Raw genomic sequence first — 141,117 nt, 5'->3', positions numbered from 1 at the left:
GGTCAGAGCAAAGGCAGGGTATGATGGCTAATAAAGGTATGGACCGGGACCTTAGGGTGATGGAAAGGGATGAGCAATCAATGCGCAAGGCTCTAGAAGCACAAAATAAGAAGCTTGTGCTTATTTCGAATCAGAGTGGTGTATCCTTGTCTACACAGGTGTTACAAGAGGGAGGCCCTGGTGCTGAAATTAGTAGTTTGCAAACAAGTCTGAAGAATATTTTTGAAGCAATGGAGAACTTCACTGTTGCATCTGTAAACACCTATAAGGATCTCCATCTTCGTGCTGAAGAAGAGAAAGCTCGAGTTGCCCAGGAGTGTGGCGGAGTTTCCTAGTTCCTTTCTGGGTTTTTGTTGTTACACTGACGCCAGTGGTTCCTACCAGCACAGTCACGCATGGCAGTGGTGCAATGCTAGTGAAACCTGATGCACCTTGCCCATGGATCTGCTTCTCCCAAATTTTGGGTTTCAGGGCTGCTGGATAGGCCTGTGGTAGGCTTGGCGAAGCTAACAAGTTGCAGCATGGGGATTCTATAAATTATTATGTACATGAATGGAGAACAACGCTGCATTTTCGGTATTGGATGATCAGCCATCGTCCTGCTCAAGTTGTAATGGAGATAACACAATTGTGAAACTGGTAAACCACCGGACATATTGCTGGTTGGTGGGAGAAAGCTTAAGTGAAGAGAGAGGAAATGCTTATGCATCAGAGCAGCTCGATAATGGTTTCCAGATAACTGGAAAATCCCAGTAAATAGTTGGAAGATGTAAGCTGCGAAGTCCCTATCAAAGCATGGAGGAGCAATAAGATGTCCCTGTCATGGATCCAAGATTCATGAAGCCCTCTCCATCCATGCAATGTACAGACAGAGGCGCGAGCTGAAGCCTTGTGCCGAGATTCGTGTTCGCACCGGGAAGCCTTTTGTAGGGTTACCGGAGGTGATGAGCTTGTAGGATTAGATGTCCTGACCCGTTCTGCAGATCTGCTAACCGCCCCGGCCATCATCATCTTTTTTGTTATGTTTATTTTGTACGTATAATTCGTTTGTACCCGTGTACAGCTGTTGGCTAACTTAAACCTGCTGTGTGATATTTATTCCATTTTTTAACACCTCGCCTCGCCTTGCTTCCGAGTTGTGGAATTGGTGAAGCCTCAAGCTGCTTGTGATGGGCCTGGCCTGATAGGTGTAACGGATGCAGCAACTCCGGTAGATGTCATTTGTCTTGCTTCCTGGTGCGGCCGTCGCCATAGCTGTGACAAACTTCCATCGTTGCCATTTCTTTTCTGTTCGTGCAAGTCCTTAGCAGGGTGGTTCGCAATGAACTACTGATCCATGGAGCTGTGAGCATGGTCCAGCTCAGGTATGGTGCCTTCTGAAGTCCAGTGGAAAGGCAGCTGAGACCTTATGTGGGCATGGAACTTGCGTGCTCTGGGGCCAAGGCCTCGTTTGTCGAGTCGTTTGTCTCCGTGATCAAGCAGTTGCCTCGGCTCGGCCCAGCAGGAAAATTAGTGATGGGCGTGAAGCACCAATGATGTCTGTAGATTCACGTTAGTACAACTTAAATTAAAACAATTAATTAGTTAATTAAGTTGTACTAACATGAATCCATAAATCGTTCCACGCTCATCGCTAAGGAAAACCTACTGGGCTGCCGCGCCTCACCCGTGCAGAGCAGTGGTTCCAAAGGCCCAAGCATTTCCTCCTGGCACGCACGACCTGAGGCCGTAGAGTACAGGGCCAGCCGCGCTTAGACCATCTTCTACTGTATTCTCTTCATTTCATTCTCTTATCGATTCTTTTTTCTATTCTTATTCTCTTTATTTTTCTTTCATTTTCAACAGCTTTTCTTCAAAAAATCGCAAAAAGAAATGAGATAGAATCCTATCCTGAAAAGAATGATCTTAATAATTCTTTTGTGATAGAAACTATGAAAAGAAATCATTAAAACACTGAAGGGAACGAAAATCTGAACTCGAAGGAAAATGGTTGGGCATAGTCGTACATGGTTTCCATTGCTCTTGCCGTGTTGCAAAGTTGATCTCAGCTTACACAATCTACCTACGGCTCTTTATCCTGCAAAGGTGCGCCGACAAGTTCTCCAGTGCATCAACGGATCAACAGAGAAACTCAGAAGCTTCCACGCACTCCCGTGAATCCATCTGAAGAGTGCGTGCTAACGTTTAAATCATCTAAGTACTAGTCCTTAAAGTAATTATGTACATCCCGGATGTCGTTGTTCGTGCAGAGACTAAAAGTTACACTCAATTAAAAAAAACCACTAACGTCTAGGCCGGCCGCGGCGTGCCCAATTGTAGCCTCTGAAACCTTGCAGCCAATCCGCGAGAGGTCGTTACTCGCACGGATGAACAAACAACAGAGCGCGCATGGTAGGCGCGCGGGCAAGAAAGAATTCCTTCATTCCTTGCAGTTACCCGCCGCCAAAGCAATTTCTGGAGAAATAATGGTAGCTTTCTCCCTTCTTCCCCCGACCACTGCCAAAACATAACTGCCGTCACTCCACTCGCACTCTCCATTAGATTAGAAAAAAAAAACACGACAAGATTAGCGAGGAGAATCGAAGGGACTTTTACGGTGAAGTAATATATTTTTGGTAGAATATTTGGAAAGAGAGGAATCGTCGTATTTTTTAGATTAAAGTTTGGATGTAGCCTCAGTTGTTTGGAAAATAAAAGAGGATATCGACTAAAAACTTCGTGTGTGGCACTCAGCTTAGACGTTTTCTTCTCCTCTTGAGTGGTGCTAGCTGCATTATTATGGAGGAAGTTGTTTTGTTGTTGTATTCATCTATTTATATAATAGCATATGTATATTAAGCTAGTCGAACCTCTTTTGTACTTTACTTTTTTTTTTCCTACTCTTTAATATATTCGGCAGCTTTTTTACCGCCCTTTCGGAAAAAAAATCGCACGCACGAGGCTGAAAGCAACATTTTATTTTAGGCTAGTCACATGCCACTGGCCGAGATGCATAAACGCACGGTGTTGATTCATTCTATTTTTCTCAAAGGGAAACGTGATCCGGGCCTAATCCACTCGGCGCCCGGTCGCGGTCGGGCTTCTTCCAGCTCCCCGGCACATGCATATGCATGCTGACAACCAGCTCCCCCCGACTGCATTCTAGTAGCTGCGACACGGCGGAAGCGAGCGTCGCCGGTAAGTGCTAACGAGTCATCACGCATCCATGCAGTGAGAGACGCAGACCCGATAGGTAGAGGCTATCCCTTCTGGCTTCTTCCTCCACCTCTCCTTCACCTCTTCTTTCTTTTTTCTTCTTCTTCTCTCCGTTCTTCTCCTCCATTTCTAATCTTTAATTAAGTTCTAACGACCTCTATAGATCTGCCCCTGCATGTAAAGAAGAGAGAGTTGGACACACGCATTAACGTCCTCTGATCACCGGCCGGTCTGCGCCCCTGGTTCCCAGCACAACAGACGATACCTCCAAGCATGTGCATCAATCAGACCTGACCTGTCGATAATGATATGCATGCATTGCTGATGTGATATGTATGTATAGTGTGTTTTTGTTTCTCAAGGATAACTGCTAAAGCCTGACATGCATGGTTGTAGTACCGAGCTAAACGATTATAAAAAGGTGAATAGAAATTTTATAGATTTTTTATGAAGTATATAGTCTATTTTTTTCACTCAACGTTTTTAGAAACGTACCCATAGAAACATAAATTTTAAAACCAAAAAGAAAATTAGAAGACAATATGTCTCCACGAATAGAATATAAATCATATACTCTATTTGATACTATTTTATATGTCTTTAAGCATAAAAGTTTAAAATTTGAACGAATAACAAAACAAAAGGACAAACATCGAAAGAAGCAACTTTCTAAGTTGATGGTGTGATTCAAGACCCTCTCAAATATATAAGTATATGAAACGTTTATACCTTTAGCAATAAGAAGTAATAAGAACAACTTTACAAGGTTGAAAAATCGTAGCTTAAGGCAAAAATAAAAATCAACAAAAAAATTAAAAACTTGCATCAAAGCCAAGAGAACCAAAAGAAATAGACTAGAAGGAGATGAATACAAACTCATACGAGAAAAAAAAAACTTCATTAAACATAGAGGTCGGTCCTATTTTCAACAGATTCCAAAGTCATTTATCTCACAAAAGCTTTAGCATATTACAAAGACTAAGCATATCCTCTTCTCCTTCAAAACTTACCACTAGGCTCTCAAATGGCTGGCTCAGTCCTCTCCCACAACTCTACCTCTCTATTTATAGCCTTTGAGAGCTTTCTTTGCCCTTAAGTTTTCTTATTTCTAAAATATCCTTCACTGTTAATGCACTCCTACCTATCACCGAGACAATTTGGTCTAGATTTCACTCCTTTTATCGAACGCCCATGACTTCTTCACAACTTAGCTTCACCCTGATACAATCTTTGAGATGATACCACGTGACCCTTCAGTCCTCCAGCGGTTTTGTGACAAAACTGTGAAATTCTAGCACACTTCTCAAAATATGACTAGCCGCCACTTGCTTTGCCTTACGCAAGCGCTACGGTACCGACGCGTGTACTCTGTTTTGCGATCTTGATCACCGGCAAGTCTCTCCCGCACCCAATCCCTCGGGCTGCCTTGTCATTTGCACCAGCATCCTCTTCACCTGACTTTGTCAATACGCCATCTTCATCCTTCTCTATCCATGCTTTGCTTAACCTCTACGTGTACCACTAGGATCACCTTTGACTCCGTCTGACCTTCGTGATCGTCCGGCACCAAGCCTCTCGTTTGGCCCCGATAATCTTGCCGTCAACCGCTAAGTCGCATCCATCACCTACACACCATGAAACAAGCAAATATGTTTCTCTCACTTCAAACCATCTCTAAGCAAGCGTTTCGATGTCGACGCATGTACTTCATCTTGCGATCTTGATCACCAATAAATTTCTCTCGCTCCAGATACCTTGGGCTGCATTGTCATTTGCACCGGCATTCCATTCGCTTGACTTTGTGAACACACTGTCTTCATCCTTCTCCATCCAAGTGTTTGCTTGACCTCCACATGTACCACTAGGATCACCCTTAACTCCGCCTAACCTCATTGATCGTACGACACTAAGCCTCCCGCTTGGCAGTGATCATCTTGCCATCGATCGCCAAGTCGCATTCATCATCTGCACACCATTAAACAAGCAAACATGCTTCTCCCAGTTCAAATCACCTCCAGGTTAGTTCAAAACCAAGTCCTCAAATGAAAGCACATATTGTAGAAATCATGAACACCAAATGTTTTGTTGTGTTCTGCTTCTGAACACCAAACCATCTGGTGAGTTCAACTCCTTTATGCACTGAAGAATCTCGTCTCTGCAAGAAAATGTCTGGTGCATTGCTCCGGTATTCACTGTCTAGTCACCGGAACATCCGGTGTCTTCATCTTTACCAAAATACACTGTTTCAATCCCTTCGCAAGAAATGGTCCGAGGATTAGTCTGGTGTTCAACCCTGCACATACCAGACTTTCCGGTGAGTACCACTGCACTAGACTTCACAATCTTACCTTCTCTATAAGAAAAGCTCTGATATACTCTCCGGTGCTCACACAGCTCATCACTAGACTATCCGGTGAGTACCATTCACCAGAACAAAGTTTGGATTTTCTCTGTTGAAAATAGTCCGGTGCACATAAATAGTTAACACCGGATCATCTGATACCCATTTCAAATTTTACCGCTAAAATGAAAACCTCTAGCATCAGCATTAGCACCACACCAGATCATCCGGTGAAACCAATCTCCCAGACATTGAATAATACAGTAAGATCAAATCACCTGGACTCAGATAAAATTATTCCAATTTCATTCTCCTTTAACTAAAGTTAGTTATGAACAAAAATATCAACAAACACATGCTAATCAAATTCAAATCAACTTGAGCATTACCAGTAACTCATCACATATATCAACACTTATCCATCTATTTTTTAATGGTCAACATGGATGAAGAAGACTTTCCCTCAAATGCGGAAAAAAACAAGAACGTATATAATTCTTGCATGGCAAAACATCCTTGTGCTCTCAAATAATCAATAAGAACTAGAATGTCCAATATGATGCGAACTGCATGCCTGCAATTGGAGCGTTCATGTATAGATCATAACATCATCTCCAACCAATTCATGTTAGGATTCAGAATCTTTCCACGAAAGGATTTTTTTCTTTTCAGTATTTCAACAGTTTTTCTTTATGGTTCATATCACAAAGAGATTATCAAAGTCATTCTCTCCGGAACGGGATTCTCAAGGATATTTCCTTCAGAACGGGATAATCTCTCTACTTTTCTTTTACGAATCCGTTCGAAGAGAAACTGTTGGAAATGATAGAAAATAAAAAGAATAGAAATAAAAAAAATTAGAGAAAAAGAAATGAAGGAAATATAATTGAAAATGATCTAACTGTAAACCGCGTTAGGAATTAAATATTCAACGTCCCTCCCATATACCAGATCGAATAGTGTTGAGCCTGTTGGAGACTATTTCAGCTTTGAAACTAGTTTGTTTTTTCTTTTCTTTTCTTTTGTTTTAAAAAAGGGTGAGTTTGGAACTAGCTGGTGCAGTAGTAGTAGCTTACTTACAGAGAAGTTACTCGTGGATGGATCAATGTCTGCAGCGCTACACGGATCAAACGCTGCCATTGGATGAGCAAGCAAAGACTGCCACTGCACGCAGCTAAGTTGTATGCATGGCACTTCACCGTCACATCTTTTCCTACGTTACTTAGCTAGGAGTGCGTAGGAATAATCATCACAAAGGCATGCATGAATTTACTACCACTTCCTTCGATGGATGGATGATCGATCCTGACTTGCCGATGTGATATTCCTCACATTGGGAAACGGCGACGATCGATCGAGTTTGAGACGGTAAAATTCGACGAGTTACCGCTAGCTTTCGGTTGTTAAGGTACGATTGTAAGATGTACTAGGCGTACAAGCAAGAGCAATTGCTCTCTGCATTGGCGATGCAACCGACCGGCTCAAGATGGCTTTAGTGTCAGTTATTACTAGTACCTTTCATCGGATAGAAAAAGGCCACCATGAACTGATTAATGAGATTTAAATGACTGCTTATTACCACTCGAGCTGAAGGCGAATTGATAATCCAACGCAATTCACTCTGCACTGGATCAGATGGACTGATCGTCGAGCTGCTAAGGTCTGGTCGAATTCGATCTGTGCGTGAAGGACGGATGCTTGCTGGAGCTAGCTGATCTCAATCTGCCAGTATTCTGCTAGCTCAGTGCAGCTGCGCGCAGGCAGCTAGCTGCAGCGAAATTGAATGGATGTGCATGCTAGCTTTTGGCGTCGCGTTGATCAAGGGGCCATAATACTTGTGTTAATTCCCTGGACAGATAGTACAGTACACTAGTGAAAAAAATCGCTGGCAGCTGGAATCTGATGGCTAGAAGAAAGGAAAAGGTGGAAGCAGAGAAGATGGGATCGGCACCCAAATCTTCTCTCTCCCTCTCTCTGTACAAGCTAGCAGCAGTAGTACTAGAGATTGCAGAGTTGGAGACCCCAGCTAGCTCAAGCAAGTAACTGCACGTTGTCAAATATTCCTTATTAAACTTTAGAAAGTTTGATCATTAATAATAATAAATTTATTATGAAAAATACTTAAACATCATCTAATTTTTATCAACTTTACTAAGAGGTAGTTGCCAAAAATAATAATCAAACGTACTTGTTGAAGACCGTATCGATATCCTAAACGATAAATAAAAGAGAACGAATGTAATAGTAGCAGTAGAGGGTAACTTTCACTTGCTCATTTCCTGAAACTCTTGATTAGCCCTGGTGCATGGCTACACAGTTAAGCTAGCTCTACCAGTACATGAGCAGTGCTTCCTGAAACTAACAGAGTACAACTCCAACTAGCTCCTATATGGCCATACCATATGGGATTAGCCTTGTAGGGGTAGTACTTGAGCAGTGAATTAACAGCAGAGTGGAGTAGCGTGCAATGCAACGGCAGCTGTGTGAATCTGTGATCGCATATGAGCAGGAGGAGGAGCAATTGATTCTCCTATGGTAGACTGGTAGTAGCAGCAGTATGTGGATTCAGCAGCGCAGGAAGAAAGTGAGGGATCAGGCCGGGCAAGAGACCAACGGAAATGTGTAGCGATTGCAGTTTCCAAGGCCATCTGTATCTGGGTGAGTTTTTATCCTTTCTTCCCCTGCTTCTTTCAGAATCAGGCGAGGGTAAAAATGTTTGGTCCATGCGTTATGGCAGTTGGTTACAGTCTGATGCACAAGTTTACCCAGTGACTGCAACTGCAACCGCAACCCTTTTTTTTATAAAGGAATAAGACTTATTCCGATGTCTGCATATAGTTATGCACGTATTTCTTCATTATTACAAGGTTTAACAAAACATCCAGTATTTCAGATAGATTATGCAAAGACAAGAGTGAACTAAAAAAATCCGAACAAAGTCAAGCAGAAAGTTTATTACTAAACAACCAACCATATCAAACATAAATTTTCATCGTTGTTGTTTCCATTTTTCGACATGCGTCTTTTATAAGAGGCCGATCCTCCATCTTTTATAGTAAAGATCAAAAACAAATCCAGTATGTGCCCTGAAAAGAACCTGTATAGAAGAGTGAATTTTTGACCTGTCAAAAACCATATTATTTCAACTTAACTAAATAGCCCAACAAAAAAACACTAACTCCAATCGAAATGTAATTTTTAAAATCTTAACTCATCCCATTAAACTAACTACCAAACGTATTGGAGACACTACCAAATAACCGCAACCCTGGAAGCCAGTCAGTTAAGCAAGACAGTTTGATGAGTTAGGCTGGGACGTAGACACCGTGGTTTAGTTTGCTAACATCCGTACTGGTACTATCAAGGCCAGGAATTTGATCTGATCCAGTCCAGATTCGTACACAAAATTGCTTTGGCATATCTAAACCTGATGGGATGCTTGGACTTGAAGAGCTGTGTCTGATATTATCAACTATGTGCGGCCGATGCTATTTTCCAGTCACCTGATAATAGCATTTTTTTCAGTCGATTAGTTGAGCCATCCAATTTTCATCCAATGGCTCATCTCATTTCTTTCTCCTTCCATCGGGATATTGCGCTACATCTTTCTCGCGTTCCTCATGCCAATCCTCTGCCTTCATTCTCTCTCTCCGTGACACGCTCCTCCCCCCCCCCCCCCCGCCTGTCTCTTTCCGTCCCCGGCGACGGGGACCCCTCCGTGCTAACCCAGCTCCGCTAATACCATCGACTTGCCCTCCCCCGCCTCGACACTTACCCATCCGGCGATCCTCCACCGCCCACGGCTAGTGGTGCCTCCGTTGTTTCGTTGCCCTGCTCCTATATCTGCTACTATCGTCGAGCTAGCCTGTTTTCTTAGACGCCTCTCTAAGTTCGGGAAGTACACCGATAACCCTGACACCAGCGATCGCATCCTCTGAAATTGCCGTCGGTTGAAGAGTCATCCTCTGAAATCAGCCTTCTGAAATTTAGAGGACTGACTATGTATATATTGGTCTGAATTTTCAGTTCTAACCTGGAAATGAAACAAACAAAATTCAGAATCAATTTTCAGGTCTCTTTGTTTTCAGAGCGAGAGGAATCACCAAGTTTGTCTGCAGAGCAACTGATCCCCATTTTCTTGTGAGATCGGAGATCTTCGACCACCACATATTCGCATGACGCACGCAGATCTACGAACACGGGGAGACAGGCTTATGGAATTTAATCCATATTTTGACCGGGGAAAGGTGATCCCCTCCACCGACGGACAAGACGAGATTACTCCGAGCACATGGCCACTAATCAATTGCTTAGCCGTAGCCGTGTGTTGGTCGTAGCAGCAATCGATTCTGGTTTCTGAAACTGCGTAGATTCATCAAGATCTCTGAACTCCTGTTCGCGCGGGCCCCTCCCCTACCCCAGAAGCGCGCCTTTTATATCCAGCGCCCACCACACACCGCACCACCAGTTTCTTTCCCATCGGACAGCGCGCTCGTAGAGGCGAGGCAAGCAGAAAGAAAGAGCACGCCACGGCCCACGGCACAGTAGCTTCGACTGCAAGGCCGGCCGGGTGAGAAACAGAGAGGCGGTAGGGAAGAGATGGAAGGGGAGACCAAGAACGGCGGCGGAGTGGAGGAGCGGTCGAGGTTCAGGCGGGTGTGCGTGTTCTGTGGGAGCAGCTCGGGCAAGCGGAGCAGCTACCGGGACGCCGCCGTCGAGCTCGGCAAGGAGCTGGTAAGCATGCCGGTCCTACTCATACAATTGACAAGTGCTTGTTGCACCTGCACGTAGAAGGACGCGTTCATGCTGTGTATGAACGAACGTTTACAGGTGGCGAGGAAGGTGGATTTGGTGTACGGAGGGGGCAGCCTGGGGCTCATGGGGGAGGTCTCCGAGGCCGTGCACAAGGGCGGCGGCCATGTCATTGGGTACTCAGATTCACGTCTCGCCCCATGCATGGTTCCATCCACTTGCTAATTTTCTTTTCCTGCTGCAGCGTCATACCTACCACTCTGATGGGCAAGGAGATCACCGGCGAGACGGTGGGCGAGGTGCGGGCCGTGGCGGGCATGCACCAGCGCAAGGCCGAGATGGCGCGCAACTCCGACGCCTTCATCGCGCTCCCCGGTAAGCATCATCGTCAGCTACCCACCTGTTCCATACGTAAGGCCACTCGGCATCATCGCTGCGATTGCATTTACATTCGAGTGGCTTCTTGCAGGTGGGTACGGGACGCTGGACGAACTCCTGGAGGTGATCGCGTGGGCTCAACTTGGCATCCACAGCAAACCGGTGAGTAGTGTGCACTGCACGTACTGCCGCCTTCACCAAGCCCACACATTGAATCTTATCTATTCTATACACGTGCATGTACATACCCCTGGTCGTGGTCGACTGTATGTGTATAGTGCATGCCTCTGCACGTCAAGTGTGAGCCACAGATAAGTAACTAGTTCTACTGCAGGTGGGTCTGCTGAACGTGGACGGGTACTACAACTTCCTGCTGGCGTTCATCGACAAGGCGGTGGACGACGGGTTCATCAAGCCCGCCCAGCGCCACATCTTCGTCAGCGCCCCCGACGCCAGGGACCTTGTCCAGAAGCTCGAGGTAAACACCATCGTCCATCATGCAATGCATTCGTGCTCGCGTCCCGTGCGTGGCTCATGCATGCACTCTCCGGCTGTCCACTCGATCTGCCGGCCGCCGCGTTCCCGTTCCACTCGTACGCGCGCGTGGAGAGCCCGTGGTGGTGGTGGTGGGTGCGCCTGTTCCTGCCCGCGGCCGACCTGCCGCCCCACCAGCCATGTACACGCACTCCCCCCTTTTGCCACACTCGCTTAGTCGCTGGACTGCTCTTGCCTTTCCCGTGCACAACGGCATCGATTCCTTCCAAGCTCCCAACAAAGTACAGATCGATGACTCCTAAAGTTGAACTGAAATAGTCTCGTCGATCGCTTGCTTAGGACCGGGTTTTAATTACTGGTTATTTAGTCGTCATAGCTCACAGGTTTGACGCTTGCAGCAAATTAAGCATGGCAAGTACAGCGGTGGTTAGAGCTTGGTGGCTTGTTCTGATTGTCCAGTTGAAATCGTGTGTCTGATCGATGGATCTGTCCGTGCATGCAGGAGTACTCGGCGGTGCAGGACGAGGACCCTGCGACGCCGAAGCTGCGTTGGGAGATCGAGCAGGTCGGCTACAACGCCTCGCTCCAGGCCGAGATTGCTCGCTGATCGATCCATCTACACAGTAGCATGATCATCACCCTATCTAGATAGCAACGCACGGGAGGAGGATTTGTTTTTTTGGCAATGCTTCGTGTCCGTGCGTTTTGCTCCCTTACCATAAAGCTTGTCCTGACTGAACCAGCGACCATGTATTATTATTATATATCCATTTGTGCTCCACGTAATCGTATTAGCTATTTTACCCTGATGAAGTGTTGTCACTAGTAGCAGCTTGTAGTTTATGATGTGTTGGGCTCAGGTGTACCTATTTTGGTATAGTGGTAATCTGGTAATGTATTTAACCACGAGCTGCACGCAGTTAACCAGACACTATTACAGAATATATCATAAGTAGCACTCTGTTAGTGTTGGTTGTGTAAAAATTGTGATTGAAAATATATCAATCTCGTTATTAAACTATCACACACGAACAATAGCTGAGAGCCTGAGACGTTAAGAAGTGCTATTGATAAGAACTATTAGTGTCGGTTTAAGTTACAACCGGTACAGATATGTTTGGATCTGAAACATCTTTTTAATCACGTTATAGCTCTATCTGTGTTCGTCCGTGGCTTATCTCTTCGATTACCGTTTGCATACTCAGTCCGTGGCTTGGATGGGGCGATGACGAGGCTAGCAATGGTGTTCTCTACCTTGGTCGTAGGCGTCGTCGGCTAAGGTGAAGGTGCCAGTGGTGTGTCCATGGTGCAGGGCATGTCTCGGGGGATTGGCCTTGAGCATGCGGTGGCAGCGGGAGCACCACGACGATAGTAGCGGCAGAGCTAGCTCGTGAGAACCGTTTTGTTTATTTTTTTTTCTCCTGGAACCTTTTCAATACTGGTTAGAGCCACCAACCGATAATGAAAATAATTTTTAGTACCGAATAATTAATATGATTTAAAAACCGATACTGATAGTATTTTTAACTGATATTGCTATGCCTTTCTACAGTAGCGAGAGTAGTACTCCTATTTATCTCCCTTCGTCATGGTCTCAAATTTTCTTGTCCTGCATCTACGTTCAACTAAGCTCGTACCGTAGCACGCAGCACTACTTTGTACAGCTAGCGCATACACGTACCAGAGGAATATGTGAATGCAACACGTGTTGTAACAGGTAAATATGCGTGTACAGAGGCCCCGGCCCCTCCCGTACGTACGCCTCGGAAAGAATGCCCAATTGTTCGTCTCGTACGTGGCAGAGACGGATACGTGCCCGTACGTACGTACACCTCGCAAAGTAAACGGGCCCGCCCGCGCCACGACTCGCGCGTACTTTGGTGTACAGTGCCTTCCACCATGCCCTTTGTACGTACGTACGCATTCGACGTACGTGAGCGGTGGCCATCTGCGACTGACTGTGCCCGGACCAGGGTACTAGTCCGGTGGTTACGTGATGTGATGAGGGCGACCTTGGACCGGGACCCGGTTCCTCTGACTCGGTTTTAGTGAAGTCAGAAAGAAATAGTATTTTGTGGGGGTACAAATAGTGTTTCAAACGTCGAACACTGTAGCATCGGTACAGAATATAACAGAACATGTTGGTTACTGTATCGACTTTTTTTACTGTTCATAATATTGTAATATCAAATTTGATCTATTCATCTAAAATCAACGGTTGGCAGCTCGTTGAAGTCACCTAATTTTATCGGAGGATGAAGTCAGACGATCTCATTCCCCGGAGACCGACCATCCAGCCCGCCCACCATCCCCAAGCACGGCAGCGAGGCAATATTTGTGGTACGTACTGGAGTTAATAGGACTTCTGTAACTAGAACTTTTTATAAATATAAAAGTAGGATCGTTGTGTGTAACTAGATGATATATTGATGGGTTTATATGGCTCAGTAGCGTTTCTTGCTAGATGGGGAGAAGTGTTTGTAGTTATATTCTGAAAATGTAGATTTTGGTTAAACTTCTTTAACAAGTATCGTGCTTTTAGTGTTGTCTGAGATTGTGCGTATTGTCTCGACAGATCAATCCGTTGCTTTCATTGATGGTTAAATTTTTTTAACATGTGGTATCATAGCCTAAGGTTGATAAATCCGAAATATCTCCAGGGTCGCATGGTTACGAGTGAGTCTGAAATGTCTCTAGGGTCACATGGGTTGTGTGTAATAGGAGAGATTGTTGGGACCCGACATGTGACGGAGGAAATTGTTGGACTTAGACTTTATTTGTTTCTTGCTTCTGGTTTTATTTTTGCTAGTATCAGAAGCTAGAAAACAGAACAAATAGAGTTCTGAAGAAGTGGCTTCAAAGAATATAAAAGTCTGTTTCTGAGAAAAATGAACTAAAGCTAAGAAACTCGCTGAGAAAGACTTTTTTAAAAAGCTATATGTTGAGAAGCCAAAATTTTATTATACAAGCCAACATCCTATTTTCAAAAAGAGCTTTTCAGATAAGAAAAACACCACTTTTCAAAAAAACACAAAAATAAAAGTCTAAATAAACAGCCTTTGAGTCCTGTATCGAAAATTGATGATGAGAGAATTATGATATAAAAAATAAAAAGTCTCTCCCATATCAAGCTAATATTTTAGGTTAACTTGGCATAAGATCTTAGTCGTATCTCTAATTGGACCGTACATATAGCAGTCGTATCTATTGAGACCTGGGATAGATGTCGACTTATGAGTATGGAGAAGTGAACAGGCTGCCGCGCATCCTAACACATCTCGCCGCGCAGGGTCTAGCTGCTGCTCCGTTTCCGGCTTAGTTTCCTTCAATTCCCCCGGCGCCTGCCTGCACGCCCGGCCTCCATGTTCTACTTCCTTTTCTGGCCTAGCTGCAGTGCCCTGGCCGGTTTGGGTAGGATCAATCTCGTCTTCTCGCCTCTGCAGCCATCATGGCGCTGCGCTGCGACCGTTAGGCAGTAAAATTATTCCTAACCATATTCGTTTCATTTCATTCCCTTCCTAATTCACTTTTCCATTCTCATTCTTTTTATTTTCTCTCATCTCCAACAATTTCATTTCGAGAGGAATCGTGAAGGGAACGGAGAGAATCCCGTTCTGAAAGGAATGACTTTGAAAATCCCGTCGTGAAGGAAACCGTAAAAAAAAACTGTTGAAAGCGCTGAAGTGAACAAGAATCCCTTCACGACGGGAATCCGTCTAGCGAGTTCGAGTTGAAGCCCCTGTTTTTGCCTGCCTGCCCCCAAGAACTTGTCACTGAAGCCACTAGCTAGCTACACTGCGAACTTGACTCGTTTTGTGTGGTAATCTCTACGGCTTAATCTCGACTTGTCCGATCCATCGCCGGTGCTGTACGTACATGACCAAGACGTGCAGGCCACGATAAGAACATCATCTTTTTCCTCTCGAAGAACAGCAGTTACCATGAGATGGAGAGTTCATTTACGCCATGTTTGAACCCCAGTCACCTTCCTCTCGAAGAACAGCATCTTTTTCCTGGACCATGCAATGCCTATACATACACCCCCCCCCCCCCCGGGGCCGGCCGAAAGGCAATGCCGTCGAGAGAACATGATGCCAAGTGTCTGACTGAACTAAAGCGTACACAACAGTAGCTGCAACACATGTCAGTACGAGCAACTGGTGTATGGTAGCAATCAGCAGTGCCTCCTGGTTACGACAAGTGGAGTATACTTTATATGATTTTCGCTCAAACATCCTAAGCCAACTTAATTTTTTTCCCGAGCAATTATCGCAAGTCAACTTAACGTCCGGTTTCAGTTGAAACAGGTGAGAGCCAGAAGAGCCTTCTGTGCTTTCGTTATTTTCCCCTTGTACAACCAATCAGAATAACCAAGCAGCTCTATCTAGCCCATGGCAACCACAGATTAACATCTGTATACTATTCTGCGATCGAAAGCGTGCACGTAGTTGGCAAGGACAACTGAACCTTACTCGATTTCGGCTAAACAACCCGGATATGACACGGGCTGGATCGTCCAGCCGTTCGCGCGTTTTACCCTGCTCAGTGTGTGGTGTACGGTGGTAGCGGTAGCGCCTTTTACCTGGGCGCACTTTGGGAGCCCGCCAAACATATCGGAAGAGGAGGCAGAAGAAAAGAGAAAGAGGAGAGGAGGAAGAAAAAGAGATCTCTAGTTTTTTGGTAAAAATTTAAAAATAGATAACATATCGGATCGTAATTAAAAAAGATAATATAATGTCGTATTTGCAAATATAGTATGTGTATTCGGTACTTCATTCACCAAATACGAGTTTTCAATACATCGTGCATCGAAAAAGGACGGCTCCGGGTGTTTCCGGCACCTCATGTGTCGAATACAATACTGTGTACCATACTTAGCACATGAGCATGAGGTGCCGAAAAACCACTATATTCAGCACATGAGGTACCAAATACGGTCCAAATATACCCGAGCTCTACGGCGTTGTCGCCCTGTCACGTGCTGCCTCTTGTCACCTCTGCCACGTGTTATTGGTGCGAGGGCCCTGCAATCAATCCGGTTGCATACTAGGGCTATATACCTACAACCTGCAGCTAGCTACACTCACATTAGATATAGGACGGAAAGCAAATCCCAACTTTGCTTGCATACATTCATTAATCTAATATGTAACCTAGAGCGGCAGCAGTATGCATGTTCCCTCTCTCCAGCTCTCTCTCGATCTGTAACTACTAGTATTGATGAGCTTGCACTTCTATTGGTCTTTTTTCTTTGTATATCAGTACTAAATTGTTTTTAACCCTAAGGAGTTTGTGTTGCTCAAAGACAATGCATGTTCGAGAGAGAGTTATTGCAACGTCGGGGTGAGTCTCAAGGAATCTTGTTGCGCGTCCATGAAAAGCGTCCGTCGACAGATAGAGAAAGAGTTGTCTTGTCATTTTGTGTTTCAAGCTTTGGATCATCCAGCCGTTAGCGCCTTTTACCCTGCTCAGTGTGTGGTGTACGGTGGTAGCGGTAGCGCCTTTTACCTGGGCGCACTTTGGGAGCCTGCCAAACCAAGAAGGAAGAGGAGGTAGAAGAAGAGCAAAGGAGGAGAGGAGAAAGAAAAAGAGAGCTCTAGTTTTTTGGATAAAAATTCAAAAATAGATAACATATAAGACCATAATTACAAAAAAGACAACATAATGTTGTATTAGCAAATATAGCATGTGTATTCGGCACATCATTCACCGAATACGAGTTTTTAGTATATCATGCATCGAAAAAGGACGGCCCTGGGTGTTTTCGGCACCTCATGAAAGCGGAGATAGCTATACATCTTAGATTAATTCGATGAATACATATTATATATAGCCCAGGCCTTACCATATCATAGCAACCGGCTTATAGAAGTAATATCCAGGAGATATGGAAACGGGAGCCAATCAATCAACAAGAGATACGCGTATCAACGGAAAATGGAAGGCCTAGACCTGTATGGACATTGGCCTCCTGCCCAGCTCCGCACAGGGCCATGCACGGTAGTACATTGCCATGAGCAGCAATACATTGCCATATAGGAAAGATATTCTAACACGCCCCCACAGTCGAAACAGCAATATCACGAACGTTGAGACTAGATCGAAATTCCGAAAAAATCAAAGTGGTCAGCCCTTTCATGAATATATCGGCGTACTGCGACGTCGTAGGGACATGAAGAACTCGGACATCACCAATGTCCACACGCTCTTGAACAAAATGGAGATCAATTTTCACATGCTTTGTACGCTGGTGCTGAACCGGGTTGGTGGAAAGGTAGACGGCACTGATGTTGTCGTAGTATACCAGAGTAGCACGTCTCAAAGGACTGGGTAGCTCCACGAATAGCTGACATAACCAAGTGGCCTCAGCAACTGCATTGGCCATAGTACGATACTCTGCCTCTGCATTGGACTGCAAGACTGTGTGCTGCCGCTTCGATGACCAGGAGACAAGGCTGTCACCAAGGAAGACACCATAGCACAAGGTGAACTTACGTGTGTCAGGACAACCAGCCCAATCAGCATTAGAGTGGGCAACCAACTCAACGAGAGAAGTCTGATGAAGATAGAGACCATGGTCAAGAGTTCCCTGAAGATATCGTAGAATGCGCTTCACCAATGATAGATGGGGCTCACGAGGATCATGCATGTAGAGACACACCTACTGAACGGCATAATCAATATCCACCCAAGTAAATGTCAAGCACTGCAGAGCACCTACAAGGCTACAATAATGCGTGGGATTATCCACAGGGGCACCATCACCAAAGAGCTTGGAATGAGTATCAACTGGTGTCCTGCAAGGTTTACAGTCAAACATCCTAGCACGCCCCAAGATATAATGCCATAGAGAGAGGAAAAGGGAACCATCCCTTCGGCTAACTGAGACACCCAAGAAATGATACAGTGAGCCAAGATCCTTCAATGAAAATTCATGTTGAAGAGCGGTGATCAGCTGACAAAGAAGTGCATCTGATGAGGTTATCAGAATAATGTCATCCACGTAGAGAAGCAAGTAGGCCATATCAGCACCGCGACGAAACACAAAAAGTGACATGTCGGACTTGGCCTCCACAAATCCAAGAGAGATTATATGAGAGATGAAGCGACTGTACCAAGCACGGGGCGCCTGCTTCAAATCATAGAGAGATTTATTCAGGCGACAAATGTGATTTGGCTGAGCGGGATCAACAAAACCAGATGGCTGCTCACAGAACACAGTTTCTGAAAGAGTCCCATGTAGGAATGCATTCTTGACATCCAGCTGATGAATCATCCAGTCTCGGGAAAGGGCCAGTGTAAGAACAGTGCAGATAGTAGTGAGTTTAACCACATGGCTGAAAGTCTCCTCAAAAGCAACTCCTGGTCGGTGAGGGAAGCCATGGAGAACCCAACATGCCTTGTAACAATCAAGAGAGCCATCCGGGAGGAACTTGTGATGGAAAACCCACTTGCCAGTAACTATATTCACACCAGGAGAATGTGGAATGAGATCCCAAGTGTGATTGGCTTGTAGAGCATCAAATTCCTTAGTCATGGCGGTACGCCAGTTAGGATCGAAGATAGCGCCATGGTATGTCTTTGGGAGAGGCGAGACCACTGAAGAGTGTAAGGTCAAGCGATCCATAGGAAGACGAAAACCGGACTTTCCCCGAGTCACCATGTGGTGCGCGTTGTGAACTGGGGTGACCGGAATGGCACTCGGCGGAAAGCAACCAGCTCGGTTGGCAACAACCTGTGACAGAGAGGTGTCAACAAGGGCAATCAGGCTAGCAACGACAGGAGAAGCCAGCTATGGCGTGCCAGGAGGGGACACGGGCGCACTGGAGCATGTCGGCGTCATAGCAGAACGGCCAGGGTTGTTGGCAACAGCCCACTGGATAGCGGGGCAGCAACACGACCAGGGGGTAGCACGGGCACACTGGAGCATGACGGCGTCGCAGTAAAGCGGTCAGCGCTGCTGGCAACAGCCTACTAGACACAACCAGCAGGGGTAGGAGCACGACTAGAGGCAGGAGTTGCTGGCAGGGAGCCATGCAGGACTGGTGGAGAACATGGACGACTAATGCTGCTGGCAATGACCCGCAGAACGAAATCAACGGGGGCAGCAGTACCAGCCATTCGACCTGGAAGCGAGTGCGGCCCAATGGGTAGCGGTGAGGCATCCAGATCCAACAAAAATCAAGAACAACAGGTGACGGAGGAGCCATCATGCCAGCGAACAGAAAAGAGGACTCATCAAATATTACCTGTCGGGAGATTATGATCCGATTAGATGACAAATCAAGACACTGGTAACCCTTGTGTTCTGAGAGATAGCCAGGAAAGACACACATAGTGGACCGAGGTGAAAGCTTGTTTGTAGCCATGGACGAATGGTTAGGATAACACTGACATCCGGAGACACGCAAGTGAGAATAAGACGGGTGAATGCCATAAAGTGCAAAATATAGTGCGGAAAAGTGAAGGGTTTTGGTGGGGTGATGGTTGAGGAGATAGGTGGATGCATAAAGGGCCTTGACCTAGTAGGAGGGTGGAAGACTGGCTTGGAACATAAGGGAGTGCATGATATTATTTGTAGAGTGGATAATACGTTCTGCTTTGTCGTTCTATTGGGGAGTGTGTGGACACGACATGCGGAGTGCAACGTTGTGGGTAAGAAAAAAGTGTGGGCGGTGGAGTTATCAAACTTGCATATGTTATCACATTGCACACTTTTAATGGGTGAGATGAAGTGAGTCTGGACAAAGGCGAAAAAATGTGAGAGAGTAGAAAAAGTGTTTGATTTCAGACGCAAAGGGAACGCCCAGAGGAACTGGGAGAAATCATCACGAATACCAAGATAATACTTGTAACCAGAGACAATAGCAATAGGGGAGGTTTAAAGGTCACAATGTATTAAATCAAAACTCTTGATAGCACGAGAGCTAGAAGTAGGAAAAGGTAAACGAATGTGATGATCTAGTTGGCATGCATGGCAAATAGACTCAGATGAGCCAGTAGTATAGGAGATAGCAGAGCTGTTAGGTCACACCTAATTTTAACAGATAAAACCGGATGCGGCTTATGTGTATCCAGGATGTTCAACACACATAAGGACGTCACAGATGAAGTAACAAAAGTAATACTTTTATATAATAAACGTTAACTTTTACAGTAATTGACATATATTGTCTTCTGTGTAGATATCTGCAGCGAAACAGAAGCACTGGTGCCCCACAACACCGCAGGCAATCGACCGAGAGACACGCTCCTAGAATGTCACAACCTTGTCTTGATAATCTTCAACATCTTCACTCACTAAGCACCACCACGCATGTCGCATGGGATAGAGAAAATAGCAAGTGTGAGCATATGACGCGCTCAGCAAGTGTGGGAAAGATAGTGATATGTAGGCTTACAACAAGAATAAGCTAACACATGGTATGTTTGTGTAAATGTGAGTAATGAAAAGATATTTGGACTCAAAAAAACTATTAAGTGAATATAACTCATACAGTCTAACACCCAGCATACAAAACTCCCCATCTTGTATACCATAACCGTCTAGTACTTCATGTACTATAACCAAAACCACAACCAAATCCATAACCACAACCAAACCTATAACCACAAATCACTAATCATGTGAGGATCCAAGTCTCCTATAACCACAGGCACGGCTGTTATAATAGTTTTTACACTTTGCAGAGGTTGTTCAGTTTTCCCCACGAGTCAGTGAATTCTATGTTACCGTGTTTGCAAAATACTTAACACACACCAGTGGTATGTCACCAAGAAATCATTGAATGACATCTTCCACTATCCAGAGCCTAATCTAGTATGCATTTTTTCCACTAGGTTTTACCGCCAGGGTTTACGCGAGTCTAACTCCTACCTAGATGCCCATTTTTGTGTTGACACAACATATACTATATAGACTCTAACTAGTATGTCACGCCTTACCCATATAGCCTCGTGGTTGGTACGTTACTTTTTGGGTTGTCGCTCCACGAACCGGTCCTTGCTTGGGTTGGTGCATTATAATTTTAATCAAATCTTTCTATCCAACCCAAGTTTTTTTAATATTTCTAAAATTTATTTTTTATCCTTTACCCTTTCTTTTTATCTCTTTTCTCTTATTGGACCGACACCATACTTACACCTATGTAGAATATATATGCACTAGGTCACTACCATACGCCACCATTAGCATAAAGTGCCACCACTAGGCCATCATGTTATTAAACTAATTAAATAATCTAATTATAATGTCTAATCAAATTCACTCTAATTATTATTATACAATCTACTTACTCTGACTAAGCAAATAATTATTATTATACAAATTCATGTTAATACTATTATACAAATTCACGCTAATTACAATTATACAAATTCACGTGAAAGGATATAATGGCCCTAGAGGGGGGTGAATAGGGCACTAATCAAAGACTAAACTAACTACTGAATTTTAGAAACAAAGAGCAACCTTAGCCTAGAATGAATAGAAACAAACATGCAAGCATATAGAATATAAGTAAAGTGCGGAATTGAAACTTGCATGAAGGAAATTCTAGAAGCAAAATGCGGAATGTAACAAGAGTAGGGAAAGAGGACACCGAGTTTTCTCGAGGTATCGAAGAGCTGGTACTCTCCACTAATCCTTGTTTGAGCATACACATAAAGATGTCGCTCCCCCTCGAGTCACCAAGACTCAAGTGCTCACCAGTGATTGCCACTTTTTCCATTTCCGGATTGGTGGGCATCAAACTAAGTACATGAGTTTTTCGAGGCTCCCACAAGACCTCCAAGAACTCACCAAGAACATCTCCAATATCCACGACCAGCTAGATGTTGTCAACTAGCAAGAGTAACAAGTTAACTGGTTCACTTGATTCCTATCAAGCCTAAACAATATCTAAATGCACACTCACTACTCTTGAAGTACTAATGGAGTCCTTAATCTTTAATTAAGAACTTGCAAATCACCTCAAGTGCTCTCCCTTGCATCTAGATGATACACACTGTGTATGAATACTTCTGGGTTGCAAGAGAGATGAATGAAACCAAGTGAGTGGGTATATATAGGCTAGAGGTCTAAATCTAGCCGTTGCCCAACCACTCATTTTTTCTGTGAACACTGGATGGTCCGGTGCACACACCTCTGTTAATACTGGACAATCCAGTGAGTTTACTTTTTCCACACACTGATCTGACAGTTGTCAGTAGTCATTGCAAAATGCTCCGGTGTTCCTCCACATAGCATCACCGGATAGTCCAGTGAGTTATAATCTATTTCCTCTTAAAATACCAAGCTTCTATTAAATAGTCTGGTGATAACTCCTTTAAGTCACCAGACAATCCGGTCAGTTCAACTCTAATTTTCTCCAGAAAATGGTCCTTCTGTTAAATAGTTCGATGTGTGAGTCCTTCAGATCACTGGACAATCTAGTGCATAACTTTAAATTTCTCTGAAAAATGACACTTCTATAAATGCTCCGGTGCAAAATTCCTTCAATCACCGGACAATCCGGTGAGTTCATTTGAAATCTTCAATGAGAAGAAAAATAGTCTGGTGAGTATAATCCTTCTTACACTAGACAATCCGGTGAGAACAAACTTTCTGGAACTCGTCCAATTCAATCGACTTTGAGTTCTAACTTCTCAACTTCTCACTCATGGGTTTCTTTGAGCTACCTAGTGCTAGATTTTTGCAAGTGTATATAAAACTATATCTAGACTCAACTAGGTCAAGCTACAACATTTAGCCCCCCTTTGTAGTATGGTCAAAAGACAAAAATAAGACATATATCTACTCTAAGTGTCCTTTATCACATTGTGACACTTAGAATTAGAAGATCCTTAATCTTGACGCAAATGTCCTTTGATCGACCAATAGAATTCCATAAGGGACCAAGAAAACTCATTCAATCATTGTGAACTAAAGAATTTTGATTCCCTTCAAAACATACGTATTAGTCACAATGATACGGTTGTCATTAATTACTGAAACACTTACCACTTACCTAGAGGCCTAAATGCTACATCACGCTAATTACTATTACACTAACTAAGCAAATAATCCAATTCATATAATAAGCAAATAATTAAACAAATACAATTGAATGGTTTAAACAATCTATTTACTGTAACTCGTGCTATGTTCCTCCTCATCTCGGACTAATTCTCCTCTCATGTGCTGCCGCTACTCCTCACCTCGCGCTACTTCTTCTCTTTACACGTTGTGCTGCTGCTTCTCCTCTCCTCTCCTCCCTTGCTCGCGCTGCTCGTCTCCTCTCTGCTTGCGCTGTGGCTCCTTACTAGCCCGCTTTCATCGATTTTTTGGTGTTTGATATACCGAATACTATAGCGAAAATGGCCCTATTAGGCAATGATTATGATTTTGACGATTAATGACAACATAGTCATTGTAACTAACATGTTTATCAAGAATATATGTTAGTATGTCTTATGTATTCAATACATAAAGAAGTCATTGCAGCCGGGACAAAGATTGACTGAATTGGAGAAGTCCTAGGAGAATTGCTCTCACCAGGTGGTCTAGTGCTCTATGTGTTGAACTCACCGGAGTGTTTTTGACAAAGGGGAGAAGGCTGAGAACCTCACCGGATAATCCGGTAATCTACACTGGGAAATATCAGAGTATTTCCTGTAAAGAAGAATGTAAGTGCAGAAGAATGAAGATCAACCCACCGGATGGTTCAGTGTTCGGTTTGTACATACTGGATTATAGCACCAGAGTATTTCTTGCAGAGGTGACCACAAGTGTTGAAGAATGAAGAACAACCGACCGAAAGGTCCGGTGCATAGTCATTTGGATTGACACGTTTGTCAAGAATATATTTTAGTAGGTCTCATAGATGCAATACATACAGAAACCACCACAGTCGGGACAAAGATTGACTGAATTAGAGAAGTCTTAGGAGAATTGTTCTCATCAGATGGTCCGATGCTCTGTGTGTTGAACTCATCGGAGTGTTTCTGATAAAGGGGAGAATGCTGAGAACCTCATCGGATAGTCCGGTGATCTGCACTGCGTAACACCAGAGTATTTCTTGCAGAGAAGAATGCAAGTGCAGAAGACTGAAGATTAACCCATCGGATGGTCCAGTATTTGGTTTGTGCATACCAGATTATAGCACTAAAGCATTTCTTGCAGAGGCAACTGCAAATGTTGAAAAATAAAGAACAACCTACCGGAAGGTCCGATGATCTAAAGATCAATGCATCGGATCATTTCTTACAGAGAAGAAGTGGGACGGTCTGACTCAAGTTAACCCACCGAGAGGTCCGATGATGGAGTTGAAGATCTCACCAGAGTATCCAGTATTCATAGAGGCATTGAGTGGAGTTCCAACGGCTAGTTTCTAAGGTTGTACTCACCGGATGATCTAGTATTTGTACTACTTTTCTCACTGGATCATTCGGTATTAACAACTTTATGAGCCATTGAGAAAACAACAGTTGGCAGGTTTGAGGCTATAAATACCCCTCCACTCAGTTATTTAAAGGTGTGGTATGCTGCTGGAGTCCAGAGAAACCTATATACACTTGAGAAGATATCCAAGTCATCAAAGTGCTTAAAGTGATCATCTAAAGCAATTAAGTATAAGATTAGTGAGTGATTAGTTTTATAGGCCTAGAGAGAGTATTGCTAGGTGATTGCTGTCTAGAGAGTAGATCAAGGAGTGATCCGAGCTTGTACCGAGAGGTACGCCGGCGCCTTAGAGTCTTGGTGACTCGCCAACATCTTGAACCTTGGTGGCTCAAACTTGTTGGTCCTCTAATTTGATGTGGAGTGACGACAAGACACGTGTACATGGACGCGAAGACCCTTGCCTTAATGGCTCAAGCTCCGAAGTGACCACAACGGTAAGTAACTGGAAGAGAGGCTAGTGGTGAGACCATGTTTTGATGGCTTGGTGGCTCATTCGGTTTGAGATCTTGCTTCAGTGGCTTGGTAGCTCAGGAGTCATGACCAGGTGTCAACCAGGAGCATATTTTTTGTGGAGCTCTAACATGGACTAGTGGTAGTATTTATGCCATCGATGCTACAGGATAAAAAACCCTTGTGCTGAGTTTATTTTTCTATATTGTTTACGTTTTCGTATTTACATTCTTGCAATTTACCTTACTAAGAGTAGGTTGCAATCTTCTTGAGCGGTAGAGTAGACACATTAGATAAATTTGAGCACATTTAGATAAAAAATTAAGATAAGTTTATCTTGTGAAGTTTTTAGAACTAATTAGATTTTAAGTGTTATAATCTATCATCTCTTAGAATATCACCGTTCCTTACAGTTGCTAGATTTATAAATACAACGATATATTATTTATTTTAGTAAATATGTTGATATTTTTTGATTTTTTACCGTTGGTTTAGGGTGTGAACAGTGGGCTACGTACCCTAGAGCTACGACGTGCGTGCACTGCACTGCTCGTATAGTCGTACTCCTTACTACTGCTCGCAAAGTAAAGAAAGAGCAGCACGCGAGGACGAGTCGGTGTACCATGTCGACCGTAGGAAGCTAGGCTGGTACAGGTGCATTGCGACATGCACAGTGTCAGGAATCTGCCATATCCCATGCGCGCCGCCCGGACTCGGCTCAAACGCCTCGGCTCTCCCTCTTCTTCTTTGCCTCGCCGATCTCACTTTGGTAGTACATGCATGCATGGAGCAGGGACGCGGTCCTTGCGTCGATCGATCTCTCGGAGAAGAGAATTATTCGCTTTTCGTAGGATGCATGTGGCTACTTACGTCGTCGTCGTCGTGGTCTTCGTCGTCGTTACCCAATACGTACCGAGAATAAGCTTGGGTTGGCCTAGCTAGCTAGTGGCAAAATGGCCCGGGCACGATAACGTGTCGCGGCTCCATTGGACGTGACAGGACGCGCTACCAATGGGTTGTGCACTGTATACTAGCTAACTGGATAATGAAAATATAAACATTATATATAGTAATATTAAATATAAACTCAGCTATAGAGGTGTGAACGGGAGTGATATCGTAGTTTAATTTTAGATAGTATTTAAAAAAGAAGAAGATTATTCATTGATTTTTCTGCTAATTTATCTATTTATATTAATAAAATAGATCACATATCCGTATCTAGTAATAAAACGGGAAGTTTGTAAGACGAGAATGTGTAGCAAAAATTGATAAATTATTTAAAATTTAAGATATTTTATTAGATAAAAAGAAAATAAAAAAAGAAATAACATGAAAATTAACTCGTATTTTATACCGTAAATCACTAGGGTATTTTGTCCTAGCACGACCGAAGATGACAAACCTTAAGCATGGATAACCGATCGAGCATCTTTCCCCCATCCTGTAACTGCAACTTCTTGTTAACAGATCGAAAGTACAAGATATATTTTTTTTAGAGGAATGGGAGGGAACTAGTCCCTACAAATTATATATTAATATAGATAAAAAAATAGAATAAAGGTGAAAAGAAATAAAGAGGGATTAGGGAGGAAGAAAAAGAAAAACTAGAAAATTACAGCCAGAGTATATTCATTGAAAAATAGCGGGAAAGTACTTTTGCTTTGCCCTGTGAACCAAAAATAGCGGAGAAGTACTTTTGCTTTACCCTGTGAACCAACAAGATATATTTGCCATTTCTGAAAGGCAGGTGCGATTTCCTGCTAACAGAGCAAGCTCTGAAGATTGGGGCTTGGGAGTCGAGAAGAAGAACCATCTTTTTTATTCTTTTGAGAGGAAGAAGAACGATCTTTTGAAACAAACTTTTCAAGTGAAAGAACGAGCCTCGAAACCAGTGGATGCAGAGCGGAGCGGTGTGCACGTGTTTGGTTGGCGTTCGTGACTGCACCCGCTTGTGCAGCTGCATCCGTCCAGTCAGGCTCGGAGAAACATCGGAATCGGCTGTTTCGTCGAACCTGTGCTTACGAATTTTTTATTTAACTTTTAATTTTATTTAGAGGTCCAACAATTCTAAATATTTTTGTGAGAAAATTAGAGCTCACTAACCACCCATTTTAATTATGTGATAAAAAGCCTAAGTCAATATTTAATTAAAATTCTCCAAAAATCATAAAAAATCACTAATATTTTTATCCGGTGATGTACTAATTTATAAAAATATTTTCAATCTTATGTTATTTAGTAAAAAAATGAGTTCCTTTGTAATACAACATATACTCATGCAGACAAACAAATACAATATCTTCTCAACCAAACTAAGCATATGCAACTAACCAAACTGATCCTATATCTTCTCAACCTATCTCAACTCAGTCTGTATGATTTATAGGAGTCAGATTGAAGAGAAGAAGGATCATTTGAAACATCTCGCGAGTGCCTTGCAAAGAAGCGAGTGCACCTGGGCTTCTCCCCCATGTCCTTTTGTGCGGCCCACTTATCGAACATCGGCCGGGCCATTTAAGCTCCGTGACTCCACGAGCCATGGCAGCTTCGAGACCGATGTCGACGGCAGTACGCAAATCTAGCCTAGATCACATGGCCGCAGCAGCGGCGCGACACGTTGACCTCGCTAGCCTCCTCCTGCCGTTAGTTCAGAATGCATCTTCAGAAGCCAAACCATTACCGACTGACTCGACTGCTGCAACACTAAATTAAACATGGTATATATGCAGTGTCTACCTCGTTCAGGATCATGTTCAGCTCGTCCCTGGCATGAAGAAGCCGCGCCCTGTCGCTGCTGTCGACGGCAAAGATGAAGCCCTGGGTGCCATGGAAGTAGTGCTTCAACAAGGGCCGGAGCTGCAAATTAAACCACAAGATGGAGTAACAATCACCAATGACTGGAGTCACGGTGGCAGGTAGTGATTGGACTAGCTATTGACAAGAGTACCTTGGTTTGGCCACCGACGTCCCAAACAGTGAAGCTAATGTTGGTTAGCAAGCTTCAGGTTAGCGTATCCAAGTGTAGGTAAATTCAGAAAATCCAGGGGTGCCTCAATCTGAATTCTGAAATACTAGTGAAAGCATCTGTGTAGAACTCAATTACGCATCTGATGAGTTCAACTGGATGCGCGTCTAGCAATACGTACATAATCAAGATGAGATGAATTAATTGACCTACCAAGCTTCTCCGCCGCTGCTCAGAAATCAGAATGGGAGATTCAGATATGTAGCTGGAATTCCGAATAGACCCTGCTATGCTCTCTTCCTTCCCTTCGAACTAAAACCGTGTCTATTCAGATATGAGATGAGCACTGGACGCGCTCCGAGACCACGAATGAAAGCACATCGAAACGAAAAATAGCAAAGAAAGAAAAAAGCGCCCCTGCCTTTATGAATTTTCCCATATTTTTTTAAACGAATCGGTAGATGAGCTATCTATTATATTAAAGAAAAAAAGTTAATTTAGACTGAGCAATATATCACCCTCGAAGGAGAGAACAACAACATAACACCAATACAACAAACACGACAACAACAACCACCATAAACTAAAACAACATCAAAACTACTGCAGCTAGTTGGAGAGAGCACAACACGCGCCTCACAACACTACCAATAACAAACGTTGTCGACCAATGCACCTCTGCATGTAGAGCATCGGTCAGACCATCCTCACACCAAATCGATAATCGCCATACGAGACCGACCGCCGTAGAGAGGAACCTGACCGCCAATGCGTTGCGCCAACCACTACCTCCGAGAGCGTCTCGTCGCCTTAGGGACCAAGCTGTCCCGCACTGAGTTGGCTGTCGCTAAGCGGGATTGGCCGCCGCAGGGTCGAGCTATGTCGTCGCCTGCTGGCCTTGCCACCATGGTGTCTTTTCCCGTTGCACCGAGCTAACCACTAGCATGCAGGGCTAGCCGCCGCATCACGCCACCCGTTGTCTTGGCACCACGCCAAACTAACCGCTACTAAATAGTACTAGCTACCGCAATACATTACCCGACGTCTTGCCGTCCCATTCTTTTTGATGCTATATGTGGTCGGTGTTTGAGATGCCGACCACCTTAGACAAAAATTTCTCTTCTTTACTTCTCTCTTGTCTGAATTCATCTGAGTATGAAACTTTTCAGTGTGCTTAGAAATTACGCTACCCACCTATGTGATTTTTTAATAGAAATTTTGGTGTTGATTTTGATCGCGAAATAGTGTCGGGAATCATTGACTGGGGTGGTCGGTTTTTAAATAACGATCACCCCAATGTCTTTAGTACATACACACACCCTACCTACCTACCGGGGAAAATCCCCGTCACGCGCACCCGTGTGCATTCAAAAACTTCGAACGCGGGCAAGCTGGGAGCTGCCACCCGCTCCCAACCAACCGACGATCACCCCATGAACATTTGACTTTTTTAATTCTTCCTCTACCGAAGTCATTTGAGTCTGAAATTTTGCAAGAAGCTTGTAAACTGCAACTCGCGCCTGTTCCGATTTTTCTAGATTTTCTGGTAGCCATTTTGGATCGTAGCCTGAAATTATTTGAGAATGAAACTTCGCACGATGATTCAATACTGCAGACCTGATTCTGTAAATTGTTCCCAGATTTTTCGGTGGTTGATTTGGTCCGTGGAGAAACGATTCAGGGTGGTCGTTATTTGACACAACGATCACCCGGCCTCCAAGATCATTTATCTTTTCCATTTGTCCCTCTGATGAATCCATGTGAGTCTGGAATTCCGTAGGATGCTGCGACATTGTAATCCATTTGATTTGGAATTTATTTGTGGTGATTTAGATGGGAAGTGATTTTGCCATGGTCGTCGGTGGAAGAGAACACCGACCCGGCTGGGTTGGGCTGTGCAGTTGAGTGCAAGAGGATAGGTCACAGCAGTAAGGATGGTGATCGATTTGTGTGAAGAGTCATCGTCGTCACCCAAAAGACAAGAACGGAGTTTGCAAACCAGGAGGAGATGGAGATGGAGATGGAGATATATGGTCGTCACATCAACTCCAAAATGTGAGCATGCATACAGGAAGAGTCGATCTGAGGCCCTTTCTTCAATAAAATTGCGTGTTTGAAAAAAACATGAGCATGCATGCGTGTTAAAAAAAATTGAGCATGCATGCAGGAAGAGTCGATAGGCTAGCTTTGCGTGTTCCAAAAAAAATGAGCATGCATGCGTGTTCGGGAAAAAAAAAAGAGCATGCATGCAGGAAGAGTCGATAGGCTAGCTTTGCGTGTTCAAAAAAAAAAGAGCATGCATGCGTGTTAGTAAAAAAATGAGCATGCATGCAGGAAGAGTCGATAGGCCGTGGTAGGATAACAGGAACACGTACCGACGGTTGGGACGGTGGTGACGACCTTGCCGAGCTTGAGCTTGTAGATGATGGTGCTCTTGCCGGCGACGCCAACCCCCAGCATCAGGATCAGGTTCAGAGGGGCGGACCCTCCTATAGGCAAGGTGGGGCGGCCGCCCCACCTACTGGCGGGCAGCGGTACCTCCCTCTGTCGAGTCTTGCATGGCTGTGTCCAGCCGATTAGAGGTGGAGAAGAAAGAAATGTTTGATGTTGCTGCTATGTGCCTCTATTGATGCCTGCTAGGGAGAAAAGAAACGAAGGAGTAGCTTGGTGGGCTGTGGGCTGGACCGTCGGAAAGAATAAGTTGAGAGCCCCAGAGATGCACCATACTAGCTGTCAGCCCCCATCTATCCTCATCTCACCATCTGAACTCAGACTCCTATGTAGTCTTGCGACGGCATGCATCAGCGGCCAGACGACTAGTGACTCGAACTCCTGAAACCCCCAAATTAGAGACTCGGAGGGTGCAGCTTCCCCGGGTGCCGGGTCACCAACGCTTGAGCCTTGATACCTTAATGGAGGAAGAGGAGGCTGGAGGTGCTCCGCCTACCGGTGCTGCCAGGCACGGCCATGCCTGTGGCCTCGTTACTGCTTTAGCTGCAGCAACGGTTCTGACAAGAGTTGGCATTAGCCGAGGCCGTGGTGCCACTAGCACGAACCCCACCGGGAACAACAACAAAGGAATCAACAAGAAGACTAAAATGGCAGCACCGGCAGGCGGGGCACCTCCAGCCTCCTCTTCCTCCATTAAAGCATCAAGGCTCAAGCGTTGGTGACCCAGCACCTGAGGAAGCTGCACCCTCCGAGTCTCCAATTTTGGGGTTTTAGGAGTTCGAGTCACTAGTCGTCTGGCCACTGATGCGTGCCGCCGCAATACCATAGAGGAGTCTGAGTTCAGATGGTGAGATGAGGATAGATGGGGGCTGGGAGCTAGTATGGTGCACCTCTGGGGCTCTCAACTTATTCTTTCAGACGGTCCGTCCCACAGCCCATCAAGCTACCCTTTTGTTTCTTTTCTCCCTAACAGGCATCAATAGAGGCACATAGTAGCAACATCAAGCATTTCTTTCTTCTCCACCTCCGACCGGTTGGACACAGCCACGCAAGGCTCGAAGGAGAGGGTACCGCTGCCCACCAGCCACCAGTAGCTGGGGCGGCCGCCCCACTCCCTATAGGCAAGGTGGGGAACAGCCTCTTCCATACAAACTTTGAAGGAATTTTAATACGTGGCCTAACCTACCAAAAAAGTTATTTGTCTTGCATCTACCACCTCTCATTCAAATCCCAACAAAATTCCCAAAACAACCAGACATCACTTTTAAAACCAATAATGTGTTTCACATTCCTTTAGGATTGCATTGGCGTTTCTTAAATTTCATGCATATATAATTGTGCTAGAACTTAAATAATGGTGATACCAAATACACAAACCTAAATAAATATTGGTCCTAAAACTCAATTTATCATGATGCACATATAATCAAAATAAGACAATTACAACTAAAGTTTTTATCTACCCTGATGCTAGTGCACCCAGTTTTCTCTACTAGCTTCGCCCCTGATTCCAAATATGCTCTTAGTTTTTTATTGATTTCCTCTCATTATTCCTTTAAAAAACTCTCATTTTTTGGATGAAGAATTTGAATGAGAGAAATATAGAATCTTACGTCACATGCATTCACCCCCCCTAAAAGTCTCTTATTTTTTAGGGATTGAGTAGTAGAAAACTCTTCGCGCGGCCACGAAATAATCCCTTCACTGATGGGATCAATCACAGCCTTTGGATCAATCAACAGCAAATTTTGGCCTTCAATTTCTCTTACCATATGTTATCACAATTGCTACAAAATTAACATAATATTAAAGCACTTTAAAATACAAATCTATTAGTACAACTTTTGTAAAGTAAAAATTTATATAATTTGACTAATTATTGGTCAAATATTACAAAGTTTGACTTTTTTTAAACAAACACGTCTTATACAAATAGATGGAGGGAATACTTTTTAAAAGAATTATGTACCGCTAATCATTATTCCGACTATTTGTGACCTTCATATTATATTATTCCAATCTGAAACCGTAATTAGAATTTTACGAGTTGGATTATCGTCAGATGCTACATATAAACAAACTAGTCGAGGCCATTTTCGCTCGTTGCGAGCTGCTGCTCTCCTAATTTGACTATGCATGCGGCATGCCTGCTGTGCACTGCATGGAGACATTTCCATCAGCACACGCAAAACCTGTTGGCGCCAATGCCTACCGGAGCCCACGAGGCTACGCGACAAGCGGACAAGCCCCCCGCCGGCCCACGGCCTCCCGCGTCCCGCGCATCTTGCCGCCCGACCGCTCCGACACCATGCATCCGCCGAGCACGACGCACCGGCCTTCCCAACCCCACGGCACGCTGCCATGTCCGCCTGGACCACGGATATAACCCGCGCGGAGGCTCGACGAAACCTCGGACAAGGGATACGAAAGCCCCTGGCGCTAAGGTCATGGCGTGCCAGCAGCTGCGGTCGACCAGCCTGCCCGTGAGGCCGCACGCCCTGGTGCAAGAGCTCGAGGACGACCTGCAGGGGCTCCGCTCCGGCGCGGTGGCGTCGGAGGCATCTCCCGCGGTGCTCGCGGGGAGGCTCGGCGACGCGTACGGTCGCATTGGGGAGCTCGTCCGGCTTCCCGCCTGCCGCGACGCGCTGTCGAGCGCCCGGTGGAGGAGCGCCGTGGAGGCGGAGCTGGACGCGTCCGTGGCGCTGCTGGACCTCTGCCAGCGCGCCAGAGACGCCGTCTCGTCCGCGAAGCAGCACGCGCGCGCGGCGCAGTGCGCGCTCCGGAGAGGGGACGCCGCGGTCGCCAATGCGGCCATGCGGGGGTACGTCCGGTGCCTGACGAAGGCGAGCAAGCAGGCCAGCGCCAGGAGGGCCTCGAGCAAGCGTGCACCGGTGGACGGCGAGACGCCAGCGGCGGTGAAGGTGTTGTCGGAGGCAGTGGCGGTCACCGTGGCCGTGCTGCAGTGTGTGGCGACGTCACTGTCCGCGCGAGTTGCAGACACGAGGAAGAGCAAGTGGTGTGTTGTGTCGAAACTGTTGCGTAGCGATTGGTCACTTGGTGTATGTGAGGAATTGAACGGCGATGATGTTGTGCTGAGGACTCAGGAGATGATGGAGGAATTAGAGGACGATATCGAGGACGTTGAGAGAGGTCTGGAGCATCTGTTCAGGCATATAGTTCAGAGCAGAGTTGCCCTGCTCAATGTGCTTACCCTGTAACCACACCCCAAATGTATATAGGTTGCCTTTGGTTTCCCGCACGACTCTAACCTGTATTGCACTAGTGAGACAGGTTGTGTATGTGACATCAGGTTGTTTGATTGTCCACATAGTCATATAGTTTTTAAGATGAGATGCAAGAGAGTTTGTTTATGTCCCGTATGCACATATGGTGTGGTAATATTGTACTAGTTCTTGTTAGAATACCTCCAGGTAAAACAAATAGCAAAATAATGTTCACAACGTAATCTAACATAATGGCATGTCTAAGATGCAAAAAGACAAAAAAAACTTGTGCAAATCAAAATCCTTAAGGAGAATCACTTACCTTTTTACCTTGGTGTATGACAAGAACATAAATAAAAATATCAACCCTACATAGTGATAACAGAGAGGGGTAAGAGAGTTATGGCAGTAGATCTACGCTAAATCCCACACAAGAGAACAAATTTTGCACCAACAACAGAGAGGGGAAGGGATGGGAGTGGGAAAAAAATAAGGAGAAATCTTACTTTTTTTTCCCGACATGCTGCACAAATTGGGGAGCAGTCACCTTTGCAGCACAAGAGAGAAGCAAAAGGAGAGAAGAGATTAGGGAAGGGAAGAAAAGAAAGGAACGGTGACTGTTCTTGGGTTTTGGCTCTGTGGATCTCCTGCATCCAGGCGAGGTGACTAGAGAGAAGAGAGGATACCGGAAGATAGGGCCAAAGTGAGTGAGAACATACAAGGTGGGTGAGGGAAATGGGGACGGTGGCAAAGAAGAGCGGTGACCATAGCTTGACGCGCTTCTTCGTCTTGCACGCGTGGAGCTAGAAGAAATGGGCACAGGATGCTCCCAATCTCGCACCGCACTGTCATGTACGTGGGATGTGCAGCGGAACTGGACTAAGCCAATGGGTTGGTTGTCGCAAATGTTGCTAGAAGGAGATGATACAAAAGGGGACAACTTCACTAGGACGATTGGACATAAGGATAATACATAAACAAGACTAAACCGGCTCCTTCTGTCTTGGCATCTTCTTCTACCTTTGACTCAATCTTCCTCGGAACCCCTCTACTCTGATTCTAGTTCGACAACTGTGGTTATCCTCCCCTATGTGCTTCTCTATCTTCATTTGTATCCCTCTCTGTACTCAAATTTGGTTGCGGCAATGTAGATACCAAATTTGAGGGAATTTGGTGCTTGTGTGTTAGTTTGATTGCTCGATTCGATTGAGGTTTGTGACATTGGTATCAGAGCCTGTTACCACCTTCTGCCATCAGTTGTCGCCGATTGAGTTCTCCTGCCATGACTTGGGAGGAAGAGTGGGCTGCTATGTTGGACGAGAGGAATGCGAAGATTCAGCAACAGCTCGCACAACTTATGGAGATGATGGCTGAGGACCGCACCAGGAGAGCCAAGCATCATGAGGAAATGATGGCCATGCTAAATGGTATGGCATTGCAACCTTCGTCGCCGGCCTCTTCTCCGGTTTGGAGCACCAACCCCGCCCCTAACGTCACACTCCTCCACCATCCCGTTTCGACTTCACCACTCAATGTGGATGTGGAGCCGGTTCCCCGAGCACCACTCAATTCACAAGTGGAGCGGGAGAATCCCAAGTTAGAGAAGGCGATCATGACTTCCTCTGTCGAGTCATCCTATACTACCTCCTCTACCACAAGACACATAGCCTTCTCAGTGCGACCACCATCGGTTTTGCGTTAATGACTCCGGGGCTGTTCAGCGCCATCTCCACCGTTGCGTCCGCGCCAAGGGCCACGTGATCCACGTGAGTCTGCACCATCATGCCTACTACGACTGGGAACACCGACATCGCGCTCCTCCACCATTTTCCGGCCTTAGTGCTCTCGCCCTTCAATGCGCAGCTAGAGTGTACCATGTCGGAGGAGGCAACTCCTCTAATCGTAGATGAACTACCGCCGGTCATTGTCTCCGCAGTCATCAACGCCAACCACGAGCTGCCCTCCTTCACCGTCACTAACCCCCCGCAGTTTCCCCTTCTGCCACCACCTCCACACTGCAGCCACCACGAGGGACCTACTGGTCGACACGCTCGATGGCGTCAGAGGGCGCGTCACAAACGCCGACACCTTCAGAGCAGTGTCACCAACCTGTAGTTCCCTGTTGCACCGAAGATAGTGGATAAAGCGGCTCATCTCCGCCGCACCAACCTTCAGTTCCTCCCTGTCTTTATGTGCGTCGATCGCGAGGACTGCCACTTCACCAATCCGAAGTTCAATGCCAAGCATGTCGTGGTCACCGACGCCCTCCTCGTTATGCACCCAAAGTGCTCGATGTGGTGCCTCACCTCCGGCTCCAACATCGCCCTACCTATGGCTAGGGTTCAAGGGCCCAGACATCCATCGTGGCCACCATGGTTGTGTCCATGCATGTTGTTAGGAGAGCGAGGCCAAGATTCATTCAGGTATGCAACTAGATCAACTAGAAGAGTAGAGAGAGAATTCGTGTGGGAAGGAATTTGCAAGCACAATTGGTGTGAGGATTTCCCTTGCTTACGGACCAACAATTGCCACTAGATCAGAGCAAAGAGTGATGTCAACAATGGAGAATCCTTAACTGAGCATCAATCTTCGATTCCTCAGCACACAGAAGCGTGATAGTGAAGTGTCTCTCCAGCCTAATTGAAAATCAAAGAGTATTTTCCTGTTTCGTCCAATTGCTCTACTAGTTGTCGAGAGGCAAAGACAAGACAATTCATTAGTAGAAAATTTTGTTCTCCTGGGGAAATTGCATCCAGCTGCACTGGCCAACTGCACAAATCTGTAGCAAATAATTTTAATGGGGCAATTCCAGCATGGGTCAGCAACTTATCAGACCTCATTGAATTAGGCCTAGGATAGAACAACTTTGACGAAGGTGATGTTCTGGATAGCATTGGAGACCTGAAGGGCCTAACATGGCTATTTCTGGGACAATACAATCTTAGGGGAGATATACCAACTTCAGTGTTTGATTGTTATCATTGGGGACACTGCACCTCTCATGCAATCAAATAAACCGATGTGTTCCCCAAGGCGATATCCAAACTAAGGAACCTGTGCAAAATTGAGCTCTACCGAAACAACTTGAATGGTGAAATTCCTAGTGAGCTTGTAACTCCTACCTTGTTATTTGAATTTGAGGTGTCTCAGAATCATTTAACTGCTATGCTGCCTAAGGAGATTGCCGGCCTGAAGAAGTTGAGGATCTTCCATATATACCGGGATAACTTCTCTAGTGAATTGCTTAGCTTTTACTCTTCCTGCAAGACATTTCAAAGATTCAACATAAGTCAAAATTAGTTCAGTGGGCGTATTCCAGGTGGAAAGTGGGGATTGCCTAATGTTGTGATAATTGATGTTGCTGATAATGGATTTCTTTGGGGCAGATCTTCTGCTATAGGCATGTCAGTCACTCTAAACGAGCTGTCTGTTCAGAACAACAAATTCTTTGAGGAGTTTCTAGGGGTGTTGGGGAACAACAGGGGCATGTCAACTATCCATATAATATTCAAATAGATTCAGAAGTTTGCTTCTTGTTTCAGTGAGAAGATCATCAATATTGCCTCCATTGTCTTTGCATTGGTTTCATTGATGGTGATTGCAGTTATTTGCTGGGCTTTGGGAACTAATATACCGGAGCTTGTATCAAGTGCAGAGCACATGACTGGGTTTTCTGGTCCTCATTACTTCATGAAGGAATGAGTGACATATCAAGAGCTCATGAAGGCAACCGATTGCTTTTTAGAGAGTGTTGTGATTGGAAGGGGTGCTTGTGGCACAGTCTATAAGCCTGCTATGCTTGATGGCCAGAAAATTGCAGTCAAGAAGCTGAAGTCTCAAGGAGAAGGTTCCAACATGGACATAAGCTTCTGAGCTAAGATAAACACACTTGGAAATGTCATGCATCGCTACATTATCAAACTATATGGTTCTTGTTCCCATCAAGACTCCAACCTTATCTTGTGTGAGTTCATGGCAAATGGTAGCTCAATTCAGTGGAACGGAGTGGATCATCATCGTCATCGGCTTGAGGGCAAGCCGAGTTTCAAGGGAGGAGGAATGTCATGTACGTGGGTCGTGCAGTAGAATTGGGCTGAGCCAATGGGCTGGTTACGGACCATGCTGCTGGAAGGAGATAATACAAAAAGGGGACAACTTCACCATGAGAGGATTGAACAAAAGGATAGAACATAAACAAGACTGAACCGACTTCTTCTTCTACCTCAGCATCTTCTTCTACCTTCGACTCTATCTTCCTCGGAACCCCTCTTCTCTGATTCCAGTCCGGTGACTATGCTTATCCTCTCCTATGTGCTTCTCTATCTTCATTTGTATCCTTGTCTGTACTCAGATTTGGTTGTGGCAATATAGATACCGAATTTGAAGGAATTTGGTGCTTGTGTCTTGGTTTGATTGCTCGATTTGATTGAGGTTTGTGACACGTGCGAGCCTAGGTTAGAAACGCCCGATTTCTACAGTTCTGGGAGCCACGCTGAGAAGCACTTTTTGCATCGGAGCTAGGAAAATAATCATATGAAACCTAGTCTAATATATTGAGGCTCTGGATCTAATTTAGATACTATTTGGCAGAGCTCCCACTACAAGATCTATATAGAATTTAAAGTTTGTAGGATAAAATAAAGTGGTTTAAATATCTATTTTTAGTTAAAAATAAAAACAATATGTCTAAATAAATAATCCTCAATCTGCCCATAGCTCTAGCTCTATTTTTTTTTGAGCTAAGTATGATCAGCTCCAAGAATTCTTGGAGTTAGAGCCCTGCCAAACATAACCTGTAATAGCCCAGAATCCAAATTTGCTTAAGCCTACCCGCACACTGGGTAAACCACACACTCCACCAACCTGTTTACGCTTCTATCCTCGTTTTGTGAAAAATGGTTAACTCGAGGCTGATGGTATGGACTCTAGTGACTTTATAAGTTGGTTCCACCCTTACACAACTAGAAGGTGGCACTATACACGTGTACTTATATAGTTATGGGCCTCTCACGGGCTCAATCCAAATTGGACCAGATGTCACATACACCCACTCAAAGGACCTGATGTTCTCATTGGACCAACATACCCACACTCGGACAAATGACCAAAAAATATTCCCTCTTAGCACACATCCTTGCGTTAGTGCCATCACAAATGCCATGTTGTGTGCCCACTCAGGACCCACACGCGCCTTGTGCCCACTCAGGACCCATATGCCCGTGCCCCTTACCCGCACGCGTCCGTGTAACCACGAGGGTCGGTGATGATACCATTTGTAATAGCCAAAAGTCCAAACTGGCTTGACACGTGAAAATTTATTTACTTCCTTGTTTCATCACATATGATTTCTTTTGCCTACATCATAAGTTTTATTATAATTTTTACCATGTGTCACAATATGAATTAACTCTAGACCCCAAATACATTAGACCATGTCTCATAGGATTATTTTCAGTTGAGCCAGGCCCCGGAGATAGTACATGCTAGGGATTTTAATTTCATTTTACAAATTTTTCACCAGCGAAAAGACCAAAATTCGTGAAATTCTGCCAAAATTTCGGTCGTCCTATACTCTGCAGTGAAAGGAAATTTTAGAATTAGATATTTCGTTCCCCTTCGAAAATCCTGAAGGATTAAAATTTTGCCGATCCCTGGTATAGGTATATACACCCAACCAAACGCACCCATAAATTTTGGATCCTATTGTCACGAATGTATTTTCAATGGCCATTAAATTTTTACTGAGCATAAGCTACATTTTCTATCTATTGGATCAGCAGTCTATGAGACAACACAACTATCTCTGCGCATATACAATGGCAACAAGAGTGAGTGTCACACCCGGTTTCAAAAGGATTTCACGAATTATGTATTTTAGTATAACTTTTCGCTTCGAATTCCGATTTTGATAATCTTGGGTTCTATGAAAAGCTTGTGAAGTGCTCTACATGATTGTACAGAAATCCATCCCATTTGATCATATCAAAAATTCATGAAATTCATCTCTTTGTTTCGGCTTCAGCTACTTCTTTTTTATTGCATCTATGAGACCTACTAAAGCATATACTTGACAAACATGTTAGTCTTATTGACTATGTTATCATTAATCACTAAAATCACATACATGTCCTAAGAGAGCCATGTTTGCTACACAAACTAGATGCATTCTACATGTATGCTAGGATCATATTCCATACATGAGGTGATATCATAAGTGAAATCATTACAATGTCATTACATAACGATAAGGTTCATTATAAAAGGACCCATAGGTCTTAAAGGAAACATTAATATAAGCCTCCAATGATAGCGAATCTTCCATCGATCACAGGCGATGTCCAGGGGAGCGTCAACCTAGAACAGTATCTCCGGATCGAAGTCTTCCTCCTAAAACTCCACTTCATCACCAGGGTCTGAACAACAATTGGTCACATCAGGGGAAAGAAAAATAAAAAGGGTGAGTACATAAAGTACTCAGTAAGTGTAGAAAAACATGACATGAGGGTTTAGGATAAGGAATGCTTGACTCTGATTTACTACAACTAAGTCATTCTAACTTGAGACTCAAGAAGATAGAGCAGTCCTATTTACTATGTATGACAACAATACTTTACAAGATATAACTTATCGGATTCCATTCGACTACTAAACTCACCAGGTATTCCATACATAGCTACCAACACATCGGGTCACCACCATCCGACTACAAAAACCAACCATCCAAGATTCTCACTAATCATGAAGAAGTCTAACCCGCTCTTAACCATGAGCACGGTTGGTATATCAGTTTTATACTTTACAGAGGTTACACACTTTACCCATGAATTGTGATTCCCGTATGCCCGTGCTGGCCAATCACTTACACACTTCCTTTGGTGTGCGGCTAGATCTCACTACAAAGCCTTTTTGAAGCGTCTCCTAGCATTCATTTGCCCACTAAGGTTTCACCGTCATACATAAGTGAAGGAATACTCCACCCCAGAGGCTCCCTCTTATGCTTGTAGGTAAAAGACAAGTCCACACAGGCACCTTTCACACCCTACACCACCATATGATTCAAACAGTACTGGGAGAACATCTAATTACTTGGCTAGACCGTATCCATATAAGCCTTGTGGTTGCGCTATTGTGCTGGGTTACATGTCCATGAACCGATCCTTAGCCATCAACTTGGGCAAGACTACCACTAACCACAGGGGTAAACTAACCATCATAAATACCAGAATAACTAAACCACCTGGAACACATCCACAGGTCAACCAGAGATAATCATAACATCACAACCACCTTCGGTCCACCTGCCCAAGCCCCTAAGTCTCCATGTTGCTATGATAAAGTTACGAGAGCAGTTCATCTTGCATAGACTGTTAGACAAATTAACATTTAAACCACCCAACTTGACAGCGCAACGAGCAATTCTACCCACGACACCCAACTACAACATATGTGACAAGGATAATCATGGAAGAATCTAGTAAACCCTAATCATGGGATTCATATTGACAAGCATGCAATAGAAATAAAAGACATACTTTCTACAATGGGGTCAATGTAATCAAGCACACTTGTCTTCTCTGAAGTGCTGCTCAAAGTCACCAAAGTCTTGATCTTGGAAGTTGTCGAATGATTCTAGAACAAACTCCTCTACACGCAAACAACACAAGCAACACTAAGAACAAGCGCTAATCAAAGCAAACACAATAAAAAAATTCTAGGGCTAGCTAGGGCACAATATTAAGAAGATTTGGGCATAAGGATAGCCCAATTAGGAGCAATGACGCAAAAACAATGGCTAAACAAATTTTAAATGGCTAAAAATGATAAAAACTAATTTTCTAGAATTAAACCTAATTTTTAAAAGGACTAAAATATTTATTTACAATTTTTCAAAATTATTTTTCAACATAAAACTAGTTAAAACAATTTTATAGAATTTATTTACATTTTTCTGGAAATAAACTAATCTTATATGTAACCAAACATATTAAAAACATATATTTTATCAAAGAAAACATTTTAAAACATTATCAAAATTAAATCTATATTTTTTGAACCATTTTCCAAAATAAAACATTTATTCTAACATTAAACCTATTTTTAGAAATAAAATAGAATTGAAAACCTATTAAAAACATTTATTTAAAACATATACTAATTCCTGGAATTTTTCTAATAAAGAAAAAGTTATTTTCGAAATTATTTTATTTCATGAATTATTTTTCTAAAGGAAAATTGAATTACTACGCAACCGACGATGTCATTGCTGACTAGGCATGCTGACTGGGCTCGTGTTGCTAATTGGGATGCCACGTAGGACAAAAACACCGACGTGGCATGTTGAAGTGGACATGTTGACTTGGTCGAGGCTAATTAAATTATGAGTGTTGATTCTCGATCTAACGGTACGGATCAAACACGCGAACATGGATCTTTTCTATCTTATCCTAGCCACCTAATCTAGATCGGACGGAGGAGGAGGAGGACGAGCTGCGAAGCGTGACCAAGTGTCGATGATGAACTCGTTTGACGGTGGACTTCAACAGCGGAGGCTTGACAACGAAGAGAGCTCGGTGCAACGGCTGAAACTCAAAGGCGAGAAGTGGTGGACGACGAGATGTGGATGAAGGGCACATGCGCGAGCTTGAACAACATCGAGGAGGTGCGGAACGACACAATGACGGTGGCGGGGTGCAACGGAGCTACGACGGCATTGCGTGGGTTCTCTGGTGGCGCAAAAGCTACAGGATTGGAGGGCTTGAACGCGGTGTGGCAAAGGGAAGCTCGACCGAGGGTGGAATCGTGGATTTATAGAGAGATGGGGGCGATGTGGAGCGCGGCATGGAGATCGTGCGGTGGTGGTTGCGGGCGACGATTGTGATGACACGATGAAAGGGATGACCAGGGGGATCTACGTGGTAGAGATCAGAGAGAGGGAGAAAAACATGCGTGACAATGACATACACTTGGGGAGCACTTTGTAACAAATGGAAAATAAAGAAGTTTTGGGGAACTGAATCCCATCCTATGGAGATTTTTCTATCTAAGTTGTCTGGAACAAAGGAACGGGGGTTCATGATTCACATGAAAAATATGGAACAGCCTGTTCCATACAAAATTTGAAGGAATTTTAATATGTAGCCTAACCTACCAAAAAAGTTCTTTGTCTTGCATCTACCACCTCTCATTTAAATCCCAACAAAATTCCCAAAACAACTAGACATAACTTTTAAAACCAATAATGTGTTTCACATTCCTTTATGATTCCATTATCGTTTCTTAAATTTCATGCATATATGATTGTGTTTTTCTATTACTGGGTTCTACACAGGGGCGAAGCTAGAACATAAATAATATTGATATAAGATACACAACACAAAGTAAATATTGATCCTAAAGCTCAATTTATCATGATGCACATATAATCAAAATATGACAATTACAACTAAAGTTTTGATTTACCCTGGTGCTAGTGCTCCCGGTTTTCTCTACCTAGCTTTGCCCCTGATTCCAAATATGCTCTTTTTTTTTTATTGATTTCCTCTCAACCTTTAAAAAAAAACTCTCATTTTTTAGATGAAGAATTTAGAGAATGAGAGAAATATAGAATCTTAGGTCACATGCATTCACTCCCTAAAAATCTCACATTTTTTAGGGTTGATTTGTAAAAAATCCTCTGAATGGCCACGAAATAACTCCTTCACTAGTGGGATCAACCGCAACCTTCGAATGAATCTAGATCCTCTGACTTCACCGGTGAAAAGGAAACAATAATTTATGAGAGGATGAACATTATCTTGCAGTTAGGATACTATAGTAATGCGAATGTTCGTGAGGTAATACAACAGATATTCTGATCACAGAAATATTGTAGCATCAAGTCCTATTCATCCATCTACGATTCAATGGCTCACGGTGCAGTGAAGTCACCGTGACTTCACTCCACCGTGAAGTCAGAGGATCTAAACTCACTTCGAATGTGGATTAGACGGATGACATTTACTATTTACACATTGACACTCATTTACTTATTTGCACCAAAGATTTTTCCTATTTGTTTAGCCCATGCTGCTAACATTATCTTATTAGAGTGTGTTTATATTATGTTTGACAGAATTTCAGCTTTTCGCTTCACGTTAAATTTTAAAATTTTATGCTAAAATAAAGTGATTTAAATCTTAATTTTTAGGCTAAAATAAAAACCAAAATAGCTCAAATACCTTAATATACCCATAACTCCACAAATTTCTAATCTAAGAATACTTAGTTCTAAAAATTCTGAATGGAAGCGGGAGCTATACCAAATCAGACCTTAGAAATCACCAAAATTAAGCTCTAAAACTGTCGTCAACTTGCAGGGGTCTGGTCGGGAAATGAAACACCGACCACCTTTGGGTCCCTCACGCGCGCCCGTTAAAACACTCCATACCTCTGGGCCGCAGGGGCCCACACATCGCCCCTCCTTGCCGTAGATGGGCCAGCCGCGGCGGCGCGGCCACCCCCGCGCCCACCACCGGTGCCCGCGCCGTATCGCGCTGCCGGCGGCTGCGCTCGCGCTGCTCTTCCTCGCCGTCTCGCTCCTCTCCGTCTCCCTCCTCTCTGCGCCGCCTCTCGCCGACCGCCCTGGCCTCGCCTCTTCCTCCCGCGGGTTCCTTCGCCGCCCCCCGGTATGGGCCCTAGTTCCTTCTCCCCAGCCTCACCTTGGCTCGTCCGTGCTGCCCGATCTGATTTTTTCTCTCCCTTTCTCTGTCCCGAGACCACAGGCGAATAGCTCTGGCGGCGAACTGGAAGGCTCCGGGAGCGGCGAGGTATTCGGCATTCCAGTTAGATTGCAATGCATGGCTTTTATCGTGTTTTATGTTCTGTATTATTGATAATTGAGTCAAATTTGGATGGATGTTTATTCTGATTTGATCCCTGGGGTTTGGGTTTTGAGTACACTAGTCGCTTCATCACTTCTTTTGAGAATTTTTTTCCGCAAAAAATATTCTTTTGAGGAAAACATGCAGAGATGAATCTGAGTGAACCATATAGCTTGTTCCATTGATGATTCGACTACTTTGTTTGTTTTTTTTAGCATAGGATTTTTTTATTGGAGCTTTCATGTATAAATTGTGACCAATCTGTTATGTTTCACTCGAAATTTAGACACATGAATGGATTGGACCAGATGATCTTTGGCGTTCAAAGCTCGCTAGCAACTTCTATGGATGCAGCAACTCTAGCAATAAATTTCTTGGTGAGCAGTGACTGCTGTAACTTATTACTTAAAATTTACACGATGTGTCGTTCATGTTGGGTATTATTTGCACCTGTGTAGTGGGTGTGATGAATGTACATGTTTATCCTTTTGCATTATGATGACTAGTGAGTTAACTATATCTGCCTGAAGGTCTTGCCTTTTTAAAATATTGCAGATTTCAGCGTTACCACACAGCCAGATCGGTACTTAATTGTTGTTACAAGTGGAGGCCTCAATCAGCAGAGAACAGGGGTGAGATATATCTCTAATTGTCCTTTTGTAGAAGCAGAGTTTCACGCGTGTTAATGGATACTATTAAGAACACCTGAAGTAAACATGGTGTTCTTTTTGCACATGTTTGCAGTGTTGTTATCTTATTGCACCAAACTTAACATCATCTAGTTTATAACAAGTGTCATCAGGACCTGCTCAAACTACCATAGGTACCTAAATTGGTCAAGGTCACCAGGTTATGTAGTTCTAGTATCCTCTTTAGTAAACGTGTAAGTGTGGCACGTCTGATAAAACACCATTTTTTTCTTTTCGTACAATGGACCAGATAAGCTTTCGATGATGAACTACAAGAAGCATGTAAAATTATTTGCCAGTATGGTAGGCCACACTAATAACCCTTTATGTGTGAACTGTCAGGACTTGAGATTGGTAGTTTGCATACTCATTTATGAATGATGACCTACTAACAATTTACTTGCAACTCCAAATTACTTATGTAGTTATGTGCTTGTTTTTCACTATCCTGTACTGCATAACCATGTATTAAACATATCATAACATCTGTTTTTTAGATAGTTGACGCTGTAGTTGCCGCACACATTTTAAACGCGACACTTGTTGTTCCCAAACTCGATCAAACATCTTTCTGGAAAGATTCAAGGTATGCAAGTCTTGAGAGCTTCCAGATTTCAACCCACGTTCTTCTATGACTCGCAAGTGTTTAAATTGAACTAACTCCACTTCTTTTGTACTTAATGATATCTCTGCTGCAGCAATTTTTCTGAAATCTTTGATATCGACTGGTTCATTTCATTTCTCGCAAAGGATGTCAAAATTATCAAAGAGCCTCCGGAAAAAGGAGGTAAAGCCATGCGACCTTATAAAATGCGTGTCCCACGAAAATGTACTCCACGATGTTACTTGAACCGTGTCTTACCGGCACTTCTGAAGAAACATGTAAGTTGTGGAACCTGTGGCTTTACTGGCCAGTTGCTTTCCACTGCATCGTGAGTTCGTGACGCCATATTAAATTCAGTTATATGTTTTTAGTGATCACTATTTTGATTTACTGGCCAGTTGCTTGACCTATACTGTGATGGCCAATTATTTATACCAATTTACATAGCTTTTTGCGGAATTATCTTTGCATGGAGATTTGTCCATAATGCTTGGCTTCTTGCATTGTTTTGTAACTTATTTGCACACTTCATTAGTTTTATGCTTCCTATGTGTAGTTTGATTTCTGTTTCACCTCATTTTTGTGGCTGAGATTACTTGAGAGATTTGAGTTCATAAGAATCCAGTCAGGTAGCTCATTTTACTTTCTGGTGGTGCAGGTTATTCGAATGACTAAATACGATTATAGGCTCTCAAATAAGTTGGACACTGAGCTGCAAAAATTGCGTTGCAGAGTTAACTATCATGCTTTGAGATTTACTGACCCAATACAAGAATTTGGTGAAAAGCTAATACAACGAATGCGGGAGAAGGGCAGATATTTTATTGCTCTTCACCTGAGGTATGCTTCATTTTGTAACATTATTTGAAGCTGTCATCAATCTGCATTTTTCATTTGTTCAAAATTTACATGTTTCAGCTCACCCAGTTGCATTTTTCCTTGACAAAATATGTGAGTGGTGCATATGTTTCTTGGCTGAAAACCTTCTAATTTTTATAATGAAAGCTATTGTATGGATGGTTTAATGTAATGACAACGACTTCCACTTCTTCAGCCCTTTGATGGTCTCAAACTTTTCTCCTAGAGTACACTTGTTTCACCATTTCCATAGTTTCTTTTTCTGTTCTTTTGATGTACCATAAAGCTTCTGCTAAGATCTCTAGTTAGTTCGCTTTCAGCTCCAGCCAGTTCTCTTTGAACTTAAATAAAATGATAACCGAGCAGAAAAAATATGAAAGGCAATCATTTAAAAAGAAAGAAAGAAAAACATAACATATTCTTTCTACGAGATTGTCGCACGCTTCATTAATATATTATGTTTCTGTTTCTTGATCAAGATATGCTTTCTGTCCTGATGGCAGATTTGAACCTGATATGCTTGCCTTTTCTGGGTGCTATTATGGCGGTGGAGAAAAAGAGAGAAGAGAATTAGGTGCAATTCGCAAGCGATGGAGAACCTTGCATGTACGAGCGGTATCATGTAGCCGTTACTTAGTGAGATAGAATTACCTATTGCTAATCTTGTTGTGTTTTCACATTTCAGATAAGTGACCCGGAGAAAGGAAGAAGGCAAGGTAGGTGCCCACTAACTCCTGAGGAGGTAGGGCTGATGTTGAGGGCATTAGGCTATAGCAGTGATGTCCACATCTATGTTGCTTCTGGTGACATATATGGAGGCGAAGATACTTTAGCACCTCTCAAAGGGCTCTTCCCTAATTTCCATACAAAAGAAACAATGTCAAGCAAAGAGGAGCTTGCTCCATTCTTGAAGTTCTCATCTCGCATGGCTGCAATCGATTTCATTGTATGTGATGGAAGTGATGCTTTTGTGGCTAACAACAATGGTAACATGGCCAAAATTCTGGCTGGGCGGAGGTGATGCATTTGTTCCTTTTCTTTTGAATATTTACCTTTTGTCAATCTTTTTTTCCTTTATATGTTTTAGGTCATTCTAACTTCTAATCATCTATTGGTGCTCCCTTCAGGAGATATTTTGGCCACAAGAGAACAATCCGGCCAAACGCCAAACAATTCTATCCCTTATTTATGAGAAGGGAAAATATGTCATGGGATGCATTCTCCTCACGGGTGCGAGTAATCCAGAAAGGATATATGGGAGAGCCCATGGAAGTCATGCCAGGAAGAGGCGAATTTCATGCCAACCCTGCTGCCTGTATATGTGAAAAGACTAGTGGAAACTCTGTAGTCAAATCCAGTTTTAGAAGTAACTGGGAACCTGTTAATGACACAGGAATAAGGAAAGCCATTGGCAAACAACCATACCCTGTCTATACTGACGAAGAGGCGGATGGATCTGATACAGAAGATGATCCCACAAGGAGAGAAGAGACGATTGACATAGAAGCTGACGATGATTCTGTGGTCAGACGAGAGGATTCTGAGCTGGAGGAAATCCTGTCAGATTAGTTCAGTTATGTAGCTGTTTCGTCCAGTTAAGCTATGCAAATCTGACTTTGCATACATGTGTTGTATGTGGCAGCAATTGATGGTTTTGACATCTCCTAAGTAGCTAGATCTGCAGCTCCTGATGTACGTAGATTTTTTGGTGTGCAGTTGTACATCCTCTTTCTCCTAGCTCAATTGGGGCATAATCATTTTTGTCATCTCCGGCATTGTGTCGACCAGAATTTTCCTGCCTTTTATAACATCGCTGCCCTTGCTCATTGCTCATGGAAATGTGTATATTCTGCTTCATTTTCTTTCCTTTTCGTTGAGCCAAATTTTAGGCATCTCTTTTTACAGCTTACTGCTGTTTCTACGCTGGAATCATGTTAACTTATCACGGCACGATGCAGGATTTTCAAATCTTTGTTAGAAGAAAGTAACATGAAGTTTATAATCCCAGCATAGCCTATCTTGTGTTGCTGTCATCGAGTTATTGATCACGTTTTGTTTAATTAACATAAACCAACATTGGAGTGTTTTTGGAACTTTGGGAGAGGATGTTGTAATGTTGTAAAGTGGTGTAAATGACGAAGTATTATATGCATGTCAGATTTGTCTAAATGGGTCTGTCGGTCGGGCCGGGCCCGGCTAGGCATGGCTTACAGGCCCAGTAAGGTTAATGGGCTGGGTTTGGCACGGTTGGCCCGACAGTACTTTGAAATAAATAAAAAATCAAAGAAATAGCTATAAAATAAAAAAATATATAGAAAATAGATAAAAATAAGCTTTATTGATTAATTGTCTCGTTAAAAACCTTTCTACTCAGAAAAAAAAATAAGTACAACCTATACTCTGAAAATTACATAGTTTCATTAAAAACTTTAGATTTTTTTCCTTGTAACAAGCAATATGCTTCCTCAAGTATCTGTTCTACTTGTAGACCTATCATATAATTCATAACTGCATATATTATACTTAGCAAATCTTATCTATTTTCTGTTTATTTCTCTAAAGATCTTTTCAAAATGTTGTAACACTAATGACTATGCACGTGAGTTCTCAAAGTCTTGATCCATAAAGGTAAATATAGAATTGATTTGTTGAAATGTACAAGTGATTACTGGCTAGCAAATAAAAAAGAGAGATGAGTGACCGATAGGATCACTGAGAGTTTGGGATGGTGGCTATTTATAGCCAAGACGAGAGATGGGTACGGGTCATTTTAAAAAATAAATAATAAAAATAATAAGGACACATAATTAATTTAAAAATGAGTTTTATTGATAGATTGTCTCATTAAAAACTTTTTTTAAAAGGAAAAAAAATACAATCTAGCTTAAAAAATTAAAAATTACACGTTATCATCATCTAGATAGTGTGTATGAATAAACACACCAAATGCACTCTTAAATAGTATAATAATTTTGAGCATCAAGAAAGTATAGTTCCATCTTACCGGTATGTCCATAGCAAACTTACGTGGATGCACACCTATTTCAACACAATACTGCTTATATGTTATAATTAGTTGGTTAGAGGAGTTCACAAAAGTTATTTCAGTATTAAAATCATCTAGGTATTATTCCAATCTCTTTAAACCAGATTTTACTATAAGATTAATAATATAACAAGCACAACGTTGATGTAACAAAAAAGATTGAGCATATGTACTAAAAACGGAGTAAGAATATCCATTACTCTAGAGTTTACACCGGTATTATCTAAAGTGGTAAAAAAGTATTTTATTTGTGAGCCCAAAGTCTTTAACTATTTGAGATATTTTTTCAGCAATATTTTCACCGTATGCGCATTGTCAATCAACAGAAAACATATTATTCACCTTTCTAGTTCCCAATAATTATTAACAAAATGAGCAATCTCACTAAGATAATCCTCTCTAGCCCTATTTACCCATATGTCCAAGGTCAAAGTAACTGATAATGTACATGTTTTCAATATTTCTTTAAGTTTGCTACAACACGCATTGTAGTATTTTACCATATCCCTAGTAGTTACCTGTCTAGAAACATGCGTGAGTATAGGATTATGAACTTACTTAATGTAATCTTCAAATGCAATAGATTCACCGATATTGAGTGGTAGATCCTCTCTTACAATGAAGTGGCATACCTTTTTTCTAGCATTAGTAGAGTCATACTTCCAATGACGAATAGAAACGTCGGGGTTGTACTTTAGTACTGTCTGCTTTATGGAAGCTCCACTCTTTCGCTTGCAAGTTCTCGCGTGCCTCATCAAGTGTCTCATTCCAATGAGGGCTTTGCAGATAATTCATATTTGCAAATATAACAACTAGCATACCTGACAATTACTCTGTCTTCCTCTTTGTAGATCATTTCGAAGTCTTACCAAACTTTGGAAGTAGCGGCTCTTGATCTTTTAGAGCCGGTGTTGGCTAACGTGTGTGCATTTGTAGAGCCTGACGATGAAGGTGTTGTTGCATGTGAACAACCTAGAGGTTCACCGTCGTATCCTTCTTCACCTACAACAATGCTATTATAGGGGCCGTATTCCCCTAAGAGTCCTTGAAGAAAAAAAATCATGATAGATGGACATATTATCATAATCATGATCACCAACGTTCATGATCAATGTCGAATACCACTAAAAAAAATCAAATATCTAGAGTTAGAAATAATCAAATAATAAAATAAATAATGGAAGAAACAATAAAGAACAACAATGTAAAAAATCACCAAGATTTTTTCAAGACAGCAGGATGACGGTATTGAAATTTTTTTAGATTTTTTGCAACAATTCAAACTAATTTTGCCAAATTATCATAAATTCTCAAGAACTTTGAGACAAGAATGAGATAAGGAAACAAAAACAAGAGAGTAAATGTTGTTACTGGTGTGGAATAGAATGGCAGAGTGGTCCTCTATTTATAGGTGAAAAATAGTAATTATTGTAATTTTTCGTTTTTAAGCACAAATTATCGTAAAACGGCTAGAAAATTCAAAAATAACGAGTTAAATGGACCGGGCGTAGCCCATTAAACTCAGGAGTGCCCCGACGTGCCTGCCCGTGCCCAGCCAAGCTGGCCCCACGTGCCAATGGCTAGGCGCTGGGCCGATCGTGTCTCGCTGGTCTAATGGTGTGTCGATCCAGGCCGTGCTCGTGCCCGAGCCAGCCCGTCTCGACCAGGCCGAGTCATGCCAGCACGGCGTGTCACGCGTTCGGCCTAGACACGACCTATCACCGCGTGCCGTGCCGTGCCGACCCAACCCGACTCAACTAAACTCGGGTTGTGCTGTGCCTACAATGATAGGCATTAGACTGGTCCAATAGACATGTTCTATTTGAACAGCTCTAATGCATGCTATATCCAATCCATGGAAAAACTGTTCGTTTCAGGCCAGGCATGATGTGATATACCATTTTCCCTTCTCACTGAAAATTCGGTGGTTAAACTAGTTTTGGGGTCAGGTTAGATGGCATGCAAAAGCGTGTTTTCTGTTTCACAAGGAGAGAATGACAGTTGACAAGCAGCATATGGTAGGGACTAGTGCCAACATCCAGTCGACGTTTTCTGGTTATGTCCCCGGTACATGTGAAGCTACTAGAACTTGCAAATTTCTAGCTGGCTTCGATAACTTACTTGGAGCCACATGCTAGTGTCCTTCGGAGTGTCATCTAGCTTCGGATCCCAGCTCTGGCTCCAGAAGTGCCCTGTGCCCAAATCAAACGGAGATGCAGCTTTTGATGTCTAGGATCAGAAGTAGCATCAAATCTTTATATTATAAGAAAGTTGAGCCCCAATGAACAAACTACAGAGTGCCATATCACTAAAAAAACTCCAATCGTTGGATTGCAATCCGACAGTACACATTCTCCAATTAAAAGATTAATCTAGATAAGTTATAGAATATACATAATAGTAAGTAAAGCCTTTTCAAATGAATATAAATTTTTTTGGTTTCTTGGATTCTTGAATATAAAAACACATGCGGCACTTTCTGGCTGAGTCCGAGGTACATGTGAGCTCCACCAAAACTGGCCTCGTCGTAAGCAAACTTTTGGCCGGCTTCTTTGGTTCCAACTCTGGCTCGAGAAATGCCTTGTGCCCAAATCAAACCGAGATGCGGCTTTCCATTTGTAGGATCAGATGTGGCATCAAATGTAGACTAGAGTTATCAAGTGTCAATCGCAGAAATGGCAACTTTGAACATCTCAGCACGCTGAGTTCTCGAGCAGTTCAGCATTTGGTGGTGACCGTGCTGAATGGTGTGAGAATTTTCTGGTTCCTGATGCATGCATGCATACTTGATTTATTTGCTGTTTTTTAATTTGAAGCCTACGATGTATACTAGCTATGTAGAGATTAGAAATAAACTCTTATATAATTATATTGTCTACATATACTTAATAAGAACTAATAAAATTTTCATTATCGAAAATGCATGCGTAAGACACTTCAAGGTCGATCATGTAGATCCGCATGCCTCGTCGCCAGCGTCACTTGAACACTTCCATTTTTCAGGGATGAACACTTCGTACGATCGATGACCGGTGAAAGTAGGATAAACAGGGAAAATTGCAGAAAGCATCTCAAGTAACTATAAATTTGATCCTTCTCTCCTAGTATGTCATATTTTGCATTTGAAAATCCAGCCTTGGATAAACTTAATGGTGTGCTGAACAAGGGAGTTATTGCTCACCTCGAGATTTGAGAGGTCCATCATCGAAAGTGCAGGTGCCTGACAGCCAGTTTCAATCCTGTTCCTGGGAGGATGCGTTCGTCGTGTCAAGTGTGCGTATCTGTCTAGGAATTCGCTTATGTTAACGTTGTGTGTCCTGATCCCTTGCAGTTTTGAAAACTGAAGAGCTGTTGACCCACAACGTTCCAGGATACAGGAGCCACGGATGCTCTGCATTCTGTCAGGACTCAGGAGCAAATGATTTTGCAGCACAACAGTTCAGCAAGCTCGGTCCCTAGTAGGGATGGCAATGGACATCAGTTTGGTTTGTATTATTTATTCATGGGTTTAAGCGCGGGTTTAATTCTAAGTTCAATGGGTAAATAAACACGGGTATAAAAAAGTCTTACTCGTGCCTACTGGCCCCATGTATTCATTTTAAGTACTTGACAATTGTGGAACTTTCTGTTTGTATATGTGAATAAAGTGACGTTGTCGAGGTTAATCTCTGATAATGATTCCAGAGTTTACTGATCGGTAGACGCGTGAACAAGCTTGTGATGGACTAAAGAACACAAATGTGGTATCCAAGTACAGACCTCCCGAAGGATAATAGCGCTACATCCTATATAATCAGAGTTTGTAAGTGAAAGGACAATGATGTCGCCTAGAGGGGGGGTGAATAGGCGTTTTAACAAAAATTCAACCCTTTTTACCGTTGGCCTAAACTTGCAGCGGAATATAAACTAACGAGTTTTTCACAAAAGAAAAACCTAAATATGCTAGGCTCAACTAGTGCACAATCACCCTAAATAAGTGTGGAAATTACAATCCTAAGGTGACAAAAATTACTCAATTCTAGCAAGAGATATGCAATAAAACTTAAATTGAAAAAGGCTGAAAATACTGTTCATATGCCTAGAATTACTGTTCACCCCGGAGTCTCCGGTGTAGTCTGGATACTCCGGTGTGTACAGGTCCGGAAACTCCGGTAAAGTCCGGATTCTCCGGTTTCTATACAGAATAGAGCCCGAAACTGAATAAAATTAATGAGTAGAGAGTTCTAGCTCAAACCAAGTGATGTCGTGTGTTCCCGGAGATGATTCCAAGTAGATTCACGAAGAACCTACACTCAAATACACACAAACAAGTAGATCGAGCAATATGCACAAAGATTTGAGTAAGAATATAAAAGTAAGGAAACAAGAGAGGAGACGCAAAGAATTGTTTCCCGAAGTTCGGATTCACCACCGTGAATCCTACGTCTCCGTTGAGGAAGCTCCAACGAGCCGGGTCTCTTTCAACCGCTTTCCTCTCCAAGCTCGGTCACACTTGAGCTCGGTTTCCACTAACTTGATCTCTTTCCTTCCGGAGGTGAGATCGACTTTCACAAACTTTCCGCGGCTCACCACAAGCACGGGAGCTCACCGGCGACACCTAGCCGGCTAGGAGGCTTCACCTCCAAGAGTAACAAACGCTTCGAGAACTTCTTGTCAAGAACTCAAGTGCTCAAGATTGGATTTTAGCTCACTTGTACTCAATCTTCCAATCTCTCAACCCAACTCACTTTTCTTCTCAAATCACACACTAGAATAGAGTGGGAGGGAGTTCTTTTGGCTCTAGAGGATGTTCTTTTCGTGCCCTTGCAGCAGCCCCAAAGGATGGGGTGAGTGGGGTATAAATAGCCCACTCCAAACAACTAGCCGTTACTGTTTTTGACAGAACTGGCCGGAGTATCCGGTGAACACTGGAGTATCCGGCCCTAAATCCAAATACGGCGTCAGAACGGTCACAGAATGTGTCAGAACTAGCCGTTACGCTCTTTTCTGGACTTTTACCGGAGTATCCGGCCTACACCGGAGTCTCCGGTCGACACTTAACCCAGAAAACACCCCCGGAGACTTCCCGGAGTCTCCGGCCACTCCAGGTACCGGAGTATCCGGACTTCACCGGAGTATCCGGACTACACCGGAGTCTCCGGCCTTTCCAGGTACCGGAGAATCCGGTCTTCACCGGAGTCTCCGAGTACAGCACAGCTGACCTCCGAAAAACGGCGATAACTTTTGATCCCGGAGTCCGATTTCGACGATTTTGGACTCTATGGAAAGCTTATTCAGAGGGCTACACATCCCAACTGAATTCATGACCTAAAACACATAGGATCAAATTAGGAACACTCCAAAACCCATTTTGGACACTTCCGCACTTTCCGCTCCGGACTCTTAACAACAAACTCTCACTTTGGGTTTGGTTGGGAACTCTTGAGCACTGAGACGCGACAATTAGCTCACGTTGCATCCCTCTTAATAGTGCGGCATACCTATACTCAAATTCAAAGATAAAACTCATTTGAACCACTTTGAGCATTTGAAAACTTTCAAGTACCGCTTCTTTTTCTTTCAAACCTTGAGGGTTGCCAACTTCCATATATTCTTCACTCCATCTCTTCTTGATTCTTCATATGATTGATGTGAATCATCCATAGCTTCACATAGCCTCGCACGGTCCATCGGCGCAAAGCCTTCACTCGCTCTTCACCACCGCCTTGGTCCTTCGGCGCCAAGCCATTTGCTTGCCCTTCACCACGGATGGTCCATCGCAGCCGAGTCTTGCTTGCCCTTCACCGTCTTGCCATAGAAAACCACTTTGTATTCGACATCTTCTAGGAATTCACTTTTTCATATATGGAGTCCATTCTTGTTCTTCACTCTTGGCATATATGATTTCAATTCAACTTATGCCTTTTTATGGATCCTAACCCCAACTCACTCTCAAGCACAAAGTACATGGGTTAGTCCATAAAACTTAAATGACAACATTTATACCTTAAGTTACTTGATCTCCACAAGTAACTTATTAGCCTTCATGCATATTGTCAATCTTCATATAGAACCTAACCCCACTCATTCTTAAACACATAGCACACGGGTTAGTCCATAAAACTCTATTAACAAGTCATACCTTTAGTTACTTGATCTCCACAAGTAACTTAGCATTCAAGCTTATTGCTAATCTTATTGAGCTTCTTCTTCTTCTTATGAGCATCACTAAAAGCTCATTTATTTAGATGCATATTTCTCCTCCATGCATCACATCCGAGCATCACCTAGAGCTCATTCATCTTGATGTACTTTCAATCTTCCCATTCACCTAGAGTTCATGCATGTCTCTTCTCCATGCATCACCTATTGAACAACCTACTAACAATCTCAACAACATTGTTAGTCCATATGTATTGTCATTAATTACCAAAACCACACATAGGGGCTAGATGCACTTTCAGTAAGCTGGTTACAGATGAGTCTTTTGCCATCTCCTCTTTACAAACCGGATCCTCCCTTCTTTATATACTAGAGAAAAGGAGAACTTGCAAGTGGGATATGTTTAGAAAACACATATCTAGCTAGATATTCTATTATTAGGTCATCCTCACGGAGAACCTGGTGAACCCAACTTGTCCTGAGAGCTCTGCACGCACGTCTCATCCCTGGCACACCGTCGTACCTACCTCCCCCGGTCGTTTGGCCTGTCTCATCGTCGTGCTCCACAGGATCGTCTGCCTAGCTGTCCTGTCCCTACGCCTCGCGAGTCTACCTGCAAAATCATTCACTTGTCTGATCGTTTTGTAGATCATGTCTCATCCGTTGTGTGGCGCAAGCTAGTCCGCAATACCCCACTTCGTAGCAATTAATGCTATGGGACGGGACACTGTCCGTTTGCACCGCCCACGACTTTGTTCGCTGGAGAAGGTGCTTCGGGAAGGAAAACACGTGAGTAGACATCAATAAATGCAATTAGATATGTTATACATGGATGTCCTGCGACCAACAAGGGCCGATCACGGGATCATATTATATCACAAAGAGGCTGGTCACGTAAACCTCGCGCTGGTCGCGCGAGCCAAAAGCTGGTCGCTCGATGGGTCAGGGTTTAGAAAAAAAAACCCACCTGTCGTCACACCCTCATAGAGCACGTTAGCCAGAATGCCCCATACTTAATACTCCAACAATAGCCCCCAAGCTTCCCTGTAGCCATGGTCAGGTCTAGTCACACAACTTAGGTCCCATGGGAACATAGTCCACCTAGAGAGAGGTCATCGACGCCGTTTAGCTTTCAAATTTTGACTCTGAACTTCAGGTTAAGTGGAGAGAGATTAAGCGTCTTGAAAAAGAAAGAGAGAGAGAAACATTGATTGTTACTGGGCTCGAGGGACTTTTCGGTTCCCCATGTGCACCCTTTGGATTTCGAGCGGTTCGAATACCGCACCGGTTGAGGTTCCTCAGTACTTCCGAGGGTGAGATGTTTAAGACGAGATAGGTATGAGGGGCTAAGGTGTTTGTGTCTATACGTAATCACACATGTCCGGTTTTGACCAGGAAGCAGCCGTAAGCCCCAAGGGTAGTAAATGATAAGATCAGGGACATCCCTGTGGTAGTTCCACCCTTCGCCCTAGGCGTGAATCAATAGCTGGCCAAGCTATAAAAGCAGGAGTTCACCTAGCCGGCCACCCACCGAAGTTTTTGCAAGGCGATAAGGCAATTCTTCTTGTGGATCATGGCATCCTCCTCGCATCTCTCACCGAGAAGGTCGATGATCTTGGAGGATTTGGCAAGGGCCGAGTAGCCTCTGACGCTGGCTTCGCTCGTTGTGGTGCCCCCAGGGGCAAACAGTCTCCAAGTCCTTCCTACGAGGATGGAGCCGACAACCATCGTGCTTCCCTCGTTACAGAGAGGGTCTCCCTCTGTCACGCTCGTCCGATCTTCGGCCCGTGTGGTTGCCCTGATCGAGATTATCAATATCTCCAACGATGAGGGAGAGATCGACTGGAACCTTCTAGAGGAGGAGATCGAAGGAGGGAAGAAGGCAGAGGTTCCGCTCGTTGTGGTGCCCCCAGGGGCAGACAATGTCTAAGTCCTTCCTACGAGGATGGAGCCAATAGCCGTCGTGCTTCCCTCATTACAGAGAGGGTCTCCCTCTGTCGCTCTCGCCCGATCTTTGGCCCGTGTGGTTGCCATGATCAAGATTATCGACCTCTCCAACGATGAGGGGGAGATCGACTGGAACCTTCTAGAGGAGGAAATTGACGGAGAGAAGAAGGCGGAGGAGGTGTAGAAGGAGGGTCAATCGGGTCTAGCGGTGCCGGTCAGCAACTTCAGCAGGATCTTCATGCCGGCCACCCTCTCTGGCCCATACGCAGGCCGTCGTCCGATTCCTAGGATGACTAGCTGCCGTCATAAGGAAGAGTATAAAAGGTTTCTTGACTCGTTCAAGGGTAAGTAGGAGTTCGTATACCGTGGAATTTTTGGAGGTGGTGGATCTTCATGATATGCAAGAGTTAGGTAGAACCTTTTTGTCAACCTGGCTTTAGCCACTTGAGTTGAGAGGGAAAGAACTAGCATGTAATAGGATAGTTAGTCCGGTAAAATGTAATCGACCGTCTGTAACCAATCTTTTTCATGAATGAAAAATGTTCCGACTCTTTCTGATGCCCTCACCGATGGCTAGAAGACAACTCGGAGCCCTACGGGTTTTGGATTGTCCAGTCCTAACCACTGTTCGGAGGGTTCAGAGAGTTTTTTTCCCTATGTTGTCGTGGCGAGTAGGCTCCGACTGGTCTGCCCTGCTTACTAGTTAGGCTTTCAAAGCGCGGGACGGCTCTTAGTACGACAAGTCTCTCGACGGTGACCAGCGTTTGGCCCGAGTGAAGACTTATGGCCTTGTGGTCATTGTCCCGAGCTATTTGTACCTTGAATCTCGAATCGTTGCATGCCAGGCTAGAATGCCACCGAGCACAGAGAATCCACCATCCCAGGCTGCAGGCGAGCCAGCGCCCACGCTTGTCTTCTCCCTCCACTCCACTAGGCTCTCTGTCCCCTCCAATGCCTTTCACTGACACCGGAGCCCCCAGCCCAAGATCCAAGCCGTGCAGCTAGGATCCCTCGTCAAGCCTTTGACCGCGCGGGCAATGGAGAATTGGAGAGAGAAGGGCTGGCCACCGCCCAGGCCCAGCTCGCGGCCGCACGCCACACAGCTCCCGGCCCTCCCCTACATTTGCACGGCCAAACCAAACAACGACAAACACGCGCGCTCATCACACTAGCTAAGCTAAGCTCAAGAGCTCCACCATGGCAGCAATGGCGCTGATCCCCATCTCCCTCCCGCTCTGCCTCCTCACCGCGCTCTCCCCGGCGGCGCGGGCAGCGCGGTTCGCGTGCAACGCCACGACGCCGCGGGCCTCCACGTGCCAGGCGCTGGTGTCCTACGCGCCGCCCAACGGCACCGCCACCGCCACGCTCGCCGCCGTGCGCGCCCTCTTCCAGCTCCGCTCCCACCGCGCGCTGCTGGCCGCCAACGGCCTCCCGCTCTCAACGCCGCCCACGGCTCTGGCGCCCACGCCGCTGCGCGTGCACCTGCCCTGCCTCTGCTCCGGCGGGGCCGGGTTCACCTTCCAGCGGCCCATCTACCGCGTCCGCGCGGGCGACACCCTCGACGCCATCGCGCGGGGCGTCTTCGCGGGCCTCGTCACCTACCAGGACATCGCCGCCGCCAACAACTTGTCGGACCCCAACAAGGTCGCCGTCGGGCAGCAGCTCTGGATCCCCGTGCCCTGCAGCTGCGACCCCGTGGGGGGCGAGCCCGTCGTGCACTATACGTACGTCGTGCCGGCCGGGAGCTCGGTCGCCGGCATCGCGCTGGAGTTCGGCACCACAGAGGAGACGATTCTTTCGGTGAGCCGGATGCCCGACGCCAAGAGCCTTCTCGCCGGCCAGGTTCTTGATGTGCCGCTCCGAGGTAGGACAAAATCACAAGAAAAGGACTTCTTTTTATCCTATTTCTTTATCTACTAGTGCATCAATGCGATTGCATAGGCTAAAAATTTAGTTTACAGTTGAATTATAGATATTTGTGTTAATAATGGTTGTATGTTAAGATACATCAACTATTTATATTTAAATATTAAAATGTAAAATATAAATGTAATTTTTGTTTATAATATTGGAATCATGTTTATTATTTGTGAATAGATCTAATTTATAATTTTCATTTTATGTATTATGTACATTGATTTTTATTTGTTTCTTGATTTTTTGAAATTATTATTATTATTAATGTCGTCACCGTATCTCATATTTTTTTTGGAAATACATTATAAATTCTTTGATATTATTTTTGTGTGATAATCCGTAATATGTTTGCGTTCTGTCGTTTTAATTTTTAATGTTTGATTATAATTGATTTGGAAAAGTGTGTTGATTGCTAACGTAACTAAGTTGGAGTTTACTAACGTAACTTTGTTGGACAAATGATATCTACAACAAAAAAGGGAAGGAAAGGAAAGGCAAGAAGTAGTCTTAGGGCTGGATTCTATGATTTATTTTTTAATCTTCTATAGTGTTTCGTCTAGTTGTTGATCTATGGTTATAGTTAGTTAATCAATTAATTCGACGGTGGGATGTTTTGCTTTTTTATAAGAATTTTTAGGATTTTCTTAGGATTAACGTGGAGGCACCAAAAGGAGCCTCCAATTAGTAAATATAAGATTCTACTTGTTCTAATTCATTTCAGATATCTCCCAAAGGTTGCTTCCTTTGCAATGCTTTTGGGCTAGTATTTTATAGCTGCTGCTTCCAAGATAGCTCGTGAAATTTTCAACCTTATTGCATATGCATTTGTTGCTTACCCTTTTGCGGAGTTCCTTTGTGATTCAAAAAAGGGAAACCGTACCTTTTGTGCTCTTTTGCTAGTAGATTGGGCAATTTTTGAGCTCTTTGTTGGTTTATCCAATAAAACAGAGTATGGATTGCAATAATGCAATGTCATTTGCTAATGTGCAGCTCTTTACACTCTTTGGTTCTATATTTTCTGCCTATAAAAGTTTTGGATGGCATAGAGTTTGCTGCCTGGTGAATGCAAAGTTCTATACTTTTACCTCTTTTTTGGCCCCCCTTTGTACATGTTGGTACTTCTGCTACCCTACCCTTACACTGTTCAGAAGTTGCTTTTCAGATTGTTTGCCTTGAAAAGTTGTGCTTTTTGAATGAGCAAAAGAAAGGCACTAAGGATTGATAGTAATATTTGGACTTTCAGCTTGCTTCCTCTTGTAACATTTACTAGTTTGGAATGCATGAAAGACATTAAATGTTAAGAGGGAAATTGGATTGATATGTCCAACAGAAACTACTGTTGCTGGTCATTCAAGATAAGCTAATGGTTATGTATCCTGCAATTTGGATCTGAGGTTCTGAACATTTGTTTTTGTCATATGGTAAATTCCAAGAGGAGCTTCTTTCTCTTTGGGCAGAGCAAAATACAATTATGGTAGCAGAAAAATACAATTCAGATCACATCATTGGAAGTTTATTCATGTCACTCACCTTGTTTGATTGTCATCGTTGTAGTCTTGCTAATGCCAGTATTGTGCAAGTTAAAATCCACTTTTGCCCTGAATTGAACTGAACTCTATCAAGCTAGCCTGTAATGAACATTCAAATCTTAATTGCTTCAGAAAGTGTAACACCTCATATCATGTAAGATAGCGTTCTCATTCAGTCGTCATACGCTTATTCAGAAGTTCATTTTATTCAGAATTTCATTTGGGACTGATGGTTTGCACCTATACGTAGCTTGTGGTTCTGCCATTAGCAACACAGCCATCGACCGCAATCTTCGTGTTCTGAATGGAAGCTACATCCTCACTGCCAACAACTGCGTCATGTGCAGCTGCAGCTCCTCCACTTGGCAGTGAGTTTTCAATCTACTTAAGCTCGTACGTGCTGAATCAGTCTCTGTAAAACTGTAACCAAATTCCTACTTTACATTGCTCCCTGATCTTCAGGTTGGACTGCCAGCCAACACAAGGGATAAGCTTGTCGGTCTGCCCCGCTGCCAAGTGCGGAGACATGTCCCTTGGCAACACCTCCTCCACCTCATCCTGCGAGAGTAGGACGTGCTCCTACGCCGGGTACACCAACAGCACATCCTTCGCCATCCTCGCGAACATTACCACTAGCAATGTGTGCAATGGTGAGTACGGCCTCCAGCCTCGGCTATGGCTGTAACCAATACCTGGCCTTGGCTGTCAATTTTGCCACTGACCCGTTGTTGCTTGTCACTGGCAGCTGCTGAGATGTCTCCAATGGCGCAGCCGGCTCACTCTTCGGCGTTTAGGCTGGAGCCGGCGTGGTTGAGATGGACGGAGCTGGTTGTCTCGCTTCATGTCGTTTTGCTCTGTCTAGGCTACGTGCGCCAAGACTGAATGCTGCCGTTCACATTCTTGTTTTGTTAAGAGTCTGGGCTTGTGATTCCTAGCCTGGTGTTGGGAGTAATCTGGGTGGTGTTTGCGCGACTCTAATCTGTAACTGGTTCGATTTGTAAGTGCAGACACGAAGGGGACAATTGTTTGTTGTGTTAGAAGGTAGAGCAGGACAAATTTGAACTGTCAAACTTTTGCAAAGATATTTTCTGTGATCTTGATTCTAACCCTTTAGGGCTGTTCTAGAACCTGGGACATCATTTGTGATGGCGCAATCGTTTCGAGGGATCAGCCGATCGGGCCTGCCTGTTGGAACTCTCTCTCTCTCCCTCCTTACCGCAAGCATGACGAAATTCAGGCGTTTTTCGGACTTGCTACAGTATTCTGAATGTCTGACGGTTACTCAGAACTGAACTCAGGTGTTTTGGTGCTGCTGAACTCGGCAGCGTTTTCATCTCGTTGATCAACTATTTACAGGATAAACTAACAAACAAACATGTTGTAGGATTATTTTCCTACGGTGCTAGTAACAATTTTCAAAGATAAAGCTTTCCTAAAATCGGCCATAGAGCCATGGATGTAGTAATTCTTGTCTCTTCATCTTGTACTATGAATATGCACCGAGAAAGATGCAACTGTCTTCAATGGCTGGAACCATTCAGCGTGGAATCATCGCTTCCTTTTAGGACTGCATCCGATGTCTTGGCACAACGAATCATTTAACCTGATGTTAATGGTGCTTATACAGGAACTGCGAAAATACTTCCCGTTGTATAGATTCTTGTATTTTGCCCATTCTGCTACACTCTTTTCCATGCATCTTATGCTTGGCAATTGGAAACCGCAAGCCAGAAAATGGGCTACCCATTTGGGCATCCTCTCTGAGGCATATATGTTACTAAGGCTCTCAGAGTACCCAACTATTGCCAACTGAGGAATCCGGGGATGGATGCATTCTCTGTTAATTATAATCATTTTGAAAAATGTTAAAAATGATATTAACATGGAGTCTTTAACAAGTAAGCTGTAAACATTAAAAAAATCCGCTTGACTTAATATCTTGAATTTATTAAGCTTATATTATCTCAAGTCCAACCAAAGTACCTACTGTCCTGGCCTAGAGGCACTCTACAAAAAATAAGGACTATTCAAAAGCTAGTTAATAGCATCAACAAAGGATGCATGTTTCTTAAATCATTTTGAAGAGATTACTTTCATGGAAATCTTGTGATAGTGCGCGACATATTTGTTTGTGCACTCAACAATATGCTATGTGGGCTTTTAGAAAACCTCTGTGATGTGGTTACCTACTTTCTCATTGCATTATTAATTCACTGATTCTTTCATTATATTTTCGTGTTAAAATAGTCAATTGGTAAGTGGCAGGCTAGTTTTTTAGAGTAAATGTTCTCCCTTGTCCCTTTCAGCTATGCTATCAAAATGTAGTGTTGATTGGTACTTCAGTATGCTGTATGCACTAAAAAATTTGTACAAAGTGGAACCGAGCCTAGCTCAGTTGGTTGAGGGTGTAGATGTACGTCTACACCACCCAAGTTCGAGTTCTCTTCAACATGAATTTAAGTGTCTATTTTTTCTTATTTATAATGCCATCTAGTTCCTTCTAGGTCAGTTGAGTTTTTTTTTTAACCTGTCTAGAGGAACTGATGTATCTGGTGATCCTGTCACTACCTTTCTGCACCAATTTGTTGTGAAGATGTCCCTGAGTTTCTGATCTCCTCTAAATCCTGTTGCTAGAATTACAATATCACTTTTTATGCATTCATTTCCTTCATGCAGGATGATTCCATCATTAGAAAAGCTGAATGTCTTGGATTTCTTGAGAATAATGTTGCCTCCGTCAACCCTGTCATAAAACCCTTGTGGCAGCATCGCAATAAAGCTTGAGGACATAGCAAAGAGAAGCTATAGTCAGGTACCATCCCATGCTTTTGTAAAGGAATGGTCCACTTGAAGTAAGTTTCAATTGCTTTTGAAATTTCCCATCTCTGAAATAACAGATAAACTTTCAGCTTTCTGGATTCTTCAGATTATTGTCTGAATGCACTCTTTATTTGAAAATATGTTCTTATTTACCAAGGGATAGAGTGTAGTGGCCAAAAAATAACGTAAAAAACCTTCACCAGGTTTGTGAACTAGTATCTGTGAGATGCGTTTTAGATAGAAATAACTTAGGTCAACTCCCCATATGCTAGACTTGTGGACCAGCCAGTGCTTTGTTCTGCATATGGTTGTGCATGGCTGAGCTGCACCTGCATTGGAACAGAAGTATCAACCATAGAATATTCATAATGATTGTTGCTAGTTAGAAAGGTGTTTGCTAATTCTGTGTTGGAATTGATCTCGGCTACAAAACAAACACCCTAACGTTTTCCTAAATGAATACTAAGAGAAAAAGGGAGCCCCGTCTCCATATGCGCCACGATCGGGGGCACAACCAACATCATTGGTTGTGGGCCCACCCTGTGCAGCGCTATATAGACAGGGAGGTCCGGTGCCTATGTGATCGACTCACGCTAGGGTTTTGCCTTCCCCCACATACCCACCGATCATCATGAGCGCTGACAGCAGGGTGGAGATTGTCGCCATTGCCGCTGCCACTACTGTGCTGCACCAACCGATCGCAATCGATAGTCCCCACTGCAACATATATGACAACACCTCTACATCGCCTACACCGATCATCTCCATCACGCCGGCTCTACATCAGAACGGCTCCATCTCGATCACAACCTTCACTTACATCTAATGGCGTCATCGAACTCTGGTATGCACATATGCTTCCGTTGTTTGGGTGTTCAATTACATGAGCTAGGTTTTCATGTGAATCATCTAAAGATTAAACCTAACATTCTGGACTCACCATTCACCTTGGCAACCTCTGCAGCAATGTCAAATGTTGATTTTCCAGAGCCAACTATTGTCGCACGCTTCCCCTTAACAAATTGAGCCACATTATCCATGTAGGAATAGTCCAGCGAGTGTAATATATTCCCCCTTGAACAACTCAGGCCCATCTACCGAAAATTCTGGGATATATGGGGTCCCACTATGCCTTCCAATGCACAGGATAAGAAAATCCACCAGAAAAACGTGTGACAGGACATTGCACGAAAAGAGTTGCAGTATGGTATTCAAGTTTATTCCACATGCAAGGTAAGATGTACTAGTGTATTGTTCAAGAGGTTTTCCTACGTTGAGGTTCTTCAATTCAGGATAATGTTTCTAGAACTTTTCGCTAGGGAATTTCATTTTCATCGCTTCTCGTCCTATGCACCAATATAAGGTTGAAGGAAATGTAAGGTTGATACATAGGACAAAAACAACAATCTGAATTCTCTCTGTGTGCGCCTGTGCGCATCTGCATGTTGGAACTGAGAAGAAGTAAGAACATAGATAACCTCAAGGGAATTCACTTACATCAGTGCTACCAACTTTCAAGTCTTTCACTGTGAACTGCCACCCTCCATCCTTTTCTGTTCTGAATGCCCTTCCATTGCCAGACCATTGCTCCCAGCTCATTATCTCTTCCTCAGTTGAACCAAGGTATTCAACACCGAGCACCTAGCTATTGACTTGATGCACCAGAGGAGGTAAAATTTACACGCATATGACCTTATATACTCCATGACCTTTGCGGTGTCCTGGGTACGTCTTGGTCACGCTCACTGGCCATGCCAAGTCCGAGAGCTGAAACACTGTTGTTGGTGCCTGAAGCCTTGTTGACTCCAAGGTATGTGCCCACACTCCACCGATGTTTCCATCAACCTCAAACACCACCGGGCTAAACCCCTTGTCAAGTGCATGCTTGCATGCTGCTAGGCCGCTCACACCAGCGCCAACAATGCCCACCCTCTTCCTCCCCATTCTCTCGCTCCGCTTCCTAGTTTTTGGAAGGAAGGAAGGAGGAAGGGGAGGGTGTGTCTTTTATACAACACTCATGTTTGATTCTTTGGATAAGTTAGATTTTTTTGAGTTGTTGGATCTTTTTTGGATGGAGCAAAGGTGTTAGAGACCACTAGATTATGACAGATTCATGTATCAATAGAGGTAGTGTCTAATCATAGTGGTACACCGGAGTTCATCACCGACGAGAGCCGGGATGCCACCGCCTAATCAGTTCTATTTCTCCCTCCCCCCACCCCCCTTCTGTCTATATACCTCACCCCCATTGTTACATTGCCACATGGGCCTAATCCTCACACAACCCACTCGGACCCACAGTATTTGGGGTTGGCTTTTATAGCCTAGCATCCACGGCACATGTCCCTGATGCTGGTGCCTCCATCGCCGTCCGTAGCTGATGCCGCACCTGATTCCCGCACCGCCTCCTTTATCAGCTCCTTCATGTCACCGTCCCTTTGGATATAGGCCCAGACAAAAGGCCAAACAACCACCACTTGCATGATTCTTGGATAAATCCACGATATTCCACCGAATAACTATCTAATTCCTAATATAACTTCTATTGTGAGGATGATATGTAAGATCTGAATTTATATGTCATTGATATAACGATGGCATATAAGGAGCATGTTTCTTTGGTTGCTTCCTGGTTTATTTCTGTCAGTCTCTGACCCAGTGTCTTTTCTATATAAGGAGCATGTTTCTTTGGTTGCTTTCTGGTTTATTCCTGTTAGTCTCTGACCTAGTGTCTTGTTCTATTTGTAGTTTATTATTTTTTGTGTTCAGGGGGAACCCGGGAATCCTTGCAGAAAATCTAACGGTAAGTTTCTAAATGCTCGTTGCGTTATAGGTCTCTTTCGAATATAAATATCTATATGAACACAGCATGCAGATGATGTTACAAACCTTGCACTACAACTTTCAAATCGCTATAGATTGCCCCAATTACACCAATAACTTGCATTACAACTTTTAAATCGCTTATAGCCATAACCCATAAATATGACCAATTAGCTTGTTGACGCAATTATACATTTTGATTCTCTTGTGGGACACATAAAGAGCAAAACTTTGGCTTGTCTGGGAGAAATGGGTTGAGTAAAGAAGCTTTTACTTGCGCATCTTGGAAAGTTCAATCTGTACTGTTTTTTAAGGTGCATTTTTGTGACATTTTTTTTTTATCAGAAGTGAGTCTGTTTGAGTGGCAAGCATCATCTCGCTGGACATCTAATATAGTCAGCGTAATCATTTGGATCCATTACCGTTTTCTGTTGGCTAATGCCCTATCTTCTGGTGATGGTTACACTTTACCGAAAGAAACATCTTTCGTTCTGGGTTCATACGTCAATGCGCTTGTATTTTGCATATTGTTGGACCATATAACGGGAAATTGGATAAGGACAAAAGAATTATTTCTAATTCTCAAGTTTTAATAGGGGTTGATGCTATTTTTAGTCTACATAGCTTTGTCATAATGATATTGTTTTTTACAAAGTATCTTCTATGATTTTGATACAGGGAATTTTTAGGACAATCTATTAGTTACGTTTCTGGAGACTACTATAAAAGAAACACAAATAAGGATATTCTAAGACATGTCACTTTTTAGAGGTGGTGACCATACAAATATTCGTTAAGAATAGAGGGTCGTTTAATCATAGGCTATACGGTTAATGCTATTTTATTTTCTTCTTATTTTATTAATGATGAATTGATGATGTAATAATAAATATAGGTTATATATATATCGGAGGATAAAAAAGACAAAACTCTTTCCATTATCTTAAAAAAAAAATTGTCCATGTCTTCCTTACGTAAGAGCTATACTAATCTTCTCTGTAACCAATTTTATCGGATATCTGCGATGAGACTTTGCATTATGTTATTAGGTCTGAAGCGTGTTGGAGGACAAAGTCTGCTATATTATTCTGAAGTTACGTGTCTGTGGGGTTCGTGTGTGGTCGACGCATGAGTAAACTAACATGAGGAGCACGATTAACATCTTCGTGACACCGACCCAGAATGGTTTGCCCATGACAACAAGTTCTGAAAGACCTAGTAGTATTGGTGTCATTAGCTCACTGCATGCTATCCTTTCAGCATCCATATTTCAGGAATAGGGCACCAAAACCAATTTATTGCTATTCTTTCATCACCCATATTCTGATGTTGTGTTGTTGCTCGACAAGCCCGAAAACGAGATCGAATCAAATTTAAGTCGGTTATGGCTAAGGATTATTTCAAATCCCGTTTTTTTACTGTCAATTCAAGACACTACTAGTTAACCATTGTCACCAGCCACGTCGTGCGGCTATGGGGAAGTCTGAGAGTTGGCCTCCGAAAGCTTCAGTGGATATCAGCGTAGTCGACGGCGCCGTAGGGCTGGAACCACTCGGCGAGGAGACCCTTCTTCCTCCTGGGGTCGCAGCCCATGTCGCGGCACAGCTGGTCGTTGTACCAGATGTTGACGGCGCCGAGGCACGACCTCCGGAAGCTCTCCCCGTTGCTGCGCCTCGTGTACCTCCCCCACTCCGCCACGGCCTGTTCCATGCGCCGCACGCTCGGCAGCCGGAATGCGCCGTCCAGGAAGCGCGCCACCCACTTGGCCATCATCTCACACGTGAAGATGTTGGTCAGGCTCTCCGAGTACCCGATCACCGTCATCTGCGGGATCCGAGGGTGCACGCACTCCCTACACACATCGATCGTCCACGTCACTCTCTTCGTGACCTTCCGTTCCATGACGTCTCAGTGACGAGTTTTTGAAGGGAACCAAGAAGAATGAACTTGTGTGACTGACCGATACAGAGGAACAATGGTGTCCGACGAGCCGGCGACGATCTCCTTCATCCGGCGTGACACGAACATGTCCCTGAGCTTCTGGTCGCCGCGGAAGCCGGTGGCGAGTATCACCAGGTCGGCCGGGACGACGTGCCGGTCGACGCCGTCCAGCACCAGGCCGTCCTCGCAGAAGCTGAACGACCTCGACCTCCTGATGACGACGCTGCCGTCCTTCACCTTGTCGTAGAACGCCTCTGGCAGCATGGCGATCTTGCACGACGAGATGGACCTCGCGAACCCGAACTCTGGCACCATCCCGTACTCCTGCATCGGTATTGCCTTCTTGTAGTACGCTCCCGTCACCTTCGATATCAGCCACCCCTGCACAGGCACGCATCACAGTGCAAGTGAGTGTTCGGAACAAGTTTCTGCACTTGTCGCCCCAATAAACCCAATCAAACAATGTTTTATGTCAGCGAGGCAGGCAGCAGCCGTCTTGCATTTCTCATCTATTCGCCGTTCACCACTCTCTCGTATTTATTTTTTGAAACCCGACAGGCTTTGTAATCCATACTTTAACGTAGACTCACTCCAATTTCAAATAGATATCGTTTTAGAAAACATGCTGTTGAACTTTAATTTTGCTATATAACATGCTTAATGATAGATTTATCTTGAAACGTAATGATCGAATTATTAAATTTTTAATAATTTATATTAGCGTATACTTCGAGAAAGTAATGACCGAATGTGCATATTGAAGAGCATGTGATGTTCATGACGACAAGTAAAACAGATTGTTATCTACTTGGCGTCTTCCAAATCCTGGCTCCACCCTTGGGCACACATGAATCAAAGAGTATCGGGACACAGTTTAGGTGTTGCATACCAAAGGTGTCAGCAATGTGGCAAGAAGGCTCAACGCCAGGCCGGCGCCAGGCTTACGGACCATTAGCTCCGCGAACCGGTTCATGTAGAGGTACCCGATGCTCAGCTTGCCCCAGACGTTGGTGTCGTGCAGCAGCCACTGCGCGCTTCTGCAGATCATTGTGCACGGCTGCTCCACACCTGACAGGCACACAAGAACAAGAACTAAGAGGTGTAAGCATGCGTCTTTGAGTAGCTAATCCGTCAGCCCATCAGAAAACTCTTCTGTCTCCGAATGACAGAGCGAGCGACTGACCGTTTGCTTCAGCGCATTCGGCCGCGACGTCGAACGCGGACTTGCCGGAGCCGACGACGGCGACGCGCTTGCCCTTGACCAGCGCGGCGGCGTCGGCGGCGTCCATGTCGGAGAAGTCCATGGAGTGGAGCACCCGCCCAAGGAACGCGTCGGGGCCTCCGTTGGGCGGGAACGCCGGGACGTTCGGCACGCCGCTGAACCTCCCGACGCACAGGATCAGGAAGTCGAACTCGTACGTCTGCCGAACCCAAACAAGCGCGCGTCGCCGCGTGCGCCGTACGTGCTAAACATCAGATGATTTTTTTTGGTGAAGCCATGTACACACTACTTGGACACGTCTATCAACGAACCTTTGTGGTGTCGGACTCGCCGTGCCGCACTGTGAGGCGCCACTCGCCCGCGCCGTCGCCGCCGAACGCCTCGCCATTGCCGGCCCACAGCTCGGTGTCCGCCGCCTCGTCCGCCCCGACGTACTCTGCGGCGACGACCTTGCTCCGGAACCTGACGCAGTCGTGGACGCCGAAGCGGCGCGCGTAGGCGGCGAGGTAGTCGACGACCTGGTCGTGGCGCGGGTACAAGTCCACGCCCTCCGGCCACGGGAAGTCGGAGAAGCGGTACGACACGTGCGGCGACTGCAGCCTGGTGGACGCCAGCGTGCGCGTCCACAGGCCGCCGACGGACGCGCCCGCCTCGAAGACCGCCGGCCGGAAGCCCCTCGCCAGGAGGTGCTTGCACGCGGCCAGCCCGCTCGTGCCGGCGCCGACGATGGCCACCCTCTTCGCTGTCTTTCGATCCACTGATGCCATGATATGGTCCTGTCTTTGAGCAGTGAGTGATCTTGAGTTTCGAGCTTCGAGCGGTGAGTGATCGACGCTCAATTCAAAGATGAGCAAGCTAGTACTCTTGTAGAACGTGCTGAATCTTTATTCTAATACACACACGCCCCAAGGTACATAGTAATCCTACCCTCAAATGCTATACTTGATCGAGCTGGAGCTGGCTACGCTCCAATCGAGTTTTATACATCGATGTTAGCCATGTTTTTTTATATAAAGAAAGTTTTAGTGATTCTTATTGTTTCATCAAGATGATACAAGCTAAAAACAATTCATTTCTGATTCTTGTATAACTCACACACACAAAAAAGAGGAAATAAAAAACATGAAAAGAATCCTGAAAATAGTGAGGATCCGAAGCGAGCAGATGCGAGCCATGTGCATGTGCCATGTTCTATTGTCTGGATTTGAATTGCGTTGATTCGGTAGTACAGTATGGTTTGAAGCATGGGCAATTCAATAGTGGCTGCTGTGGACCAGTTCATCTTGTGGGCGTGATTTGAAAATTCACCTGAACGAGGCTGCTTTGGTTTGGTCATCCTGTGCTTCCGTCAGGTGGGGAAATTTTATATGTTATCTCAGGGGAGTTTCTTGGGGAGCCAATTTGCTTGGGTCTGAAGAAAAGAAGTAGCCATGGTCTTTTCAACAATTCGACATATATAGTCGTTCCCTCCTCTGACCGGCATTTCCTCATGAATTTTCGTAGTATGGAGTACTAAATAGCAAGGACCACGGGCCTTCTCAATTTAAATTTCAAGTGTGCTTCATTTTACTGACTTTTTTTAGATGGAAAATAATTCCATTAACCAAGGCCGACGCAATTTCTGCAGCCACGAGAGAACTTACATCATTTGGAACAAATGTCAGGCCATATTAGAACACCTCCCGAACCGAGATTATCGCCTAAACATCAGTAAAACTAGTACGAAACGCGATGCTATTACGAAAAGACATCCGTGAAACTAGTAAACATCAGAAACTTGATTTGTCTGAAGATGATACCACACGGCGTTGAGTCAAAACCTAAAGAGATCAGTGCATACTCTAGATTAATCGCACGTGTCTCTAGAACCACACGTATTATTTGTCTTAAGCCAGGGCAATGGGCCGAGCCCGAGCTGTGATGGGCCGATTTGGTGCGACTTCGTGGGCCGGAGGGGCTGGCCGTTTTCGATGTGGCAGACCAAGGGCCCACGTCGCAGTGGAGGCAGCCACTCCGTTCGCTTTGCCAATTTGCCTTGCCCAACTCCACCGCCGCACTCTGCAGCCAGCTACCACGGCGATGCGAATGCGACGCCTCCGTCCCACCGGTAAACCCTAGCCCCCCGCCCGCTCCCCCGTCGGGATACCAGGTGACTGCCTGATTCTCACATCTCGTTCTTGAATGCGACTGCCACAATGTGTGCTCGTTCCGTTTGGTTCTTGGATGCTGTGTCGAAGCACTTGTTTCTGGACATCTTGTAGTAGCCCCTGCAATTTTAGGCTCGCAGCTCCATGGTTTTAGTCTAACCTCTGTGCGATTTCTATCAGAAAGAGTGCCGATTTTGTGGTTCCTGAAATGGTTCTTTTTTCATCCCCCTCCCCCGTCCCCCCGGAAACAGTGGAGATTTAGCTAGTTCATATTCATGTATTATTAGGGGTGTTGAACCTGTAGAATGGCGTTTGTGTTGTTATTGTCTGACTCTCAGTGAGGTGAATTGCATCTGTTAGATATTCGGTTTGGTATTAATTTTAGTACCGCAGAAGGTAACTTGACTGTAGAGTGCACATCTTATGGTTAGCTGTATCTGTTTCACTATGGTTGTAAGATGAAATCGAAGGCCCGTTTTTAAAAAAAAAAAAAATCGACTCGATTTGTGTCAAAGCTGTACTCAAATTGTCTAGAATTGCAAGTATGTAATGAATTGCTTGTCGGGTATGACTCTGTTGTTGTCATAGATGAATGGATTTGAACCTTCAGTGAACTCTGGTAGATATGTAAATACCAGGATACCATGTGTTGTAGGTGTTCTAATACAGTCTCCAGTTACTATTTGGCTACTTACATAACTTCTTGCATTATTGTTATATCCTTTTTTATCAGCTAGTCAGTTCTTCTGGTCTGCAGTTTATATTGTACTGCTTGGATGATGCTCTGTACTCTGCACTTGAACTGTCACTATTGTTTTCTAGAGAACAACATAAGCAAAGCTACATGGCCACAACCATCACTGTGGGTAACTGGAAACTGCACAAAAAACATAACCAAAAATACAAAACCTGAATGGTACAAATGACTTAGCACTTTGATATGCCTTTGACTCTTCGTACTTGTTGGTGCTAATATCCTCATACCTTATTCCTTTGTTCAGCATCTCCCTATGTGCTACTGATGACTAGCGCTAATATCCTCGTACCTTATTCCTTTGTTCAGCATCTCCCTATGTGCTATTGATGACTATATAATTCAACCCAGGGTGCTTAGCTGCAGGGGCACCATGCCTGCAGGTGACAACCCGCACTCAATCTCAGAGAGAAAGGCAGCATTGAGGGAGTCGCCAAAACAACCTAAGAATGCCGTTAATGAGCAACCCAGAGCTTCTCCTTTTCCTAAAGACAAAGCTGCTGCAATAGTTGGCATCAAGCGACCGCAACCTAATGTCCCATTGAGTCCAACTAACCATCATATGCTAGGCAATTCAGGGGCAAATGGCCATCTTGTCTATGTGCGCAGGAGGCTTGAAACTGATCAAAACAAAGGAGGCACCTCTGCTAGTGAAGGAAGTGTTAATTCTATAAGCTTGAAGAAAACTGTTGCAGGCGGATCGCAGTCACAGGAACTGAGTCTGAAGCATCAGAACAATGTACCTCATACCCAGTCAACTCCTCGATTTGCACCTCCTGCTGCAGTTACTGCCTCCCCTGCTTTGCCATCTACAGGTTTACCGGCTCACCATTCTTTTGGGAAGCAATCTCCGGGAAAGGTTGCTGTTCAGCCAGCTAATGATGCGATTACTAGTGTGCCGCCTCGCAATGTGGTGTCCTCTACTCCAGTGCCTCAAAGTTTTGTAGCTGCTAATTTAGCACCTAGCTGTGTTTCGGCTACTAGTACAGCATCTCGTGATGCTATATCTGCTACTACTCTAGCACCAAACCGAGCTGATCCACCAAGATCAAGCAATGAAGAATGGAGTGATAGATTTATTCGGCTGCAGTCATTCTTGAGAAATAATGAGCAATCCGGCCAGGAAGAATATATCCACAGTAAGCAACTATTTTATCCTAATTCAATGCAATTTACTGCAATCATACCACACAAATCTTCTGTGCGTTCTCAAAACAGTTGTAGTTCTCAAAACAGTTGTAGTTTACCGCAATTGCTATCTTTTACATTGTGTGCTTTGGCTAAACTGTAGTGCTTCGGTCTTTGTCATCTGTTGGCCGAAGTAAGCATGCCATTGAGCTGGAGAAACGGGCAGCCAATTTATTGGTCGAGGAAGGTAATACTTTTAATCTGATCTTTGCAGCTTTGAAGTTTTAGTTCGATATTACTTCAGTTCTGATATTTGCCTTTTTTTCTATCAATCTTCTCGAATGACTGAATCTCTTTATGAAAGTTCTTGGCTTGACAATTGCTTTCTTAAGCCCTTCAGGGAAGGAGCTGCAGAAGATGAAAGTTCTGAATGTACTGGGCAAGCTTTTGCCCAATCAATTATTTCCAACTCAACCCCCTTCTGTTGTGCACCCGCCATTCCCAGCCCGTCGATGAAGAGAGTGGGAAATTTGGTTATGTTGCTGCATTATAGGTGTGTAGCGAAGTTTCTTCTGAACTCTTGCCACCTGAATGCTGTGACATGGTCATGATTGTTGTGCTTTCTGCAAGAATAAGCCCTGTATATCAATCCGGATGACCTAGACAAGATTGACTGACATGCTTTCATGGTGTAAACATAATCATGGCGCTTCTTTCCCACTGTTCATTGTGCAGCTGGGGGAAATCTGACGTAACAAATGTACTCAAAGACGGCTGATTGGTGTGCTTCCTTCTCCAGCCATCATATTATTCATGCACCTGTAAGCTCAAAGTCTAACCAAACCAGTAAACAATATTGTGCTGGACCAACAAACCATTCCCAATTGTACCAGGAAATATTTATGCAACTGCTTCAAATTGAGAAATGTTGAGCCCACGTATGTTCAGCAAGTTGACGTGTTGCATTTTGATGTAGACAGTACCAGTATATTTTGTGGATCCGGCGGACATCTGGGTACGAATTCTGGCAGCGAAAAAGAATCGCTGGCAATTTCACCATTTGAGCCCAGATGCTTCATTGTTGATGCTTACAGCTAACCATGAGTCCATGTCTCCATGACGACATAATTTACAAGATTATCACGAAAACAAGGACAGGGATAGGCATGCTCCCTCCTAACTAGCACATTATATTTTTACTAAACGAGAGGTGAGGGGCAAAAAAAAAAAAAAAGGACACCAGCATGGCGTAGATCTGTGAAACAGAGTTGTTTTTTTATTTTTTCTCTATCTTCCCAGTACACTTGTTGCGGATGAATAACAGAATAACTCGAAATGATATGAGCATGGCCTCATGCCCTCATCTAATATAGCACTTTAGTGATGTGATTGGGCAGAAGTCAGAACCATTCTTCCGGCTCCTGCACAAAATAGCATGATAAGGCCTCTCCCAATATTCTAACATGATTAATTTCTTAGACATTAATTAGGTATTCACGTAAGCAAAAGATTGATAGTTCAGCCACAAAGAACATCATAATAACTGAACCATGACTGAATTTCTGCATCAACTGCAAAGCCACATTCATTGTAAAGCCAAAAGAAAAGAATAGAAAAAAATTTGCGATGTTCTCCCTTTGTACCCAATCAACTAATTCTGTAGCAGCCAGTAAAGCAGAAGGCAAGACGTGAGCTTTACAGTCCACATGACGCCTTATATGAAAGATCAGTAGATATTTGGGCAATTCTAACCTGCTTCTCCTTGGTCACTTTCTGAACTTTGCTCAAGCACCATCCTCACGAGCTCAGCACTGTGGAGTTGAGAGCGCAGCCCCTCAGCATATATTGTCACCAGACACTCCAATTATATCAGCTTTGTTATACTTAACGACATGCATCAGAGAAACCAAACCTAGCCTCCAAGCATACCATTCGCTCTGCAGACGTCAGGGAAGCAGTAACTCTCAGCAGCTGTTGTTTTCAGAATTCCATCATGCCGGCCTGATGGGTTAGCTTCCTGCTTCTGGTACACATAGCGAAGCTGAAATTACACTGATCCATGAATCCATCTTCCTTGACTCGGAATATTCAGATTCCCAGGGTTCGATGCAGTTCAGTGCAACCTCGAGATTTCGATTTCAGATTACTTGTCAGATTCCAAGTATCCATGATTGCGTGCAACACTGTTGCATGCCTCTATTAATAATGTGAGCCCGTCAGGTCCACCAGTTCTTCGCAAAGTATCCTTTGAATATTGCTCACTTTTGTTGTGAAAATTGCTCACTACTTCAAGAAAGACTAAATATCTAGAAGTGATTTACTACTCTCTTGACAAATCATACATGGACACGCAGAAGATGCACACGGAGAGCAAATAATTCACGCTAGTGTTTGTTGCAAAGGAAACGAAGCACACGATATAGTTTTACATTTCTTCTAATATAATCTTAGCAGAACTCTGCCTTCCTTTTGAAATAAATATATATATATATATATATATATATATATATATATATATATATATATATATATATATATATATATATATATAGTTTTACATGTTCCTATGCCGAACTGGATCCATGTTGGTGGTGACTCCTCGTGGGGCCCAAAAATTAGGTGGCCCTTGGGTGGGGCCCACTCACAGGAGAATTTTTAACAACCAGAACAGTATCAGATTGGCGGGAATTAACAAGACCTCCACAGCTGGTGGAGCCGTGCAGGGGAGCTGGCATGCCACTAGACAAAACAGCAAAGCTTTTGGTCAAACAATGAACATGTGGCAAATAAATCTATTTGCCATGAGCTATATGGCAGCGATTGAACCAATATAGAAAAGGGAAAGGAAGCAGAGAAAAGTGAGCACTCCATTTGTTTTCTTTCGAGTGATGTCAAAGGTACCTCACAGATGAGCATTCTTGGTGCTTTGTACTTTATCATTGATGTCACTTCCCAACCGGGGCCAGCCCTAGAGGAGGGGGTGGCAAGCTGGGTGGTTGTCCTGGCCGCGAAACCTAGGAGCCCCTCCCTATAGGTATATATACTACTTGTGATTCAACAAATCACAATAGTCCAAATTTTAAGGTTGAGCCAGCCCTAGAGGGTGGACAAGTGGGGCGGCTGCTCTGACTCTCAAAACCTAGAGGCCCTCCCATATAGGTATATATTTATATACTATTTGTGATCTAATAAATCACAATAATTCAAATTTCAATTGACTTGCGCCCGCAATTACATGATCATGTATGTGCTTTGACCTTTGGTCGGCCAAAAAAAGCAATTTTGCTGCTTTGGTTCTTCCGCAGCAAGTTAGCAGCATCCCAAATTAGCAATCCTCTCATGCGTAAAAAAAAGTCGATGAGATCGCTTCCTCTCGTATAGTCATGTTTGCTTTGTTCGATGGTGATAAGATTCAATGACGAACACGACGATGTTAGCGGCTCAGTGTAAGCCATAAGGGCTCTAATCGGTGACTTGGCGACTTGACGATTGTTGTCCGCCATTTGCATACCCCAATTCTCCTGTTTTCATCCTCTCTTTTCTTCCTAATGTTTCTATTACTTATTGAATCTTATTTATTATGCATGTAACTGTGGCGTTAGTTGAACGAAGCTTTTCAAAGTTAAAATTATTGAAGAACTATTTGAGGTGCACAATATCTCAAGAAAGATTAAATGGTTTGGTAACTTTATGTATTAAGAAAAAATTACTGGATAAGATTGATATTGATACCATCATCAATAATTTCACATCTAGAAATATTAGGAGAAATTGGTTAAGATAATTTTTAGAAATTATTTAAGATGATCTCTAGAAATTGCCATGTTTTTTATATACTTTAAGTGTTTATCAAAAATAATTTTTTAATGCATCAAATATTATCTTTACAATTTATTTTAGTTTGGTTGTCTTTTTGATGTTTCAATTTTTTGATGTTTCAATTCAATAAACCCCGTTTTTAGTTTGGTTGTCCCAGCCCATCAAAATCTCGGAACTGGTCCTGTTTCCAACTAGTGTCTTCTCCTCTTCATCCAATTGATCCAAGCAATGTGTACCTCTTATGCAGCATAAACAAAGTACATGGTGGTCACTAGGAAACATATTAGTTCACAAGAAATACAAAAGGTAAAAGGTTGTGCTTCAATGCTAGGTTAAATCAGAATGACAGGTTAAAAGTAAGCCACTATACCGTAGGCTGTAATCTTGATCTCTGATTTAACCATACCCTTTTCTTGGAAACGAAGATCGGATACTAGAAGAGCATTCCAAATGTAAAAGGGAGGGAAAAAATGTTCAAAACTTTATATAAAAAGATGGCTTACACTACTACACCTTTACTGTTCTGGCTCTGTTGCATCGCCAAGAGGCCTCTCAAGATTCCTGTACATGTCATGGAATAATGAATCAAAGCACTATATTGTTGCATTCCTCCCTGATCGGGGCGCAGGAACACGCTCACATGGGAGGAATCAAGCAAACTGCAGTTAGTACAAATAGTAATCAACATTTTGAAAATATTTAAACCCCTTCCTAAAGTGGAACGACATTGGGAACAAAAATCTATTGCTCTGTCATATAATCAACCTTTCAGATTAGACTTTGGTATTCGGATCACATGTATCTGTTGCTAATTAATTGACCTTTCTTCACAAGAGCCTTGGAATAACCCGCACTTTTCAATCTTCCCAAGTAAAGAACTGCAGAAAATAAACGGAAGTATGATTAAATTAAAAGAGTAGCCAATCACAAATAGACAAGTAACCGGTCGTACATATGTAGCTTTACGAGATGCAATCCTAGGAGCAGGCACAAATCATATTTAAATAGAGAAAATTTCTTATTTATTATCGGAAGCTGAGGTAATTTTTTATTTATCATTCTATGAAATATAGTTGTTATTGTTTTGATTTTTCATTCATTTCTTACCACCGTCGTACATTTGACTCATACAAAAGACATATTTACCCTTAGAGATGAGAATGGTAGCCTCGAACATAGCTGTTGGTAGTTAATCGAAGTTTAGAGCTCTTTAGAGACCGAATATTAGAATGTGATGTACTAGAGAGTTGTAGACAATTTCTTTATGCTTCTATATGGTTTTTAAATGCTAAATTTGGATGAATAGATTAGAAAATATGAATTTATTTGCATGGTTGCATTGTGACTATGATTAGGTATAGAAAAAGTCATAATTAATTTTTGTGGTGAATACTAAAGTTGTAGTAAATTATGTGTAGATAATTTTAGTGTGCTTATTTGTTGTGTCTCCTATTGTAGAAGAATAGATATAAAAATAACAAGGTGACCAGACTGCAGTGGATGTATTAGTGTCGTGGCTGTTTTTGTAGTTTAATATTCACAATACTTTTCAACTAGAAAATATGGTATATTAAGTATGGTTTATATATATAAGTACGGTTTCTTCCTCCCTAAAGACAAATATGTCTTTCATATGGGTCAAATGGACAGCAGTGAAAAAGAAGGAATGAAAATTAGAAAGAGTGGCAAATAAAGAAGTTCATTTCGTCGGATAGCAATAGGAAAATCTTATTTTCCGATGGTAAATAAGGAATTTTCTCATTTAAATAAGGAAGTGCTTCTATGATCTCTAGGAATATTGTTGAGCTCATAAAGAGTGTACCGCTAAAATAATTCGGTGCCACAAAGCCCCACAACTCATAATTGTATTATGATCTAGTATGGAGTTTATCATTTTATCTCTGCTTTTACCAGAAGTACTGATACTGAAGCATTTTTGCATAAACATTTGGAAAAGGTGCTTCCTTTTAGTTTGGACATATATAGAAGCAAACGAGATGATTCAAATGTAAACATTCATTTGTTTTAAGAAAAATGCAAACGGGGCGACATATATTGAAAATGCAAAGAGAATTCTAGCCCAAAAGTTTCAGCCACTCTGAACTTTTTTCCAATATGGAAGTTGTTGTTAGATAGAATCATGTTATGTGTATGCCAGGGTAGACGTGGGGAGATACTAAAGCTTCAACCTTTTTCAAATAATTGTCCTGGAATCTGTGGTTTGCTGTTCTTTGCGTAGAGAGGACAGATTTTCTTTGGCCTTACACCAATGTATGCTAGAATCTCCAATCAGTACAACACCCCATTTGATCCCCCTCTATGTAGCATACAGGCTACATTTTAGTGGTCTTGCTTGTGGCCCCAGAACCAACATGGACTGGTTCAGACTTCACACATGACATCAGAATGTTTAAGCTATCAGGAATAGTTACAGCATGTACAAATAAGTTTTCTACAGAATCTTAAAATTTACTATGATAACACTACATGAATAGACAATTTGGGAATCAGAGCAACATGGAAATGGTTTATGTGAAAAACAATCTTCCCCAGACCCCAGTTCTCTGTGGTGCAAACTACCCCTGGTACTGTGAAAGAGAGGGATTCATACCAAGGAATCCGTCTTAAGACACATAAGTACCCATTTAAGTTGACTTTAATATGGAGGCGGGTAAGGTTGGATTCCTTTGTGGTGCATCTGCCCCCCCCCCCCCCCAGTGAGAGGGAAAGATTCTGACAAATAAAGAAAAGAAAATTGCAGTGGTGGCCCCTTAAGCTTTGTTGTTACGACAAAACCAGAAAAAGAAGGGCAAAACCAAACCAAGACACAGAGAGAGACAAGCCAAGCCAGGCCAGGCCAAGCAAAGCGGATTTCTTGTTTACCTTTCCATCTTACAGCAGCAGGATCCACCAGATGCCTTTGGAATTGAATGGTAGCAAGTGTTCTGGTGGAGCACCGAACCTTTTCTAGAGGTGAGCAGAGCTACTTGGTGGAGGCTAACACCAAGCTAGGAAGAAGAGAGGAGAGCCCTTTTTGATGACAAGAAGGGAGGCAGGCGTGTGATTACCAGTGAGCTACTACCTCTCTCCCTATCAATCTTTTTCTTTGCTTCCTTTCTGCTGAAAAAGAAGTGTTCTTGCCTACTACCCACACCCTGCAATCCAAACGCTAAAAATCTCACCAAGAACCCCTCCTTCCAAGTTCCAACGGCTTTTTTGCCCGAGATGTGCATGGAACTTTGCTACTCGATCCCGAGCAGGAGAGAAGAAGTGTTGTGACTTGCATGCTCAAGAGTTGTTGCTATCATTTTCAAGATTATATATTTGGGTCTGCGATTATCACTGATGCAGTGCGTTGGTGATGAACTGTGTGACCAGATTCTGAAGGGAGCTTCACCTGCATGGAAGAGAGAGGAGACCCCCAGCCGAGCGTCTCCTTGGCACGCACCCCGTCCGAAGGCGACTTGGACCTCCTCGAGCAGCTGCTGTCCGGCGACAACGCCTGGCTCGAGGTGGCGGCACGGTCGCCGAACTCCCTGGCGTCTCCTCCACCCGCGGCCTTCTTCTCGGCAGACGCGACGGACACCACCGTGACGACAACGCCCGCGAACTCCACCTGGTGGATTCAGACGGGCGGCGCGAGCCCCTCCGTCCGCGAACGGTTCAGCCAGGCGCTGTCCTACATCAGGGAGGCGCAGAGCGACGGCGACGAGCTCGTGCAGCTGTGGGTGCCGGTCAAGGGCGACGACGGGAAGCTGGTGCTGACGACGAGCGGGCAGCCGTTCACGCTCGACCACCGCTCCGACAGCCTCATCCGGTTCAGGGAGGTGTCCACCAAGTACCAGTTCTCGGCCGACGTTAAGTCCGGGACCTCGCCAGGGCTGCCGGGGAGGGTGTTCATCGGCAGGCTCCCCGAGTGGTCGCCGGACGTCCGATACTTCACCAGCCACGAGTACCCCAGGGTGAACCATGCACAGTACCTCGACGTCCACGGCACCATGGGGCTGCCGGTGTTCGAGAAGGGGAGCTACTCCTGCCTGGGCGTCATCGAATTGATCATGACCAGGCAGAAGCTCAACTTCGCCTCCGAGCTCAACACCATCTGCAGTGCTCTCCAGGTATGATGCCTCAATCTCACTGTCCCTGAAAGTTCAGAAAAATTAGTAGTATATTGCAAGTTTGTTATGAGATCAGATCACCAGCTTAGTGCAGAAAAGGACAGAGCATTTGGCCGCTGGTGTTACCTGTAAATACGTACAGGACAATTATCACAGTAGGAAACGATTGAGTGCTTCCAGGTCTGGGCTTTCCTAATGACAATCTCTTTGCAGGCAGTTAATCTGAGAAGCGCAGAAGTTTCAAGCATTCCACGCATCAGGGTGAGCAGCAAAGAAATTTAACTTATATTGTTTCACAGCTCTGAGTTTTGGCAAACATCGTGATAATAGATTGCAATCCAACACTTACTGTTGCATGGCTGGAAAACTACTGTTAAAAATGCATTTTTCTAAGAAAGTAGTAATTGTCAATCTACCAACTCAAACAAAGAAGCGAATGTAGATAAAGACACTGAGACAGAAAACGAGGATACTTATATCTTCTCATGACTTCATGGCCACTCTTGTTGATTATCTACCAGTTCAGCGGTGCTTCCTACAAAGATGCTCTACCAGAGATACTGGAAGTCCTGAGAACAGCCTGCCTCACCCACAAGCTGCCATTAGCTCAGACCTGGGTCACATGTGCTCAACAAGGGAAACGGGGCAGCCGACACTCTGATGAAAACTACCCGTACTGCATCTCCACCATTGACGAAGCATGCTTTGTGAATGAATCCCAGATGCAGGGTTTCCATGAGGCCTGCTCCGAGCACCACCTGCTGCGCGAGCAGGGGGTGGCAGGGAAGGCCTTCACCACAAACCAGCCATGCTTCCTGCCGAACATTGGATCCTCAACAAAACTGGACTACCCGTTGGCTCATCATGCTAAGATCTTCAATTTAAAAGGTGCGGTGGCGATCCGATTGCGGTGCACACGCACTGGGACAGCGGACTTTGTGCTGGAATTCTTTCTGCCAACAGACTGTGAAGCACTGGAGGAGCAGAAGGCGGTGCTGGACTCCTTGTCAGGCACCATGCGAAGTGTGTGCCAAACTCTGCGTGTGGTCACCGACAAGGAGATGGAAGATGAGGCGATGCTGGAAATGAACGAGCTGAACTCATTTACTCCTCAGGGGAAGAGCAAAGTAGAGGAACTGTCCTTTGGAGACAACTCAACAGATCGTAGAGGGGAGGCATTTTGGACAAATCTAGCAGAAACTTCACAGCAAGAATCAGAGTTAGCTGCATTGCGAATGCATGGAATGTTATCACCTGGACGGCAGGGTCCATCTCTAGCTGGTCTTCAGACAAGTGCAGAAGGCAGCAAAGCAAAAAGGCGTACAAAGGCGGAGAAGACCGTGAGCTTGCAGGTTCTTCGCCAACACTTCGCTGGTAGCCTGAAGGATGCAGCAAGGAGCCTTGGAGGTGAGTGATAGCAAATCATCAAAAAAGTACAAGATTCAGTTATGCATAGCTTACTGCTTCAGTAGATACCATCAGTTATTTAATTATAGCAACACAGGCCATGGAGCACCGATTAATCAATACGAAAATGTTACCTTCCATAAGAAAGTCAACCATCACATGCATCACCCTTGTCGTCATCTGTGTTTCTTTTCCCATCTACAGTATACTACTAGGCCCATATATGGAAAACGCATGAAAATGAAGATATATTATGCAAGTACAGCACAGCAGAAAGTCAACTTTCAAGAACTGACATACCAAATAATACTATCTAGAATTGGTTAGCAGATCAACATTATGGTTTGTGGCTGGTTGAGAAGACATTGTATATAGCCTAGAATTGATCAGTCGCTCATACGGTCTCATTCATTGCTTACAGCTAAAAAAGCAATTTGACATAACAAAACACTCAACTATATCGCAGGGTTTGAAATGTTCAATATGGTGATCTCACCCTTAAGCCCATAAACTAACTAGTCTTAACAGCACAGAAGTACACATAGGAAGACACTTTCCAAAAATAAGCTCAAAAACTAACTTATCATAATGGCTGCTTTGTTGCTTTCCACAAATACAATAGATGGTTTTGGAGCTTCATGAGTCAACATAGGTAAAATTATTTCTTCCAGACAAAACGAGGGCAGACAGCATCCTCATTATGTGTACATTGCACCTCCACATTGTGATAACATTTTTTATGACAGTATCAGTATGCTTATATATGTGTTTGATCTAGTAGCAAATATACTCACCACTTTTTTTGTCTCCCACAGTGTGCCCTACAACCCTCAAAAGAATATGCAGGCAGCATGGTATAACCCGCTGGCCGTCACGAAAGATCAAGAAGGTAGACCACTCTCTAAGAAAGCTTCAACAGATCATTGATTCGGTGCATGGAGCAGAGACTGCTTTCCAGCTCAACACCCTGTACAAGGATCTCACAAACAACTCCATATCATCTGACAACAATTTGTCAGGAAGTACCACGGTTCCTCCAACTAATCAGAGCGGTCTTACTGATTTTGACAAGCACCAACACCACAAGTCCAGCAGCAATGTGCCATCAACTTCACACTCACACTCTTCATGCAGCCACAATTCTGATTCAAGCCCCTCCTGCAGTGGTGGAGCAACAAAACATGCACCGCAGGTTGTAATTGATCTGATGAAGTCAGGAAATCCTGTAAAACACAGCCCTATGCAGACTCTGCAAACAGAAAACACTTCATTATATGAGCATTTCTCAGTTCATGAGGCACCAATAGATCTTCTACAGGATGTTACTGAAAAGGCTATTGGTGGACAGCATTCTTCTCGAAGCCTGTCATCCCCCAAGCAGAATGCAGATGCAAATATGAGAGTAAAGGCCACATTTGGCTCAGAAAAGGTGAGATTCAGATTGAAGCCTGAGTGTGACTTTCAAGAACTGAAGCATGAGATAGCAAAACGTTTGAGTATAGCAGACACAAGTTCCTTGGTTTTGAAGTACTTGGATGATGATTCAGAGTGGGTCTTGATGACATGTGATGCAGATTTACATGAGTGCCTTCATGTATACAAACTAGCAGATATCCAAACAATCAAAATTTCAGTTCATCTAGCTGCTACACCAGCTACAAGGGTCACTACTGGTCACAATGGTTTGTCATGAAGACAGCATGAACCTCACCACTTTATGGGATTTGGTCAGAAATCTACCACTTGGTTTTATACCAGGGAAACTGAGAGTCCACGCTTGGCAGTTTGTGCAAGTACCAGGTACCACCACGACGCGGTTCTACTGTTATATGGATTAGTCTTCGACCTGTTGCTAAGGTTAGGAACTGATGATCAAACTAGATTACTTGACCATGGGAAAGCCAATTCTAGGAATTAGGATAAACCGAAGAAAGTATGCATTGTATGTAAATACTCTCACTGATGCACCTAAAACTCTGAAAGACAATGCAGTTTTGGGTTGATAGGGTGAAGTATCTATAAATCAGGTTTGCTCCAACTCTCCAAGTACATTTTGGTTCTTGGAATACTGATGTGCAATAATCTTAATGGCTGCTCTTGGGTTATTGATCAGCTACAACAGTCCCTTCAGAGGACATTACATCATTCCTTCCTCGCCTGAGTGACCAGCATGCTCTCCCATTCAATGGACATGAAGCTCTGATTCTGAAAATGCAATTTTCTGCAGAAACTATTCTAGATTAGTTCTAGAATGTGGTAAACTCATGCCACATGATGGGTCTCATTGGAAAGAATGTCTGCTGCTGTAGACACTACAGATTGTTTTTCTTCAAGAAGCTTTCACTTTCTGAACTGTTTGGTGTGCCAAGTATCAATATACAGATTAGATTATGTCACCACTCTAATAACTTGCACATGAAAGTAACGAATGCCATTATCACGTATAAAATGTAACTGGTTTCAACAAATCTAATTCAAGTTATTAGGTAACCATTTTACTTTCATGTTGCCCTTGCTGATGATCCAAACTACACCTCAACCAGGATACTGTGTATGTAGCTTAGTAAATGAAACATACATGGGTAGACAAAGTGTACTATATTTGTGCATGCCACAAAGATCAAGCAATGATCTTAAGGTTAGATGCTCTAACTGAGACAATGTTCACATCAGAAATATACCTCTACATTATCTACCAGCATAGCCATTTTTTTTTTCTTGAACACCTATCAGCATGGCCAAATAACATAGACAACATGCCATATCATATCATGCATATCTCAAATGTGGTGACTACTAAAAAACTTCTAGAATTGATACGATAATTCCAGAAGATAAAAGTGTGAGGCAGCCAGCCAAGTGACTACATCAGTAGCAACAATTAAAAAAACTAAGATTTAAACAGATTTTGCTAGTCATTCGCCTTTTACTCTTATTTAGCCTTCTTCTCATGCCCTTAAGGATCACTCGCATTCCCAGAAGTCAAAATTCTTTCCAAAGAAATAAACTACTGGCCCTAACCTTAGTAGTCAAGACATGTGAAACTTCTGTGCCACTCACTGAGGCTTATCATAGGCATCTGCTAAAATTCACCAACCCAAACATTACTAGCACTGACAAAGTGACAGCTGGAGTCCATCTTTACAGTGTCAAGAATCACACTTCAACCTCTTCCAAACCAGGATATCTATAACACATTTCAGCACCTCGAAATCCTGACAACATAGAGTTACTGGTCAAGTTTAAGGCGAGGGACCCAACACTGTATATTACTATATTCTAACCATTCTCAATATTTCTAGCTGACTCACTTGGTTGGTTGTACGACCTTCCTGAAAAGTACCTGTGAATATGCTGACTCTCTTCACCGCAACAAAGTTCCCAGTCATTGTCCTTGAAAACAAGATGGATGTAGTACCAACTAACGGTGCCACAAGAAAAATCACATGCTCAACTCTGTTTAGCTGCATACTGCATATCTTAAAGCCTGAATGTTACAATATCTAACTATGTTTCAACCTTCAAGATGGAGATATTTTGATGACTGTATTGAGATATCAATTTAAGTACCTAATTGTACTTGCAGTTGTATCAATAGAAGTGATCCACTAGAAAAAAGCAAGAAAGAGCAACAGAAATACAATGGTACCAGAACACAATGTTTTCATCAAATGCTGAAAAGTAGGATCTCCGTGAACGAACTTTGTCTATTTCTTAAATGAGGGTAACTAAAAAAGATGTTTACAGGCCTACCAGTCATCAAAAGCATAAGACAGATCTAACATTCAGAAACAATTATCTATTTCTTTTCTGAATGACCATTTTCTCAACAGGCCATAGTAGCCAAACCAGGGGCATTGTTCATAATCAACAAGATTAATAATCACAGAAGCACTACGGTGACAAGACGAAGGTTGAATCAAGAATTAACTCGTAAAATTTCAAGAAGCTAGAATACAAACACTATGCAGTTGATCCCGTTAGATCTCTTACAAGAACACAACAGAACCATAGACTGAAGCTTAGTCTTCGTCCTCGTCGCTCTCGTCGCTGAAGTAGCCTTTCTTCTTCTCCTTCCTCACCGCCTTTGCCTTCCTCTTCTCCTTCTCAGCCACCTCCTCCTCCTCTCCCCTCGTATCCACCACCGACGCCCACCTGTCGTCCTCGAACTCCGCGGCGGCATCCTCATCGTCCGAGTGCCACGAAGGCCCGCCCCCGCGACCGCCGCCGCCGCCACCACCACTTCGGCGCGACTTCTTGGACGGCGCGGGTCTCTCGCGGGGCCCGAGCTGGTTGCGGGGGCACTCGTAGGAGAGGTGTCCCTCCTCGCCGCACTCGTAGCATCGAGACTTGTCGCGGTAGTCGCGGCGCCGGATGAACTCCTTGGCGCGGCCGTTGTCGGCGGCGATGGAGGCGGAGAGGGTGCGCCCATTGAGGACCTTGCCGTGCATCTCGGCGGCGGCGGCGGCGGCGTCCTCGCGTCGGACGAAGAGGACGAAGGCGACGCCTCGGCTGCGTCGGGGGGTCCCGCGGTCCTTGAGGACGGTGACACGCGCGACGCGGCCGAAGCGGGAGAAGAGGAGGTGGAGGTCGGAGTTGGTGAGCGCGAAGTCGAGGTTGGACACGTACACCGTCGACTTGGACGGCGCGAGGCCGCCCGAGCCGCCGCCGCCCCTGGGCTTGCCGCCACCTCCCGCGGACCCGGATGCGGAGGCGCTCGAGTCAGCGGCGGAGGGGAGCGGGTAGCGGTAGAGGAAGCTGTCGTCCTCGCCGTCGGAGTCGGAGCCTTGCCGCCGCCGGCGAGACATTTTGCCTCCGCTTCTCTTTCCCCTTCTCGGATGTGAATTTAGGTTGTGTATGTGTATGTTGGGTTGGGTTGGGCAGAGATGCAATTGGGCCATTTGATGTACATAAGACAAGGGACTGTGGGCCAAATTATGCTAATATCTCGGCCCATTAGGTGCTTTGAGATTTATGCTTTTCCCCTTGAAACTCTGCCATTGTCGGCTAATGTAACACATCAGTTTTTTTTCCGAAGTACAAGTCACACGCACATATTTAATTATATCATACTTACATCCATGTATGGGCGTTCTAATATATATCTAAATAAGATTGGATATATAATCTCACATAACGTGAGCACACGTTTTGATCATTAAATACACCACGTGTACCTGTATTATTTCTCTCGAGATATGATACTAAGAAAATGTGAGCACTTGTGATGAGTATAGAACTTAACCTAGATATATATGAGGCTAACTGGTAGGCCTGTAAACCTTGATGAATTGTCTGGCAGCTGGTGAGTGACCAATTCGACTGAACGACTTCCTCATTCCATGAGGAAAGAGAGACAATGGTGGCACCAGAGGACCAAAAGTTACATCAACAGGTTGTTTCGTTCATGTTTCTCTCAGTACTCTAGCGTGGTTGATTTCTTAGGTATTAATTAACTGTTTAATTAGATAAAAATTGATATGATAAGTAATTTAAGAGGAGAGGCAGCGAGCTTATTTTTTTAAAAAAAACTAGCATTTTGAGGAATACTAGATAGAAAACATAATTCTACGAGACAATTAATTGCCTGAGAGACCTGAAAAAACTAGTAGCACACATGCATAGGTTTCTTCTGATGGTTTAATATTACTGACTTTTTGACATTAATTAGGTGTCTATGTAAGTAAAAAGTTAACGTGGCAAGCTATTTAAAGAAAAAGGAGATAGAGTTTGTTTTTAAAAAAAAAAATAGTTGGTTGAGCCATCTAAAACGTAAGATACTTTATTGTAGTGTTGCAGTTTCTTCCTTACGCTCTCTCCCTTCACATTTGATCCTCTACGCCCTCAACGACACATGCACTACTCACCCCTCCTCTTCCCATAAAGCAACATAGTTACTTACATAACTAAAATGATAGTTTTGATCATACTACATGCAATCATTAATTGTCTTATGAAACCTAAAGAAATAACATATAAACACCATGCATTATAAGCTTATTTCTTAACATCATTTTTTTATCCTCTCCCTCCTCTAAGATATCAATAAAAAACAAAATATTAGAAGTGACCTTAAAAACTTATTACTCCCTTCGATTGCAAATGTAAATCGTTTTAGACTTATACACAAGGATTAAAAAAATAGATCAAATGACCTTGTTGTTCTTTATGTATTCTATATTAAAAAAGATAATTAATTCATTTATGAGAGTGATAGTATTTATTAAACAAGGATAAAACGGGAACAAAAGAGAAAAAAACGCATAGAAGTTCGAGAATGATTTATATTTAGAGAATAGTTGAGGAGGTTAAACGACCTACATTTGCAACTAGAGGGAGTATTTCTTAATAACAATATCTTATTCTCACTCCACTTAAATATCATCCAAGAATATAAGACATTGGGAGTAGCCGAGTGACATCCTCCCGCCATACACGAGTACAAACAAAAGAAGCTCGGTTGCTCGAAACACCAATTAACTATAGCCAGTGCAAACAGGTTATCCATGGCATGCATGGTCAAATCGAGGCGGTGGAACGACGCTTGCGATTCACAGCACTGCATGGAACTCCGCTCCCTCCAATTAATTTGTAGCTGACCAACGCACGAGGCAACAAGCGGCACACACTAGCCAACGACCTGATACATCTATTTAAACAAACCCTCTTGGCAGTCTCTCCTGACCCACATATCCACACTGTGATCACCTCCTATGAGCAGTATCACAAAACAAGCTCAAAACTCATTCATGGCAACAGTGAGGAGCTTTACCTCCTTCTTCTTCGGTACATGAATTATGCTGTTTGTCGTCAGACATGACAGGCAACTTTGGTTCTTCAATTCACAGGAGGGAATCAAGCGATTCAGGCTCCAAGTCGAGATGCAGTGCCGCTGCATTGGCTGCATCAGCAAGGTTGAGAAGGCAATGGCGGCCGTTGGGAGTTTCAGTGGTACAGCATTACCGACTGTTCATCTCCTTTTTTTCTTTGAAGATTCTGAAAAACATTATTGGGATATTTTTGTTTTGTCGTGTCATAGGAATCGAGACTTCGGTGGCGGATGTTGATAGTGGGACTGTCACAGTGGTTGGGATGGTGAATCCAACAGAGGTGTGCCACTGGCTGAAGAGGAAGACGAAGAAAAATGTCGAAGTTGTCTACCCTGATCCGCCAATCGAGAATCACAAACAGGTACAGGTACTTCTTGTGATCTTGTCTAATAGAGCAGAATGAATGGCAACACGATGTCCTCGATTTTCCAAATGAATGTCTTTTGATACGTACTTTGGTATCCACTGAATGTATTTTGCCAAGAAGTATCGTCCTTGCTTACCAGAAGTGCGGTGTGTGACACAGATCAAAGAGCATGACACAGAAGTTCAAAAGGCATTGAACTGCAAAACCGTGTCAAGATCTGACTAATCTGCAGGACCAGACACTGAATCTGAACAAAAAAAAATTCTGGAAAACAGGCCTCACCCAGCTTTATAAAGCCAAACCAACTCTGAACAGTTAACCATATTCTAACATTCCAGGGAGTTACAGAGATCCTACTTTCACCATGATTTCCATAAACTGAAATTTAACACCTACTTGCTTGCAGAAAATGCTATTGGTTCTAGGAAGCAGTACAAAAACTGGGAACACTACACCTTCAGCTCCACCATTACAAGATGAGGTGTCCTGGGCTCTAGTACCATCAGGAGTTCAATCAGATCATGAGTGCTTACAGTTGATTGAGGAGAAGATCAGGGGCCTTGAGAAGGTCAGGGATGAGCTGAAGTTCAAGAACCTGGAGAATGAGTTGATTGCAGTCAAATGTGAGCTAAAACAGTCGAGGAAAGTGATTGATAGTAGTAAGAAGACTCTAATGGACAGTGCTTTGAATCAGCTCAAAGCATATAAGAACATAGAGGCACTCGGTCAGTCACCATGGGACTGAGACTAGCAACAATGGATATGCTAGCCTATTCTATGAATTGTTTTGCTAATGTAGAATGGTTGGTGTGAACTTTATTTTGTGAAGATGCTCTATAGTTAATTGTGTTTTGCCATCTTTCAAGTAAAAGCTAGAATTACTAGTCTTCATGTTAGCCTGTGCCCTCGTTGTTTTCACTACCAAAGAACTGTTGGGTGTAAAATTGGTGCAATTGCTTGTGAAGTTCTTCTTTCTCTAAAATCTGCATCGGTTGTTAAATTAAGTCATCATTGGGAGTTTGATGATATTAGAGTAGAAAATGGTGCAGTTAACTTTGAGGAGTGATATTGCGACACAGAGACAGAGTTAACTTTGAGGAGTGATAGCGCCAGGTCATCTACCTTGAGGCGCATGGCGAGCACCTCCCCGACGGCCGCAGCCGCCTTGGCGTTGCAGGTGCGGCCGCACTCCAGCCCGTCCCGCAGGGGCTTCTCCACGGACGACGCCGTCGCCACCACGCGCCCGCTCTGCCGGTCCACCACGTTCGCCGTCACATACTTGAGCGAGATGAAGAGACACAGCACGTACCGCTTGGCGAGGGACATGGGTGGTCTCCCACCGGCTCGCGGCGGCGGCGGCAGGAAGCGCGCCTAAGCGTGAAGCGGGCGCGTCAGTGGCTGTTGTACGATTTTGTTTCCCAAAGGCCAAAGGGACTTAGATCTACATTGCATCCTCGTCGCCGTCGACTGCAAGCTCCTCAAGCCCTCCATCGGCAAACGTACGCACTGGTGAGCACGCACAGGTCGGTGTCGCTCGCCGGTGCGATGCCCGCGGACGGCGAGAGGCATAGCGTCACCTGCGCTGACATCGGCGGGTGCCACTGCCACGCGCAGAAGCGGAGGTTCGCGTGGCCGTCGAGCTGCCGGTGACCAAACGCGAGCTGTACACCCGCGTTTGGTCTGTATCAAGAGGACTCGGAAGGCAGATGGAGGCGGCGGCGGTAGAAGATTAGCTGCAGCACGTCGGAACTTGACCAGCTGTCCGTCGCAACCATGACGGCCGCGGCGGCGGAGGCCATGGAGGAGGCCTTGCAGCGCGTGTCATCCAATAGGAGCATCGCGATGACCCTGGGTTCGGTCGGTGTGCCTGGGCGTCCTCTTCGCCCTCGACCCGAACCCAACTGCGTGCTAGCTGCGCCGTCCTGGGTGGCGCCGCCTCCTTTTGCTGGGACATGTACCTGCGCAGGGAGATAGCCGCAGGTGAGCCTGCTGGAGATGCGGCTGCTAGCTTCGACTCGGAGCAGTCCGGCAACAACATCAGCAACGGCATGCGTCCTTGTTCATAGCTAGCTAGCTCTTTTACTCTTTGGGATGATTGATATATAGACGGTAAACTAACTGGTAGACACAAGTTTGCAACATGTACACCTATCATGTATGTAATTTGTCTCCAAAAAGATTTTTTAGACAATAAAAAAAAATCAGCCTTTTACATCCTATAATACATAGGACCATTGTTCATTATTGCATCATCTCAATTCATAGCCAAGTGTTAAATACAATCATCGATTACATAATCTAATACTCCATCCAATTACAAATATAAATCGTTTTAGACTTATGCATAAAGATTAAGAAAATAGATCAAATAACCTTATTACCTCTTATTTATTTTGTATTGAAAAAGATAACTCATTCATTTGTGAGAGTGATAATATTTATTAAATAATAGTAAGAAAGAAACAAAAAAGAAAAAAATACATAAAAATTTAAAAATAACTTATATTTAGAGAATAATTAAAAAGACTAAAACGACTTACATTTATAATCAGAGAGAGTACTAAAATTATCATCCATTTTTTTACAAAGAACTCTATAACAACCACCCCAAAAGCTTCATGTGATGCTTATATCTCCCAAAAAGATGCATGTACCATACGTATAGTTTGTTAGTCTGGTGTTGATGAGATCGCTCCTCTCCAACTGTTGGATACGTACGTGCTCGTCCTGAACTCAAGCTGCTGTGCTTGTGGATCCCGCATCTTCTCCGCCATCGGTCGCATCTTCTCCGCGTCCCACTTCCCGGCCATCGTCTGAAGCTGCTGTGCTTGTGGATCCGCCGCCGCCGCCGCCTGCTCGAGTTTCTTTAGATGCAACAGATGCACCGCGGTCAAAGCGGCCCTCTTGCGCCTGGACGTCTTCAGTATCCACATACTAGTAGCAGAAGTCAACGGCGTGAGATGGCAAAGCTGTATCACTCCCCATCTGAATGCCCGTTAAACAGTCCAGCTTCTAAAAGTCAACTAGCAATATTTTCTCAGTCCAAATCAACTGAGTCAACTAGCAATATTTTCTCAGTCCAAATCAACTGGTATTCAACTGCCTTGACAAAAGGGGCGTCATCTTCTCAACTCTGCACATGGTTTATTTCTCGGTATAGACACCAGACCGACCAGACAATCTCTCATGACGAACATCAAAGTATGGCACGATTTCATGCTCGGTCACATCTGCGATCAGTCATAAAACTAAACTCCTGAATGACCTATACAGATGGTTCCCCTGTGGTTTTCTACACATCGGAATCGTTGCATTTCCAACTGCAACTTGCCGCTCTTGTTACAACCATCTACCAACAAATCCACCCTACACATCTATGCATGCTATCATCCTAAGTTACTACGCGATCACACAAGAAGCTCACAAGCGCAACACCAGATCACAGTGCGGCGGATCAACAGCGACTGGAACCCTCCAACGTTAAGGTTGGTGGGTGCCAAGCCACTGGCAGGATGCAGCTAAGGCCATCGTCGCTTGGTGCCCATGACGGCCATGACTGGAAGCGGGCACAATCCGAATGTCAAGTTGACATTGAGCTCAGGTCTCTACTCACTAATCAATCAGCCGCATGTGTCTGTGTCTGGCTCACCATCAGGTGCGCCGTAGGTGGGTATACCATTGGTCCTAAAAAAGGTAAATTGATTTAAAGGGTTGAAAACTTTGAACTAAAACAAACATGAGATACGGAAGATTAGGAAAACTAATGTAATTAAGAGTCTGGCTTAGCACCTGGAACAGCATTGAAACCATTAACAGTTTGCTGCATGGCTAGGTGCTCATGATGATTATGGTTGCCCTTCATCTCAACACCATGTTCACCTCGATCCATCGAAATGTGTGGTATTGATCCACATTGTTGGATTGGTAATGCTTGAGAATCAATCCTCTGCGCAGTGCTAGTAGAAGCATATGACACAGCATGTGGCTGTGATCCCAACAGATGGCTAGCGTTGGCAGCACAGTCCTTAGTGCCAGGACTGTTAACAGTTGGCCGCTCACCTGATGCTGCTATATTGCTTGGTGCTGCCATTGCTTCTGAAAATGAAGCTAGTACAGGTGGCTGAAATGTGCTTGGTGCTTCGCCATCTCCTACCCACCCACAACCAAACTTTGTTCCAGGAGGAAGGCTTTGTTCAATTCGTTTTGATGCAATTTCCCAACCAACAGGACCAAGTTGTGCAGCAAAACGTGCCAGGCTGCGTGAATAGGACTGCTGCAGCTGAACCCCGACCTGATAAAAACATAGTGTTAAAGTGTGGGCGATCATGTCTTTCTGTTCTCTAACATTAATAGAAGTCTTAAATTATATTAGTATATATCATCAGGTACTTTTAGGACAGAACTTGAATTGGAAACTCAACTGGTACTAATAGCTTCCTCGTCCCATTGTACAAGGACGACACCGGCAGCTCATATATTGAACTGGATGGTTGAGTCTCATAATATGTGCTTCGACGACTATCTTCCATGAGAAGTGGCTTCTTCCCATTCGCCGACCATTTACTCCCGTAACCTGGAACAAAGGTGACACCAAAGAAGGTTATGGGACAAATGACTTGGGTCAGATTGGACGAAAATCCTTTGTTCAGTGAGTGCTCATTGAATGTTGACCTATTCAGAAGACATTTTTAGATGAGAAGGGGAGGGGGGGATAAAACCTGGGTAATCTTCAATTCTTTCTGATTTCTGCCCACCAGACCAATTGTGCTCATTTCTTCGATTGGCAAAAGAAGCTCTCAGTACATCTGCAATCATCGCTTTATCCATTATTCTCCGTGACAGATCAACTTCGGACTGTGCATACCGTCCACTATTTGCAGCAGTAGCAAGTGTTGCACCAGAAAAGTCTGCAGTAGCACGTTCTGCTGGTGGCCTCCCAACTTTCTGCTTGACATTGTTCTTGTTTGGAGGCCTGCCCCTGCGAGGTTGTGGCTTTGGTTCTGGTTCCACTTCCGGTTCTGGCTTTGGTTCCGGTTCTGGTTCACTAGCATCACTATCTTGCCTAAGATTCTCAAAGTCCTTTTTAGCAATCTCTTGAATTGCTCGTGCCTATAACACATGGCATATGGCTGTTAAATATGCACCATACTTCATTATTTTATACAAAGATCATAACAAGTAGGCTTAACATTTGACCTGTCGATAATATATTGTATCCGGTGAATTGTAGCACATCGCATTTGAACTTATCAAGAACACGTCATCCTGTAAATTGAAAGTTCAGGTCATATTGAATGAGCTTGATGAAAGTATAAAACACTAATCACATTCTATGATCAGGAAAGAAATAGTAATTTGCAGCAAGGCTGCAGGACTAATGAGGGCAACACAAAATATCACATCAGAAAGGCTTCAAGAATGAAAGACCTTTTAAAAAATATGTTGCTCCTAACATTCTTCTAGCAAGGATGCACGAGTAAGAAGTGATGCATTCAACATGCAATAAAAACTTTACACACAGTACAGTTTGCCTTTTTTTTATTAAGCAGTAACACACCAGTACTCAAATGTGAGCCAATAGCAAATTTATTGTAAATAGGTGTGGCTAAATGTTTGAACTTCGAAAAATAGAAGATTATGGCATAAAAGTGCCTTACGTTAGTGACATTTCAATGTAAGACAGTCAAATGCTCAGCGAAAATGCAAATCTATGATGTTGGTGGCAGCATATATAGATCAGATGCTCCTCAAATGGTAAGAGCCCATATTAGATAAGTAATCTCTTTAGCTAGAATCCTAAAAGTGGTGGCATAAATAATAAAATTCATGTCTTCACATTACAAAAGTTCAAATCATCTCATTTTACCAAATGTCCATGTCAAACAACAGATAATTTCAAGTGAGGTCCAAAATACTTTACAGTAATTCATGAGTTGGCACTTTAGCAGCAACGCAACATTTCTCTTTTCAGGTATGATTTCTTTAAGGGTACAACTTGGATATGATTTGCAAACATAAACATACACACATAAACAAAGTGGGCTCTGAAATTCTGTAGAGCAAAAGGGAAGGTTGCAAGTTTTTTCCCCTCTTTTTTAAAGTAATGAGCTTTGTTAAATAGTAAGCGTTTGACCCAAAGTAACATAAGCAGTTAGCTGCTGCATGCATACAATTATTGCATGTCTCGAACTTCAAAGTTCATAGGTAATATTTTAACTTTTCACTTTATATGGTGCGCGAGTCCATCCCAGTGGTTTCACCTATCACTTCTTCTAAAAAAGAATCAATTCATCTTTTTTAAAAAGTTAAGGATCACTTCATCTTACCACAATTAACTATTATAGATAAACTAGTTTTTTCTTAACAGCAGATTCTTCCATTATATCATCTTTTCCAAAAAAAATCCCTATATTTACGGCTTTGATTGTGTAATGTATACTTCTAGAGAAGAGTTCATATATTTTTCCAACAGAAGGAAAAATATATATATACTAGCAGCTCTTCATATATTTTGTTTACTGTTCTCGGTACTTCTGCATAGTTATTTGTACTGGAACTATAAATACTACCAGCTGCCTTAAACAGTCTCATGCAAGTACACCTTGGTGGCCAAATGACATATATCACAGTGTTCTCTAAACAAGTCTCTAATGTGTAAAATTGTTTCTATTATTGAGCATGATACTAAGTTCACAACCATACATTGCAGCAAACAAACAGTGACATTGGATATCTCAGTCTCTCTGAGTGTTTGAGTCTTGAGAGTTTCTTCTAGGCATATCAACAGGACAAATGTCCATAGTCTATACAATTTAAACTCAGACAGATAGTTGAAATGCAGAAACCAAATAAATCTTGCCCAAGGAAAAATTAGGTTGCGTAGCACCATCAAAGAAATACAAATATGACTTCGTAACGGGTTGTCTGCTAGCCTAGCACAACTGCATGTCAGTAATTCTAAAACCAACCTCAAATTGCTCCAAGTTAGAATATGCACCCTTATCGAGCTTCTTCCGTACTGTCAAAAAATCCATTGGATGCTTGATAATATCATGGTAGTCAGGCAGCTGGCCACAAATAGATATTAACAGACAAATTAATCAGATTCCGAAAAACTAAACCAAAAAAACCAAACATTCACAGCGCTATCATCATTTTCCAAAACACAAACCTCATCAGGATCCACAGGATCCGAGAATACACCATACGTGTCCTTCCTGCAAGATATCAGGAAACACAAAGATCAAAGGTCTTGCAGTTATGAGTGAACGAACTGCAGGGAGAACAAGCACAGAACGAACTAAGGAAAGAACAAGCAGTGAGCACAGCAACTCACTTCTGCAGCCTATCAAGGATGAAGAGCAACAACTTTTTGTTCGGCAAAGGTGTTGTGGACCCAGAATCTGACGGCTCTGTCGAACGAACAAATCGAACCCACGAGCGCAGCGCAATCAGAGGCACGAGCATTAATTAAAGATAAAAAAATTGGAATGCATCCAACACCAAAAGAATTAAAAATGGCATCTTTGTGCACATTTGTCCAGGGTTTTTTTTTTTTTTTTTGCTTCCGGAAGTCTGAAGAGTAAATGCCACAGAGCAAGGAGCACCAACCTTCACGGCCATCCGTCGCTTTCCTCGTCTTTTCTCCCTGCAGTAGACACAGATGAATTTAAAACAGCATTCTTTACAAGAATCGAAAAACACGGAGTAGAAAAAGCACCAGAAAAAGTGGTGCTTTCGTTTACCAGCGCCAGTTACCAAGTACAGATCTAACGAAGGCGCGAAATGTAGCGAAATTTGGCGCGAGAAGCAGACAAAACACCCCGAAAAGGGCAGGCCTTTTAAAGATTCGAACCCAGCCGTTTAAAAAAAATGCGCAATTATTGCGACGACAAGCCGATTCAAGGGTTTAGGTTTATCGCCCAAATGATTGGGCGCGCTCAGGTTGAGCTGAGTCTGAGTTGACCACTGCGCCTCTCGCTACGGAGATAAATAAATAAATGCGACCTTTTCATGCCTAAAATAGCAAGGAAATTTCCTCGGGCGGCGCGCAGCTGCGCAGATCCGTACGCGCCACGAGGCCAGAGGCCCCAGGTTAGACAAATAACGCGCGAATTCGACCGAATTGGCGCGGATTCGACTCAGATCGGGGGCGGCGTCGGGTTGGAGAGAGCGCGAGGAGAGAGGGGTGCCCACCTTGGCCGATTCGTCGTGGAGGCCCATCACGAGGCGGAGCTTCTTCTCCCGTCGGCCCCCGGACGCGGGCCCGTCCTCCTCGTCGGCGGAGCCCGGGCCGGTGTTCCGTCGCGTGGGGCGGCGCGCCTGCGGCTGCTCCTGGAGCTGCTCGAGGCGGAGGCTGCGCTTCTGGAGGTCGAGGAGCGAGGGGCGCCCCTTCTTCTTCCGGCGCTTTGGCGGAGGCGCCGACATCGCCGGGGACCGCCCCGCCGCTGGCGCCTGCTGCTTGCCCATTCCCAGCGTTTTTTTTTTTCCTTTTCCTTTTGCCCCCGTTTCTGTGCGGGGCGTTGGGTTTACGTTGCGCTTTGCGTGTTGTGGGGTGGGGGGGGGGGGTGCGTCAGCGAGGGCGCTGGCGCCTGGCGGCTATAGAGTTGGGTGTGTTTGGTTATCTCAATCTCCCGGTTTAGGTATAGAATTTGGGTATATAATTTTGAATTGAAGTTTGTTTGTTTGTTTATATTTAATGTTGTAATTTGATTTGATAGGTGTAAATATACGGTTTTATTCTGGTATAATAAATGTTGTTCTACATCTATTGATACAAACAGACTCATTTATTAATGTAAAAAAATATTTTTATACGATTAATCAATCATAATCTCAACTTTTATATCTGCTTATACGATCTTAAATTCAATCAACCAGATATAAATTGAGCTCAGTCTTTTTAATAGATATAACCAACAAAATACTTTTTTTTACAAATATAACTCCGCTCGATCTGTTTATAGGATATAGCTCTATAAAATCTTGTCCGGCGAATAAACACAACTTTAACGATGCGGGAGGGGAGCACGTGAGGAACGTGTGCTGGATGGAGGAGTAGGCGGCCAACGTTTTGGCTGTTGTTGTATTGCGTGCTCAATTCGAGGTAAACTGTGTATCATATACTGATCTGGTTCTGGTGTAGCCAAGAAGTTTACTAAAACGTGACAGTACGGACACGTTTCTGCCACGGTCAAGTTGTGCCTTTTCTCGTTTGGAACACACAAAAATCCATTGGTTTCGGATGAAACCATTAGGTTCGTGCGAATCTAGAGAGATTCAGATTCCCGTGTTTCAAACCGGCCAAAGGCAGATTGGATTAGCAGCAGAACCAGAGAAACTCATGATACTTCCTTTGCAGAAAAGAAAGAAACTCAGGACACTAGTCTGAATTGTAAAACTAAACCCTTGCAAAAACAATAGATGTGGCATTAGCGCTAATGATTGATAAAGCGAAACATGAGACGATCTGTACGGTAGCTAGAGAAGTAAACTGTGGGGGCACACAGTTACGGAAGATTTGGATTTTGGAGAGATGCGCGATCGCGACGGTCAAAGCGGCGCAAGGCCAAATGAGAGCTAACGGCCCGCTGTCACGTGAGAGCTGTGAACAGGAATGGAGTTCGATACTTTTTCGGCGCTGCTGGTTAGCTAAAACCAACGGACTACTCTGTTCAGTGTTCTGTTTTTTTTAACGATGAGCGTTCTGGCTTTTCGACGAGTAGTTTATAGTTAGAAGCTGGTATTTGGAGAAAAAATGATATGACTTTAGTGTGAGCCGTGAGATCCAAGATGTACAGGTAAGTTTTGATGCTCAGTATTTGATAAACAGTAAAATTGATGTGGGCTTGTTGTTGCTGTATTCGAATTATTGTCGGGTGAAGTAAGAGGATAGGGAAAGCAAGTATCACCACGTGGTTTTCAGGAAGGAAAAAATAAAAGGAAACATATAAAAACCCTCAAAAAATCATTTGGATTGTGACTTTCCCTTCAGAAATTATTTTGTTAAAAAAATCCCTAAAGATTCGGCTTTGTGGCAAAAATACCCCAAAAATTTAAAACAAAAAATTCTAAAAAAACTAGAGATAATTTTAAGAACTTTTGTGAATTTTTTTTTCAAAAATAATATATTTTGCATCATATTTTGTGGAAAGGAAGTTTGAAAAAAAAACATGTAGCTCATTTATTAATTCGAGTTAACTGCATAGTTAATTATTTACTAATCTAAAAATCATGAAACAAATTTTTTTAGTCTTCTTACATGATCCTCTATCTTCTAAAAATACATGAAATTTTGAAATAGTTATTGTAATGTGCATGATTGAGTAAATGTGTTGCAGATAGATTAATTCATAACTAATCCATAACACTCAAAATTAGTGAAACCATTTTTATTAGTTTACTTAAATAATAATTTGTGTAAGAAAAATAATGATAGACATGACAAAATTAAAATAACATGAGTTAATAAATGAGATGCAAATTTTTCTTTTTTTTTCCAAACTTTCTATCCATGAAATATGATGCAAAAGATATTATTTTTGAAAAAAATCACACAAGATCTTAGAATTGTCTCTAATTATTTTAGAATTTTTTATGATTTTTTTATTTTTTTTAATTTTTGGGAGGTTTTGCAACGAAGCTAATTTTTGGTGAGTTTTTTCAACTAAACAACTTCTAGGAGAAAAATCGAAATCAAGTAACTTTTGGGTTTTTTATTTTTTGAAAAAGAAAAGAGACGCCACCTGGAGCCTCGAGGTTCGTGGCCATTGTTTTCTCCGAAACTTGGTACAGTCCGGGAGTCGCACTGCACCAAATCGTGCTTGGCTCCGTGCTGACGCAAGTGGAGAAGAAGCGCTAGTAGAAGTAACCCACATGCCCAAAAGAATTAACCCACGCTGCAGGCAGGATCACATAGCAGTAGTATCCACTTGGCAAGGTGGTTCAGTAATATTGGAAAACCTCTGCCCGCTTTGTCGGATTCTGATCTGTACGTAAGAACTATTATTTTCTGCAATTTTATAATGGGAATAGGGTTCCTCGTGTTCGAAAAAAAAGACGGTTAGGAAGTCAAAGTTGTGAAGCTGAGATCCCGATTAGAACAAAAGAAATTATTTACTCTTTTCAGATTTTCAGAAATAAAACATGTCACCGAAGGGGGACGGACAATCAGGTCTTTCAGTAGCAGTATAGTAGGCATCTGGTCCTGGTAGATGACACAGGGGGGAGAGCTGAGAGGCATGGGCTCGGTTGCATGCGTCACGGCACGAGTGGTTCGTGTCCTAACGCCACGGCCACGCGTACGATCGAGCGTTCCACCGCGTGCAGCCGGCGCTCGCACAGCAGCTGCACCGCCGTCGCGCCGGGGCTGTAGAACCCGTCGCCCAGGGCCCGATGGCGTGCGGCACCGGCAGGGCGCCTGTCGACGCGAAAAGTTATCACGTCAAACATACAGAGTATCTCATATATAATATTTGATGAGTAGTACTACAATACTCTAGTTGTGACGCTACTCGTTAGATCTTCGTTATCACCATATTCGAGAGAGACCCGTCAAAGTACGGGTGACAGGCGTACGTGGTGATTACGACTTGGGTCGTACACGACGCGCGCCCATCAAAGTACGGGTGACTTGTGAAACGCATGTAGCAAACATGCTTTGTCTCCAATTATTACACTACAGTTGCGAGGGAGGTGAATTGCTCTTCAGCTCTTCCTGCTAATGGCATACTTACACATTCATATAAACGAAATTCAACTGATCTATGAAATGTTAGACGGACTAATGATAACTGAACATACTAGCGTATCACTGAAGGAGCAAATACTAAGCAGCAAACAAAAGCTTTACAACACTCTGGCAAGCGGCATTGACATACAGAAGGGTTGTAGATTTTGGGGAACTTTAGTTACTGGAGTACTCCAAAACCACATAACGAGAACTTCTGTAGATTCTGGCAAGTGATCTGCTCTTCTGTGTTTGTACTGAGCCTCTGTCTATTGTTCCGTATCCACCGGTCTCTACTTCTTTTTTCTTAACTTTTTTTTTCCAGGGAGCCCGCCCCGCTTTAAATACCCGCCGGGCGGTAGCGTGCACAGAAAGGGAGGGTGCGAGTTTCGAGGCGTCGTAAATAAAAAATAACCATCATGGGCTGCTGCGCGAAGTGACGGGGAGGGTTGAAAACGCGCCCCCGTCCGACCTTATTCGTCATCCGCGGGGAGGGCCCACCGGGCAGCCACTGAGCAGCCCGGCGTGCCCGTCCGGTCAGAGCGAGTCTGACACATCAGGGCGGCAGGCGGGGCACCTTAGGCCTCGCAATGTTATCCCGAGACGCGCCGGATGTCCCGCGATGGGACCCGTGCATTAAATGTCCCCACGCCCCCCTGCCAGAATGTGGCAGGGACTGTCAGCAAGCGTGTGGGAGCAGTTGGAGGTGACAGGCCACGTGCCCTCTTAAATGCAACATCGGGCCTTTCACCGGTTGACACCTCACCGCTGGACCTCTTTGGGAGCCACCGGCGAAGGACTTCTGAGGCCGTCGGGGAACCTAGTGCTCGGGAGTCACTGTTCATAGTCCCGAGCACTCTCTCCTGGATATGCCCTTTCTTGGTCCTCAGGGACCGAGTGCTCGGGGGCCACTGTTCACGGCCCCGAGTATTCTCTCCTGGAACTGACTGTTCGGGTCCTCGGGGAACCGAGTGCTCTGGGGCCACTGTTTATGGCCCCGAACACTCTCTCCCGGAACTGACTCCCTTGGATCTTCGGGGTACTCGGGTGCTCGGGGGCCACTGTTCGCAGCCCGAGCACCCCCTTCCCGGCACTTAGCTTTTCTGGCCGTCGGGGGACTTGAGTGCCCGGGGGCCACTATTCACAGCCCCGAGCACTCTCTTCCTGGCACTTGGTCTTCTCGGGTTATCGGGGAACTCGGGTACTCGGGGACCACTGTTCATGGCCCCGAGCACCCTCTCCCGGGACTTAGTCTTCTCGTGCCTCGCGTAGGTGATCCCGCGGGAGGGCGCCACGTGGCGAACTGCTGATCTGGCCTTGGGACTCGGGGACCCCTGGTTCCTGTGTCACCGACACAGGGCTATTACCCCATGGGGGTCTGAACCTAGATAATCTATCGTATTCTTAAGTAGTATACACACATGTTTCTGCGCACACACTCAAAATGCAGATCACACATCCGTCGCTCAATACACCTCAAAATCATTGTCAGGGATTAACCCCCGATAATGTTAAAGTTAGAGCCAAAAAAGAAGTGTTAATTGCGTATGTTGATAGCTGGTTAGCCTCCATTAAAAGTTGTTTCATTTCTAGCCACAAATTTCTTTTGATTTTTATTTTTTTCAAAACAGACACACATATTTATAATTTATTGATTTAAAAATATAAACAATTCAAGGATCTACAACAATCTGGAGGAGGTCACGTCACACCAACTGATCCAACCGACGTAGGAGTATCACCCGGGATCCACCAGCCAACAGGACGCCACGCCACCGTGCTCAACACTTGGCAACGAAAAATTCACCGCAGCGCATGGCAAAAACTCACTCGGCCACTCGCTTAGCGCCAGAAGAATATTTGGCGGCAGCCTGGTGGCCAGCAAGCGGCCACATGAGCCACCCCATCTGCCCACCTCACCTCCCGCGTGCCAATGGCAACTCGGTTAATATTCCACGAGATAAGGACCGATCTCTTGGCGCCGCTATATAGCCTATGCGTCCGATTCGACACCGTCATCCCACAGCAGCAGCTAGCAGCTGGTCCAACACTCTTGCTCGCAGAGCTTGCTCGACAATGGCTGCCTCGACCATGGTGATCTCCTCCCTTGCGATGGCCGGCACCCCAGTTAAGGTGGCTGCCTTCGGCGAAGCCCGCACCACCATGCGCAAGACCGCGACCAAGCCCAAGGTGGCGGTATCTAGTGGCCCATGGTATGTCCCTGACCACGTCAATCACCTCAGCCCCTTCTCTGGGGAGCCCCCAAGCTATCTGACGGTGAGTTCCCTAGCGGCTACAGCTAGGACACCACCGGGCTGTCCGCGGACCCCAAAACCTTCACCAAGAACTGCGACCTCGAGGTCATCCACTGCCACTAAGCCATGCCCGATGCGCTCGGCTCTGTCTTCCCCGAGCTGCTCGTTCGCAACAGCATCAAGTTTGGCGAGGCCGTCCGGTTCAAGGCCTACTCCTAGATCTTCAGTGAGGGCAGCCTCGACTACCTCGGCAACCCCAGCCTGATCCACGTGTAGAGCATCCTCGCCATTTGGGCCTGCCAGGTCATGCTCATGGGCGCCATCGAGGGACACCACATTGCTGGTGGCCCGCTCGACGAGGTCATCAACCCGCTCTACCCCAGCGACAGCTTGGATCCTCTCGGCCTGGCCAATGACCCCGAGGCGTTCGCAGAGCTCAAGGTGAAGGAGATCAAGAACAGTTGCCTCGCCATGGTCTCCATGTTCAACTTCTTCGTGCATTCCATCGTCACCGGCAAGGTCCCGCTCGAGAACCTGGCTGATCCCGTCAACAACAACGCCTAGTCCTACACCACAAACTTCGTGCCCAGCAACTTAGTGCACGCTTGGCCAAAAACTTCATTGCCTTCAACTTGGAGAGAGCTAGCGTGGATTGACTGATGCTGCTGCAAGCTGCATGCATGTGTGTCTCTTGTTTCACGTCGCATTTTACGGGCAAGTCGAGATGATCAGTTGGAATTATACACTAAGAAGATGATGATGTTTGTGCAATAGTGGTTCTGTTCCATACTGGTGGTTTTTTATCAGATTAAGGACATCTTAATTTGTTCACACATCCTAATGATCAAGCGTCTGAAAATGAGACCAATATATCAAGCGACGAAGAACGGCGGGAGTTAGGGGAGGGGGTTGATTTTTTGGGGGTGGGTGGGCGGGGGGACTTCCTTCATCTCCAAGCTTAGAAGAGCTCCTGGGGAGAGAGGGAGGCCAGCACGACAGAAGAGACGGGAATGGGTGCGCCACCAGCCGTGGGCGACAGAGGACCGCTTGATGAGCTAATGCCAAGGTAGGGGAGCTCCAAAACGAAGAGGTTAGCATGGCATCGGGTTGTGGGCATGGATTCGACGACAGGAGGATGGGTAGGGCAAGAGAGCGAGGCAGGACGTTGGCGTGGTCAGAGGAGGAAGAGGCGTATTGCTACGGGAGAGATGAAGAAGAAAGAAGGGTGTCCGCCCGATTGAAATCGAATGGTTGAAAGCTATTGCATGAAGAGATCATGTTTATCAAGCATATGGTAAATAGCATGAACCTAATTTGTTCTCCTGCTTACCTTCTACATACTTTGAATTCTTCTTTTCTTTTCCCCCATGAACTATACAATCTAAAGCCTTAAGGCGCGGAAGAAACCAGTACATTCACATGGTGAACTATTCTCTCTCTCTCTCTCTCTCTCTCTCTCTCTCTCTCTCTATATATATATATATATATATATATATATATATATATATATATATATATATATATTCTATTGATATAGAGCATTAGTTTCGTTCGTCCAAACAGCCACCATCTTCTGCTCGATTCCTACTAAACAAACAAGTGACAACGCGTGGGCCTCTCCCATAGCACTAGCTTCACCCTCGTCCGAAACCATTTCTTGCACGCACCCTCACCCATGTTTACATAATTCGCATCTAATTGACATAATTTGGTAGCCCTAGCTCATGATCACCTAGAGCGGAAGCATGAATACATACTGGATCCTTGTGAAGCCATTATGAGTAGTTGATGCCTTGGAATAGATCATGGTGTATATGCTCACATTAATGAAGATGTTGTAGTGGAGTCCATCGAGGCAGATCAGTCGATGTAGTGGATATGTCGATGTCGATGAGTTATCTGCGTTCCCTTCTGTTTGTATGTACTATGTTGATCGTGAGAGACGGAGAGGGTAATATCTCAATAATCTGTCATTAGTCACTGCTACTTGTGGATGTTCTGGCCCATTCTACGCATAGTCCAAGCTCGACCATTTAAGCTTGAATCATTCTCAAACACTGATTTGTCTTTCAATAGTGGATGCATCTGGGCGCTGAAATGTTGCATAGAGGGGGGTGAATAGGCGAAACCTAAAAATTCTGCAAACTTAAAACAGCGGATCAGAAAAAGTTCGGACCTTCCGCACTTTTGTCTAGAACCTTCGCACTTGTCCGGAGGTTCTGCAGAAAAATACGGATACTCCGGACTTTTTGGGGAAACTTCAACTGAAGCGAAATCTGAGATAAGGTGTGATAATTTTACATGTTACAAAGCATCAGTAGATGTATGCCAATCTATAAGACCAAATACATGCAGCTCAAATTTTACAACGAGATAGATCGGATTTAAACCCTAGAATTCTATTCAAACAAAAGAGTATAACCAAATGCAAGAAACTGAATAAAGTTGACACAAGAATTTGTTTACCGGAGTTCGGCCACTCCACAAATAAGTACTTACGTCTTCGTTGAGGAGCTCACAAAGAGCTAGGTCTTTTTCAACCCTATCCTCACCAAGGCGACCGCAAAGATCGAGCTTCGGGTTTCTTACTCAACTTGTCAGGGTGATACAAACGTCTCGGGGCTCACCACAAACTTGGGAGCTCAATGAGCGACGCCTAGCCGTCTAGGTGGACGAACTACCAAGGGTAACGAACTTGAAACCACTGGCTTGACGAGGAGACGAGTGCTCTAAAGGATGGCTTTGTATCTCACTAGCACCATTGCTCAAACTCACTCAACCCTAGCAAAGATCTCAACAAGAATCACAAAAGGGGAGTGGAAATGAGCTTTTAATGAGCTAGAAACCTTTTGTCTCAAACTTGGTCGGAATTGAAAAGCTCAGATGCTGTTGCATTGAAGGGTGTGGGGTTTTTATACTCCACACTCAAAAACTAACCATTATGCTCTGAAAAGTGCAGACCCTCCGCACAAGTCCGCAATCTCCGTAGTTATGCGGACACTCCGCAGAAAAGTGCGAACCTTCCGCAGTTAGCCGAGAACTCACTAAAGTGCGGACCCTCCGCACAAGTCCGGATACTCCGCAAAAAGTGCGGACCTTCCGCACAAGTGCGGATACTCCGAAGAAAAGTGTGGACCTTCCGTATTTTTCTGAAAGAAAAGATTTATGGCTAACTTTCTATGACTCTCATGGGTTTGTTTGGACTTTTGAGCATTGTCTCTATACAACCAAGTAGATTTCATGTCTCCTTTATAGTACGACATTCTAAACTCAAATATAAAGCATAAAAGAATTTAAAAGTCATAGGAGCCAAGCTGCTTTTCTTTATCCGTTTTTGGAGGGTTCATAATGCGTCACATTTTTCACTTGATGGAACTAACATATGTCCATAACTCATAAAACTCATTAGTTTTTTAATTACTTTATCATTATCACCAAAACCCACTTAGGGGCCTAGATGCACTTTCAGGCGCAATGTTGCAATGGAGTCCAACCGAGTCTGGATGCTACCCACCCACTCAATGTAGCGTGCTTTGAGATTAGTGCGAGTAGAGAAACATACGGCGGCAAGCAAAGAGGGTGCAAATGCGTGGAGCGGGTCGGAGAGGCGGAATACATTTCAACTTCTGAATGGGGTGAGGTGGGTGGAATTTCTTTCAAATTTGAATCTTTAAACATGTTTTCCTCTCAAAACCGTGAGTCCGTTTTTGAATTTGTATGAACCTTTAAACACATTTTTCTCTCAAAACCGTGAGTCTGTTTTTGAATCTGTTTGAATCACTACGTTATTTAGAATTAGTACAACAAAATAAAACCCAAATTGAATATATATTTCTTTTTTTATTATTTTTAAATTCAACATTTTGATGATACCATTTCAATATTCAAATGCGTTGGCGTGCAACTTTGAGGTCCATAAAGCCCATCTAGCTCTAAATGGAAATGATAATAAACACTGTTTGTTTCCTATTTCTGTTGCTATCAGAAGACAGAAACTAGAAGTCGAAATAAATAGTGTTACAGAGAAGTAGCTTTTGAAGAAGATAGAAGACTATTTTTGAGAAAAATGAACTAAAGCTGATAAACTCGCTGAGAAATTATTTTCTAAAAAATTATATGATAAGAAACTAAAAATTTATTATAAAAATCAACGAACTATTTCCAAAACAACTTTTCAGAAACTAAAAAATATAACTTTTAAGGAAACTCGAAAACAGAGACACAAACAAATACGCCAACGGTGCATTAAGGGCGTGTTCGGATGGGCGCAGCCGTGCGTGCATGCAGCCGCGCGTGCAGCCACAGCCGTATACGACGAGGGAGCAGCGCATTTGGATGGAGCGCGCTGCAGCCGCGGGTGCAGCGAATACGCGCGCGTGCTGCATGCCGGGAGCAGGCCGAATCGGCCGTAGGTGCCGTCCTGGCCGGCGGGATGCAGCCTGGCCGACGCGGGGCCCACTCGTTAGCGACAACGAATCCCCACATGCAGTCTGAGATTCAACCTACCAAACACAAACTCAAAATCTACCTGCATCCGCTCATCCAACCAACCAAACATACTTCTTTTCCAGAATACGGATCCCCTCAGCCTGCTTACACTCATCCAGAATATACGATGCAACTCTACAAAACCTCGTACGAACAACCAAACACACGCTAAACCCTAGCCACCCTGCCCTCGTCTGCCTGCTCTCGCCGTCCTCCCCTACTCCACCCCTTCATCTTCGCGGCGGTGGAGCGAAGAGCCAACCCGCCGGCTTGATCTTAAGCATGGAGAAGGTAAGCGAGCACGGATCGAACAACCGGTTTCCCGGCTGCTGCTCGTGGGGATCTCTTCGATCTCCCTGCTTGTGTGGGACTGATTCGGATATGGTTTTGTGCACCAGCCCGAGGCGCTGGGGTCGGAGAAGGCTCCGGAGGAGAAGGTTCGTATAGTCCCTAGTCTCACATTCGCTTCGATGGTGAGCTTCTCCCTAGTGGCGTATGCACTTCGGACGCAAGCTCTAGTCCTCCATGATTACTTTGGTTGGATCGTGTTCCATGAAATTGTATCATACATAAATTCAAGTCACTGAATCAGCTTTGTTTGTTTCAATCCTTACTATGCATATTAGCATATATGTTGGGCGCACGAGCAATAGAAGTAGGAACGTATACCTATAGTAGTATAAATTCTTCCCCCACCCCAACACACACACACAAAACAGTTTCAAGGAGGTACTTGGTTGCTGTAGTGCAGTCGAACTTTGTTTTTTTAAACTAAGCAGCTCACTCTGTCCACTTTTCTTTTGTGGATGCATGCAGCAACTTGATGAGAAAGAGTTAGAACGAAAACTGAAGAAAGATCAGAAGGTATTGATTAAATTCCATCTGGGATTGTTTTTTTAGGCTTATATATATATCCCTTTTTTGTTCTTTGTTTCTGCCTGAGTGGCTAATCAGTAATCGAGTGGCCTGTAATGATGATTGAAATCTTACTGCAGTGGTTTTCACCGATGCCAGAAATTAGTTGAATTGTCAGATCGGACTGTTTGTTATTGTGTGTGTGAATAGTCATTTATGGATTAAGTGGTACATTCGCAGGCAAAAGAAAAGGAGGAGAAAAGGCTTAAAGCAAAGCAAAAGGAGGCAGCTAGACTCCAGGTTCAAACATAATTCTTGAATTTGTATATGACTAAATCGATGATCAGATATCTACTAACTGAAATGCTTGTCGGAGATGCATTTGCTTCTTTCTTCGTACTGATTTGGTTTCTTTAGGCACAAGCAACTTCAGATGGGCCCAAGAAGAGTGAGAAGAAACAAAGGAAGAAATCTGTGGAGGATGAAAATCCTGATGATTTCATTGATCCAAACACTCCTCAAGGGTGAAAAAAATTGCTTGCACCTCAAATGGCCAAGCAGTATAGTCCAAGCGTGGTCGAGAAATCGTAAGGTCCTAGATTAGTATTTTTTTCCATTCTTGGTCTTCTAAGTCATAACATTGGGATTGCCTAGCTTAAGTTCACCTGCCTTCTTTTTTTAGGTGGTATGCCTGGTGGGAATCATCAGGATATTTTGGGGCAGATTCAGGTAGCACAAAACCGGCATTTGTTATTGTAAGTGATTTATTGTCTTGAAAATTGTGCAAGATATGCTATGATCTTATTTAGCAAACTGCATCTCATGAAATCACTGTAATGCCTTTATATGGTCAAATATATGGCATAAATATGGATTAGCTTCCTTCAAAGAGTTAAGTTATTTCTTTTCAGGTTCTGCCACCACCAAATGTGACTGGAGCTCTTCACATAGGCCATGCTCTTACAGTGGCTATAGAGGTAGCCTTTCTTATGTTTGCAGAGATCTATATGCCATTTTAACACTACAGATATTGACTCGACAATGATTTTATGCAATGCAGGATGCCATGATACGCTGGCGGAGAATGTCAGGCTATAATGCTCTATGGGTCCCTGGAGTGGACCATGCTGGCATTGCTACACAGGTTTGCATCTAGCAATTGGTTCACTGTCTGCTGGAGTTCATCTTATGAAGCATACAACTACAGATAATAGAATTTAGTTGCTGTTATATTCCTTGCCTGCACATGCTATCATTCAACCTATAAAACAGCCATGTTCAGGGCTGTTATTAAAAGCCACTTCTGTAATTTTAGCAGATTTTTTAAAATATTGTTTTGATTCCCATTTTTCCTATTATTAGTTGTTTACTTTTAGGCTTAGCAATTGCTCTTTCATCAAGTACATGATTATATGCCTTTTTTCCTTGACAAATCACCATACTTTTTTTTGTTGCTTCTTTACCTCATAAGAAAATCATTATTGTATAATGTTGCCCAAATGTGATTTTTTTGTTCGTTTCAACACATATTATTATATGATTTAATTTGGCATTTGTAGTTAAAAATTTTCTTTTTTTACTTCACATTGATGGACAATTGAGTACTTTAATGTTCTGTACTTTCTTAGTAGTGTGCTTTATTTTGACATCTTTTCCCCTGTATATCAGGTTGTAGTAGAAAAGAAACTTATGCATGAAAGGAAGCTGACAAGGCATGACATAGGGCGTGAAAAATTCGTTTCTGAAGTACGCACTTTTTCCGTAACACATGATTATTTTTGTTGACAATGGTTTTTTTGTTTCCATTATTTTACTATTAATAATGGATTCAATGTCCTATGTGGTTATGAAAAATTGTAGTGACCAATTGAGCAGACAGCATAGTCATGTGTGCTGAAATGAAAGTGTTGTCTGCCTTGTTTATTTCATTTTCTGTTTGATACTTGCTTATTTCATTTTCTCTACCATCTTTTGGACAGGTACTCAAATGGAAAGAGCAGTATGGTGGTACCATATTGAACCAATTGCGCCGTCTTGGGGCCTCACTTGATTGGTCTCGCGAGGTAGCATTTCTATTTCTTTCTGTTAGGAAAAAGCATGACTTCTTCTTGAACCATGCATGATTTTATAATTTGAACTCATACTAGTAACTTCATCTCAACTTGTCATCAGGCTTTTACAATGGATGAGCAAAGATCAAAAGCTGTAACTGAAGCTTTTGTAAGGTTACACAAGGAAGGCCTGATATATAGGTAAGTTTCCTCACCCCGTTTTGTTTGAATGCTAAAATGGAATTTTTCCTCCTATCAATTTTGCTATGATGTTTTACCTGTTTACCTTGTACATTCCTGTTCTTCAGTTGCCAACATAGTTTTTCACGTCTTATAGACAAGTTACTCCTTTGCAGAGATTATCGCCTTGTAAATTGGGATTGCACGCTTCTAACTGCAATTTCTGACATAGAGGTTTATGAAGCTTTTTATTGTTTATGATGGACAAATTGAACCTACGAATGCATAACTAAGATAATTTTCTTTGTTGGAAAATTCTGTTTTTTCAGGTTAATCATATTGAACTTAAAGAAGAAAAGATGTTAAAGATCCCTGGTTATACTGCTCATGTACAGTTTGGTGTATTGATATCTTTTGCCTATCCTCTTGAAGGACTGGGTGAGATTGTTGTTGCAACAACTAGAATTGAAACAATGCTGGGTGATACAGCAATAGCTGTTCATCCTGAGGATAAAAGGTATAAGCATCTGCATGGGAGGTATGCAGTCCACCCCTTCAATGGCCGAAGGCTCAAAATAATCTGCGATGCTGAGTTAGTGGATCCCACTTTTGGTACTGGGGCTGTCAAGGTAGGAGCTGGTGCTGAGGGCTATTTGTTTATCTCTATCTTATTTCACCTAGTTGGACATTACTCATACACTATTCCCTCTTCGCTTATATTGTTGTTTGCTGGTTTTTTATGCAGATTACACCTGCCCATGATCCAAATGACTTTGAGGTTGGAAAACGACATAACCTTGAGTTCACCAATATCTTCACAGATGATGGGAAAATAAATAGCAATGGAGGTGCACAATTTGAAGGAATGCCAAGATTTACCGCTCGAGTTGCCGTTATTGAGGCCCTGAAGGCAAAGGTATTACTGATTACTGGATTTGTTTAATCATACTTCCAAAAAGTTTTATGATATAATAAAACTTCCAAAAAGTTTTAATCATACTTCCAAAAAGTTGTATGAATATACGCATTATAATATATGGAGCGACATGCAAAATTTTCAAAAAGTTCTATTAAAATTAAAACTTGCACCAGATCATGTCTTTGGGATTGGGTATCTGTAATTATGAATTTACGAGAATCTCTCATGTCTTAGAGACATCCTGCGTGGCTGTGGAAACTAATGATAAACTTTACCTTTACATGATAGTTTTATCATTTCTTGGGGGATTTATTTGCCTTCTTCTTTTGTCTCATGGATTTTGTTTTAATTACTTCCAGACTAACAATGTTTATTCTGCTAATTAAGGGCTTGTACAAGGATACGAAAAAGAATGAAATGAAATTGGGTGTTTGTTCAAGAACTAATGACGTAGTGGAGCCCATGATAAGGCCCCAGTGGTTTGTTAATTGTAACACCATGGCCAAGGTAGGCCTTGATGCTGTAAGGTCTAAAAAGATTGAGATTATTCCCCAGCAGTATGAACAAGACTGGTATAGGTATATTTATCCTCTTTTACGTACTTGAGATTTGTGTCATCCCTTCCAAAAATCATGTCAAATCATCAAAATAAATCAGAGAAAAAAATGAGCCAACCATTACTTCTATCCTTGCAGATGGCTTGAAAACATACGTGATTGGTGTGTTTCAAGGCAACTTTGGTGGGGACATCGTGTACCTGCATGGTATGTGACACTGGAAGATGACCAAGTGACAGATCTGGGTTCCAACAATGACCGTTGGATAGTCGCTAGAAATGAATGTGATGCGAACTTGGAAGCACAGAAAAAGTATCCAGGGAAGAAATTGCAGCTAAATCAAGATCCTGATGTGTTGGACACATGGTTTTCATCTGGTCTCTTCCCATTAACAGTACTTGGTTGGCCAGATGATACCGCTGATCTTCGTGCTTTTTACCCTACTTCGGTACTAGAGACTGGACTAGATATTCTCTTCTTTTGGGTAGCACGGATGGTGATGATGGGAATGCAACTTGGTGGCGACGTGCCATTCAAGAAGGTACGGCTCAAATTCCCATTCTCTGCAATTAAAACTGCTTCCTGTGATTGTAGCAGTCCAATATATAAATTTCATCCATGTTGGATACTTTTTATTCAGTAGTTTGTTCATGACAAGCCATCTCTTCCCTCTGTGTCCCCTTCACATGGTGAGATTTTGCTTTCGTGTATATAACATGATCAAGAAGAGTCCTATATTAGAAAGTTCCTAGAAGCTTGTTGAATGAACTAAGGAACCTGCCCTGCCCATTTTAAATTATTCTCTGCTGATATGCCATGCCATTTGTCTCTACAGTGCACACTTAATTTCCTTCTGAATGAGCTCTGGAGCTTGTAAATATGTAATGTATGATACTTGCATTTTTGCCCTTGCCATCCTTTGGCAGTGTGTGGTGCATGGTTGATTGAGTCTATCCTGTATTTCTGTTATAGTAAATGCATAAAGCCCACTTACCTTTTGTTTATGGCTGTAAATTATTGGCTTAGTTTTGTTCTCAATTAGCAAACCAACCTTATGATGAGCTGCTAATAGAAATTATTCAACAATAGGTAAGGCATTCAAGTTGAATACATGCTTTCATCATCTCTTGTGCAATGATTAATGAATAATGACTGTGCCCACATCTTAGGTTTATTTGCATCCTATTGTCCGTGATGCACACGGACGGAAAATGTCCAAGTCACTTGGTAATGTCATTGATCCTCTTGAGGTGATAAATGGCATCTCACTCAATGATCTTCTGAAACGTTTGGAAAAAAGTAATCTGGATCCTGATGAATTAAACATTGCAAAAGAAGCGACGATGAAAGATTATCCTGATGGCATTGCTGAATGCGGTACCGATGCCCTCCGCTTTGCACTGATTTCTTACACTTCTCAGGTTGTAGTGACATCCATGGTTTTTTTTTTCTGTATTATGTTTGCAATTAAGCTTTTATTACAACCTCTTTTGTTTCAGTCTGACAGGATAAATCTGGATATCAAGAGAGTGGTTGGATATCGACAATGGTGCAATAAGTTGTGGAATGCCATCCGTTTTGCAATGGGCAAGCTTGGTGATCATTACACTCCACCTGCAACTGTTGATGTGTCTCTGATGCCACCAATCTGCAAATGGATACTCTCAGTACTTAACAAAGCCATTGGCAAAACTGTTACCTCTTTAGAAGCATACAAATTCTCTGATGCAACATCTGCTATATACTCATGGTGGCAGTACCAACTATGTGATGTATTCATAGAAGCTATAAAACCTTACTTTTTCAATGAGTCTCAAGAGTCTGAATCAGCAAGAGCTGCCTCCAGAGATACCCTGTGGGTTTGCTTAGACGCTGGTTTGCACCTGCTCCACCCATTCATGCCTTATGTAACAGAAGAGCTCTGGCAGCGTCTACCTCAGCCCAAAGATTCTTGTAGGAATGATTCCATTATGGTTTCAGAATATCCATCTCCTGTTGAGGTAATACTCATGCCCTAAAGAGGACTGTAATCCAGAAAACATTATCTTTGAGTATCTATTTACCCATGGGAAAATGTTCTTTATGGCAGGAATGGACTAATGATAAACTTGAAAATGAAATGGACATTGTCTTAGATGCCGTGAACAAGCTGAGATCTCTGAAGCCCCCAACAGAAACAAATGAAAGGTGTGTTTATGGTCACCTATATGGTTTTGTGTTTGATATCTGCTTGTTTGATTATTCTTGTTCAACACAGTTGGCTTGCAAAATGTAACATCTTATTGCTTATCCTTTTCCTTTTTACAGACGACCTGCTTTTGCACTTTGCCAAGGCCAACAGATTGTTGACACTATTCAGTGCTATCAATCTCTAATCGTGTCTCTTTCTTCCGTATCGCATCTTAAGGTTCTGCCTTACACTTCTTGTTATTTATTTTTGTTAGGGATTTTTTTCCCTTAGACTGGCTGCAATTTCTTGCCTCAAATAACTGTGTGTTACCCGTTGGTTCTTGCCGAATAATATTTCCTCATGGTTTTCTTCAGCTTTTCACATTTATTTATATTTATGAATTTCGAATGTCCAGCTAAGTTGGAAGACTTTAAACAAAACCACTGATCTCGCATTTGGAAATTCTTCAGATCCTGACAGAGAACGATGAAACTCCAGCAGACTGTGCAACTGCTGTTGTGAACAAAGACCTCTCTGTGTACCTTCAGCTTCAAGGTGCTCTAAATGCAGAAGCTGAGCGTGAAAAGCTGAGTAAAAAAAGAGATGAAATTCAGAAGTGCGCTTATCTTGTCTGCTCCGTCCATTTTGGATAGTAAATATCTGCACATGTTTCACTTTTATTCTTTGGTATCAGTAACATTGTCTTATCATGCACGCAGGCTACATCATGCCCTGACACAGAAAATGGACGCGTTTGGTTATCGCGAGAAAGCCCCTCGAAGTGTCCAGCAAGAGGACATGAGGAAGCTCACTGCCTTATTGGAACAACTAGAGGTCATTAGTGAAGCTGAGAAGAAATTAGATGCCAAAACCGGCAATAATTGAGTCTGATCTCTGTTTTGAAGATATTCATCTTGTGTTGAAGTTGGCCCCACAATTTTTTGCGTATAGCTCAGTTATGTACCTATATTCGAATTGATGGTTCAGATTTCTTACACGCTTCCTCATTTTGCAGCGTGTAAGAATATACTGACGACCTATAGTTCTATACAAAAGCATATTTTTGGCTGTTCGATCTTGTCCCATGAGATAACTTTTGATGTTGATCCGTGCATATAAGCAGTCTGTCAGACTGTCAGAGTCTGTGGTATTTTCTCCGAATACTTTCATATTCTTATAAGTTCGTTGGATTTCATAATCTCATAAATACTTCTCAAAAGTACATGTTGGAGACCGAATTATGCATAAAACGTAAGTATTTTTGGCCGAAGGGAGTTACAGTGTTTCTTGAGGTCCGCAAGCCTCACGCACAGGACACGGTCTACTGCCCAAAATGTCACTTCTGTAGCATATCTGTTGCAGGCAAGCAAATTGTGCACACTTTCTTCCAGAGGTGAGGAAAAGGAGTTTGCGTTGCCAGATTCGGTTGCCGTCCCGACGAAGCTCCTGTAGAGCTGCACCGAAGTTGCCCATCTCCGCCGTGTCAACCAACTGCACAGATTGGCGTATGCGTACGCCACACACCAGCAGCCTCGGCTGCACTTCCCTGGAGGTTTCGTTCCCGGCGAGGACGAGCTCGTCCGGCGATTTCATCCCCGGCAAGGCCAAGAAGCCGGCGATTTCATCACGGCGGCCGTAGCGGCTGCGCTCGCAAGGACGGCGTGCATCACCTCCTGATCTTGGCGAGGGTGGAAGCCAACCGCGCCGTGACCCGTGAGGGGCGAGGAGCCGAGGAGGTGGAGCAGGCGTGCAGGAACGGCGGCGGATCGTGCTCGGGGTGGAGCGCCGGAGTGGACGTTGTGGGTCGGTATTTCATTTACCGACCACCGCACAAGGTGAGTACCAATCAACAAAGCAAGAAAGCAAGTACAAATGTACTGTAAGATTTACATGATATAGGTATATATATTCTCGGTCAAAGAGAATGCATTTGATTATAGCAAGATAAATGCCACAAGTTAGAATATTTAAGCATAAAGCATTTTAATCAAGATAAGTGATATTAGCAACTAAGCATGATTAAAATAAAACCGTAGAAACCAGAATGGGCGGCTAGAATCCTAATTCATCGTTTCTCAGTAAATGTAGTAACAACGAGTAACATTTGTGTTAATCATCTTATCTCAAACTCATCCACCACTAGTTTTTCATGAACCTATCATACCAAGACACACTACCAAGTACCACATTACCAATTCAAAACTCTACAATGATGTTCAATGGAATATTAAGCGCGCTTATGATTGAGAGCGTGACTATTTAAATAGTTTTTACACATTCGAGAGGTACTTCTTTACCTATATGACACAAGACTATACGGCTTGTGCAACTGGCCAAGATATAGAATAAGTACCCATGGCAACCTTTCTCAAATAAACTTTAACTATTTGAACATGCATCTATCGATGTGGAGGCAACCTATGTCCACGCCCTGACATCCCTGGGAGCCTCTTCAAGTTCAACCACTTGCATAATGGACCAGTGTCAATGATTGGTAAAGTCGATTATTTGAATACTTGTATAAAGTAAGGATACCTGATGGTCTCAGTGTGAGTATTGAAGAGAGAGACACGAGTTTTATACAGGTTCAGACATCCCCCATGATAATAGCCTTGCGTCTTGTTTCGCCTTAATTAATCTCAGGAAAAGGTAATTACGATTGGGCTTTATCTAAATCTAATCCTAAGCCTCTCGACGAATTCTCTTGTATCCTAAGTCTTGAAGACCATGTCGGATGAATTCATCATAGTATGACTCTGTCATGGATCTCAATGGGTCTCTCTGGTCCTAGCCGATTAGGTTTGTTCTGTATTGTTTATCCAACTTGCTGTTGGGAATTTGATCTGGCTCGAGATCTCTAGCTTTGGCACTTGGCTATGAGATCGAATCACTCTAGTTTGGCTTCCCCTCTGGACCTGCCCTTTACACCCCCTCCCCTTTCTTATATAGTCGAGGTAGAGGAGTCATATCATGCTCAGAAATTCCGAGCGTAACCTTCCTATATTATATTCCTTCCGAATATCTGAAAGATTCATTTCTAATATGATGATGATTTTCGTATAAAATACAATGAATTGCCTGAAATATCAACACATGTCATATTTACCCCATGACGTTTGTAAAACCTACCATATCAGGTTAATGACACATGCATAGTAGGTACTGTTACAAGGATATATCATATTTATAGTAAATATATAATTATTAATTACACATTTCTCATCAGTTAGCCCCCCAACTCTGCTCAGAAGAGAGTAGCTGAATCATATCAGGAATTCGACTTTACGAGAACTCACATAGTTAGGAATATTCCTCGAAAAAATGTTCTTCCTGGCTGGGGATTACTTTCGACCGAATAGAACCTTTTCTAATCGAGGGATTCCTCTGACCGAATAAAGCTCTGGGCCTACCTAGTTAGAAAATTACTTCCGACTGCATAAGCCCAAAGGTCGTCTCATCTTTTTTGCATCCTTGGGGAATATTTTATTAAATGCGCATGACTTTTGAGTGGAGTTGAAACCATCATGGCATCTGAAAAGGTGTCTGAAAAGGTGTTTCGTAATTCAAAACGACACTGATGTAGTTAGCCTAGAGCGATAATTCTGATGCCTATTACGGAATAGTCACAAAACCTCCACTCATAAATAGGGATCCGGATGTTATCTCCATCTCGCTTTCATGCCTCTCAAATTCTTTCCTTCAACTGCAAGCTTTTCTCCTTCCATCAACCTCTGGCCCCTAATTCCTCCAATGGCTACCTCGAGTAGCCTGTCAGTGACATCGACGATTTCAGAGTCCCGCGTAAGAAAGTTGGAGAAGGACGAGATGATTGCCCCCAGGAGCTTGATCCCCTGGTGATTGGCATAGGGAGAGGATATTCCAAGCCCAAACACTAGAGAGATTGTGGTGTTTGAGGCCTTCTTTCATTACGGCTTATGCCTTTCTACCTCAGATTTCCTCAAGGAAATCCTTATTTTTTATAGCATCAAGCTCATCAACCTTAGTCCCAACTCCATCATGATGTTAAGCATCTTTGCTGACCTCTGTGAGGCTTTCGTAGGGGTGAAGCTGATCTTGTCGCTCTTCTGCTACTACTACCAGCTGGAGCACCTCAACTAGTGGAATAGTAGGTTTTGTCGGCTTTCGCCTCCTCGACGGCCTCACCGGTGAATACGCCGACATTACAACAAAGTCCCTATGGTTGGGATGGCACATGTAGTGGTTCTACTGTGAGTTCCCTACCCCGGGCACCCTCTAGTATAGAGGTGTCTGGGCAAATATGAGTCCTTGTTGGCAAGAGCCCTTGGAGGTTAGCCAATAGCTTTAGGAATCATCGACCGTGTTAAGGGTCTTAAGGCTCATGGTTTGACAGTCTTGGACATGGCACTAGATTTTACCCAACACAACATAAGTCCTCTGAAGGCCCAAGTACACACAGTGTGGATGTATTCAAGACCTCTAGACCTAACTCGGGACAACGTGAATGGTAAAATCGCCGCACGTTTTGGTATTTCTTACTTTACACTCATAGGATCTAAGTGTCCTCGTCTCTTTTTGTAGTGATGTCACTGGTGGATGAGAGGAAAAGAGTCAAGTTCCTTCTCGACATGGCCCCAGTATGCGACCGAGAGGATGTCCTAGTTGCTTGTGTCATCTGCCACCAGACGTAAGGGTGACAGAAATTCGGGTAATCGTTCTTCGGATCTCTTTGTGCTTCCTCTCTGTTATGCTTTCGCGGGTCGACTCAGGCTCAGGAGCTGGTCCGACAATACCCTCTAGCTAGGGGACCAGTCGTGGGATGAGGAGAAGATCTACTCTGAGCCTAGATGCTCCAGCCATGGTTAGGGCCAGAAAGAGGTCCAAGTCATCTCAGATACCTCGGAGACTGTCCCCGAGGATGTGCCCGTCTATGTCCTCCCTGATCCGTCCCTTGCTCCAAGTAGGGGGCGCCTGTCTGAGGTAATTTATAATGCCGAGTCTCATGCATTCGAGATTCATCCTCCAGTGGGATGCCGATGCTGAGGCCAAAGCATCATGTGTTTCTCTCAAAATATATGCCTGAGGCACTCTCGTGTCCTTGTATATTGGGAATAGGGGGTGCCCTTGCGATGATCCCTACTTCTGAATTAGGCAATCGATCCACTGGCTTGTGTGTTTCTCTTTTGAAGAGGGTGAAATCCTCCTTCGTATACAAGATCAAGCCCTCGAGTTAAGACCCATACTTTGCGACGACGACTGCAGTAGAAGATCCTACCGGTCCATCGATGTCTGATGGTGTGTACAATGCCGGCCCACTCAATGGCTCTCATTGGTCGCTGCCAATATGGTCAGAGATTATCAAGCACTTGGACTTGAGTCCTTTGCCAGCCCAGGGTGACAGGGCGTCGGCAGCCATCCAAGTAAGTTCTCCTCACTTGGGAAATATTTCCAAGGGTTCTTCTTTCAGCTTGACTAACTCTCTTTACGCCCCTCATGGTTGTGCAACGTCTTTGATGGTGTTGTACATCCAATATGCTAATCTTGAGGCTGAGGCCTCACTCGCTTCTACCAGCGAACCAGAAAAGATTCAACTCGAGCTTGCAGAGGAGAAAGCTTGTATTAAGTGCCTCGAGAAGGATCACACGGAGGAAAAGGCCTGCACTGCACGCCTCAAGAAGGAGGTAGCCTCCCACTCAACGAAAGTAGTGACGCTAAAGAGAGACCTCTCGGGTAAGCTTTTGACCTCATCAGTCAAGATCTCTTACTATTCAGTCGAAAATCTGACTTGAGCAAATTTTTGTTCTTAGCTTTTGCTGCAGAGAAAGAAGAACTATAGGCTATTGCAAGTTCTGCACATGTGGAGGCTGCTGCCACTAATAGCGCGGTGAAATCTCTCTTGTCGATGTTGACGACAGCCTTTGTGTCGTTTAACACTTCGATGGAGGGAATGAAGCTATACATCAACACTCCTCTTGAGCGGACCTCGGCAGGATACACCCATCGTCTTACGCAGCTAGCCAAGAAGTGTTGGAAAATAAGGCACATTTAGATTTAATTTAATCCATAAATAATTCATGAGCAGAAATTGATATGATCATATCATCAGAGCATAATCTAGACATGTGTACGAAAGCACAACATATGACTAGATCTACTATACTCAAAATTCGGAATAGCAGGAAATAAAGTACGGGTAACATAATTTTTACGTACTAGTCCTGCGATATGGAGGTTGCTGAAGATGCTGGTTGCACTGTGTTAATGGCACGATCGATCCTGCTAATGACGCGCCAAATTTGTTGAAGATGACACCGGGCAGCGCCCAAGCGACTAGGAAGACGAACCGTGGTGAAGAACTTGAGCGGTCGTGTGAACCACTTCCCAAAAACCTTATTCGCCCTCTCCCGGTGCAAGATCTCAAGAGCGAGGGGTTCGAAAACCTACTCTCCTGTTCGCCGGTGCACACCGACGCCGAGATAGAATAGACTACAACGATAGCACAACTGAGAGAGAAAGAGGCAAAACCCTAACTTTTATATAGACTCATGTAATGAGAGCGTTCCCAATTTTAGGGCTACTCTCAATTAGCAGTATATATTGTATGTGTACCTAATGAGGTGAGGTCCTTACATATATGTAGGGAGAAAACCCCCATATATGCACGTCAGGTACCTCAGATTTAACCACTAAAAACCTATAAGCAATGCTCCGATGAGTATATCCCAGAAAGACACAATTCACTGTTTTATGTCTGCGCTTGCGCTTTTTAGTTATTGGTACATTGACTTTCACTAAGCATCCTCAAGTGCGCAAATAAGAAAGTGATGGTTTTCTCTCTTCTCATTTTTCATATGGGGTTTTCTCTTTATCCTTGAGAGAAACTCTATTAAGGACAAGACACAAAGTCAACAGGGTATCCCCTCACCATGCCTTAGATAATCTCGCAGTATCTAACATGGTATTAACCACGTTAGTCAATGTGCGGTTTTTCCTTTCGGCAACCCGTTTGATTGGGGTGAATAGAGAGGCGTCCTCTCATAAATAATCTCATGTTTCTCACAGAATGAATCAAAATCACTAGAGAAATACTCTCCACTACTATCCGACCTAATTCTTTTGATCTTTCTCTCTAGTTGATTCTCAACTGCTGCCTTATAGATTTTAAAATGATCTAGAGCCTCATCTTTCGTTTTCAACAAATAAACGTAGCAATATCTAGTCGCATCATCAATCAAAGTCATGAAATATCTTTTCCACCCTTCGTCAACACACCATTCATTTCATACAGATCTAAATGTATGAGTTCTATATGTACCAAATTTATCTCATCGGCTGCCTTGTGAGGCTTACAAGGTTACTCTAATTGCACACAACTATAGCACTTAGAACCTTTGATCATGGAAAATTTTAGAATTAAACTTATGCTGGAAAGTCGACTTATGGAACCAAAATTCAAATGACATAACCGCGAATGCCAAACACTAGCATCATCATTAATGTTGCCACAAATATGATTCACAGACTTATTGCTGAAATCAGAAAGGAAAAAACGGAACATACCTCCACACTCATAGCCTTTACCAATAAACTATCCATACTTTGACACTACTACTTTATTAGACTCTAACACCACCTTAAACCCATCTCTACAAAGAAGAGAGCAGCTAACTAGATTCTTATTCATTGTAGGGACATGCTACACATTCCTCAGCTGAACGATCTTTTCCGAAGCAAACTTTAGATCTATTATGCGAACACCACGAACAGAAGCATGTGACCAATTCCCCATTAGGACAGAAAAATCATAGACGACCTGACAAGAAGAGAACATTGAGATATCAGCACACACATGAACATTGGCTCCTGTATCAATCCACCAATTACAAAATAATGAAAACACTGAAGGTAAATTCTCATACACTGCAACTCCATTTCTAGCTTTGCCAATGATCACCACATTAGTAGTCTTTGAGTTCTGTTTGTGTAGAGCCTTTCTTCACTTGCGGTCTGGACTAATCTTGGCGAAATGTCCAATCTCACCGCACACAAAGTAAGATAATTTTGTTGTGTTCATCTTCTTCTTCTTGAAGGTGGTAGTTTTGTTTGACTTATTATCTTTCCTTTTATTTTTATTGTGGAAGGGCTTTTGCACCATATTAGCCCTAGTCTATCCCTCGCCTCCTTTTAGACTCACATCCTTAGCCTGAGCTTTCTCCTCAACATCAAGAGACGCGATCAAACTCTCAACAGTAATCTCTTGTCTCTTGTGCTTTAGAACAGTAGCAAAAATTTTCCACGAATGAGGTAACTTGGCAACAATACCTCTAGCCACAAACTTATCGGATACATTGATCTTGAGGCGTTCGAGTTCCTTCACGATGCACTGAACCTCATGAGCTTGCTCGACTACAGAGAGATTTTTAAACATCTTGTAGTCATGATACTGCTCTATGATATATAGTTCATTTCCTGCATTTGATACACCAAATTTAGCATTCAATGTATCCCAGAGCTCCTTCGCGCTTTGTATGTGCATGAACACATCACAAATACAGTCACCAAGAACGTTAAGAATGCATTCTACAAAGAGTGTATTAGCATCCGTAAACATCTTTTCCTGCTCAGCAGTAAGGATTCCTTCCGGCTTACCATTAGCCACCCAGTAGACATTCATAGCCGTCAGCCACAGAGTGACCTTGACTTGTCATCTCTTAAAGTGCACACCAGAAAACTTGTCTGGCCTCAGTGCATCAACAAATCTTGCTATTAATAAACCTAAGTGCCTACGATAAGGTTTTTGGATTGTTTGAAAATAAGGCACTTTTACGTTTAATTTAATCCAAAATAACTCATGAGCAAAATTTGATATGATTGTATCATCAGAGCATAATCTAGATATATGTACGAAAAGCACAACATATGACTGGATCTATTATACTAAAAATTAGGAATTGCAGGAAATAAAGTACGAGTAACATAGTTTTTACGTACATGTCTTGAGTTGTGGGGGTTGCTAAAAATGTTGGTTGCACTGTGTTAACAGCATGATCGATCCTGCTGATGATACGTCGAATTTGTTTACGATGATAGCGGGCAACGTCCAAGCTACTAAGAAAATGAGCCATGGTGAAGAATTTGAGCAGTTATGCGGAGCGCTTACCAAAAACCTTATTCGTCCTCTATCAGTGAAAGATCTCAAGAGCGATTGTTTCAGAGATCTGCTCTCCCGTTCGTCAGTGCACGCCGACGTCGGGATGAAATAGACTATAGCGGCAGCACAACTGATAGAGAAAAAGTTAAAATCCTAACTCTTATATAGACTCACGTAATGAAAGTATTCCCAAATTTAAGACTACTCTCAATTAGCAGTATATATTGTATGTGTACCTAATGAGGTGAGGTCTTTGCATATATCTAGGAAAAAAAACTTCCATCTTTATCTCTATTAGCAATACGGTACTAATAGAAGATGGATTTTAATATAGACTGACTCTTCACGATATGAGCCTTTACGATTTATTAAGAATTATTATATAAACCGGTCCCCATAATTCTCTACTACTTAAAACGTTTGCAATGCATTTTTCGTCTGCCCCAGTCGAACGATCGCCCGCTCCTCGCCCGTCCGATCAGTCCCGCGCGCCCACCCTCCTCATCGCCCGTCCAACAGCTCCTGCCCGGCAATCACGCTCCGCCCTTCCCCACCATGCCCGTCGCGCCTCCTCATCGCGCGTCCAACAGATCCCGCCCAGCAATCACGCGCCGCCCTTCCCCACCACGCCCGTCGCACCTCCTCATCGCCCGTCCACCGCCGCCACTCCGCGCACCCTTCCCCCACGCTCGTCGCGCCGCCTCTCCCATCCCACCTCGACGCCGCACCGCTCCAAGCTAGCTGCCGTGGCCGCCAGTCGTCTGCCGCGATCGAGCGTCGACGCTGCGCCCCTCCTTCGCGGCGGCGACCTCCCCCTCTTGTCTCATGTGAGCGATTCTCCGAGGGACATGTTCACCGGACTCTCTCCGCCCGAAGCTATTCGTGTCGCCGTCAGGTCTCCACGCCGCCCCACATCGCCGGACTCGACTCCGCCCGAAGCAGCCGAACCAGCCGGGATCCCTCGCTTTCGCCGTCGCTTCCTATTTCCTCCCCTAAACTGCTGGTAGGATGCCGTCCCTGAATCGCATCTCATTCCCGCAGCCGTCGCCATCTCGCCTCTCATCTGCCCACAGGCCGGGTGGCGTCCTGGCCAGGTGCAGCAACGCTGTCGCCCAGAAGATCTCCGGCGCCATCAAGCTCCAGCTCAGGAGGTTCCTCCTAATAGCGGTGAGCTATTCTTACTTTCAGGACCAGGATGCAAGCTAAAGGAGGGATCTCCATCTCGACTTCACGCAGTGGCCACAGGCCACAGCACTTCAACTTGCAATTCAAACTGCACAAGGACTTCAGATGCCCTTCTTCCATTTCTTCTCTGATTGTCAGATGCTTATCAACGCTGTAAAAGCTGCCGATCCAATTGACAGCCCTGGACATTGGAGAAAATAACTTTGTGTGCCCTCATGAAGGTTGTGGAAAGGTAATCACCATAATCTGTCCATTGTGTTATTCATTTCGTGATTTGAGCAGAGTTTTTTTCATGTATGAATGATTCTACATGTTTTCTCATTTCTTACGTATACTGTGAATGCTCACAGCCTGTTTGATTAATTGCTCAGGAGAATTTACATTTGTCAGTACCATTCCTATATATTGGCCAAATACAAATGGAATTATTTCGCGTTACAAAATCTACATCTCTAGAAAATACATACATCTAAACAAGCCACCTGAGATTGATGCTTCCTGACATACCGATCACCCAAATGTCCAGGTGAGTTCGCACTTTCATTTTTTGTGCTTTTAGCTTTTGAGGCAAACTGAACATTCTGATCGAATCATATTCTTTACGCTCATGCCTAGGTATTGACTTCATTTAAAAAAACAACAGTTACGACTTTGCGTTTCCGTATTCATGTGAGATTGACATTTAAACAAAAACCGTGTTGACTATTGGTATCTAAGTACCTAGTGCATCGACGTGCAGGAGCCTCCCTGAAAACCTTTGAGAATTCAAGGTTGACATGCTCTAGGTCTTAAGGAAGCTAAATTGCTGATAACTATGCAAGCTAAAGAGCTGCCCCCTTTTGTTCACTACGAAGATGAGGACATCTTCCTGATATTTGAGGATTCAAGACTCAAGAGCAATGATTGATAACACCATCATCCAAGAGCTATAAGTATTTGCAGTTCTCTTTGAGTCTTTGATTCAGTCGTTCAGCAGCTTGGTTAACTGCATGGGTTGTAGGCAAAGAGAAGACTGAATTTTGGCTTCTACGATGGGTTAACTGAACATGCATGTCCTGGAAGCAAGTGCAATCCTGCACTGGCATTGTATATGCATATAATTCTGAGTCAAGCTCAGTCTTAGCAGAACAGAGAATTAGTTTTTTATTTACTTTGGCGTATATGGAAGAGTAGACATGACTATCTGTTCAAAATTATATACATAGTTCTTACTCAAGTTCAGTCTCAGCAGGACAAAGCATTCATTTTTCATTTACCGATTGTGGTTTATATGGAAGGCTAGATATGACTATTTGTTCAAAAATAAAGAACAAATGTTGTTTATGAAGCTAAAGCCTCTCATGGTAGAATTTTTCGTTATGCACGATTAATATTTCTCCTTTTTTATTCAGGTTCATAAGGAGCTTAAAGCTCTGCTATCATGTTTAAATTGAGGGAAGAGACCAGAACTACCATCCAAGAGCGAGACAAACTACGGAAAAAGATGGTAAAATTTGAACTGCACATCGTGTACACCATAACTGAAGCTTGAAAGAACAACTCAGCTCTCCGTGTTGTTCCTTTGACTTTGGCATGGGGCTGCCATGTTTTGCTTTCATCTGTCCATTTAAGTCAAGTGACAGCCACCTGATGAAAATTTTGTCGAATACATCCAGGTCATTAGTACTGTCTGCACATGGTCTTCCAGCTTGCCATAGCCAAAAGTCCCTACCAGTGTTGGGCCGTTGGCCAATTCCCATCTAGAGGAAAGCACCTCTTATTCAACTTTTTAACAATAACCAAAACCTGTAGAGTTCTGTTGCTGACATCCAATAAATTGGCATTGTGGTTAGAATTCACAACCCCAAATAAATGGCTACTTGACAAGTTGGCATCATGTTTTATGTTCAATGGTGACTGCTAACATCTGAGCCAAATAGAAATCTATAAACTGCGAAGTTGATTGGCACCCAAACGTTAATGTATAGTTTGTGCTCGTAGTTAGGTAAATTGACGTGCCTAATACAGAACAAAGCTCTGCTATCATGTTTGAATTTATTATCACGAGTCTCAACTATGAGTACATAATTTCACAGTACCTCACATATAATCTTACCATATGCTTGATGTTATCTTATACAATTTTTGTTTCCGTTGCAACGCACGGGCACTCAACTAGTCTAACAAAAAGTTGCAAGATGCCATCGTCAGCCTTCGACAACGAAGCATCGAGTGCATGCGAATCTCTTTAGAATTTTCTGTCCTTTTTCAAGCCAGGCCCTGAAGCTGCGTATGAATGTATGCTGTTCACATCAGTCAACTTTCTTGTCTCACACTGAACCACACCCTAATGTTGTCCAATAGTGCCATTCTAAAATTCAACAGTTGCTCCCCAATTGTGCTGATGAATTATTTATTTCTTTCAGTAATTACCTGCCGATTTCCATTGCAAAAAATGAAAAGGACCACACCCTAATGTTGTCCAATAGTGCCATTCTAAAATTCAACAGTTGCTCCCCCATTGTGATGATGAATTATTTCTTTGTTTCAGTAATTACCTGCTTATTTCCATTGCAGAAATGAAAAGGAAACATCATCAATTATTTAATTTTGTTTAATCCAAATTCACTTCTTTGAGTTTCTTTTCTTTATTATGTCAGGAAACAAACAATATCTTCATAGCTTATTGAGATTGCTAACACATCCAAAAATGAAACAGAAAAAATAGTAAAGAAATGACTTCCAAACCACGAAGCCATATTTTGGACAATGCTTGATACATCAACTAGAAAATTATCGTCCCTCTATGTTCGTGAGAGTCAGGGTATTAATAGAATTCTCGATATTGTCCCTTATTTGCTCCATTTCATTGCTCCTCTGTCCATAGTACCCAAGGCCATTGGGGATTGGAAGTGCGGTGCTTCCATTCTCCAGGGTGAAAATAACAGATGACATAAGTGGCCTATCGTCTGGGTTTTCCTGAACACACAAGAGTGCCATATGACTGCAGAGCAAAACTTCTTCTAGCAAACAAGTATCCATGATAGATGGGTCTGCCAAATCTTTTGCTCTCCCTTCTTTCCACGTATTCCATGCCTGAAACAACCAAAACAATCATATTGAAAGTTTCAAAACCTCTAGAATCTAGTCTTAATATAAAACTTAACAAAAAGGCATGTACTCACATAGACTATAAGGTTCGGAAAACCTATAATGTGACTAATGGAGCTTCTCCTTATACCAGTTACAACCTCCAAGAGAAGCACACCAAAGCTATAGACATCTGACTTGATAGAGAAGACGCCTTCCATTGCGTACTCTGGAGCCATGTAACCACTGTTTTGATCATTTCACTTGCAAAAGTTATTGCATGAACGTTGAATTTAATCACACGTTAATTTGAGCAGATAATTCAAAATATCTACTCACTATGTTCCGACAACACGTTGTGTATTTGCGTTTTTCTGATTGTCACTGAAGATCCTTGCCATGCCAAAGTCTGCTATCTTGGGTCTCATCTCCGCATCTAGTAAAACATTGGCTGCTTTGAGATCTCTATGAACTATGGTCAATCTTGAATCTTGGTGGAGGTAAAGAAGTCCTCTTGCAACCCCTTTGATTATGTTAAATCGCGTTGGCCAATCTAGTAACGCTTTTCTTGAATTATCTGCATACATATTCAAATTAAGCGATATTCTTTACTTTCCTTGAGATGTTTTTATGAGCTTATGGTGTGTGTTACTAGAACGTACCGAAAAGGATAGCATCTAAGCTTCTATTAGGCAAATACTCATATATCAGGATCTTTTCATCACCCTCAACACTGCAACCAACTAGTTGAACCAAATTTCTATGTTGTAATTTGGCAATTAGAATGACTTCATTCCTGAATTCCTCTGTTCCTTGATCTGAATCCTTACTTAGCCTTTTGATAGCAACTTCCTGACCACCTAGCATTGCCTTCGTAAAATGTATGAAAAAAATATATTTCAGTCTGTCATATTGACAATTGAATGTAATTATTGAAGCAGAATTAATATGAGGAAGCTACTACTATTTCGGGGGAATTACCTTATAAACTTTGCCGAAACCTCCTTGCCCAATCTTACATGCTTCTGAGAAATTGTGTGTTGCAGCCTTAATATCCTCAAATCTGATGAAGGGAAATTCAAAATCTTGGGCAGGGCTTCCTTCCCTGAGTTCGTCGGAAGTACTCGTACCACCCAGAATTAGCTTATTGTAATCTTCCTTACTTACCCTTTTACCTACAGGCAAGATTCTATAATCAATTCCCCTCTGACGAGTACAATATGGACGTGTAGAAAGTTAGAGACTGTACCTTTCAACTTAAACCAGGCAAGGAAAATGCCTATGATTATCAGAATGCTACTTAAAACTGTAGGCAGCACAATCCTCAGTGCATTGCTCTTTCCTCCAGCACCTATGCAAAGGAGACGCCAGGTTTTATGCATAAAGGTAGCAGAACTAATCAAGTGTCATAGTTTAGGCATGTTTGAAATGCAGGAATTTCATAGGATTCCGGTGGGATTTGCAATGATTCCTTCAAAATCTTGGCGGAACTCCTGTGAAATTCTCGCTAATAGAGAAGACGAAATCGTTACCATGCACACCATCATCCAAGCCTGCAATCCGGAGGTACAGCGTGTCGCCGCCAGCCTCGTCACCTATCTTCTCCGTGTCAATCAGCTCGCCGGCCCATACCAAGCACCTCGTCACGTCCCCCTTCGTTCTGCTGCTGCTCAGGTTGGCATAAGCGTACGCCACGCACGAACAGTTGTCGGTGCACTCCGCCGCGCAGTCCTCCAAGGTTCGGTTCTTGACGAGCACGAACTTGTCCGGTGATTTCATCCCCGGCAAGGCCAAGAAACCGTCGCCGCATCGCAGCGCCTCCTTTCGCCGGCAGCCCTGAGAGAACCTGCCGCTGTTCCAGTCTTCCAGGCTCGTCGGCTCGAAGCCGTCGAGACACTTGCAGGTCGGGATAGCCACCGTGTTGTCGCAGTAACCGTGCGGGCCACAGTAGCCATAGCGGCTGCACTCCCAGATTGGCCACTCACCGCTAACCGCCCATGCTGATGAGTGGATGTTCCAGCTTTGGAGTCGCAACTCGCCGGAGTAAGTCAGCACGTACCTGGTGTGCGCCGAGCCGTCCGAGAGGCTGTAGGTTATGTAGATCTCCTCCTCGGTGCTGACGACTGCGAAGTAGGCGATGACGCTGGTGTTCGCCTGGTACCAGCTGGCGACCATGTTGCCCGTCCACGGGCCGTCGCGCGACAGCGGACGCGTTCCGTTCCAGATGATGACCTGAAGGAACGTGTCCGGATCCCCGCCGTAGGAGAAGGGTCCCGGAGAGGGGTCCTCGGGGCCCTTCCACGATACCAGGCGCTCGCCGGCGCGCGTCTTGTACTTGATCCGAATCTTCATACCGGGGAGGAACGTGTCAGCCGGGTGCTCGAAGCTCTGCCATAAGGTGGTGCCGTTCGCGGACCGGACGACGAGGTTGCCGGTGTTCAGAAGAACTGCGGCGAGGCCGGTGGCTGCTGGAGATGAGCTCGGGACGCCGGTGATGTTGGTCGTCCAAAGGACACGACCGTCGGAGTCCGACAGGACGAGATTGGAGGCGTTGGTCAGGGACAGCGCTGGTGCAGGGGAGGTGTGGTTTGTGACGGGGGTTTCTCTGTTGGCGACCCACACCACGGTGAGCCGGGGGACGTCGTTGTACCATATGCCGAGGTAGAGCGTCTCCGTAGTGGTGGAGTTGGCCGGGGAAAAGAAGCCCAAGGCGAAGCTGCCGCCGTCGGATATGATGGTGGCACCAGGGGACAGCAGCTTGCCGGGGACGAGCCTGTCGTCGGATGCGCACGGCGGCAACAGGAGGAGGAAGACAGTAGCGTACCTGATAGCTGACCAAGCCATCAAGCGCTTTTCTTTGCAATACGCTGAGCTGAATTCTGAAAAGGATGTTCAAACACTCGTTTGTTGGGCAGGGATCAACAGCTAGGCAACTGATGATTTTACTTGATTAGGAGCTGTTGTCTTCGTCTACAAGCAACGATGCAAAATGTCGGTTTGTTTGACGAATGGGGAGTGCACAGGCGTCCTCTCCATCCAAAATTACTACTTAAAAATAGCCATAATGAACAGTATTTTTTGAAAATTTATATGTTTTAATAGTAGTACACCCCTACGTTTAGATACTAGCTTCGCCTCTGACCCGGTTGCTTTCTGAATTCTGATTTAAACTAACAAAAACAATCACGGCGACGTCATGTTGCGAACGAGATGAGCGAGACAACTGATGACACGCATATATATACTCCTCCCAGCCCACAGCAAGCTCTCCACTGGCTCCATTGCTAAAATGATGAAGAAGGTTCATAGGATTTGGAGTAGTTTAAGAACTTAGACTCGTCTTATGGTTGACATTTCATTGGCCTCGTCAGACTGTGCGGTAGTTAGGATGGCATGCATTGTCGTTGCTGCCAGCATGCTAGCGACACAAAATGATTTCTAGAAGGAAGAGATGACCGAGTGGGAAAAAAATTCTTAGCATGGCCCAGTAGCCCAACACGCTGAACACCCAGCCCACTTCACTGTACAAATCCTGGGTCGAAAGCCTAGACAACATCCTGATCCAAAATTGCAAGGCCCACGGATCTCGTTCTCACTCTACTTCCACGGCACATAGCAACCTTCATTCATGACTAGATTTGTAAAATCAAGATCGTTCTACTCCACAGGGACAATATCAACATCCTTATCATTCGAGTAGTCATATTCTTTAGCTTTGTGATATTCCAGATTCTTCCGCTCCATCAGTTCAACTATTTTAGGGATGAGTCCCCTCTCATTAGCCACACTAGTTGCTTGCATTGGTGGAGCCAAGGTATGCTCAACATCATGTTCTTTCACCACATCTAGCACCGTTTTGCCCTCCTCCACACATGTACTTGGTCCACCTTCTTCTTCGTCATGCAATTCCCCACCTCGCTACGTGTAGCTCGCTTGAACAAGCATCATAAGTGGTCAACCATACTCAGTTGCCAACTGGAGGTTGTACATATTTATCAGGAACAATCCCATAAGAATATTCACCAACATGCTTTATTACTACGCAGATCTTCATCTCATGTTGCTCAGGATCAGTTTGAAACCCCGCATTAACCATTTATCTAGTGAGTGAAATCCTGATAAATCTATCCATTCAAACCATAAACAGTCTCCCTATCTCCAAAGAAAATCTTAAAATACAACTTATCTACCATTCCTATCCACGATTGACAAAAAACCTATACTATTATATCAACCTACAACAACTAAATCCAAGAAAAATTTTCTAAATTGTAAGTACTACATATAAAATAATAGTCCATAAAAACTAACTTAAAATATTGTTACCGTAAATACCACTGTCAACTAATAATAACTATCAAATTAGTGCTGGCCAAATAGGTCGTTCATACTAGGCTGGTCCGAGGCCCACCACTGTAGGCACAGCCCAGGCATAACATAGGTCGATAGGTCATGCTTGACCGGTGTAGTACCTGGGCTGAGCGCGCGGCATGCCATGCCAGCCTGGCTGAGACCCCACCCCGCCGCTCTACAGCATGGCCATCCAACCCCGGCCGCCCTCACCCCGCCAATCGCACCGCATCGTCGCCTAGTCGCCTCGCCCTGACGCATCACGCTACCCGACCACCCCATTTGCTTAGCCGAGCCTATCGGGTCATGCCTTAGCCTGGCTGTGCCTAGCAAGGCCCGTGTCGGGTTGGCCCGATAGGCCCATTTGGACAGGTCTGTATCAAATCATCGGTCTAATTGCTACTCTACTTTGCTCTAAAAATCTAGATCTAATAACAATATAACTAACTCTCAATTATATTTGCTAACCTAGATATGATGACTAACCTATATTCGGAACTAGATTTAATGGCTAACCTATATCTAAAACTAGATTTGGTGGCTAACTTAACTGGTTTGCACAATAAAGTACCAGCATTAGACAATTTACCACCAACAAGGATCAAATCTACCAGGGTTTCGCCGCTCCTCTCATTTCATTTCCTTCCTCTTCTCTCTTCTCTGTTTTCGGAACACATGAGGTCTCAACTGGGCAGGTGAGACCTCCACTCGCCCATCGTGGCCTTATATAGGCCAATCTCCCATCCTTCCAATGGGTGGAAAGTTGACCGTTGTAGTTGTAGCATCTATGCCCTTATGTGAGTGGTAAGAGTTTCAGTGATTAATGATAACTTTATCATTGTGACTAACAAGTTTATTTTGAAAAGTACAAAAAAATTAACTCACAATGATTCCTAAAATTGATTCTATAGATGATAAAAGGATATGGGCATCAAGATTAAGGATCTTCTAGTTCTAAGTGTCACAAAAAGGTAAAGGACATTTAGAATAGCATAGGTCTCTTTTCTTAGTTTTTTTACCATACTATAAAGAGGGGCTAAGAGTAGTAGCTTGACCCGAATCTGAGACAAAATGAAGGAAGTCAAGGTTGTCTGTTTCTCTGAGGACGATCAAGGTGTCTTGTGGTTTGGGAACCGGCTAGTGGTTCCGAGAGTCAATACATTGAGGAAGAAAATTATAGATAAAGCTCATGACTCTTTGCTATCCATTCATCTAGGGAGTACTAAGATGTACTAAGACCTCAAGCTAAGATTTTGGTGAACTCGTATGAAGCGGGAGACCGCTCAATATGTTGCTGAGTGTGATATCTGCTGAGGGGTGAAGGACGAACATCTCAACCCAGTCAATACACTCCAGCCTTTGCCTATTCCCTCTTGGAAGTGGGAGGAGATTGGAATGGATTTTATTACTGGATTGCTGAGGAATTCTCAAGGCTATGACTCGATGTGGGTTATTGTGGACCGATTGACAAAGTCCGCTCATTTCTTACCCGTCAGAACCACGTTTTCGGTTAAGCAATATGCGGAGTTGTATCTCACTTGGATTGTTTGCCTCCATAGGATTCCAAAGAAGATCATTTCTGATCGAGACACTCAGTTCACTTCTCATTTCTGGAGAAGCCTTCATGAGGCCTTGGAAACCAAACTCTTCCATAGCATCACATATCATCCTCAGACCGAGAGAGTGAATCAAATCCTCGAAGATATGTTACGGTGTTAGGGGTGTTTTCTGCTCAGGAGGAGTCCTCGTGGCAGTTTGGGAGAAGAACCTAGACATCGTAGACCATTTTGCATCGTTTAAGCACCGACCATTGGTCGTCATTGGCTTTAGAACTTACCGTACTCAGCATATGCTGATATAATGGTAAGGCAAGCCAAATACCTTTGCAGTTATGACCATTTGAGCCTAAACATCAACGGTATGAGCGGGTGGGCTTATAGGAGTATCTAGTTTGCTATGAGAGTAGTTCTAGATTTTCCCACGCCGAGCGATGTACGATCCAAATGGTTGGGGCTTATTGGGAAAGGTTGTCACGAGTACCCCTTATGTGCACTTTAGCGGGTGGCACGAGCCGAGTGATCCTCGTATCGTGTGGGTAAAGGAGTATCCCCTGCAGGGTGTAAAAATAGTTTAAACTGTCGCGCTCTCGGTCATGAACATGCCTTCTATCCATGCGCATCATCGTAGAGTCACGAGTTGTGGTTTGTGGTTGGATATGTTGGTCATTGCCTTTTTCCTTACTAATGGCCCAATGCATAATGCTTGGAGTCGAGCTATTTATACGTGCTCTGTATTGATTAAGTCTTGTGAGTATCTTCGTACTCAGCTGCTCTACGGGTTTTGCAGGTGAGGAAGAGACGGTGTTTGGCTACTTCACGAACGTCGATACTAGAGGCAGGAATGAGTAGGCAACTACTCGGAGGTCGTGCTTTTGGAGTGAAGCCTAAGAGCATATGTTTTCACCCATCTTTTGTTGTCTTTAGCTTTTGTTTCCGCTGCGCAGTTTCTCTTTTGGCTAGGAGTTGATCAGTTTTAGTATCCTCCTAGATCTCTTTTGTTGTAAATTGTTAAGCTTGTAATGGTTAAGAACTTGTAATATTATTTAATTACTCACTTTTTATTAAGCTTAATAATGATTGCTTATGTTGGAAAGACATGTGTTCCGATCTTGGGCACAAAACACGTGCCAGGACTATCGAGATGGTATTCTGATTAATCGTCGAGGTGGTGATTATAAATAATGATCCTCCTGATGATTAATTAAAATACTATTTGGAAAGTTTCTTATACTTACATTGTTGGTGAATGGGTCTCCGGCGAAAGCTCAAATGATATTTTAAGCGATGATGAAGACAATAACTTCACGGGCCTCGCCATCATTAGTGATGATCCACCGCTTTCTTCACCACCTATGTGCCTCATGACAAAACGTAATAACAAGCTAAGCAGTGAGGAAGATGTGATGATGATGATCTTACTCCTAATGATCTATGTAACCTCATGAATGATTATGCTAGTATCATCAAAAAGCAAAAAAGCTAAGATCAAGTCTCTTAATAATGTTAATACTAAACTTAGCTCTAATCGTGATGAGTTACTTGCTAAATACAACAATATGCTTAAAAAATATGATGAATTAGTTGCATCTAGCAAATCTTTTAAAGAGAGCAACAAGAAGCTAAAACTTGAGCATGTAAACTTGAAATGCAAATATCAAGAACTTGAATTAGCTTATGATGCCATTGATCCTAGCATAAATGAATTATCTACCGTTGATATTGTTAAGGTTAATGCATCCACTGCATGTGATGATTTTCTTTATATGCTATGCTTCTCTTCATGTGATACTATATTATCTTTGAAGACTAACTATGCAAGGGAGCAAGAGTTTAAAGATGAGACTATAAGTCTCAACTCGTGTGTGGCTCGATTGACTAGGGGGGGATACAATCCTTATGAAGAATACAGTGTACTACAACAAGAGAGACCTTGGGTGCTTTCTCAACACCGTGGAAAAGATCATCAACTCATAGAAGATTAAGAATTACTTCATTAAGGAAAAGATCACCAAAGAAGCTGTCGGAGGGTGAACTTCTATCGCAGGGATCCTAAGGGACCCCTTTTTGAGATTCAGCCGGGGGATGATTCTGAATATGTTTGCGGGAGAAACAAATGGATGTAAATGCGATGACATGTGGGGTAGAATGATCTAATGCAGAAAGAAGTAAATGCACTGGAGGGATTTTTAGACAGGTTCGGACCGCACTGAGCGTAATACCCTACTCCTGTGTGGATGCTATAAATGCCCTGAGAATATCTCTCAGGAATGTTGCTGGTTACAAGAATGTTTGTCTATCCTAGAGCTTAGGGCTCCTTGTTCTTCGGTGGTCTCAGTTTCTGTGCTTGTACTGAGGATTCTTCGAGTCTTGGCGTCTGTGCTCTCCCAGAACCTCTCCTTGTCCGTGCCCGCTGGCTCTCTTAAATACTCGCTAACGGTAGCGTGCCCTAAAAGGGAGGGCACGAGTTTCAAGATGCCATAAATGGAAAGGCAGTCATCATGGGCTCGCCAGCGTGAAGTGATGGGGGGTTGAAAACATGCCCCCGCCCTGTCTTCGATCGTCATGATAGCGCTGGCAACAGGCGCCGTGGAGAGGGCCCACCGGGCAGCCGCAGAATAGACCGGCGTGCCCGCCCGGTCTTGTTCGTCTGACACAGCAGGGCGACAGGCGGGGCGCCTTGGGCCTTGCGATGCTATCCTGAGGCTCGCCGGATGACGCGGGATGGGACCCATGCATTAAATGTCCCCACGCCCTTCTGCCAGAATGTGGCAGGGACTGACACCGAGCGTGGCGGGAGCAGTTGGAGGTGACAGGTCACGAGCCCTCTTAAATGCGGCATCGGGCCTTTCACAGGCTGACACCTCACTGTTGGACCCCTGTGGGGGCCACCGACGAAGGACTTCTTGGGCCGTCGGGGAACCGAGTGCTCGGGGGTCACTGTTCACATCCCCGAGTACTCTCTCCCGGAAACGCGCTCTCTTGGTCCTCGGGGAACCGAGTGCTCGGGGGCCACTGTTCACGGCCCCGAGCACTCTCTCCCAGAATTGACTATTTGGATCCTCGGGGAACCGAGTGCTCGGCGGTCGCTGTTCGCAGCCTCGAGCACTCTCTCTCGGAACTACCTACCTTGGGTCCTCGGGGTACTCGGGGCCACTGTTCATGACCCCGAGCACTTTCTTTCCGGCACTTGGTCTTTTCTGGTCGTCGGGGGACTTGGGTGCTCGGGGGCTACTGTTCATGACCACAAGCACTCTCTTACCGATCACTTGGTCTTCGCAGATCATCGGGGAACCTGGGTACTCGGGGACCACTGTTCATGGCCCCGAGCGTCCTCTCCCGGGACTTAGTCTTTTCGTACCTCGCGGAGATGATCCCCGCGGGAAGGTGCCACGTGGCAAACTGCTGGCCTGGCCTCGGGATTCGGGGACCCCTGGTTCCTGATTCACCGACAGAAGCATAATGATCTTTCTATCTTAATGTATTTTTAGTAGAGTCTTTTTGTTTTAATTTGCTTTCTGTAGCTCTAATATGTGATCTAGACTTTACGTGCTTATTTAGTGATGTTGATGTTGTCATAACTAGCAAGAAGCATAATGATCTGATATTTAAAGGCTTTAGACATTAACATATTTATCTTGTTGTTTTTTTCTCTAATTAAGCTAGTTTAACAACGTGCCTCTTCACCAAGAATTCAATGGGTTGGCTTTGACATCGTTAATTTGCACACATTGGAATGAGCCAACTCAAAAAGGTGTTCAAGAATAGAATGGTGGTTAGGTTGAAGGATGTAGTATTCGAGAATGATAGGTTGTGTAGTGCTTATAAAGCGATGAAGCAAGTTGCATGCTCTCATCCATAAAAGTCCATGATGTCTACATCAAGAACCCTAGAGCTTCTACACGTGTACCTCTTCAAATCAACTACCTATAAAAGTCTTATTGGTAACCACTGTTGTCTTATTATTGTTTATGATTATATAAGATACACTTAAACTTTCTTTTTAGATCACAAGAGTAAGATCGTTGGGATTTTTAAGAAGTTCACAAAGAGGACTCAAACTGAGTTTGAGGTCACACTTGTGAAGATCCGAAGTGATAACGAGACGGAGTTTAGGGATACATAAGTTGAAGAATTTTGTGATGATAGAGGCATCTATAATAAGTTCTCATCAACCTACACCTCTTAATAAAATAGTGTGGTGGAGAGGAAGAACAAGACATTGATCACTCTTGTAATAGCAATATTGGATGGATCATCAGAGAAGTTTGGGACGGAAGCAATCAATACGGCATGTTATGTATCCAATCGAGTGTACCTCCATCAGTTATTAAAGAAGACGCCATATGAGCTTCACGTTGGGAGAAAACCCAATATCTCTACATGCCCTCGTCAAAATAGTTTTCACCCATTTTATACACTACCCGTCATATCTCGCATGATATCAAGGATTCATCAAACACCAAGGATTCATGGCATATCTGATGAATTGATATTCATTGAAGCGACATCTCTGAAGAGATGTATTCAATCCTAAGCATACTAGATATCAAAGTGTCATTCAGTGTTAGTATAGATAACGACAGATAATCCTAGGGCGGCATGGATTTAGAATAATGACATTTAAGGCATGGTAATTGTTTGATAGGATTTAACTACTGCAAGCAATTGAAATAGCACAATATACAACACATGCGATAGTAAGTCAAGTCTTAAGTTGATCAACTAAATTATTGAAACTTGGTTTCTAAATGATGAAGGGGATATGACTTACCTTTTCTGAAGTCTTCATCTAGTCCTTGGTCAAAGTCAGGACCCTCCAGTTCCTCCATGAAATCATCTGATTCTGCAAAGCATGATTTACGATTAACATCGGCCTATGCTATTGAAGAATCTAATAACCCTAAATGGAAAATCAAATGAGTCCTAATAGGTATCACACTATGATAGAAAGGTTGACCTCAAATTTAGATAAATTTAGGTGAAAGAATCGTTGGAATCAGAGTCACAGTGGATAAGTTACAACTCACGAAAGATTTAATGAAAAGTAAGTCAAAAAATTCTGAAATGATATTGTTTATGGGTGGATCCCACTGAATAGTGCATTACAGGTCCTACTGAACAGTGGTTGGGAGCGAGCTGGGCCGCGCCGACATGGCTAGGAGGCTCGTGTGGTGCGTGTGGTTCTGAGCGGCAGCCACGGATCAGGCCAAAGCAGAACATAGCAAAAGGGGCTGACGATGAGGATCCACGGTGGCACCTCATTGGAGACCTCACCGGAATTGAGTTCTCGCCGCTGGTTCCAAACAAGACCTATGGGTCGGGTATCTACATGCGATGGGGGACTCATTTTGTCATATCAGAGTGACAAACGGTGATCAATGCACTCTCAGACGGCACCCGAAGATGGTCTTGATGGCAGCAGAAATTTGGACAACACCTCCCCTGGATTGAGCATGACCTTCCTAAAAAAAGAGCCTAATGCTCATGGGGCTCCTCAGCATAAAGGCCAGTTCACACATAGAGAGAGAGGAGCTCTAGCGGTGATGGGCCCGCTACCACGGCAGCTTAGAGCTCCTAGACGCGCAATCTTACGCGAGGCCAACGATTTCTAAACCTAGCGCCGCAGAGGATGAAGCAAGGGAACAAGATCTCACCGGTTCAGTAGGACAATGGAGAGCGTGACTGGAGGTGGGGAGGAAATGGCTCGACAATGACTCCTCGGTCTCGAAAGCGATCCGTGGCTCTGGTCTTTTCTGAGCAGAGCCGAGGGAAATACAAGGTTAAGCGCGGCTCAAGGTATTACGTGAAGGGAAGGATGACTAAGGAAGCTCACCAGAGAGGATGGAGCGATGGCGGCGAACAAAGCGGGGCGTGACTGCATTGAGCCTTCTGCGAAAGGTGTGGGTGACAGAGAAAAAGGCGAGTGCAGCTGGCTTCCCACCTTATAGAGAATGAGAGAG

General features: G+C 43.8%; 11 protein-coding genes, 1 long non-coding RNA gene and 4 pseudogenes across 17 annotated transcripts in view; 10 read left to right on the top strand and 6 right to left on the bottom strand.

Moving 5' to 3' along the window:
• LOC133896682 (protein ALTERED PHOSPHATE STARVATION RESPONSE 1-like) overlaps positions 1–1,111 on the top strand; it is a 5,754-nt gene extending 4,643 nt beyond the window's left edge. The window contains exon 4 of the mRNA XM_062337275.1: positions 1–1,111. This exon is cut by the window's left edge and continues 419 nt beyond it. Within this exon, the coding sequence (XP_062193259.1) occupies positions 1–335 (335 nt within the window). The 3' untranslated portion in view covers positions 336–1,111.
• An 8,904-nt stretch (positions 1,112–10,015) lies between these two features.
• LOC133896683 (cytokinin riboside 5'-monophosphate phosphoribohydrolase LOG3-like) lies at positions 10,016–11,970 on the top strand. The gene is made up of 6 exons (XM_062337277.1): positions 10,016–10,270; positions 10,367–10,464; positions 10,533–10,663; positions 10,758–10,828; positions 11,001–11,144; positions 11,664–11,970. The coding sequence occupies exons 1-6, from the start codon at positions 10,136–10,138 to the stop codon at positions 11,766–11,768; spliced, it is 684 nt and encodes a 227-aa protein (XP_062193261.1). The 5' UTR covers positions 10,016–10,135; the 3' UTR covers positions 11,769–11,970.
• Positions 11,971–32,918: 20,948 nt separating this feature from the next.
• Positions 32,919–33,689, top strand: LOC133897039 (uncharacterized). Its single transcript, XM_062337626.1, has one exon. It carries the CDS (start codon positions 32,919–32,921, stop codon positions 33,687–33,689), a length of 771 nt encoding a protein of 256 aa, XP_062193610.1.
• A 10,414-nt stretch (positions 33,690–44,103) lies between these two features.
• LOC133897851 (O-fucosyltransferase 6-like) lies at positions 44,104–48,544 on the top strand. Of its 2 annotated transcripts, XM_062338678.1 has the most exons (10): positions 44,104–44,359; positions 44,456–44,500; positions 44,841–44,931; positions 45,110–45,186; positions 45,741–45,829; positions 45,942–46,125; positions 46,506–46,687; positions 47,209–47,311; positions 47,391–47,722; positions 47,833–48,544. In XM_062338678.1, the coding sequence occupies exons 1-10, from the start codon at positions 44,165–44,167 to the stop codon at positions 48,272–48,274; spliced, it is 1,740 nt and encodes a 579-aa protein (XP_062194662.1). In that variant the 5' UTR covers positions 44,104–44,164; the 3' UTR covers positions 48,275–48,544. The 2 variants fall into 2 exon arrangements, with proteins under 2 accessions (XP_062194662.1, XP_062194663.1); XM_062338679.1 differs by lacking the exons at positions 45,741–45,829; positions 45,942–46,125.
• A 10,407-nt stretch (positions 48,545–58,951) lies between these two features.
• On the top strand, positions 58,952–62,360 carry LOC133897626 (chitin elicitor-binding protein-like). Its single transcript, XM_062338419.1, has 4 exons — positions 58,952–59,703; positions 61,536–61,653; positions 61,748–61,935; positions 62,031–62,360. The coding sequence occupies exons 1-4, from the start codon at positions 59,037–59,039 to the stop codon at positions 62,165–62,167; spliced, it is 1,110 nt and encodes a 369-aa protein (XP_062194403.1). The 5' UTR covers positions 58,952–59,036; the 3' UTR covers positions 62,168–62,360.
• A 401-nt stretch (positions 62,361–62,761) lies between these two features.
• Positions 62,762–66,049, bottom strand: LOC133897037 (probable flavin-containing monooxygenase 1; annotated as a pseudogene).
• Positions 66,050–68,297: 2,248 nt separating this feature from the next.
• LOC133896656 (probable flavin-containing monooxygenase 1) lies at positions 68,298–70,983 on the bottom strand. The gene is made up of 5 exons (XM_062337258.1): positions 70,403–70,983; positions 70,053–70,290; positions 69,759–69,937; positions 68,889–69,250; positions 68,298–68,780 (listed from the first exon to the last, which is right to left on the bottom strand). The coding sequence occupies exons 1-5, from the start codon at positions 70,856–70,858 to the stop codon at positions 68,435–68,437; spliced, it is 1,581 nt and encodes a 526-aa protein (XP_062193242.1). The 5' UTR covers positions 70,859–70,983; the 3' UTR covers positions 68,298–68,434.
• Positions 70,984–72,123: 1,140 nt separating this feature from the next.
• LOC133896657 (uncharacterized) lies at positions 72,124–75,316 on the top strand (annotated as a pseudogene).
• A 5,702-nt stretch (positions 75,317–81,018) lies between these two features.
• Positions 81,019–85,839, top strand: LOC133897397 (protein NLP1-like; annotated as a pseudogene).
• Positions 85,840–87,153: 1,314 nt separating this feature from the next.
• Positions 87,154–88,337, bottom strand: LOC133897324 (U11/U12 small nuclear ribonucleoprotein 31 kDa protein). Its single transcript, XM_062338018.1, has one exon. The coding sequence runs from the start codon at positions 88,270–88,272 to the stop codon at positions 87,487–87,489; it is 786 nt and encodes a 261-aa protein (XP_062194002.1). The 5' UTR covers positions 88,273–88,337; the 3' UTR covers positions 87,154–87,486.
• A 2,605-nt stretch (positions 88,338–90,942) lies between these two features.
• LOC133897184 (uncharacterized) lies at positions 90,943–93,624 on the bottom strand. The gene is made up of 2 exons (XM_062337807.1): positions 91,784–93,624; positions 90,943–91,256 (listed from the first exon to the last, which is right to left on the bottom strand). Exons 1-2 carry the CDS (start codon positions 91,985–91,987, stop codon positions 91,191–91,193), a joined length of 270 nt encoding a protein of 89 aa, XP_062193791.1. The 5' UTR covers positions 91,988–93,624; the 3' UTR covers positions 90,943–91,190.
• A 156-nt stretch (positions 93,625–93,780) lies between these two features.
• Positions 93,781–99,217, bottom strand: LOC133897183 (uncharacterized). The gene is made up of 10 exons (XM_062337806.1): positions 98,858–99,217; positions 98,273–98,309; positions 97,998–98,073; positions 97,833–97,878; positions 97,630–97,728; positions 95,858–95,926; positions 95,380–95,770; positions 95,083–95,234; positions 94,451–94,952; positions 93,781–94,345 (listed from the first exon to the last, which is right to left on the bottom strand). Exons 1-10 carry the CDS (start codon positions 99,128–99,130, stop codon positions 94,278–94,280), a joined length of 1,713 nt encoding a protein of 570 aa, XP_062193790.1. The 5' UTR covers positions 99,131–99,217; the 3' UTR covers positions 93,781–94,277.
• A 5,135-nt stretch (positions 99,218–104,352) lies between these two features.
• Positions 104,353–105,208, top strand: LOC133897403 (chlorophyll a-b binding protein 1, chloroplastic-like; annotated as a pseudogene).
• A 4,080-nt stretch (positions 105,209–109,288) lies between these two features.
• LOC133897286 (valine--tRNA ligase, mitochondrial 1-like) lies at positions 109,289–116,936 on the top strand. 3 transcript variants are annotated; one of them, XM_062337948.1, is made up of 22 exons: positions 109,289–109,423; positions 109,531–109,569; positions 109,949–109,996; positions 110,228–110,287; positions 110,405–110,574; positions 110,670–110,742; positions 110,899–110,964; positions 111,048–111,131; positions 111,656–111,733; positions 111,967–112,050; positions 112,160–112,239; positions 112,395–112,452; positions 112,548–112,847; positions 112,964–113,134; positions 113,525–113,715; positions 113,833–114,235; positions 114,864–115,115; positions 115,194–115,694; positions 115,784–115,881; positions 116,002–116,101; positions 116,335–116,480; positions 116,584–116,936. In XM_062337948.1, the coding sequence occupies exons 5-22, from the start codon at positions 110,537–110,539 to the stop codon at positions 116,747–116,749; spliced, it is 2,889 nt and encodes a 962-aa protein (XP_062193932.1). In that variant the 5' UTR covers positions 109,289–109,423; positions 109,531–109,569; positions 109,949–109,996; positions 110,228–110,287; positions 110,405–110,536; the 3' UTR covers positions 116,750–116,936. The 3 variants fall into 3 exon arrangements, with proteins under 3 accessions (XP_062193932.1, XP_062193933.1, XP_062193934.1); XM_062337949.1 differs by having other exon boundaries at positions 110,128–110,287; XM_062337950.1 differs by having other exon boundaries at positions 109,531–109,605; positions 110,128–110,287.
• An 8,485-nt stretch (positions 116,937–125,421) lies between these two features.
• On the top strand, positions 125,422–127,960 carry LOC133897285 (uncharacterized). 3 transcript variants are annotated; one of them, XR_009905882.1, is made up of 4 exons: positions 125,422–126,411; positions 126,551–126,705; positions 126,919–127,111; positions 127,571–127,960. It is a non-coding gene; the product is annotated as an uncharacterized LOC133897285 (long non-coding RNA). The 3 variants fall into 3 exon arrangements; XR_009905883.1 differs by lacking the exon at positions 126,919–127,111 and having other exon boundaries at positions 125,423–126,411; positions 127,571–127,959; XR_009905881.1 differs by lacking the exon at positions 127,571–127,960 and having other exon boundaries at positions 125,423–126,411; positions 126,919–127,421.
• An 871-nt stretch (positions 127,961–128,831) lies between these two features.
• Positions 128,832–132,156, bottom strand: LOC133897284 (putative G-type lectin S-receptor-like serine/threonine-protein kinase At1g61610). The gene is made up of 7 exons (XM_062337947.1): positions 130,781–132,156; positions 130,498–130,599; positions 130,230–130,423; positions 129,911–130,118; positions 129,588–129,825; positions 129,344–129,494; positions 128,832–129,254 (listed from the first exon to the last, which is right to left on the bottom strand). Exons 1-7 carry the CDS (start codon positions 132,090–132,092, stop codon positions 128,952–128,954), a joined length of 2,508 nt encoding a protein of 835 aa, XP_062193931.1. The 5' UTR covers positions 132,093–132,156; the 3' UTR covers positions 128,832–128,951.
• Between the last annotated feature and the right edge of the window lie 8,961 nt (positions 132,157–141,117).

The sequence above is a fragment of the Phragmites australis genome, chromosome 17, assembly GCF_958298935.1.
Source record: "Phragmites australis chromosome 17, lpPhrAust1.1, whole genome shotgun sequence".
Taxonomy (NCBI): domain Eukaryota; kingdom Viridiplantae; phylum Streptophyta; class Magnoliopsida; order Poales; family Poaceae; genus Phragmites; species Phragmites australis.
This window is presented reverse-complemented; position numbering and strand designations above follow the sequence as displayed.

What these genes read in the sequence shown, in the direction of transcription:
- LOC133897039 (XM_062337626.1), top strand. Translation starts at nt 32,919, where the DNA reads ATGGCGTGCCAGCAGCTGCGGTCGACCAGCCTGCCCGTGAGGCCGCAC.
- LOC133897626 (XM_062338419.1), top strand. Translation starts at nt 59,037, where the DNA reads ATGGCAGCAATGGCGCTGATCCCCATCTCCCTCCCGCTCTGCCTCCTC. An exon ending in TCTTGATGTGCCGCTCCGAG is followed by an intron (nt 59,704 to 61,535) that starts GTAGGACAAAAT and finishes ACCTATACGTAG; the next exon opens with CTTGTGGTTCTGCCATTAGC. An exon ending in CACTAGCAATGTGTGCAATG is followed by an intron (nt 61,936 to 62,030) that starts GTGAGTACGGCC and finishes TGTCACTGGCAG; the next exon opens with CTGCTGAGATGTCTCCAATG.
- LOC133897284 (XM_062337947.1), bottom strand. Translation starts at nt 132,092, where the DNA reads ATGGCTTGGTCAGCTATCAGGTACGCTACTGTCTTCCTCCTCCTGTTG. An exon ending in CTTAGATGCTATCCTTTTCG is followed by an intron (nt 129,826 to 129,910) that starts GTACGTTCTAGT and finishes ATATGTATGCAG; the next exon opens with ATAATTCAAGAAAAGCGTTA. An exon ending in TTCCGAACCTTATAGTCTAT is followed by an intron (nt 129,255 to 129,343) that starts GTGAGTACATGC and finishes TGGTTGTTTCAG; the next exon opens with GCATGGAATACGTGGAAAGA.
- LOC133897184 (XM_062337807.1), bottom strand. Translation starts at nt 91,987, where the DNA reads ATGTCCCTCGCCAAGCGGTACGTGCTGTGTCTCTTCATCTCGCTCAAG. An exon ending in TGCTCGCCATGCGCCTCAAG is followed by an intron (nt 91,257 to 91,783) that starts GTAGATGACCTG and finishes CTCATTCTCCAG; the next exon opens with GTTCTTGAACTTCAGCTCAT.
- LOC133897183 (XM_062337806.1), bottom strand. Translation starts at nt 99,130, where the DNA reads ATGGGCAAGCAGCAGGCGCCAGCGGCGGGGCGGTCCCCGGCGATGTCG. An exon ending in ATCCTGTGGATCCTGATGAG is followed by an intron (nt 97,729 to 97,832) that starts GTTTGTGTTTTG and finishes ATTTGTGGCCAG; the next exon opens with CTGCCTGACTACCATGATAT. An exon ending in CGAGGAAGCTATTAGTACCA is followed by an intron (nt 94,953 to 95,082) that starts GTTGAGTTTCCA and finishes TGTTTTTATCAG; the next exon opens with GTCGGGGTTCAGCTGCAGCA.
- LOC133897851 (XM_062338678.1), top strand. Translation starts at nt 44,165, where the DNA reads ATGGGCCAGCCGCGGCGGCGCGGCCACCCCCGCGCCCACCACCGGTGC. An exon ending in TCTTTCTGGAAAGATTCAAG is followed by an intron (nt 45,830 to 45,941) that starts GTATGCAAGTCT and finishes TCTCTGCTGCAG; the next exon opens with CAATTTTTCTGAAATCTTTG. An exon ending in TTTATTGCTCTTCACCTGAG is followed by an intron (nt 46,688 to 47,208) that starts GTATGCTTCATT and finishes TCCTGATGGCAG; the next exon opens with ATTTGAACCTGATATGCTTG.
- LOC133897324 (XM_062338018.1), bottom strand. Translation starts at nt 88,272, where the DNA reads ATGTCTCGCCGGCGGCGGCAAGGCTCCGACTCCGACGGCGAGGACGAC.
- LOC133897286 (XM_062337948.1), top strand. Translation starts at nt 110,537, where the DNA reads ATGGCCAAGCAGTATAGTCCAAGCGTGGTCGAGAAATC. An exon ending in TGATTTCTTACACTTCTCAG is followed by an intron (nt 115,116 to 115,193) that starts GTTGTAGTGACA and finishes CTTTTGTTTCAG; the next exon opens with TCTGACAGGATAAATCTGGA. An exon ending in CTTCCGTATCGCATCTTAAG is followed by an intron (nt 116,102 to 116,334) that starts GTTCTGCCTTAC and finishes GAAATTCTTCAG; the next exon opens with ATCCTGACAGAGAACGATGA.
- LOC133896683 (XM_062337277.1), top strand. Translation starts at nt 10,136, where the DNA reads ATGGAAGGGGAGACCAAGAACGGCGGCGGAGTGGAGGAGCGGTCGAGG. An exon ending in TCGAGCTCGGCAAGGAGCTG is followed by an intron (nt 10,271 to 10,366) that starts GTAAGCATGCCG and finishes GAACGTTTACAG; the next exon opens with GTGGCGAGGAAGGTGGATTT. An exon ending in CGCCTTCATCGCGCTCCCCG is followed by an intron (nt 10,664 to 10,757) that starts GTAAGCATCATC and finishes GGCTTCTTGCAG; the next exon opens with GTGGGTACGGGACGCTGGAC.
- LOC133896656 (XM_062337258.1), bottom strand. Translation starts at nt 70,858, where the DNA reads ATGGCATCAGTGGATCGAAAGACAGCGAAGAGGGTGGCCATCGTCGGC. An exon ending in GCGAGTCCGACACCACAAAG is followed by an intron (nt 70,291 to 70,402) that starts GTTCGTTGATAG and finishes TGGGTTCGGCAG; the next exon opens with ACGTACGAGTTCGACTTCCT. An exon ending in ACCATTGTTCCTCTGTATCG is followed by an intron (nt 68,781 to 68,888) that starts GTCAGTCACACA and finishes CGATGTGTGTAG; the next exon opens with GGAGTGCGTGCACCCTCGGA.